The sequence below is a fragment of the Megascapheus bottae genome, chromosome 25, assembly GCF_031878675.1.
Source record: "Megascapheus bottae isolate mThoBot1 chromosome 25, mThoBot2.hap1, whole genome shotgun sequence".
Lineage (NCBI taxonomy): Eukaryota > Metazoa > Chordata > Mammalia > Rodentia > Geomyidae > Megascapheus > Megascapheus bottae.
In genome coordinates, this window is record NC_143533.1 from 12284064 (window position 1) to 12386564 (window position 102501).

The following is a 102501-nucleotide window of genomic DNA, read 5'->3' on the forward strand; positions in this document are numbered from 1 at the left end:
CAACTCCCATAACATTGCGTTGGCTCTTGTTCGTCCTGGAGAGCTCTGCGGGCTCTGCGCCAGTGAAGTGACACTCCACTTTCACTCTTCCTCCGTGCGCTGGACTGTACACTTTCTTTGCTCTCTGTGTTTTATTAAGTGTAATTTAACTTTATGGTTATCAAACCAACGATTAATCCTTACAGTAAGACCATGAAACGGATGACCTGCAAAGAGATATACCTTTAAAAGCACTATTTCTTTCTTCTGATCTCTATTCTCTCTCTCTCTCTCTCTCTCTCTCTCTCTCTCTCTCTCTCTCTCTCTCTCTCTCTCTCTCTCTCTCTCTCTCTCTCTCTCTCTCTCTCTCTCTCTCTCTCTCTCTCTCTCCCTCCCCCCCCTCTCTCTCTCCTCTTTCCCCTCTCTCTCCTCTCTCTCTCTCTCCTCTCTCTTAAAATTTAAACAGCTGAGCTCTAGGTACTTTGGGGTTCTCTATCCTTGCTTTATCTATATGTATCTGGTGGTACTTTATAAACCCCTGAAATCAACTGTTACCTAAATGAGAAATGCCTTTTCTGTCTGTACAGCTGTCATTTCTGCCTTTCTGCCAGTTTCTATTCATTTTTTTCTTTCTTGACTTTTTTCCCCTTTTACTTTTGTTCAGGTACTAAGGTTTGAACTCAGGCCCTTGGATTATTGCTTGGCTTTTTCACTCAGGCTAGCACTCAGCCACTTGACCCACACCTCCACTTTGGGCCTTCTGGTGGTTCATTGGAAATAAGAATTGCACAGACTTTCCTGCCCTGCATGTCTTCAAACCTGGATTCTCAGATCTCAGCCTCCTGAGTAGTCAGGATTCCAAGGCTGAACTACTAGCACCCAAATCCTATGTTCTACTTTAATTCACTAAGATTTTATTTGACCTGCAAAGCCTCAGTCTCTTGCTACCTCGTTCTGAAAGTCTTTATACTCAGGAACCCCTGACAAAGTAACCTCTCACTCCTAATCTACAGAGCCTTTTATTTCTGGAACGCTTGTAGTAGCATGTCACGTATTCTGTTTTACAGTGTGAGTTTTTTTTGTGTTTGACTGCAAGCACCTTGAAGGACAAGCTGGTATTTTGGTCATTTTCCTCTCCTCTTCCACTTTCTTTCCAAGTTGTGCACACAGAGATGGCTTAATCACGGCTGGCTGGTTAGCAGCGTACTACTGTCTTACAGGAAGGAAGATGTAAAAGCCTGCCAGGCCTCGGGCCTCTTAGACCAAGAGCTAACTAGCTCTTATTTATCTTCCTGTCCCTAATGCATACTTAATAGTTATTTACTGCCACGCACCAGTGTTTCACTCCTAGCTACTCAAGGAAAATGAGATCTGAGGATTGCAGTTCAAATCCAGCCCAACCACGAAAGTCTGTGGACTCTTAACTCTAACTCCAAAAAACCGCAAGTGAATGTGGAGCTGTGGCTCAAGCGGTAGAGCACTAGCCTTGAACAAAAAGTTCCAAACAATGCCTGGTCTCTTAGTTTAAACCCCTAGACTGGCACACACACAAAAAGAAATAGTTGTTTATTGTGTATGTGTGCATGCACACACACACACACACACACACAGAGTTTCCAAATTGTAGAAGGCATGGTCATATAGCAAGTTAATATTCATTTCAACCAATCTTTAGAAGGATCAGTATTTTATGCCAATCACTGTTGTGTGATTAGTGTCATAATGGCCTAGGAGGAGAGGCAGTTCCCATGATGAATGTGTCATTTCTTCAGTCTGCCTAGTGACCGTATGCGATTGTGTTGAAGCAAGGGCTTTGCTCAACATCATCTGGCTCCTGAGTGGGATGACGGTTGGTTTTGTGCCCAGCTTGATATAATGCCAGCGCTCCTTCAGCTACACCAATGGAGGTTCAATGGAGTGGCAAAGGCTAGGCAGAGGGAAAAAAGAGGAGACAGTGTTCCCCCAAAGTGGAGAGAGTGGATCCTGGAGACAACAATGTATTGTGTGCATTGCAGGAGCCTCTTCCATGTCTAGTCTCATCTGTTAAGTTCACAGAAACCTGAAGAAAGGCCTGGGCTCCTGACAGATGCAGTGCTCTCCCCAGGGTAACAGCTAAAGCCCAGGCTCTATGTTCTCACTTCACTTGTATTTACTGTATGTGTGTGTGTGCTGGTCCAGGGACTTGAACTTAGGGACTGGGCACTGTTCTTGAGCTTCTTTTGCTCAAGGCCTTGAGTCACAGTGCTACTTCTTTTTCTGTGACAAGAATCTCACAGACTTTCTTGCCCAGGCTAGCTTTGAACCATGGCCCTCAGTTCTCAGCCTCCTGAGTGTCAGCTAGAATTACAGGCATGAGCACCTGGCTCTCCTGTTTTCTTATAGGTGCCAAAAAGAACATTTTCCCAAACGGCCTGTCTACTGTCAGCTTTGGGAGAAGCAGTGAGGATGCTAAGAATATAGAGAAATGGAAGTAATTCTCTCTTGCTACCTTAGCAAAGGTGTGTGTGTGTGTGTGTGTGTGTGTGTGTGTGTGTATGTGTGTGTGTGATTCCGAAGCACCTGCCACCTACCTAATCTGTGGAGGCTGCCCTTGTGTCTGGCTGAACTTTACCCTTTTCCTCATTGGGATGATTACAAAAGAGAATGCCACTTCTCTGAATTTCCTAATAGGTATATGAAATCTTTGGTTCCAGAAATCCCAGAATCTCTGCAACCATCACCTCCATGTCCACCTGTGACATTCCATCACACTCAGCGTGACTTGCAGCCATGTTTTCGCTGTGTGTGGCGACATTTGGTACCAAGCATCTTCTCAGTGGGAAGACCAGACTCGCTCTTCCTCCGACTCCCTCAGGGAACCAGCAGCTATAGGGTTTCAAGGCAGAGGTCAGCTGATGAGGGAGCTTTCTGCCTAGTTCTTGGCTGGATTCCTTAGCACTGTGCAGGCGCGTAGATACTCAGTTTTGTGCAGCCGATTATGAGAAGTGAGTGTGGGGATGGGCCTGTGCGCGTGGCGTGGGATACTGAAGACATCTCTTGCCATGCAAATGTGCTTTGTGAGGTATTTCCTGGATGATGAGTGAAAAAGTAATGCATTCATGAAGGCTGGGAATGTGGCTCAGTGGGAGAGTGCTTGCCTAGCATGCAGGAAGCCCTGTGTTCGAGTCCTCAGTACCACATAAACAGAGCCAGAAGTGGTGCTGTAGCTCAAGTGGTAGGGTGTCATCCTTGAGTGGAAGAAGCTCAGGGACAGTGCCCAGACCCTGAGTTCAAGCACCAAGACTGGCCAAAAAGAATTATTTTAAAATTGTAAGACAGGTAGGTCACATTAGTAAGTCCAGTTCTTCCTCCCCTTAAACACTCAGAAATAAGATCAATGCGGACTTTTCTCTCCCAGCTCTGATTCATGGCCCTTGCCTGTGTGACTCTACTCATGAGTATTCCTTTTGTAAGTTACCAGCTCCTCTCTGGACTCAAAATTAAGCCAGGCTGTCATCCAGGAGGCTAAGTGTGCTCCTTCTTTATTGCTTCCCAAGTGATCTTGCTTAGAATTCTTTGGGTCTTGCCATACTTGGTCTGTGAGAAGCCTGGGCCCCTGGCTCTATGTCCGCCAGGACGCTCCAGCTCCTATAGATGGATCACTGTGTAGGACAGACAGAGGAGCAGCTGAATCCAGCAGCCTAGGACCACATGAACTTTCCATGACCCCTTTCTTGTTCAGTTAAAGAGAAAGTAATTGAATTAGGAATCTACACACACACACACACACACACACACACACACACACACACACGGGGGTGGGGGGTGAGAGAGACCAGAGAGAGAGAGAGTTGGGGGGGCTACATGAGGGGCTTCATTCTGCCCCATTCATCAGCAAGCTTTGAAATAATCATTGTCCTAAGATCCCCAGCTTGCAGACTGGGGCTAATTTTGTCAGTCCACTGGGTTCTCCTGCTCCTCCATAGCAGGTGATGGGGGATGGTGTACCATTTGATCAGTGTAGTAAGAAATCAAATAAACTCATAAAGGCAAACTTATCATTTTTTATTTAACCCCTGAAGGTAAACATAAAGGCACTAGCGCTCCATTCTGCCTGCTTGGAGGAGTGGACTAGCCTTGGCAGTATTACCTCACTGCCTCCTTGATGAGCCAGTAAGAAATCAGCACGGGGTATCGTGAAGAAGTCCATCTTCTCTGGGGAGATCCTATCACTGTGTTTCTTCTTACTCTTTTTCTATTGTTGTTATTTGGTGCCAGTACTAGGGTTGAAACGCAGGGCCTGGGCAGTGTCCCTTAGCATTTTTGTGAAGACTTGAGCCACAGCTCCACTTTCAGCTTATTGGTGGCAAAATGGAGATGAGTGTCTCACAGACTTTCCTCCTGGGCTGGCTTTGAACTAGAATTCTCAGATCTTAGAGCAGTTAGCATTATAGGTGTGAGCTACCAGCACCTGGCTCGTTGCTTCTTTTTCAAATTCACATAGAACATGCATTCATTCACAGTGAAGTATTCCTTCCCAGTTTGGTTATCTTCATGTACCAGGGGTGAGGAAACTTTTTAAAATTATTTTTTTCTTCCAAAGGCTATGTAGAAATGTGTAACTTTATTTGAGGGGCCATACAAACTTATAAATCTAGGCAGACAGCTGAGGGCAGGTGATGACCAACAGAGGAGAAGATGACACATCTGTCTCGTGAACAAATGATTTCACTGTGGCCCAAGTGAGTATTTGTACTTTTTTTTTTCTTTTCAGAACATTTGTTTTAAAAAAAAAAGTATAGGAAGAATATGGCACTTAAAAAATGTTTCCCCCTCCCCATATAAAACTCCATAAGCATTTAATTAATAAAATGTAAAGATAATCCCACATACATAACTACATTTTAATATTGTGTTTCTGCGTGATTGTCTTTTAATAAACAGTGGGTACAAGTTTTACTGAAAGATATAACTTAGGGCTCCCATTTGACATTATTGAAGGAAGATAAGGAACCTTTCATTCATAGCTGATTTGTTCATTGGAGACTTATGATTCCATAGAAAATGTGTACCTCAACTGATGTGGAATGAAATCACATTCATTCATTCATTCATTCATTCATTTTTGTGCCAGTCCCAGGGCTTAAACTCAAGGCCTAGGTACTGCCCCTTAGATTTTTCAGTCAAGTCTGGTGCTGCACCACTTGAACCAAAGCTTCATTTCTGGCTGGATAATTACAGATTAAGAGTTCCACAGAGTTTCTTGCCCCAATGGGGTTTGAACCTGGATCTTCAGATCTCTGCGTCCTTAGTAGTTAGGCTCCAGGTATGAGCCACTAATGCCTGCTCTACCTTTAGTTTTTTTACTTGCAGTTTCCTGTGTGCTTTGTGAGAACATTAAAGATCAACGGTGTAACTAGGGTTAAAAGCAGAAGCTATGTAAGAGAGGCATGCATTACACAGCACCCAGCATTTTACACAGGAAGGTTAGGACTTCATATCTGAAATCCTGTTGCTCATTGCTTGTAGGTTGCAAGTGAAATACATTTCTAAAGGGCAAGGTCAATATTACATTATCCCAGAAATGTCTTTGTGAAATAAGTGTGTAAATATTTCCCATAAATACATTGAGATGAGATTTCTGTGGAGGGACGTTTCTAGAGGAGGCTCTTACTATTTGTAATTACTACTTGTAATTGCAGGACACATGCCACATTGTTCTGTGTCATTTCCTATTACTGATTTTATTGGAAATGGTCTGGAAATATGTGCTGATGACTAGTGATGTAAGGCTATTTACCTTGGAGTTGGATGTCTGACTGGCGGGCTAGAGCTAATGGATTTGGTTATTTTCAAAGCATTATTTTTCTAATGCAGGATGCTGTTTTCCAGTGACATTGTGAATTCTCAAAGGTGAATCTAGATTCATTTGCATTGAGTAAAGAACAATGTAACCGTGAAGATGTAGTCACTCAATGTATCTGTGTGTGTGAGTCAGTGTGCATGTGTGCGCCAGTACAGAGGCTTGAACTCAGGGCCTGGGCACTATCGCTTAGTTTTTTTCACTCAGAGGTAGTACTCTGTCACTTGAGCCATAGCTCTACGTCTGGCTTTTTACTGGTTAATTGGAGGTAAGAGTGGCACAGGCTTTCCTGCCCAGTCTGGCTTTGAAGCAAGATCCTCAGATCCCAGCTTCCTGAGGACAGTAGCTAGCATTATGGGTGCAAGCCACTGGCCACCCCATTTGATTTTTGTTTTGTTGTTCAAGTCGTGGGACTTGAACTCTGGGCTTGGATGCTGTCCCTGAGCTCTTCAGCGCAAGGCTACTGCTCTAGCCCTTGAGCCACAGTGCCACTTGCCGTTTTCTGGGGATGAGTCTCACAGACTGTAATGCCCAGACTGGCTTTGAATCGAGATCCTCAGATCTCAATCTCCTGAGTAGGCAGGATTGAGCCACCGCGCCCAATTTTGGTTTTTACCAGCACAAGGGTAAGAAAGGAGGGCCCAGGAACCACCTCCAGGTAGCGTGGCCTTCCCCTTGCTTCTTCTAGTCAGCACTGGGGAAATCAAGGGCCAGATGTGAGGGATGGAGGCAGTGGCTGAGGGAGGGCGTTGCCTCACTGGCAAATGGGTTGCATCACAGGAACGTGGTGTGATTTAATTTCATAACTGTAAACATTACAGTGGGGTATGGTTAATTCCTTTGCAACCTTTGTCCACTTTGCTATGGCTGGACAGCTGAGTTAACATGGGTAGGTCTTGGCTTTACATTTTCATAATGCTTTTTTGTTGTGGTGGAGGTTTTTATTTGGTGATGGTTCTTACTGTGGCAGTATTTTATTCTAAAGAGAGGAAACCTGTACTATGATAGATCTATCTGAAGTCAAACATTTCTCTTTAACACACACACACACACACACACACACACACACACACACGCACATCTATCTTGACTGAAAGACAATGAACTTTTCTGACCTCAGTGAGAACACTGTGGAGATGTTGGGAAAACTTAAGTTTTGTCTGAAATGGGGTTTGGAGATTTGGGGAGCTCTGATATCTTTCTGTTTTCTCCAGGGCCGTCTGCATGTGTTTTAAATTACTGTTCAGTGTAGGCAAGGGAAACTCAGTTGTTTGGGAGAGGAGAGGAAGGAAAGAAAAGGCTAGATTTCTCATTTATTCATTATAAAGGCAACAGCTAATAGCCATTCAGTATTTTTTTTAAACTTGTAAATGCCAACATGGACCAACACCACCAACAACAAAAAAGCAGAATTGAAATTTCTCGCAAGAGCAGTAGCAGGCAGGCCAATGCGGCTTTTGAGAACTTTTCCTCTCCTCTTGTGTTCATGATTATAAATGTACTTGCCCACGTTTTAAATAATCCAGATCGTGGGTAAGTAGCTCTAAAATTCACTTTAAGGAGATTCATTTGTACAATAATAATGTCATGATTTACTCGTGGCCAGTAAAGACGATTAAGCTTCAAAGTGTGGAGGGAATTAAATCTTAGTTAGCAAGTTAAAATTCACAAAGTTGGCCTTTAGAGTCTTTTTAAAAACCTTACCCTCCCGCCCAGTCTAAAACACAGTGTCTTCTCTTCAGGTTATGAAACGGAGTCTTTTTCCCGCTCAGAGCTGGGTTCTCCGGGGAGAGAATCCTGGTCATGATCAACTTGGGAATTGCTGGGTGTAGACTGGCTAGCACCTGGAGCGCATTTGGGTGATTTCACGTTTTTCTAATCCTCCCAGGTGGCCGTGGGGCGGGGGGGGGGGGGGGCAGGACCTCGGCGGGAGTGAGGAGGATTTCTGGGGTGCCCAGAGAGGGTCTCGCTCTCAAAACTAAGGGGGCGCTGGATTCCTGTTCCGGGATCGCTCCTTTGTAGGCGCTCTGTACGTTGCAACCAGAACCGGGGTGTTCAGAAAACTCAGGGTGATGCATCCTCCAGATCAAATCCCTCCCCCGCCTTTTTTTTTTTTTTCCTGTCGACAAATCGAAAGCGTCTCTAACTGCCGGGAGCAGGGGGGTCGGGACCCGGGCTGTCCGGCGGCGGCTCAGGCCTCCCCGAGTTGGGGAGAGAGTGGCGTGACGCGGACGGCCCCCGGCGGTCTCTGGCGCGGAAAGGGTGTGAGGGTTGGGGGGGGCTGCCTGGGTGCGGGCCCGGGGCGCCGGAGGGCGGCACGGAGCCCGTGCGGACCCGCCCAGCTGCGGCGGAGGCTGCTCACCTGCCCGCGGGGGCGCGGCGGGGCGGGGCGCGAGGCCCGGGCGGGGCGGGGCCCGGGCGGGGCGGGGCGCGGGCCCGGGCGCTCCCGCCCCCCGCCTCCTGCCTCCCGCCCTGGGAGGAAGCGGAGGGGCGCGGTGTAAACAGAGCTGCGGCCGTGATGTCAGCCGGTCACATGGAGCCTCTTATGGCTCCGGATGGCTCTCGGCGGGCGGGCAGCTGCGGCAGCTGCTGCTGTGGCTCGGGCGGCGGCGGCGGCAGAGGGGGCTCCGGGGTCGGACCATCCGCTCTCCCTGCGCGCTCTCCGCACCGCGGCTTAAATGATGTATTTTGTGATCGCAGCAATGAAAGGTGAGCCGGGGCGCCCTGCCGGGGGGTTCGGGTGGGCTGGCGGCTCGGGAGGGGGGCGGAGAGGAGGGCGCGCAGGGGGAGGGGTGGGCGCGCCTGCCCGGGCGCACGTACGGCTCGGGGCTGGGCCCCGGGGCCCCCTCCGAGGCCTCCTGTGCCCGCGCCGCGGCTCCCACGGAGCCTGGCCCCGTCTCGACTTTGGGGCACGGGCACGCGGGCTGAACCCCGGCTTCTCCGACCTCTCCGGCGCCTGTCACCCGCCTGGGTCCGCTTGGCACCCGGCGGGGCTCCCCAAAAGAAAGTTTGCCGGGAGTCGCGGCGCTTGTGGAAGGAAGGGCAGGGTCTGAGCACCTGGTGGGGGGGACGCGCGCCGGGGCCGGGGGATCCGGTCCCGACCCCCCACCTGGGCCCGCACCCCGGATCCCTGTGGCCTACGTGGGGGGAGGGGGCCCCGCGGCCAGGCCAGGCTGTGCGAGCGGTGGCGATGTCACCCTCGGGGTCTGGTTTGGAGCCCCGGGCCTTCCTCACGCCCCCCAGCAACCCCCGCGGCCGGGAAGCTCGGGCCGCTCGCGCCCCACGCCGGCTGGGGACGTCCAGGCCGGTCCACGCCGCGGCCACTTCCGAAAGCGCGCGCGGGCCGGGGCGAGGCGGAGCGGCCGGGACTCCCCGGCGGCGGCGGCGGGCGCCCCAGCCGCAGCGCACCCCCGCTTAGGTAACTTAGGTTTGCGCGTGGATGTCTGCAGCCAACTCTCAGCCCACAGGGCTCGGGGGCAGAGGCCGAGGTTCCATCGTGGTGAGGACCGCCGGGTGCGGGTTCACCTCCGCACCGAGCCCTGATTGGGGGTGGGGGCTGCAGCCCGGCCCGTAATATGGCGTGGGGGGGGGCGCTGGAAGGGAGGAATGGTCGTAAAGGGCGGGCGGAGCTCTCCGGCGAGGAGCAGAGCTGCCCGCGGCGAGCCGGGGAACTTTGTGATCGGGAAGCCCAAGTTTGGGAGGTGTGCAAAAATACCGAGTCGCCTTCGCTTCGCCGGAGCAACCGAGTCGCGCGCTCCGAGCACCGGGAATCGCCGGGAGACTCCACCCGCGGCCACGGCGCCCCCTCCCCTCCGCTCCCCTCCGCTCCCCTCCCCTCCGCCGCGGCGGCTGTTGCCGGCGGCGGGTCAGGGCGCTGATCTGCGGCTCCGCAGGATTTAACCCCATCTGTAGTGCGTAGCTGTCCCGGGTGCGAGGGCCCGGCCCCGGCGACGTGTGCGCCGAGGTCGGGGGTTTTGTTGCAATCCAGGATGAAGGCCAGAGGTTTGGTGATCCGCGCCGGGGTCGACTTAAAGAAGCACGAGCTTTGCCACCTTTGCGTGGCGCGGTTTGTTAGTGGTTAAGCCCGCCCGCGCGCTCCGGAGCCTGAGCCCCCCCCTCCACCGGCCTAGAGAAGGGGGATCGAGTCCGGACAGGCAACTTTCCCGTGTGGCACGCTTGTCCGCATGGAAAGCTCTGGAAGGCTAAAGAAAATGTTTACCGAATTCTTAATGTGAAATAATTCTGTTCCCTATCCACCCCCCGAAAAGGAAGCCCTAAAAAGTTGGAGGTGATTCGCGGTCTGCGAATCTTGTAAGTGTAAAGCGACTCAGGTGGCATTTGTGAGGATACTGTATGCCATTGCTTTATTCCCCTGTATTTAAAACAAGGGATTTTGCTACTATATAGTATATATATATATATATATATATGGCACGTATAGGAGACGTGTGTGTATATGTACATATATATAGTTGATTGGGAGAAAGTAGAGAGACTGAGATGTTTCAAGTATCCTTTTCCCCTCTTTCTACTCAACCATAACTATCAGACAATTCGAAAAGGCTGTTTTAGTACTAAAATTGAACTTTTTTTGTTGTTAGCTGCTCAGGCTTTTGAAGTACTAGCAGACAGTGGAGTCTGGAGTGCAAATGCTCCCTTAGTAATAGAATTATTAGAATCTCCAGTGATCCTTGCCTGGAATAAGCTAATAGATTAATAGCATTGTGCTTTGAGAAAAGTCTCTCTGTGGTACCCGCAGCGCCATTTTTTTTCTATAAGCTAGTTGGGGAGGAGGGGAATATAAAATCTGGACAGTTGGAATATTTCAATCCCAATAGTGCAACATCCTGTGTTTTAATAGAATTATCTTGCCTTTGGTGCACATTTTAACCGAAGAAAACTAGATTGTGGGGAAAATGAGGAATGCAGTAAACAGTTTCCATATCAGACTTAAGTCAGGGGGAAAATAATAAAAACAAAAAACTTGGTCCCAAATCATATTAAATACTTCCTCCTGCTCTCAGTTAATAGTTAAATTGGTTCCATATGTGAACAAGTTTGAATAATTAGAAGTTTTCCAGCAAAATAGAAAAGGCACTCTTTACAAAGTAGCTTTTTGGTATATGGATGCATGAGGACAAAAGAGGAGCCAATAAGCAACTATACAACAGAAACATCTTCTTTATTGGCGGATTTGCTGAGGGGTAATTTTTTAAAATGTCAGTGTGAGTTGTCAAGTCTTTTGTTTTTCAGTAGTCAGCTTGGCAGGTGATATGTTCGTGGGAGCCCGCTCCGGCAAGCCCACTACCGTGAGGACTGCGGCTCAGGCCAGGGGACAGAGGTGGGGGGCAGGAGGCAGAGCAGGGCTCCCTGGTTTGGGGAGAGTCCGTGCACCTTTGTCAGCCTCTGCGCATCTGAATGAAGAGAGGCTGGACAAGGATTTGCAGCCCAGGATCAATTGTTTTCATCGGGGGCCTGTGCCAAGCACCTGGTCCATGCCAGGTGGAGCCGGCTCGTGAATACTTGCACGCCCCACTTCGTGGGAGAGCCGGGCTCTTCTAAACCGTGTGCATTTTGGATTTTGTCTCTACTCTGTTTCATCCCTCCCCACCCCTCCATGGTATCATGTAGCTGGGATTTTTTAAAAAGAATTCTTATATCCTATTTGGTAAGATAAGCAAGACTTGGGAGAAGGTCATACGAGCCAGATATTGAGAGGGGAAAACACAAACGGCTCAAAGTGTGGAGCAAGTTGGTTTGTTGCTGGTGGGTTTTTTTTTTTAATTTGCTTTCTGGGTTTTTTTAAAACTGTATTTTTATCTTAAAGTAGTTGTACAAAGGGGTTACCATTCAAGTCAGGCAGATGATATAAGTCCAGTGCCTCTGAAGCAGTGTGACCCCCATTTCAATATTCTCCACTCATTTCCCCCAACCCTCCTCTCAGTTCTAGTTTCACTGTGTATTGAATAGTATGGCTGCACACCCCAGCTGTTTTAAAGACAAATGTTTGTGAATTGATTGTTCATGGACGGAAGGGAGAATTTTTAAGGCCTTGGCCTCTTAGTTTTATGGGTATCAGTCCCATCAACCCCTGTCAGGAAATGCAGCAATATGCTTAAATCAATCATTTCCCACCAGTTTCAGTTGAGAACTGTTGAGATCATATCCTAATGTTACCCAGGTATGAATTAACATAACTCCTAAGAAGAAATGTATTTTTTACTGTATACATAAGATGTGATTTATGCATTGGCTTTGAATTTTTAGCAGATAAACTTGTAAATCCATTAATAGTCTTCTAGAGTCTTGATTGGCCCATTTCCCTCTCAGCCAAGAAAATCACAATGGAAATGACTAAGATCAGCAAATAGATAATTGCAAAGCACCTGCTCTAAGTAGCACCCACCCACTTGGTAATTTGCTGTTTGGCACCTAAGAAAATAATCTTTACAAGTGACTTTTACTGGAAGAAGTTTTTACTGGGATGTATGCGTGGATGAGCAAACAGATCGAAAATGTAAATGTAAAGTTTGGTTTTCTTAAAAATTTCTCAGTTATTTTAGCAATCAGTAAAACCCCTTGTATAGGACAGATCTTCAAATGATATTTTGTCACATGTACATATATATTGCGCCAGGAATTTGTCCTAGTGGTAAAAGTGCTTGCTTAGCATGCACGAAGACCCAGGTTCAATTCCTCCGTAACACACACACACACACACACACACACACACACACACACACACACACACACATATACATATACATATAAAGCTGGAAGTGGTGCTGTGGCTCAAGTGGTAGAGTTCTAGCCTTGAAAAAGCCCAAGGACAGTGCTCAGGCCCTGAGTTCAGTCCCCCACCCCCCCCCCAAAAAAAAGAAAAAAAGGAATACATACATATATATATGTATATATATGTATATATATATATATACTGTAGGCTGGAAATATAGCTAAGTGGCACAGTGTTCACCTAACAAAGCCTTGGGTTTGATCTCTAACATGAAAAAAGAAAGGGAGGAGATAGGGAAGGAAGAAGGAAGGAAAAATTAACTATACATTTTAAAAGTTACTAGTAAAATTTCAAGGCTTAATATTTCACATTTTCCTTTATAAAAAAATAGACACCAAGCCAAGTTCTATTCTGATTTTGTGTTTCTCTACTTTAAGAATTTTACAGACCTCCACCAGTAACAACGTAATTGACATGATATTTTCCCAAAAGTCCACACACTGACCCTGAGAGCAGGTACAGCGGGTAGCTTTTTCCCGCTGTTCCTTCTCCTCCTCTGGACTCAGATGCGGAGACTCAGAGTTGCAGCCCTTTGTGCCCATCTGTATTATGGCTGCCATGACAGAACTTGCATTTTCATAAACTGTCTCAAGGTTGAATCCAGAAATAAGATCTAAATAGGCAAGAAAGATGGCAGTCTTTTGTTTCTGCTTTTCTTTTTCTTGTTTTCTTTTGTTGTTTTGTTTTTAGAGGGAAATCTGCTGGTGTATATTGTGTTATGGGAAAAACTATGATGGCTCTTTTAAAACTAATAAGAAACATTAGAAAACTAATCTTTGCTCTCAGGGCTATAAAAAGTCATATCAGGTCTCTCCTTAATTTTCCTAGTGATTTCCATCTTCCTCCAAAGTGTAGGAGGCATTTCATGAATAAATAGCATGGTGGTGTTCATTGATGTTTCCTTTGTGCTTTTCTGGTTCTCATTCACTGTGATCTTGTGCGATCTTTCTTGGAAAGTCAGTGACAGCTTCTTCAACTCGAAAGCATTAAGGTAAGGCTCAGACACATTATAGAACTAGGACTGGAATCCTCATTTCCAGCCTCTTCTTTCCAACCCCAGAGGCAGCTGTGAAAATGTTCCAGATCTAACTTTCTCTGGTTAGTGGAAATTAGAAGTCTGGCATTTATATGGGGGAGGAAGAGTGAATTAGATTCCATTATGCAATGCTTTGCTGAGCCTAATGTCTTTAAATGACTATTTAATAAAATCAATTTAGTCCAAAATGGAGTTATTCTGACTTGTCTATGATTCGCTCTCTTCATCCATGCTTTTTAGTAAGTCTGCATGTAGATTATCTATATCTATATATACATATATATACATATATATATATATATATAAAAGATCTGGGTGAAATGTAAGCATTACTTTCCTAAACAATGCCAGTTACAAAGTGGTACAGCTAGAACTTGTGTAATGTCCCCGCAGTGAAACATCACGCATGACTTTCCTGTATGTTCCATTTATCTTTTGGGGACGGGAGCATTCTCCAGTCTTTGTGGAGCAGAGTAATTGTCATTACTCTCACCACTGTGGAGAAACTTGGTGTCTTTAGAAAAATCCACTGTGTTAAATGGTTTCATGGTAAAGACTTCACAAGTTCATCGCTCGCTGGCCAGGCAGGCCCCTTCCTTTTCCAGTGGCTTGATGGAGGTTTGTTGATCTGGATGCAAAGGAGAATTCACAGAGTCCCAGGAAAGGGGGAAACCTTAAGAAGTCCCCCAGATGAAATATTCCATTGACATTTGAGTCTTCACTGCATTCCAGTAAGATGTCAACTGGTAACCCTCCCTTCCAAATCAACAAAAAAAATCCAACATGAATCTTGTGCCACATTAATGCAGGTAAAGTATGGACCCACACAGAGCCCTGAAAGCTCTAAGCCTGAATAGCCTAAGGTAGTATTGAAGAGGCCCTTTGTACCGATATAAGCTGTATGGTTTTTGTAGTCTCAACCCAGAACCGCCAACATTTTACACAGTTACAGAGTGGGGGGCTAGGAGCCAGTGACTCACGCCTGTCACGTATCTGCTCAGGAGGCAGAGACCTGGAACTTTGTGATTCAAAATCAGCCTGGACAAACAAATCTGTGAGACGAGATCTCCAACAAAAAGCCAGAAATGGAAGTGTTGTTCAAGTGGCAGGTGACCGGCCTTGAGAAAAATAAAAACAACAACAAAACCTAAATGAGAGTATGAGGCCCGGAGTTGAAGTGTCCTACTGACCTAACAAGTAGGGTAGAAGGAAGGAGCGTTTGGATTTTCACTTGGAGGTAAATACTAGAATATGAAAATGTAAGGAATGAGATTTTTAGCTTCTTTTATATGCAAAAAGTATTAATATATCTCAAGATATTAAAGAAAGGTTCAAGATCTATGCCATCTTAGCAGCCATGATAATGTGAGAATAATCATGGGGTGGGTGAAGGAGAAAGATAGTGATAGGCAGGGTGGACTGCAAAGTCAAGTTTATACATAGTGTATATTCCCTCCTGTATTCACAGTGCACTGCACGTTTACAGAACTGGAGAAGTTAAAACCAGAGTAATGGGTGTTATTACTACTTGTTTGCAATAGTAGTAATTTAAGAGGTCCGCAAAACATTTCCATCTCGAAAGAGGTACTCATCAGTATCTATAGACATAGCATATAAAATTGGAGACTACTGATAAGCATAAATCTTTTTAATCCCATGCTTTTTTATCTTTTCTTTGGGGCTAGGCAAGAACATAGTCCATCTTTTGGATACTGTCAGTTGTTTGAAAAACAAGGTAGCAGACCACACACACACACACAGACACGGACACGGATACAGACACACAATTCCTAATCTTTTGGTCCTCTCTGCTCTTTTACCTATTAGAGACTTAGACATCCTACTATCTTGGTCAGTTTCTTCTTCAAACATATAGCAATGTGCTTGTCTAGAGCCCTTTGAAATTATGAGTCCCCAAAGTGGAACCAGAGCATCAGTTGTGGTGTAATTGACTTGGCATTTAATTCACCGTAAGTATAAGAAGAAATGACCTACAGATTTAAAAATATTTTAAGGTACATACCTTACACTATATGATACCTCTCATGAATAGTGTTTGTGATATCACGGGAATTTGTGAAAGTGAAATTTTAATCTGCTTAGGGGTACTTTTAATTCAACTCATGTTGATTATTAAGTGTCCAGGAAAAACTTCTTAGTATTGCAAATACGATTATAGGGACATTTATGATTTTTTTTTTTTGTCCTGGCATCCTCAGATCTGAGATAAGGCTGCCCTCTAGTGGCAATTTACTCCATGAACGCTAAAACCCAAGATCATCTACCAGTGAATTTCCCATCAGGCTGGTGGAGAAGGTCAAAGGTTGAAATTATTTTCTCAATTGCTATGGGGCATTCTTCCTCGGATTCAGAAGTATAATTTGGTGGGTTTTTTTTAATATTTTGTAGAAATGCCATTGTAGGGAGCTACTGAATTTAAGTGAGATCTAGCATTTTCCCTTTCCAAATCTGAAGCTTCTCTGTTTTCTCTAACTTTCCCTCCCTTCCTCCCTCCCCCGCCTCCCACCTTCCCTCTCTCCCTCCCTTTTTAAAAGTAAATAACTAGGAATTAAATATTGTATCTCCTTTTGACACTAAAGTAGTTAAAAACACAGAGGCAAAGATTAATAAACTCTTGGTTTCTGAAAGTTTAAGATAACTTTGGTCTCTTTCAGTATAAACAGTTTACCTAGAACATTGCAGAGAGTGCCTGTTGTGTAGGGTTTTCTGTAGCATGACGGAGGATATGCTTTAAAACATGCCAGAAACAGAGATAAGCATTCATTCCTGAGATTTGTAGGATCAAGGGATAATCCATGTGACTTGTGACTTTGTGACTGAGCTGGAAGTCAAGTGTGAGGGGGGCGGGGAAGGCAGCCCGTGGTGTCTGTGTAGGGATCACTTGTTTCTGCTGCTCAAGATGTCAAGGCTTCTGATTTGAGCTTCAAACACTAAGGCAATAATGAAGATGAAAGGTAATAGCAGGGGTTTGAAGGGTGACAATGCTTTGTCAATTGTTAACAGAAAGATGAACTTGTTTCTTTTCATGGAAACAACAAGCCAGAAGGACAAAAGCAAGGAAATGCTACTTGTTTTGACCTACCCGTCATAGAAAGAAGGTAGTGGTTCAGACATCAAGACTTGTGGTTGAGCTCATGTCAATCATGGAAGCAAATTGTTGTTGTTGTTTTCTAACAGCACCACCCAGGAGTGTCATGCTTGTACCTCCTAAGAAGAATTCTTTTTTATTTTTAATTTTCCCCACAGAATGTTTTCTATTTCTCACTTTCCTTTTAAAAAATGTATCTCACTTAAAATCTTCCACAGAGCCCTGGGTAAACACCAATAAATTCACTATCACATGTACTCCAGTAGCGACTGTTTACTAAGTCATTCTGGTGTCACCCTTTTATTATAATAGATACCAGACACCAGTCCCCTGATTGTCTGCAGCTATGAATTAGCATGTGCCTTAAGAATGCATTGTCGGGGTCAGGAGTTTGGCCTGGTGGTAGAGTGCTTGCCTAGCATACATGAAGACCTGAGTTCGATTCCCTGGTACCACATGCATAGAAAAAACCAGAAGTGGTGCTGTGGCTCAAGTAGTAGAGGGCTAGCCTTGAGAAAGCCCAAGGACAGTGCTCAGACCCTAAGTTCAAGCCCTAGGATTGCCAAAAAGAAAAAAAAAATGCACTGCGAGTGAGGCCTCTGTGGCTCACAGCTATATTCCCAGCTAGTCAGGAGGATGAGATCTGTCAGTCTAGGCAGGAAAGCCGTTGAGACTCCAAATGAACCACGCTCAGGGACAGCACTCATGGATCTTCACAGTCCTCAGGAAAGGATTTAACCCAGAGGAGATTGTACTCCCAAGGGTATGTGCTGAAGCCACGGTATGTATCCATGGACCCCCCCCCCCCCCCAGCAGAGCTACTGCCCTGCTCTCCTCATCCAGGAAGAAGGTGCTGCGGTTGAGAGAAACATGCTTCCTTGAGTCTACTGAAAGATTCTTTTAGAGAAGGAGCTGCCACCTTTAGCTGGTTACCCCAAATCTCTTAACTCAGGTGACCCCAACAGGAGAAGCTCCCAGCAGCTGTCTTGGCAGCAGAGATGCCCTGGCTACCTGCCGCCCTCGCTACTTTACCTGCCACATAGACACAGCACAATCTAGCTGGCAGCATAGGTCAGAGCTGGCATGAGGGCCTGTCCTGTGTTTCTAGCCTCTGAAGGTGGGGAGGTCAAGAGCAGTCAGAGGACGCCCTGCCCACCCTCACAGAGCGTGAGTTCCAGCCTGGAAAAGCTGGTATAAAAGTGGAATTGAATGGTTCTGGGAAACTTGGAGATGGGCACTCTGACGCCCTCTTCTGCTAGAAAGTGGTGGTACAGTATCCTGTGATGGGTAATTTGGATGTTTGTGGACTCTGGTGTCTGGGGTCAGTGGTCTCTGGTCTCTAAGAGTGTCCATTATGGTGAGAAAGACAGCTTTTGAGCAAACATCTAGATGACCTAGATTAGGGCCCACAGCGTAAAGAGTGAGGCCAGCATGAAAACAGTGTGTTGGCTTTGTGGATAGACTTAGAACCAAATCAAAGTTGCTTCCAGCTGATAATTAGATAAACAAATTTCCTGCAGTAGAAACCTAGGAGTGACTACCAGTCACGGAGCCTCTTAGTGCCGGTGTTGTCTGTGCATGAAAAGAAAAGTGTGAGCTAATGGCTCATGCCTAGATTCATAGTTATTCAAGAGGCTGAGATCTGAGGATGGAGAGGCAAAGTTAGTTTGAGCAGGAAATATGAGACACTTACCTCAAACTAACCACCAAAGAACCAGAAATGGAGCTGTGGGTCAAGTGGGAGAGCACCAGCTTTGAATGAAGAAAAGGGACAGTGCCCAGGCCCTGAGTTCAAAACTCAGTAGTAACACAAAATTAAAAAAAAATCTTAAACGCTCAAGAGGTTCAGGTCTTCGTGACATTCTGATTACATCCATCCTCTCTTGCTCGTGGAGCTGAAGGTCGCCTAATTTTCAGGGGAAACCTTGTTGGAGGTGACTGCATCACGTTCACTTAGTTGTGGTAAATGACAGTCATCCTTTATTTCTCAAATTCTAGCCCAAAGCCTTTTCCTTTTTTTGTTTTGTTTTGTTTTTGGTTGAAGGGCTTGAATTCAGGACTTAGGTTCTGTCCTCAAGGCTAGTGCTCTACCACTGGAGCCACAGTCCCGTTTCCTGTCTTTGAGTGGTTAATCGGAGCTGAGTGTCACAGGGACTCTTCTAGCATGGCTAGCTTCAAACCCTGGTTCTCAGATCTCAGCCTCCTGAATAGGTGGATTACAGGTATGAGCCACACTGGTGCTTGGTTTCTTTTCCGTTCTCGATGGCTAAATTCAAAACAAAAGAGTGGAGAATGGCTTACAAAATGGAAGCTATAGCGTATTTTTAACTACTAGACAGCAAGAGCATAGTAATGTTATTCCTTAATCTTTTTTTTTTTTTAAATTGATACTGGTCCTAGGGTCTGAATTCAGGGCCTGCATGCTGTCCCTGAGATTTTGTGCTCAACGCTAGCATTCTACTACTTGAGCCACAGCTCCACTTCTGGCTTTTTGGTGATTAATTGGAGATAGAGTCTCACAGACTCAAGTGCCCAGGATGGCTTTGAACCGTGATCCTCAGATGTCAGCCCCGAGTCACTAGGATTCCAGGCTGAACCATCAGCTCTTGGTTTCTTAACAAATCTTTTTTTTTTTTTTTTTTTGCCAGTCCTGGGCTTGAGCTCAGGGCCTGAGCACTGTCCTTGGACTTTCTCAAGGCTAGAGCTCTACCACTTGAGCCTCAGCACCACTTCCGGCTTTTTTCTATGTATGTGGTACCGAGGAATCGAACCCGGGTCTTCATGCATGCTAGGCAAGCACTTTAACCACTAGGCCAAACTCCCGGCCCCTCTTAACAAATCTTAAGGGCCAATAGCCCAAAGAAATTGTGCTGTCTCCGAATGTATTGTTAGAAGCTTATTGGCAAGCAGGAACAGTGTATCTATTGTGTTGCCAGTGTATCTATTGTGAGAAAATGTACACAACTAAGCCTTGGCATGAAAAAGATACATATATATATATAATACATATGAAATATATTTATACAGGTATATATGTATATACGAGTGTCTGTACGTTTGAGACCTAGTATCTTTTTAGACCTTGAGCTTCATGGAGACTTTATTCCAGAAGAGAGATTGGCCACAATCTATCTGCGTGTGATGTAAGCAGCTTCAATTCATTTCCTTTTGGAGTGGAATTTCCCAGTGGGATATGAGGGCTTTCTACTGTCCCAGCAATGAAAGAAGAGTTAAGAAAGAAAAATCTGATGGGGACTGGTGAATGAAATTAGATCTAGATCTTTTTTCCAGAGAAATCTTTTTTAAAGATGAATGTATCACTCCCTTTTCCTAAATGTATTAAAGGTATTGCTTACAGATCACATTCATGCTTACCTTAAATATAAGATTATAAAACATCTAACCAAAATTGCATGCATCATAACAACTTTAAGTCAGGCACTGGTGGCTTCAACCCTATAATCAATCCCAGGACAAGGGACTGAGGTCTGAGGATTATAGTTCAAAGCCAGCCCAGGGCAGGAAAGTCCTTAAGACTGTTCTCTAGTTACCCACCGAAAAAAAAATCCAGAAATGGGGCTGTGACTCAAATTGTAGAACACTAGCTTTGAGCAAAACAGCTCAAGGACAGGCCCTGAGTTCAAGCCCAGTACCAGTCCCAGGAGGTTGGGGGGAGGGGAAAGGAAGGAAGGAAAATGATCCCTTGTTACAAAATAGTTGGTTGCAAGTTGAAATCTACTGAGAAAACAGTGTTTCTGTCACCAGCAGAATCCTGTAACACAGGCGTTTTTGTTCCCCCTGGCCATCACAGAGAAACAAAGTTGTTTTAAGACGAGTTAAGATGTCTCAAAAGTTTTTGGCCTCCTTTCTAAGTCCCCTGCTGCCCTTGGCTTTCTGAGTCCCTTTTGAAGTGGCTTGGAAATTTTGGTGCCATTTCAATGGCTGCTTAGGAGAAATTTTGGCCCAAGTACTCATTATTTTATTTTATTTTTACTGTGAACATGGCTTGAGTGTTTTCAGGATGTTTTCATTTGCTAGACATGTTTTGTTGTTGTTGCTTTGGGTTTTTTTACACTTAGACCGCTCTGGTTGAAAAAGTTTGGTTACTAGCCATCTGACGATGATGCCTCGGGGTGTTTACAGAGAATGTGGGTGCTGTGGTTATATTTGAGTCCAACCCATCCCCTCACCAAAGATAGTGTGGTGTAATTAGTAGCAGTGAGGAGATGGTGTACTTAAGGATTGATGCTTATAAAAGAGGGGTTGTAAAGAAACACAGGTTTTCAGATGTCAGACTTGACTGACAGCTCTGCTGGTAGGCATGCTAGTAACAATGAAGTCTCCAAGTTCAACATCAAAGTCATAGCAGCTTACCCCACCAGTGAGTTGAACATCAAAGGGGAGCACAAGACGAGGGAAGGCCAGTTTCTGCCTCATAGACAGATACTTGGGCTGGGGTGGGGGCTTTTCTCAGGTACGCAGTGATTTTTTTTTTAATATTTTTCTGACATGACATTTGAAATATGATGTAAAAAATACTTTTCTGCAGATCAGTGTCTTCTTTTTATACATGACCAGGGATATTGAAAAAACAAATTAATTAAAAAGGCAGGCCAAATGAGTGCTATAATTGCTCCAGTCCCTTTAATTTTAGTGAGGCTTCCTCCTTCAGTAGGGAATTCTCTAGCACTGTGAGCTGATCTAACTGAATGTTGCTCAGAGTTGAGGGACATTTCTTCACAAAATATGGCAGCACAAAGTGGGAGCACACAGTGGGGCTCTTTCTCCTTGCTTGCTCAGGATCCACGTTTGATAAACTGCTTTCATTTGTAGGAGGAGCTCTCCCTCGCTCTCCCTCCCTTGCTCCCCCCTCCCCCCTCTCCTCCTCCCTATTTCTCTCCATCTGTCTCCTCTTTTCTCTTTCTCCCTCCCCCAGCTCTCTCTCTTTGTAGCTATAGCTCTGTCTCTGCCTGTTTCTCTCCCCCTCCCCTTTTCTGCCCGTCTTTGTCTCTCTCACTCGATTTCTTTTTTTTCAAAGTTTGTGGGTGGATTTTTGTTGAATCAGGTAGTATGTTACTTAACAGGTGAGTTTGATAATGAAACTAGACCTGTTAGACTCGCTCTTAATTAATCATCAGATCCAGGCTGCAACTCTCAACTCAAACCTTGTGTACAGCAAAATGCCCGGTGTGACGCAGAACCGTCTAGAATTCATTCTCCCCCTGGATAGTAAATAGAAAATAAAGCTAACCCTCCTCATCATACGGATGGCTTAAAAACTGTGCTTCTGCCACCGCTTTTTCTTTCTCTTTTGGCTTCCCTATGATAGTCGAGGTTATTTTAGAGTTCATCTTGAGCGATTTACTCATTTTTAAGTGCTATTGAGAAATTCCAGTGCTCTGCCTAGCCATTTAATAAATAGAAGCAGTGCTTTCAGTGTTCCAGGGAAATGCAGTAAACACAATTGTGTTACTAATTGATGTGATACTGAGCTAACAAAAAGTAGTGCATCCGTAAACAAGTTAGAAAGCAAGAAGTTAAAGGACTGTAGAGGTAGATGTAGACATCAAGGGCTGGGAATTCTAATAAGGCCTCTTTAGGGGACCATTAATTTGCATGTGGCTGAATTAGGACACCCAATTATTTCTATAGAGGACATAATTTAAGAACTCATGCAGAATGCCCCACCTACAAAGTGAAAAGACTTGGGAAGGTGGGGGTTTGGGGGTGTCTGTGAGAAGAGAGATTTCCACACTGGAATGATTACAGTACCTTTTTCATGAAGGACAAAAATACTGATGAAATCAAGAGAAGAGTTTCTTTGTTCCATAGACACCATTTTGTGTTGAATTGTCATCATGGAATTTAAAGAAGGCAAGGAGAGGGGGCAGGAATATGAGGAGGCAGAAATAAACCTTTAATTTCTTTGCATGAACCACACTAGGACATAAGCAGATTACAAAGTGATTAGTTACTTTCTGTGGGGGGAGGGGAGCCTGTCCTGGGGCTTGAACTCGGGGCCTGGGCTCTGACCTTGAGCTTCTTTTTGCTCAAGGCTGGCGCTCTACCGCTTGACTCCACTCCAGCTGTTATCTCCCCCTAGTTGACAATACTGTTCGTAAAGTCGGTCTTTCAGCCCCCCCCCCCCTCAAGGAGTAAAACAGAACTTTGGGAGATTGGGAGATTGCTGGCCTGCCTGCCCCATGAACCTGACTAGCTTCTCAATACTTAGAAACTGTTCCGATGCTGGGGGCGTGTGACTCATTTCCATGGCTTTGATAGAAGCACATCTGATAATGAAATGTCTGTATGTCTGGAAAAGCAACAAAGCTCAGTGAGTCAGTAGTTTCAGTGTGAACCATGCTTACTGTCACCAGAACACGCATGGGTGGATGGTCATTGGCAGAGTACAACACACCCACAGCTTTGAATTTAAGACTGTCTAGAAGTTCCTGGGACTGCACAGCAGTCAGATGGATCCTGTGATCTAAACAACCCAGGAGGCTGGAACTGAAAGGCTCTCAGTTCCAGGACAGAGCAGGCAGAAAACTCCTCCAGATTCCATCTTCAGTTGCAGAGGAGGAAGGAGGAAAGAAGGCAAAGCAGGGCTGGAGGCACAGCTCAGGTATTAGAGTGCCATGCAAGCAAGTGGCGGATTTGAGATTGTGTGTTCTAACCTTTAAGAAAGGGCCACTTGTGGGGGTGGGGGGAGGGAAATGGGGACCAAGACATGAGAAAGGGTATCAATGTATGTGAAGTAATGCACCCTCTATCTGGCGAATGTAATGTAACCCTTCTATGAATTACTATAAAAAATATATGAAAAAAAGAAAGGGCCACTTGTTTGAAAGAAACATCCGAAATTCTCAGAAAAAGTTCTTAAAACACCCCTCCCTTTCTCACCTACTTATCTCCTGGTGACCAAGTTTTCTCCTCATACCACAGCCGAAAGAATTTGACAGATTGAGTGCAGAAGCCAAAGTGCAAGTCCACTTCTCCTTTTTATTACTGTTGGTTGTAGGGCCTGGGAGCTGTCCCTGAGCTCTTTTTGCTCAAGGCTAGCACTTTGCCACTTGGAGCCACAGCTCCACTTTCATTTTCCGGTGTTCAGTGGAGATGGAGTCTCACGGACTTTGCTGCCTGGGCTGGCCTAGGACCGTGAACTTCAGATCTCAGCCCCCTGAGAAGCTGGGATTACAGATGTGAGCCACTCGCACCTGGCTCCTCTTTCTATGAAACCAAATGGGAAAATGCAAGATTTCCAAGGTTTTCCTTCCTGCCTTCTGCCCAAGGGAGGTTTCCGTGAGGAGTCTGTGGGCGGGCATTGGGTAACAGGAGCTCTCAGTCTCCAGCTAGCTTCAGCTACACTTGGCCGGATGGATTTCATTATTCTAATGAGGCACACAGAAGCCCAGCCCTTCTGGAATGTCCTGTGCAAAGCAGAATACAATTTGGAAGCCAGGCCCAAACTGTTCTTGGTTTTATAACCATGTTGTTGGCATCACACACATAGACATTTAGCCCGATCATTGCCTGTTTATCATCAGATAAAAGGAAACACAGTCCCGTCTTCTATTTGATTTCCCATCAAAAGGCTGTGAAACCAAGGAATAAGTGTGCCCTGGCACAGTCGTGTATTTCTGGGTTCTGATCCTGATAACCAAGAGAAGAGTTGGAGCTCCTGGAGCCAGGGTAGTCACTTGTGGTGAGGATACCTTGCTTCTGGCTGATTGGCAGCTGGGGCTGAATGCGTGTTCTGTAGGATAGAGATTGTGCCAAGACCATGGCTGGCCACAGGGAAAGCCTGCCTGCCTGCCTGCCTGCCTTCCTTCCTTCCTTCCCTTCCTTCCTTCCCTTCCTTCCTTCCCTCCTTCTTTCCTTCCCTCCCTCCCTTCCTTCCTCCCTTCCTTCCTTCCTTCCTTCCTTCTTGGCATCACAGAGAGTTGCAGGAGTCACACCTTGCGCATTTCACAGGAGTTATTCGTTTGGTTGATATTATGGTCTGTGCAGATAGTGGGACTTGAACTCGGGGCCTAGGTGCTATACTTGGGGTTTGCAACGAGTAGCATAGCTGCACTGGCTTTCTGGTGGTTCATTGGAGATAAGATTGTCATGGGCTTTGTTGCCTGGGCTGGCTTTGAACCCCAATCCTTAGATCTGACCCTCTTAAGATTACCAGCGCAGCCCCAGGTGCCCAGCTTACTCATTGTTGATGTTTTGCTGCAGTTGTTCGTTTGCATCTTGGGAACAGGGCCTTGCTGTCTAGTCCAGTCTGGCTGCCTCTCAGGAGCGGTGGACCTCAACCTCCCGAGAGCCGCCATGACAGACAGGGACGGCTGTGTTGGCTAAGCCAGCTGATCTCCATCCTGGCCGCCCCGGAGCCAGGCTGAAGGAGGCTGCCATTTCCCCAGGGCACATGCGATTGGAGAAATGTGATGCGCTCGGTATGGCACCCCCTTGATCACAGTAGGGCATAATAAAACAATAATAAATGAAGTCTTTGGGGGAGGAGGATGTAGCAAGAGAATGGTCTCTGGTGTGATTAGGCTTGGTGCCCATGCTTTGCCCAGAGGCACCGCCATGCACGCCTCTCGTGGAGCGGCGCCTTTGCTGCTTGTAATTTTGATTGGGGGATTCCATTAGGATGTCACGGAGATGAATGGGGGCAGTCGTGTTTAGGGGTGCTCAGCCGGAAGGAGGGAGAAGCAGGTTTCTGGGTGCCACCGTCGGATGGTGCAGCTTCTAGAAGGGGGGGCTGCAGGAGGGTGGGGGATCGGCCTTCTGCAGGAAACGCTTGAATGCACAGCGGCAGGTTTAAGCCCAGCTCTCTTTAAGTGTTGACTAGCGAGCAAAAAGCTCAGCCCACTCAGGTGCTTCACTAGGGCTTGTTAAAATCAAACTACACTCTCGGCTCCGCGCGTGTCCCAGCCACTGTAATTATGCCGTGGAAGATGCTGTTTGAATTGGAGCGCCATCTTTCAAGCCAGGCTTGTCATGGAATACACGTTAGTCAGGATTTGGGGCCACACCGTGAAAAAAGTCTTTCATCCCCAGCTGCCTCTCAGGTGGTTTCTCTTCCAGGTAATTCCAAGTAAATACTTGGAACTTGGCTAATTGATCTGGAGCAGAGATGGTTTTCTTGCTCGAGGACTTAACTCCCTCAGCTCTGCTCTGCTCCCCCGAATGCTAATGTGAGCTGGGTGCTGCCATGGCTGCCAGCCTGGCGATTCAGGGCGCTGAGATCCAAGGATCAGAGCTTGACGCCAGCCTGAGCAGGGAAGTCGTTGAACCAACCAAAAAGCTGGAAGTGGAGCTGTGGCTCAAGTGGTAGAACACTAGCCTGAACAAGGTAAGGGACAGCGTGCACACACGTGTGTGCACATGCACACCTACTCACACACACACTCCACTTACTGCGCTGCTGCTCTTTCTAGCTCTCAATACTCAGTTCTGCTGCGTAACTGTGTCTCCCCTCCGCTCCCCTCACCCCCCAGTTCAAACCATGGAGACTGGAATGGCTGAGACTGTCCTCAGCTTCCCACCCCGTCTTGTCTTGGGGTCCTGGGCTTCACTGCCGCGTAGTGTGCGTGTATCAGTGAGGATCCATGCAGCATCCTGCCGCCTCGCGCCCTCACGGCTCCCTCTGTGACGTCACAGAGCTTAGAAGGTCAATTTATATTTTGGTCGTTACACAGCTGGGAGCACGTTTTATGTTATCACGGAAGATCACATAGAAAAAACCCACTCTCCTAGTCAGTGGAGCATTTCCTAGACTTTGAGAAACGCTCCGTGTTTTATAATCAAGTGTTCTGGAGAGATTAGTCATGCCCGGCATGAGTTAATGACTGGATGAGGCCCAAGTCAGAGTCTCTTCTCTCCTCTGTCATGGTTTTTCCATAGCTCACTCATTTCTGAGTACTGCAAATTATACTCCTCTATCACAGGTGTCACACGTGATACATTAGCCTACTTTTTTAATAAATAGGCTATCCTTTTCCTTATCAAAAGATTTGATTCGGGGGCTGAGTGTTTAGCCTAATGGTAGAGTGCTTGCTTAGCATGCACGAAGACCTGGTTTGAGTCTTCGTACCACATAGGTAGTAATAGCCGGAAGTGGTGCTGTGGCTCAAGTGGTAGAGCGCTTACTGTGCGGAAAGCCCAAGGACAGCGCTCAGGCCCTGAGTTCGAGCCCTAGGACTGGCAAAAAGAAAAAAAATGGTTTGATTAGTCTGAACAAAATTATTTTATTTTCCTAGAAAAAGGAAGTGAACTGCAGCTGCAGGCTGGGCGTGGACGCCCGGGAGGCAGAGGCAGGTGGACCACTGAGAAGCCAACCCATCTGCTAAACGAGATAGAAGTGAAGGACGGAGGGCAGGGCTGAAGGGGTAGAGCATTCACCTAGCATGTGCACCCTCTGATTCTACCCCAGCATCAACGAACACCTAACTGAAGAAAAACATAATACCTGCCCAGAGGAATGGCAAAAGAAAGACTCACTGTACTGGAGCCCCAGTTTAGTCTTTAAAGACATAGGGGAAAAAATCCATTATGCCAGTATAATGAACTCAAAACTGTGTTAGGGAAGCCAGTGAAATAATAGTTTCCTTTACTAATGAGTGCTGGGAAAATGGATCCTCCTTATCTTCCTGTTGTCTTCTCCTGGGAGACACCCAAAACCCCCTCCCCACCTCCCTGCCTAAGCAAACTAAGCCAAGAACAGTCAACAAACAACCTGCAGATGATCCAGATGGGTAAACAGTTTCAGTACTGACTATAATAAGGCACTGTTGACTAACTACTAGCAGTCAACATGAGAGGCGAGGGGAGGAGGGAGGGAGGGGGGGGAGAAAACTTACCTTCCACCCTCCCAACCCCGGTCACCCTGGCCGCCTAGGCAGCCCAGAAATGGGGAAGCTCATGGGGAACGTGGTGTGTGCGTCCACACCTGCCTAGCTGGGCTCCCGGGAAGAAGGTCCCGATGGCCGTCTACTCCAAGCCACCACTGAAACTCCAGGGAAAACAAACTCAGAAAGGTGAAGTGGCTGGCCCAGCATTGACCACTTAGAAGCAGAGTCAATTTTGATCTCTTGATTCCATCCAATGCTCCAGGGACTGTGTCCTGACCCTGTAATTGAGTCTGTGACTGCACCTGTGTGTGTTGGGGGGTGGGGGGTCACAGAAGTCTCCCTAAACCGTTGTAGTCGCAATCATCTTTAAAGGTGTCTAATGGTATTAACCACCTGCAGAGGACAAAAACGTAGAAATCCAGTACTGTCTGAAAACTGTTTTCCTATCCATTTTCTTCCTGTACATGTGACTAATCAACAAGTACTTCCTGAAGGCTCATGCCGTACTTGGCGTGACCCACTGTGATCAGCTCTCTTCTCAAGTGTAAGCGGCAAGGGTGTGGTGGCAGCTTGCCTGCACATCAAGTCATAGTCTCCTCCTTCTCCTGTCCTGTCCTTTTCACCTGCCCTTTAAATACCACTCTCTGTTCTGTGTGTGTGTGTGTGTCTGTCTGTCTGTCTGTCTGTCTGTCTCTCTCTCTCTCTCTCTGTCTCTCTGTCTTTCTCTCTCTTTTAAATTTAGCCAGTATGGGTTTCTCTTGTTTATCTTCACTGACGTATTTGTATCACATTATCCATGGTTAATATCTGCTAAATCAAACCATACTGGCTTCAGTGGCTCCCATTGATGGAAGAATAAAGAGATACTTCAGCTGCCTGGGCCAGCTCTCTGTATGGTCTTTGTCACTAGGAAGTTGAACGCACTCAAAACCTTCCTTGTGTGCATCCCTCATTTTACCCCCGTTTTGTTTAGCCTCCCTCTGTTCTGGTCAGTTCATCCTTTGAGCTGCCCTTACACTAACCAAGAGCCTTGTTTGTGGGGAGAGAGACCAACTGCCATTTTGTTCTTGCTTTGCTTTTGTCTTGCCTTTGCTTTGAACTCCCATCCCCTCCCCACACACACACCACAAATGATTGTGAGGCTGAGGATTGGTGTTGTCATAAGCTCAGCCATACTGTATTTTCTGAGCCTTGTTTGGACCTTGTAAAAATCGAGGTCTTGGGTTTTTTCCATTGAGAAGAGGTACAAAATAGAACAAGCCCCTTTCATTGGTTAATTATTTATTTTTGGCCAGTCCTGGGGCTTGAACTCAGGGGCTAGGCACTGCCCTTGGACTTTCTCAAGGCTAGCACTCTACCATTTGAGCCACAACACCATGTGTATGTGGTACTGAGGAATTGAACCCAGGGCTTCATGCATGGTAGGCAAGCGCTCTACCACTAAACCACACTCCTCTCATTGGTTAATTTATTTCAGCTGCTTTCTGATATATCATGCTTATTGCCATAGAGAAGATGCTACAGATAGGGGAAAGAGAAAAAATGCAAAGGCACCACAAAAACATCTCTTAGACATTGTATTGTCAGCCTATCTAGTTGACACTCCAAGAAACACTGTAATCTTTAAGGGTTTGGGTTTTTTTTTATTTAGTGTAAAACCAACCAAAGCAAAATCCATGTGAAATGTATCAAAACTACTCAGTCAACTTTTTAACCTAATTCATGTTACCCTTGTTTCCTCTCAAAGCAACTCATCTCTGTGTGTGCACTCGTGTGTTCGTGTGTGTTAGGCTTAAATTTCCACGCTGTCACTGTCCCTGAGCTGCTTTTGCTCTAGGCTAGTGCTGTACTGTTCCAGGCACAGCTCCATCTCCGACTTTTTGGTAGCTAATTGGAGATGAGGCTCTGGTGGACTTTTCTACCAGGCTGGCTTCAAATCATGATCCTCAGATCTCTGCTTCCTGAGTAGCTAGCGTTACCAGCCTGAGCCGCCCGCTCACCAGGCTGCAGCTCATCTCTTGTTTATAATAGGGAAACCTCAAAACCACAGTTCAGCAGTTTGTACCTGTTACAGTGATGCTTAGGTCCTAGACACATTTTCATCCACAGAAAACTGGAAGGAACACTTGGTGGACTAAGCTCATGTCAGTGACTGCAGAGTGGAGGTGGGAGGCTCTGGGACCTGGTTTGAGAAGGTCACAGGTCCTTACCTGGTTCACCTCTTACTTCTAGATGCAAGTTTGGCTCTCCCTAGTAAAAACCCAATGGGTCTTGGCTGCTGCTGGGTTGTAGAAACAGACCTCTTCCTTTCTCAGAGGCCTTCTGACTTCATGCTGAGCCATTCTTTAGCAAGCATCTACAAGTAAGTGGCCTCTTACCCGCCCACCCGCCCCACCCCAGCTGCATCAGCAATAGAGCAGAGAGAGGGGCTTGGTTGCCAGGGTCCCTTGTAGAGGTGCTGAAGTTTCTTCAGGTAGAAGAGGCCTTTGGGGCCTGTTTTGAGATCACCTTCTGAGATGGCTGGGCTGTTCCCCCTCCTGAAAGGTGTACGAGGGCAAAAGTGACAGTGGGGTAATGTGTGTACTGTCTTACCACTTTCTAATAGGGAACTCATTTTCCTAAATACCACTCTCTCCCAGCATGGAATTCTCAAATAGGTGTTGATTTTTGACCAACAGGCACATTTTCAATGTGAGGAGACATTTTAGAGGATCACATTTGGGGAGTGCTGCAAGTATCCAGCAGGTTAGAAGCCAAGGACATTAGGCACCCCGAGGGCGTCTAACAGCTTCACAACAAAGATTCACGTACCTGGCCATCACCTAAATGCCAGAAATAGTAAAGCTGAGAAGTCCAGCTTTAAAACACACCCCTGGGACCAGGAGTTTGGCCTAGTGGTAGAGTGCACGAAGATGTGTGTTCGATTCCTTGGTACCATATACATAGAAAAAGCTGGACGTGGTTCTGTGTCTCAAGTAGTAGATCTCTAGCCTTGAGAAAAAGACAGTGCTCAGGCCCTGAGTTCAAACCCGGAGACTGGCAAAACACATATACACAGACACACCTTTGGCCTTGTTTACATCATAGGCACCTTATATTTGACATCTGTATTGTGTAGCATCATCCATTCTATTTTGAAATGTTGATCTGTTAAGGAGGCCTGGGCAAGCTTACTAGCATGAGACAATGAAGAAGCAACACAGTGCATCAGAAAATGACATAAGAGAGGTGCCACATTGCCACATTGCAATGGCAGAATTAATCTCGCCAGGCAGACAAAAGGACATCTAAGAGATGGCAGGGACCCAAAAGCTTCCGTCCCTAGGCAGGTGCAGGGAGTGTGGCAGATAGAGAAGACACCTGTACCACTGCACAGCACATATGCTGTGGAAATGGCATCACCACCCTTGGCTCTGACCAACTGTCAACATTTGGGATAACTGGTCTACCATAGCTAGGTTCTACAATGTGGTTTTGTTTTGTTGTTAAGCCGGGAAATCTCAACTTCCATGAGAAATTCTGTAGTTACTACTGTTTAGAAACTTTTAATTAATAGGTTAGTGGTGGAACCTGATTAGTGGTTGTGACTGATTCATCTTTCTTTGTTAGTATTTTTGTCACTGTTGAGATTGTATGGTTAAATATTGAGCAGACCAGATTCAAAAAACTGTGTTAGACCTGAAGACATGGATCTCCATAGGCTCTTTCTTTTCCCAAATTAAAATTTAAAAGATGTAGTAAGAGAAGTCCGAAGTGTTTAACAGAATGTTCAACACTGTAGGAGGAGGGGCTTTCCAGTTAAGCTACCTATTTTCTAGTTTTATCAAGAGCCATTTTCAGCTGGGAGCTGGTGGCTCATGCCTGTAACCATAGCTACTCAGGAGGCTGAGTTCTGAGGATTGTGATTCAAAGGCAGCCCAGGCAGGAAAGTCCATGACATTCTTACTTCCATTTAACAACTAGAAAACAGGCAGTGGTACTGTGGCTCAAAGTGCTAGAGAGCAGCACCCAAGCCCTGAGTTCAAGCCCCATGACAGCCCCCCCCCCCAAAAAAAAAGCCATTTGCTCCTTTTCCCCCTCCTTGGAGACTTACCAAGGATGTCTCTGCACACTCCAGGCATGTGGATGCCAGGACCTGTGTTTGGGTTTCCTTTACTGTCTCTTAGGGACCTGTAATATTGTGTGTCCCAGATCAAATGGCTGAAGGTCCTTTCAAATCCATCTAAGTGTGGTTCATTCTTTGGTGTTACTGTGATGTTGCATGTTACCATTCATCAGTGTAGTTATTCCTTTTCCTCCAGGAAGATGTAAGACAGGGAGTCCAGGAACTCAACTTGGTCACTGTTTTTCCAGTAGACTTAACCCTTTTCCCCTTCAGTAAGCACTGGTATGTACTTTCTTGTGTATGATACCAAAACTTCCCTCTTCCCTTCCTATGACTAACTTTTCAAACAAAAAAATAATAGTCATCTTATGAACGGCAATGGGGGGATTATGGTTTTTATGCCCTCTAAGATCTTTTATTAAGAGAGGGGGAAAAAATGAGAAGCTTAGCAATGAGTAATACTTACGAAACCCTTAAAATAAGTATTTTTCTGCGTCTATACTTAGATGCATAAATTACTGTTCTTTGAACCTGAAGTGCATTTTGAACTGTATTCTCCGTAATTATAATAATCATACATACATATATATGCACAAACATACATACATATATATGAGCTGTATAGACATTAGCCAATTAATTCTTGATCACATTGCCTAATAGGAAGACTTTCCTTGGTACCCTATTTTTAGAGTGTGCATGAGTATATGTTAATTAGAGACCTCAGTTATTAACTTTGCATCCTATTACCAAATAATAATTTACCAACATCAAGGCAGGTAGGTGGACCAAGAAACTTGTATTAGAATGAAGTCCTGTTTCTAAGCTAGAAGGCAAGTGACTTTTATGAATTCATCAAATACCTGGCCAGCGTCCAAAGACAATTCATTTTCCTTAAGTGTATAAGTAGTTATTTGAGGAGGTGTGTTGACTTTCTCAATGTAGCCTTCATAATTATTTTTTAAAAATACATATCTATATGTAGTTTCTCTGTATATTTGAGCCAAATTGAATTTCACTGTTACCCTGGTTCTATGTAGGTGCCATAGGTAATTAAGTTCTCCCTATTAGCTTATGCTTTCAGAAGTGGCTGTTGCCTGCCGTCATTCCCATTAAAAAGCCACCTTCATCACTAGGTTTAACATGAAACAGATCCATTTGGAGAAAATGCATTAGAAATGAGACAGAGTTAGCTGTTAAATAACATCGATGGAGACTCAAGGCTGAATATAAATGTACAATGAATGGAAAGCTGGTGTACAAATGTAATCATAGCTCATTACTCAGAAAAAAAGCTAATTCAATCACCCTTGCTAATGAGTGTATGAAATGGATGACACCTAGTGAGCACATTCCCCTCACACTGCTTGGATGACCTTTGCCACCCTTCTGAAAACAACACTGAACATCAGTTCTTGAAAGTCTAGTTTGTGGGAAAGTATGTGTGCCTGTACTCTTTAAAATGAATATTTTTTCCATGATGCTGAGTATTAGGCCAAGCACTGGTAGCTCACACTGGTAGTCGTAGCTCCTGAGGAGGCTGAGAGGCCCGGGGACTCACCTAGGTCAGGCAGTCAGGCATGTACTGTACACCAGGCTGCACTGCCAGCCCGCCCCCTGCCTCTGCCTCCCTGTCCTTTCAGACACACACAGTTTTTAATTTTAAAGAGAAACGTCCATTGTCTTCTCCACGGAATCGTAGAATAATTCTTGGGGATACACCAATTTTATCTACGTGAAATTGCAGTGTTCTCTGTTAAATCTCTTGTTGTCCCTGAGAAATTAGCTCATGTGAACAGAAGACAGTGTTCTTTTCTAAGCACTGATGGGCAAAGGCAGAGAGTGAGGTTTCTGGAACATTCTGTCTCTTTGCTGAGATACTGGTAGAACACCATAGATAGTAGAGCTGAGTCCATGAAACTGTCTCTGCCTGCCAACAGTTGGTGACATTAAAGCCCCAGAGAGCAAGGCAAATGTACTACTATTGCACTAGTTGCTGGGTTTTGTTCTGTTCTTTTGTTGTTGTTGTTGTTGTTGTTCTGCCAGTCCTGGGGCTGGAATTCAGGGCTTGAGCACTCACTGTCTCTGAGGTTTTTCAAGAATGGCACTCTACCACTTGAACCACAGCACCATTTCCGGCTTTTTCTGTGTATGTGGTACGGAGGAATCAAACCCAAGGCTTCTTGCTTGCTAGGGAAGCACTCTACCACTCAGCCACACTCCGGTATAGTCGCTGGATGTTAATACACATGTCATTTGGGCATGAAGTTAAACATCTTATAACTATTGCTTTTACATTGAGGAAAACTTTTTTTATAATCTACGATCCTCTCAGATCTCCCATCCCCCGAATATATCAAGACAATAAATCTGTAGAAAGTTCAATGAGCTCAGTGACCTGTCCCTCACCCAGGGCCCTGTCTTGGTTGGAGGACTGTCCTTCATGAGATGGAGAGATGAGATTGGATATTGCCATGCAGTCTTGACACATGGGAGAACAGTAGTTTGTGGCTTTTAATTATACTCCTGCCCCTTGGCAGCTCTCCTAAGTGAAGTATCTAGATGAGCGTGTGTGGGGGTGACGCGTTCCAATTCGCTATCACTACCAGTAAGAACAGCTGTCATTGCATTATATGAAGATGAAGTCAGTGACCGTGGCGGCAGGAGCTGACAGGTGTCACCCTTTCCTGTGTGCCAGACACCAGCCTCACCAGTCAACACACAGGCTCACCCTTCCCTTGTACTACAACTTTGGAAGTAGGTATGGTGCTTATTTCTGGTTTACATCTGAGGGAAACTGAGGATCAGAGAGGTTAAAAGTGCTCCACGAGCTCAGTCAGCAGTGGAGCTGAGGTTTCCCCGTAGGTGTGTAAACCCAGAGCCTCTCCTCAGGGTTCAGCTATACTGGCTGGAGGATGCATCACTGTCAAATGTGAGGGCGGGAGTCTGCACATGAATCTCTGTGGAGAGAGGGAAGCCCGAGTCAGGAGGCCTGCAGAAGGCGGTACGTGACAGGACACATGAAAGCTACATCCAAGTCTGTGAAATACAACGGACGGCCAGTCCTCACAGCCATATTGGCTGGAAAACATTGCTTGAAAAACAAATCTGCCAGGGAAACCGAGTTAATGAAATACTGAGAGTATTAACAGGGACAACAGTGCCCCAGTTATGCCACATGATTTTTAGTGTTTGAGAAAACATTCCTGAGAATAAAAATAAAAGCAAAAGAGAAAAGGACTACTCCTATAATCCCAGCTACTTAGAAGGCTGAGATCTGAGGATCTCTGTTCAAAACCAGCCTGGGCAGGAAAGTCCGTGAGACTAATCTCGAATGAACCAGCAGAAAGTTAGAAGTGAAGCTGTGGCTCCAAGTGGTGGAGCCCCAGCCTTCAGCAAAAGCAGTTCAGGACAGTGCTTGGGCCCTGAGTTCAAGCCCCAGGCACAGAGTTTAAGCACGCGCATGCGCGCGCACATACACACAGAAAGAGGCCTCAGCTACTTTTGTGTATTGGAACACATTGCCCAGTGAATACCAAGAATGAACCACAGTGACACAGCGTCCTGTGAAGGAGCCACGCAGGAACAGCCATGAGCACGGACCTCCAAGACACTCATTTCCCCACAGAGTCCTTGCGTTTTAACCGTACAAGTGACTGTGCACCCAGAGCCACCTGTTTACTTTTGGGGTTGTGATTTTGACTTTAGAAAGCCTGGTGCTGGCCACACACAGTGGCTCATGCCTGTAATCCTAAGTACTCAGGAGACTGAGATCTGAGGATCGCAGTTCAGCCCGGACACTAAAGACCATGAGACTCTTACCTCCAATTAACCACTAGACAACAGGAAGTGGTGCTGTGGCTCAAGAAGCAGGGCGGTAGCTGTGAACTGAAGAGCTCAGGGACAATGCCTAGGCCCAGAGTTCAAGCCCCGTGACCAGAGGGGAGGAAAAAAAAAAAAAAGCCTGGTGCTGGTGGTTCACACCTGTAATCCTACCTACTCAGGAGACTCAGATGTGAGGATCATGATTCCAAGCAAGCCTAGACAGAAAGGCCCTTGAGACTCCATTGCACAAGTAATAAGTAGAAAACCAGAACTTAGAGGGATCGCTCAATGGTAGAGTACCAGTCAGCCATGAGTAAGAAAGCTGAACAGTTTCAGGCCCCAGTTGAAAAAAATGAGAGCAAAAAAAAAGGTTGGGGGTTGTGTGGCCTAAGTGGTAGAGGGCCTTCCTAGCCAAGTGTCTAGCAGACAGAGAAGAAAAGGTTTCTGGGGGCTCCTGGCCAGTACAATAACTGAAAGCATGCATAAAAGCTCAACCCTCAGAACTCCCAGGATCAGCCTCATTTTGAGAGAAATGAGACACCTTTTAACTCAAAAGTTGGTTAGTAGTCTCTACTCACCAGATGGAATCTACACGTATACCAAGACAGTGGGAGTGGATCCCACCTGGCAGACTGAAGTGTACTAACCATGCAAAGAGTGAGAAACCATCCTCATGTCTCTCACAGAGACTCACGGGACAGTCAGTATATCTTGCACTTGGCGGAACCTCAGAAATTGGAGTTTCTTTCCATTCATGGATTTGAGTGTGTGTGTGGGGGGGTGTATTTAAAAAGTCATTTCAGTTTTGGCTTTGGTAGCAGGCTCTACCATCACTTGAGAATGCTAAGTTGTATGACTGGTCGGGGGCTGATGTTTGGTTTCCTTCTCAATTAGCAGCTTTTATAAAACATGTATTTGTATTTTTCAATTCAGAATCTGAGTATATTACAGAAAGCTTGGGAGCCATCTTGTGGTCAAAGCAACTTGCTTTGAGTTTGTGGATTTGCGACGCTCAATGGAACTGTTGTGTTAGTTTTGAAATTTGGAGAGAGTAATTTTTACCTTTGACATTGGGATTATTTTTATGACTTAATGATTTCCTACCAGCTAGCAGTTTTACCACTGATAATTATAAAAATGTGATTATGATTTAAGGAAGTATTGCAATGGATTATTAAAATTGTAGTGTGTGCTCAGGTGTGAACTGGTTGACATGGAGGGGTGTGTGTGTGTGTGTGTGTGTGTGTGTGTATGTATGTATGTATGTTAGGTCCTAGAGTTCAAACTCAGGGCCTTATGCTCTTACTCGCCTTTTCAGTCACAGAGTATTACCATGTGAGCCATGCTTCCCATCCAGATGAGCATATTTTTTAGAGCCTTGGTTATCTCTAAGAGCAAAAAGAATGTATTTTTCTATATGTGCTTTTCTGTGTTTTTTTTTTCTTGTATCCCAGAACTTGAACTCAGGGCCTGGGCATTGTCCCTGAGCTTCATTTGTTTAAGGCTAATGCTCCACTGCTTGAGTTAGAGCTCTACTTCTGAAAACCAAAATTGCTTTGGGGGGGTGGGAGAGAAGGTGTTTCCTGGAGATAAGAGTCTCATAGACTTTCTTGCCTGGTCTGGCTTTGAACCTCATTCCTCAGATCTCAGTCTCCTGAGTAGCTGGGGTTCCAGGTGTGAGTCACTGACAGCTGGCTTGTGGTGATTCCCCCCGCCCTTCTAAATTTGCTTCTATAAAACTTCTAAATAGGGAATTGCAGCCATGGCTGCAAAGGGAAGATGGAAAGGTGACTCTTGGGTATAGCCACATTAGAGGAAGAGTTTCTAGAATAGGTCTATTCCATATAAACAAATCTGGCAAGGAAACTGGGTCAATGAAATATTGAAGGGATTAACAAGAACAACAGTGCTCTAGTTATATCACAAGAATTTAAGTGTTTGAGAAACACTCCTGAGAACAAAAATAAAACTAAAAGAGAAAAGGAACAGATGAAAGAAACGCAATTTTGGACATGCATACTTGTTTACTCTTTTTTAAGTGACATACATCTTCATATACATTATGGGCTACATTTTGTGACTCGGTGGACTTCAATAAGGAAAGTTAAATCAATGAAGAGTCCCTCTGATGAACTTTTTGGGGGCCATACACGCACAGTGGTTTGGTGATTTAGTTTTCTTGCTGTAGTTGCTTCTTTAAGAAAAAGCAACCACAGCTGGGCGCTAGTGGCTATGCTCATAATCCTAGCTACTTGAGAGGCTAAGATCTGGAGGAGGATCAAGGTTCAAAATCAGCCTAGTTGGAAAAGTCCGTGAGACCCATCTCCAAAATAACTAGCAAAAAGGACTGGAAGCAAAACTAAAGTGGCTGAGTACCCAGCCTAAAAAGCTTGAGGTCCTGAATTCAAACCCTGGTACTGTGGCAGGAGTGGGGGAGGGGGAATACTAAACTTTACTCCATGGATGTTCAAAGGGGGAAACGGAAGTGAAGACTAAACAAAGCAGATTAAAATGTCAGTGGCCCAGCTTCTGCAATGGCCTTAGAGTATTTTAGTATTTTGGACCATGAATTTTGTCTTGATTAATTTAGCTTGAAATCCCTTTCTCATCTTAAAAGTCTATGTACTTTGAAGCCAAGGTACTGATGGTTCATGCTTGTCATCCTGGCTACTCAGGAGGCTGAGGTCTGAGGGTTACAGTTCAGAGCCAGCCTGGGCAGAAAAGTCCATGTGACTCTTATCTCCAGTTTGCTAGCAAAACGCTGGTAATATGGGTTGTAGCTTTAATGGTAGAGCCGTGTGACAATGCCAAGGGAAAGAAAAAAAAAAAGTATTTCACATGTATAGTAATCTTGCACCTTTTTGGTAATTCCTAACCTGGCAATGAACACTACTCCTGCCTACTGAGGCGACTGATCTGAGAATCTCAGTTCAAAGACAGAGAAATGAATGAGAGTCTTACCTCCAATTAACCAACAAAAAGCTGGAAGTAGAGCTGTGGCCTAAGCGGTAGAGCATCAGAGCCATGACTAAGATGCCAACCCAAGAATGTTGAAGGCCCTGAGCTCAAGTGCGAGGGCTGGTGCACACAAATACATGTTTCTAATATAAGTCTTCAGGTTGGTGGTGGTTGTTTTTCTTTTGCCAGTCCTGGCCTTGAACTCAGGGCCTGAGCACTGTCCTTGGACTTTCTCAAGGCTAGAGCTCTACCACTTGAGCCTCAGCACAGTACTGGCATCTTTCTATGTTTGTGGTACCAAGCAATCAAATCCAGGTCTTCATGCATGCCAGGCAAGCACTCTACCACTAGGCCAAACTCCCGGCCCAGTCCTCAGATTTTGAAATGCCCTTTCTTTTTCCCAATGTCAAGAAAAAAAAAAATCATGTTCAGAATAGTGTAAGGAAACAATAAAGATGCCATCATTTAAGGTACGTTCCACAAAGAATGTTAATAACTCCTTTTGTTTTTATGCCCTTGGCTAGATGAAACTCTAGCCATGGGAAATTTCTGGTGTTCCAGCTCTTACTCCAAAACTCTTAATGGGCTCCCTTTCCTGGTAATTCTTTTCAATGACCTGGTACTTACAAATGTTTCTGAAGTTAGGAAGACACATTTCATTGTATTCTTTGTAACTTGTGTTTGTTCCCAGTGGCCAAAATGTTTCTCTTGCAGCCCACAGACTAGATTCCTTACTGAAGGGAACTTCATCCACCAGAAGGCCAAGTGCAGAATTCCCCTTTAGTCTAGTCTTTCACCAGCGTCTGCAGGCATGGCATCTGGATACTTAAACTCAAGCGGTGTATCACACAGTAGGAAAAATATGTTAGCCTCAAGCTGGGGGGGGACAATCCACTCCCCTTGTCCTTTCTTCCTAGTTAGCACAGCTCTTGATTTTTTTTTCTACTTTCTGATTAAAGCCAAACCACTGTAATTTTTTTCTTTTTCATATCAGTTCTGGGCCTTGAACTGAAGACGGAGGCCCTATCCCTGAGCTTTTTTTCCTTAAGGCTAATAATGTTCTATCCCTTGAGCCACAGCTACATTTGGAGCTTTTTGGTCATTAATTGGATCTGAGTCTCTTGGACTTTGCTGTCCTGGCTGGCTTTGAACCAAGGATCCTCAGATTTCAGTCTCCTAAGTAGCTATGATTACAGTCGTGAGTCACCAGTGACAGGATCTACATGTACTGTTTTTTAATGTATTTCTTCAGATATCTTCCTGTAGGGTTCTTTAGCTGCATTGTCTTGTTCCCAGATGACCGTAGGAGTTGGTGTGCCTATTAGTGCTTGCTCAAACTAAGCAAAGTGGGTCACTTTTAGGTATGACTCACAGGAGAGAGTGCAGACTCCTCCAGGGCAAGTTGAAGTGCTCCTTTCCAAGAACCAGTGCTCACTGAAGGGAACGGAAAAGATATGGCAGAAAATGAGGACTACTGGCTAGTCACAGAATTAATAGAGGTTCCTTAAGACACAAAGGTGTAATAAAAAGACATACTCACTGAGCATGGCTTACACAGACAAGGGGAGTTGGCTTTCTGAATAGTATATTTTGTAGGTACTTACTATGGTTCAAACATTTGGGGATGTACTGTACAGAAATGAACATTCCCATAATGTCATCTTTCACAGGGTTGAGATGGACAGGTGAACCTTTGGGGATGGGGAAAATGGCAGGAAAAAAAAAGGAAGAGCAGGAAGTATGGTCCAGATAGGCGAGAGGAGGGGAACTGGCTCCTGCAGTGCACATGGCATCTTCACTTCCCAGGGCTTTGATGGAATCAAAGATGGACACACCTGAAATGGAAGAGAGGACAGAGAGATGAGCTTCCAGGGCTGGGGGCCGGGGCACCTCATTTGTGAGCATTGAATTCATGAGACAGGGCCAAGTTTGCATCTCAAGAGATGCTGATGTTGTGTGATGGTCTACAGACTTATGCACCCATTCTCAGAACATTCCAGTGTGTCCAGATGATGGCATTGGCTGTCATTTTGTACATAACGCCTGTCAAGGGAAGGAAGGGCCTCTGAAAGCGGGAGGGGGAGCTGTGCCCACTGTCAATAGTCACAGTAGCATTGCTGAGACCACATTTTTCTCCTCCCTGTTTCTAGTTGTGAAATGAGAAGTTTAAAGCCTATGTATTGGGCTGGGAGTTTGGCCTAATGGTAGAGTGCTTGCCTAGCATGCATGAAGACCCAGGTTTGATTCCTCTGAACCACATACATAGAAAAAGCTGGAAGTGGTGCTATGGCTCAAGTGGTAGAGCGCTAGCCTTGAGAAAGCCCAAGGATAGTGCTGAAGCTAGGACTGACTGGCATAAATGAACAACCCAGAGGGTGGGTTTATAAAAAGAGTGCATAACATAAACAGGAGAAACACACTTCAGCATAACTGCCCCTTTTCCCCTCTGGTCCTGAAATGCTACTCTTAGCAGCATTTGTGTTTGTGGAGAATGAGAAATCCCTTTGCCAGTTGTGTTTTGTTGGAATGTGGAGGGATTGCTTCTTATTCAAGTGGGTACTGTTTGGTTTTCTGGTGTTTGTGTGTTTTGTCTTTTATGTCTGTGTGTGTGCCAATACTAGGCCTCTCTCACTTGGCTTTTTCACTCAAGGCTGGTGTTCTGTTTGAGCCATTAGCTTTTTTGCTGGAAGATTAGAGGTATATAGACATAGATTTGGTCTTCTCAGGTTGGCTTCAGATGGGGATCCTCAACTCTCAGCCTCCTGAGTAGCTAGGATAACAGGTGTGAACCACCAGCACTCAGCTCAAGTTTTTCTTTTCAGGGCCTAGGCACATTAGGAAATTAAACTTAAAAAGGTTGTTTGAAGATATTTTGTTCAGCAGACAATAGATTGCTTATGAAAAAGAGTAAGAGGGCCGGGAGTTTGGCCTAGTGGTAGAGTGCTTGCCTAGCATGCACAAAGACCCGGGTTCAATTCCTTGGTACAACATACTAAGAAAAAGCCAGAAGTGGTGCTGAGGCTCAAGTGGTAGAGTTCTATCCTTGAGAGAGAAAAAAAAATCCAAGGACAGTGCTCAGGCCCTGAGCTCAAGCCCAGGACTGGCAAAAAAAGAAAAAGAGAAGAAAAATGCTGTAGGGGGCCAGAAGCATGGACTAGTGGTAGAGTGCTTGCCCAGCATGCATGAAGCCCTGGGTTCAATTCCTTGGTACCACATACATAGAAAAAGCTGGAAGTGGTGCTGTAGCTAAGTGATAGAGTACTCACCTTAAGAAACCCCAAGGACAGTGTCCAGGCCATGAGTTCAAGCTCCAAGACTGACCAATAAAAAAATGTTGTAGGACACTAGTTGTTCTTCCTCAGTTTTACTCCAAGCTACCCAAGAGGCAGAGATAGGAGAATCCCAGTTTGAAGCCAGCTAGGTGAGGAAAGTCTGTCCACAAGACTTCTTTATTCTCCAGTTAACAAGCAGAAGGCCAGGAGTGGAACTGTTACTCAAGCAGTAGAGTGCCAGCCTTGAGCCAGATAGTTAAGTGGGCACATGAGGTTCGGAGCTCAAGCTCCAGTACCAACACAATAAAACACAAATGTCAAGCAACATGATCATTCTTGTAATGTTCCCTATTTTTTTTTCTACTGTGAATACAAGTCTCATCTTCTGCCTTGGTGACCAATGCAGTATCATGCAATCACTCCCAGTTTTCAAACAGTACTGGTGCACCAGCAGAGCTTTTACCATGGCCAACTGCTTCCTTTGAACAAGGCCATGTGTGAGCGGTTATGAAACAGGGTAGACACTGGCAAGCACTCTCAGGATAATTATAGGGTTCCTTGACTCGTATAGTAGAAATAATTGCTGGTTTAAAGGCGTTATTGTGAACAGCAATTTATCCTAAAATTTCTGTTTGCTCCATGAAACCAATCTATACGTCAAGATTGTCTCCCTCCCACCTGCCACCACCTCGAGGTCTCCATGGCTTCTCCACTCTTCCTGATTCCAGTTACATTTTTAAGGTAGCCAGGAACCCTCCGCAAGGCACGTCTGGGCAGTAGTCAACAATGGTAAAGAGAAATGCCTTTAATAAATGGGCATGAATGAAGTCATGAAATTGTTCCCGCCTGGGCCGCCTGGTGTGCTCCCGGATACTGCACAAAGGCCATTTTGGTAGAGAGAGGAACGAGAACTGCAGCGGTTTCACTTTTTGCCCAAGGCAAGTAGGACACAGAAGATATCATCTCTCTGGCTTAAGACAGTGAGGATGCAAAGCACAGAGGACCCAAGACACAGGAAATTCTATGAGATAATGCAACTACAAAATAGCCACAGAGACCTGGTAGAATATGTATTTTCCACCCTGGGGAAATTTTAATTGTATACTGTGGCATGTTAAAAATGGATAGGTACATGCCAGGCACTGTTGGCTCCCTCCTGTAATTCTAGATACTTAGGTGGCTGAGATCTGAGTATCGTGGTTTGAAAGCCAAGCTGCACGGGAACGTCCATGAGGCTCTGTCTCCAGTGAGCCAGCAGAAAAACCGGAAGTACAGCTGTGACTCCGAGTGGTAGTGTGGTAGCCTTGAGTCAGAAAGCTAAAGGAGTTGAAGCCCCAGTACCAGTGTATACACACACACACACACACACACACAGAGGCAAGAGGAAGAAAGGGGGACTTAAATGGTCAGAGAACATTGGTGAAGAGCCACTGTGTTTGGATGAATGTTGAACAGAGAGGCCCTTTTCTAAGCAGGTGACTCAATGTGTCCTCTTGTTTATCCCAGTGGCGTCTCTTATCCACTGTGAGCACTCCCCTGAGAATCTTCACGTCCTGCCTGTCTCACCCAGGTAGCTCGTGTTCTGAGAGAATAGTGCCACTGCTGTTACTTGGTTTCTGCGTTCTAAAGCCGTATTTTCCATGATTGTTCAGTGCTGGCTTTTTCAATGGGTCATTAGCCCTGTAATTAATTCCAGCTATTAATTCCAGCTATTTTTAAATGGTGCCTTGGTTATTAAGAATTGCTACATTCACAACATCCTTGTCTTTCTTGGAGAATCAGTAAGCACTGAATGATGATCCTAGTGCCAGAAATACTGTAACTTTTATTGTCATTGGAGGCCTAGTGGTCACGGATAGGAAGAGCTGCTTTTTGAATTAGAACAGAACATATGTCACTGCTACACTTACATAGATCCTTGAGCATTTCCTTTTTCTTTCCAATAATCTCCAGAGTTATCCATCCTGTATCTTGGGTTCTATTTTCTTTCTTTCTTTTACTTAAAATTCTAAAAAGAAAATCTATTGTGGCAAATCACAGCCTTCAGGGAAGAGGTGATGGTAAGGAGCAGAAGTGTCTAAAGCAAAGTCACTCAGCCAGTGTTAGGGCAAAACAAACTCTTCTCTACTTTCTTAATCTCCGTGTTTTAGCACCACAAAATAAACAGAAAGCGATGGACTACTCGTAGGCGAAGCTGAATTGGATGTGTCTATGGGTGTAGGTGGCTCATACGTGTATGAAATGAGTAAAACACCTGAAAAGGTGGTCAGACCTTAAACCACAGACACACCATTTTAACACTGAGTGATAAAGTTGTGAAGGAGTGAGTTGGTAGTGGTTGGGATTCCTCAGGGCAGTAAACAGTGAGAAGCCAAATACAGCAGAAATACCTAGTGCAAAATAAGAGCAGTTTCAGTAAAGTTTGGTTTTACAGATTCAAGTCAGTACCCGTCTTCGTAATAAATTATCTCATCTTCCTGGAAGGTGGTCAGGGAGGAAAAGCACCTTCTCAAAGAGAAAGTGATGTCCTGTGCTGAGAGGGAAAGAGATTTTCCCATATCTATTGCTTTTTAAGTTACCTTCAGCTCAAAGTTATCTTGTACCAAAGAGTCCTATTTGGGGTGTGCTATATCAGTCTTCACCGGTTCAAAGAAGAGCTAGACTGAGACTCGAAATGAACTTTAATCCATTCTTTCTGTTTTTCTTGATTTTGTGTGTGCACGCGCGCATACGCATAAGACTATTCATCTATAAGACTACCAGAGGCTTGTCAATTCTACTATTACAGCCCAACAAGTCTGGTCCCTCCACCACCTCCTCCCACTCGCACCAGCTAGACAGTGCATTTCCAGCCAGCATTCCCTGGAAATAGATCCCTCTGGAATGTGACCCGAGAGCCACTTTTTTGACCTTACCGTAATCCTAGGAAAGAGCAGTTAGTGCCTAGATCACAAAAGCAGATAGAGATTAACTTTGATCATTCGAGTCTTGTCAAGACCAGAGAAAAATATCAGTACTCACGTAAGTAGTTGTATGATGGTGTGGCAGACATGAGCTAGTCACATGCCCATACATACGGCAGAATAAATAGTCCAGTTGAAAAGGTTAAAATAAGTTTCCCACCTCTGTAGAACTAATAACTGTCAGGTTTAAAACCCAGACCACAGTTGATCTATCTGTAAAGGCACCCCTTTATAACAGCACACACAGGGATACCCCAACGTTGACTATATGCAGCCCAGACCCTAATTGTCAAGCAAATGGTTAAATTTCTGACCTTGAGAAACCCAGATTCCTCCCATACGCTCTTTTTGGGTTATACTCTCCAATAAATGTAATTCAGAAGAGAATGTCTGCCCCAGTTGGAGTCAGCCCTTTTCTCCCACTGGTTTCATTTTTATAAATTTTTAGGAACGCGTCATAGATTCTTATATGTGTACAAGTGAGCAAAGCTGTTGTTCCAGCTTTGACGTTTGATGGTGTGCAGGAAGAGGTTGCAGACTTCCCGCACTACTCTATGCGTTGTATGCCTTGGGAGCCTCTGCTGGACGTCAGGCCCAGGGCCGGGACCTGGGGACATGGGTGAAGAAGATAGATAGATAGATCCTGGCCCTGAGTATCTTGGATCCGAAACATGTCGAGGTCTGCAGATGCCTCTGGGGGAGAGCTGGGGGTCCTCTGCATCTCCCGTTTTTTGTTTCCTGTGGACCCCAGAACAAATACTAAGGAGACATGAAAAAGGCAAGTATGAGCTTCTGAATCTCCAGCTATGCCTGCAGTGCACTCACAGGCAGGCTGAGGCCAGGGGGGAAACATGAGGTAGTTATCTTCTCTGCTATCCAGCCAGTCTTCTGGGGATCTTTTCTCCTTAATAATTCCTTCCATCACCCTCCAGCTGCTGAGCAGTCTGTCCAAAGCACCAAAGTTTGCTGTCTTCCCCAAAATCCATTTCTGTGACCTTTAAATGCCTATGTGTCTTGTCTTCAAGGTCAAAGGCTCCTGTGGCTACCAAGGTTCATCTTGCCGTCCTGAATAGCCAGCCTCTGCTCACACGTGCTAAGTGAAGTTACGTAGGTGGACACAGGCCTTGGTTTTCCACCCTGTGGGATGGGAGGAGACAGATGAGAGCAGGAGCAGGACGGGAGGGGTGTGCCTTGTTCTCAGCCCAGCTTGCTCACCTGAAGTCTGTCCCTTTCCGTTTCTTGGCCAAAAATGTAGGAAGTTTGATGGGGTTATCCCAGAGGTCCTAAGATTTCTAGAATTACGTGATGTGGAAAGCTCCCTTCTGCTCTTCTTGAGAGCACAGGACAGAAAATAAAAGCTAGGCTTCAGTAGAGGCAAATTCCTCTGCCCTGGCTGGCTATCGCAGCAGGGTTTCGGGAGGGATGGCAGCTGGGAGGGATCACTGGATGGAGGATGTGAGCCAGTGTTTTCGTATCTCTTCCTGTAGACAGTCAGAGTTGGAGGTCAAACCATAGGTCTTGAGCATGCTAGGCAAGAGCTCTGCCACAGTGCCTTAGTTTCTTAAACCTTGGAAATAGCAGGTTTTAGTGTGTCAGCTGCATCTGCTGACCAGGACGTAGGACTGAGTGGGGGACCAGAAGGAGCCAAAGCAACAGAATCATTCACTGGTGTCAATAACTGGTGTCTTAGCTGTCACTTTTTTTCTCCCTGTTGAGGTCAGAATGGTGAAGCTGTTAAGCAATGTCCATTTCCTTTCCCTTAAACAGCATGAGATTACCAAGATAACAAAGAAGAAAGCTGGAACGCTTGCCAGTTACTTCCAAATGCCAAAAAATAAGTAAAACCTACATGGACACATTAATGTATGTGAAATTCCTTACATAGCTGTTCCTGTGAGTTCACTGATTTCACTTGAGGAATCCTGGGAAATCCGCATACTGAGCCCAGAAAGAGGAAAAGAGAGCAACTTAATTCCAAGCTGTGTTGCATTCTTCTAAAGGTATTGGTTCAGTGCCATGAAAAGCCATTGGTCCACGGAGTGAATCTCAATTAGCAAGAGCAGCACAATCCCGAGAGTTTCTTCAAGGGGCTGCTTTTGTTTTCTGTCAAAGTGGGAATGACTTCCTGTGGTTGAACACTTATTTTTGTCTACCTGTGTTTGACATGAAGTGTGAATTCAGCTGTCCATTGCTTGAACTTTTCTTATTTCTGAATTAAGTGTTATTACTTGTGTTTCTTCCGCATCTCCTTGGGCAAGTTATTACATACATGATCAAATACCTCTCTTTGCTTCTTTTCTCTGAATGTCTTTAAAAAAAAAATTGCTACCAAAGCCGGATGCAGTGGCTCATGCCTGTAATCCTCGTTACTCAGGAGGCTGAGATCTGAGGATCAAGTTTCAAAGCCAGCCCGGGCACAAAAGGACCTGAGACTCATCTCCAGTTAACCTCTAGAAAACAGGGAAGTGGGACTTGGCTCAAGGGTGGTAGGGCAGTAGCGTTGAGCTGAAGAGCTCAGAACAGCTCAGTCTAGGCCAAGTTCAAGCCCCATGACCCACAAAAAAAAAAATGCTATCAAAAATATATTGCATCTTTCTGAATGAAAGCTGGTCTGTCATCTTGTGCACTGACAATAAGTAATTCTTTTTTTTTAAATGTCGAAGTGAGGAGGATTGAAAACCATAAAACGGATCTGTTAATATTTCTCAAGCATGATGTAGTAGTAGATAATTTTAAATATTTTTGGTGAGATCTAACAGGGATGGTAGATACATACATTATGGATTTGAAAGCTTTGAACATTGTCTCCTGAGATGAATTTGGGGGCAGTTATGAACAGCTTAAAATGTTAAAGTCTTAGCTCTCTTATGTACTCAGGACCTGCAGGCATGCATGCACAGTGGTATACTCATTTCCTTACTACGATAACACAAGTACGTTGTATCTGGAGAAATGGTGAAGTGTTTTCTCACCCATTTTGTGATTTGCTCTTACAGTGTGTCTGGAACCAAATCATACATGCATACTGCTTTGTGTTTGGCCCTCCACCTTATACTCAAGATTCTTAATCCAGGGTCTCTAAATGGGAAGGAGAAAATGTATTTTTCTTAGTAAGGAACAGCATTTGGATGTAGTCTTCAGAGTATTCAGTAGTATGCATTAGGAAATGGTATTCAGCATGAATACCAGGCAGTGAAGAGTAAATTTACTCCAGATACCACTTCCAACTCCACTTCCTTCCTAAGAAAACAGTGTTCTTTTCTACTCTTTGAGCTCAGATTGATTGCACTGGACAAGCAAGTGGCTCACAGCTCTGTTTCTTAATGTGAGGCTGCTAATTCAGCCCAACACCAAGTGCTGTCTTCCTTACTGCTCATGACCTGAGGGATAAAGCATAGTCCTTTGTTGCGTGTTTCTGCTGTAGTCAAGCCATCCATCCACCAAATACAAAAGGTTTTGGGACACTCAAATATACCACAATGCCCCAGATGCCCATTACCATGCTGCATGAGACTGTGTCCAGCGTCGCACACTAACAAGTTCAGTAGGACAAAGGCAGAGAATGTAAGGTTGACCTGATTTTTGAAACCAGAGGTCAGTTTAATAACATTATTGACAGAATAAGAGATAGCATCTGGCATCCCAGAATTTCTATGCATGCAAAGTAGTAATATTTAAGCTAGGCACCAGTGGCTCATACCTGTAATCATGGATTCTCAAGGGCTGAGATCTGAGGATTGCAGTTCCAAGCCAGCCAGTGAGACTTCAATGATCTACCAGAAAGCTGGAAGTGGTGCTGTGGCTTCAATGGTAGAGCTGTGGCCTGAGTATAAGAAGCTCATGGATAGTTCTCAGGCCATATGGTTCAAGCCCCAGGACCACCTCTCTCCCCCTGCCCACCTGCCCTGAAAAAAAAAAAAAGTAATATTTCACGATGCATTTATACTGGAATTTGGAACTCAGGGCCTCTCTCTTGCTAGGAAGATGTGCTACCTCACTTGAACCATACCTCCATTTAGTTATTTTTTAGATGGGGTCTCTGTTTTGCAAGCCTAGCTCCACAGTCTTCTTACCTCAAACCTGTCATGTCGCTGGGATTGCAGCTTACAGCTTGATGGGGGAGGGTGTCTCACTTCTGACTTGGGCTGGCCTCAAGCTGTGATCCTCTAGTCCTGATCAGCTACTCTGATTTCCAGGATGACTAGATTATAGTTGTGAACCACCATGCTTGGTCAGGAAGAAACAAAATGTTGAAAGGCATACAATCATGTAAACAATGTTGCAGGAACTACAGTATAACTCAATATATGCAAAGTAAAGGCTATGTTTATATATGCATCCCTCTTATACAAACCTTTTAAAGGAAAGGGATATGGGTGCTGTGGCTCATGGCTTTAATTCTAACTACTCAGGAGTCTGTGATCTCACTGTATTTTGATCCACATCATTATTCTGAAGATACGCTATGAGCATTTGAAAGTAGCTCTTAAACTCTTTGTCCTTTCCGCCCCCACCCAAGCTTGGGGATTTCTATATCTTTGACAGTGTTTCGTAGAAAGGAAAGCATTGTCCCATGGAAACTGCTGGTTGACTGGTGTGCACATACATGTGAAAGCGTGGTGTGGGCATTGATCACTCAGTGGTGGAGCACTGGGTCTCTGCGTGACTGGTACTCCGAGTTCGTGTATGGTTGTCTAGAATGGATTGCCAAGGGGTGCCTTTTCCAGAAGTACCGCACGGCGTCCACATGCCGAAGAGTGAGTGGAAAGTCATGGTTTCGTGGGACGATGACTGTAACACTCATGGAGACAGTGTTTGCGCATGGCTGCCATTAATGACACCCCAACGCTCTGCCCTCAAGGAGGGCTTTCATTTGAGAAGAACACCAAAACCACTGAGTCCTTTCAAGTCGTCTTCTTTTACTGGGAAACCAGAAACCATGCCGGCGACTGCCTTCAGTAATAACGCGGGGCCCAGCTGCAGGCTGTATCAACTCCTCCTTGTATAATTTTCTAATTTAGATGTACGTAGTTGTCACAAACAACCTAAGTTTATTTCTCAGCATGACATCAGAAGTCGTATTTTAATCAGCAGTGCTGGAGAATGAAATCAGAATTTCCACCCGATCCCCTATATACAATCCCTAATTGAATATGGACATTTTTTTTTCTCAAAGACAGAGATCCATCTCAAGGCCATTTCCATTACTTTGTTTTAATGCGTGTCTGAGGAGAGATACTTTCCTATGAACACTGGCCCCCTTTAAAGTGGCCAGTTGTGTTGGTCAAAGAATATCTCTGTCAAAAGCCCCTGCCTCCTTTAGGCAGCATTTGGTGTTCTTCGTAAGTGGATGTGGTTCTCCTAGAAAAGAGAACATGGCATTTGAAAACATCCAATAGTTAATGTGCTGAAGATAGTACAATATAAGCTACTTTCCTGTGTGTGTGTGTGCACACACACGCACTCACTGCTCCTGAGGTTTGAACTTGTGGCCTCCTGGGTTTTTTGTTTGTTTGTTTGTTTTTTCAGTGAATGTTGGTGCTCTACCACTTGACCCGCAGCTCCACTTCTGGCTTTTAGGAGATTAATTGGAGAGATAAGAGTCTCATATCATTTTCTTCCCGGGCCGGCTTCAAACTGATCCTCAGAGCTCAGCTTCCTCAGTAGGTAGGATTACAAGTATAAAAGCCACTGGCACCTGACTCAGTCCTTTGGTTTTATTTGCTAGCATCTTTACTGCCTACTGCAAAGTAGAATTCTTACTTCCAGAATAATAGTAGTACTAAATGTCTTCCAGAACAAGTAACTAGATGGCAGAGTCATCTTTAAAGGCTGTCCAGTTATAAATCCTTGCAGAAATAACTGTTAATACCCAGCATTAGGCCATTTTCTTTCTTCAAGTGGAATGCAGGGCTATTAAGTCATTGGTTAAAAGAAGTGTGTATGAAGGTACTTGAGTGGAAGTGATGTCAGTACTTTGAAGAGGAGCTGCCATGTTGGCTGTGATCTTGCTGGCTACTGCTTGATCATGGATCAGGTCAGCGGTGAGGGCATTTCATAGGAGTGTCTGCACACGCATAGAGTTCTTGTCCACTATTTCTACTTCCCAACTTACAATTATCCAGCAGGCAGTGCATGTGAGAAGCTGATGTGGCAGCAAGATGGGGGAAGAAAAGGGAAACTCCTGCCCATGCGGGCCCAGAATGTTCACTTTGGTTTTCACAACCTGAAAGTCATCACAAGAGAAGTCTGACTTCAGCCGCCAGTTTAGAAATTACTAAGATGCCACAGAGCCTGGTGATGGGCAGCTCGGTGCTGTGACCAAACCTAACCCAGAACTCTGTTTCAGGCCTAGGAAGAACACTTGGAGAACATGGCTGTGTGTGGGGGAGGAGGGGGAGTCAGGAAGAAGTCTCTGGGTGTTTGGTGTGAATTTTAGTCAGAACATTGACGTTTTTTAGAACTGTTCTGCTAGTAGATAAGTTTGTTTGAGGCTAGAGAAATGGCTTCCTTAAAGTTTTTTAAAATGTTTGAAGATTTAGAAATGTGACTTGTTTTCTATTTCTGTGTCCTTCTCTCATTGCCGGGAGGGGGGGTGGCTTGCAGCTGAGGGAGGGAAGAGCCACATTCGCCCAAGAGCAGTGGCACCATGCCTGGAAAAGTCTTGAGTGTGCCACTTGTAATCTCAAAGCCAAGGCCCGAAGACCGCTTCAAAGACATTGCTAAAGCACTCACTCCGAACTTCCCTTGCTATAGTGATTGTTATCAGAAGACAGACCACAGCAATTGGTGCTGACTTCGATTCTAAGAAGTAGGAAGGTGTGCTATGAGTGTAGGAAATGTGTTAGGTGACCCTCAGAGTTTTCTGTGTTCTATTAACCCTTTCTTGCTGTCCACTTCATGGATGGAGTGGAATCACAAAGCAGGCCGTGTTAGCGATGTCAGCGGTGCCACACATGTCAGGGGCAGCACGCATGGTGTGCATGTAAGAAAAAAAAAGTCACATTTTCAAAGCTGCTCCCTGGAGGATCCTGAGGCAGGCTTAAACACGCACTTTGAACTTTTTGATACATGTTCTCAAAGAATATTTGTAAAGTTGAACTCAAGGAAAATACTTTTCGGAAATTAGCAGTATCCAGATGTCAAGAACCAGGAAAGGGAACAGATTTGCTAGCAAGTGAAACTTCTCATTGGGTGGTGAAAAGTGCACCATTTACCTCAATGGAGCAGAAGTGGGGAAAGGCTTGACCTTTCTCTACAGGCTATAGTAGATATTCAGTCTCAAGAAACATCGAAGTAGATGGCTATTTCTCTAGTTGACTTCATTGCTTTACTCTCTTGACTGGTAAGCTCCAGAATTGTTGATCACGGCTGGCTCACTCCTCAGAGAGCTGATTCCAAGAACATTGTGTTTCTTTTGGAGCTGTTGATGGCTAAGCACCAGTTAAACATATCCTTGAGAAAGGGGACTTTGAATTTTAATTCATGTGATTTGTTCTGATTACTGGTATGTTAGCCATGTGGCAGAACTTTGAAACAAACATAGCAAAGGTTGTGTGCCTAGAAAGGTTATGTGCATTCAGAATGTGAGTTGAGACGCGTATGCCCTTATTCAGATGATTTTCCCCCCTAGGGCTTCACTTTCTTTGAACTCTTATTTCTCAGAACTGCTTTCAGTGACTGTATGAGACCTCAGAATAACACTGGAGGCAAAATCAGGGCATGTCAGGGTGAGGAGCTGAGTTGAGTTTCCTGGAAGATGAGGCTCGGTTCCCCAACATCTTACAGAGAAAGTTCTTGTCTGAAAAATAGACTGCTCTTGAGATCATGGCAGCGAGCCTCGAAGTTACTTTTATGTACAGACCAGCCTTGCCTTGGTCCTGATTCATGGTATAAATACTTGAGGCGTGGTAGGTGGAAGCAGTGTGGCTTCAGTTTCTCCAAAGCTCTGCTGTTGGTAATGTGTCATGTTAGGTGGCAGTGGCAGACAGGTTTGTATTCCTAATCTCTCCTGCTATGGGCTTTGCCTCCACTAGTTTGAACCAACCTCAGGGGTCTCCAGAGAGAGAAATCATGCTACCAGTGCCCCTCTCATCATTTCCCAACAAAATTCCTTATCTTGATGGTATGAAAAAAGAAACTTGTACATTCGGATTGGCTGTACAGAAGGGATGCATTTCAACATGTCATTTTGTGAGTGCAGTGCATCTTGATCGATGCCACCTCTTCCATTCCTCTCTCCATCTCTTTCCACCCATCCCCTCAAGTTCTCTGGTTCAGTTCTTAGGTAGGTACCTGAATATTATGACCACGTTGGCCTACCCTTGCTGTGTCTATGTGTCTACTCTTTCCTCTTGATCTCACCTTCCCTGCTTAACAACCCACATTCCAGCTTCCTGGTATTTGTTTTGTCCTATGGTAAGTTAGCTGCTTTAAGGAATTACATAATTGGAATTTTCCCTCGGGGTATACCATACTTTCATTTATTTGACATGTTTGTGTATATATGCATATCACCCTGTGTATGTTTGCATATATATTTATAATTTAGATCTAACTTCCACATGAAATAAAACGTATCTCCTTTGTCTTTGAGACTAACAGACTCAATGTAATTCCATCTGTTTTCCTCCAAAGGACACATCATTCTTCCTAATGGATATGTTCCATTGAATGTGGGTATGTGTGAATGAGTCAAGTTCCTTTGCATGTGTATATGTGTGTGTGTGGCATATCTTCTTGATGTATTTGTTCAGTGTAGAACTTGGCCATGGTGAATACAGCAGCAGTGAACATGGGTGTGGAAGTATCTTTACTGTGTCTTGACTTGAATCTTTTGGATAAATGGCCCCAAGTGGTATTGCTGGATCATAATGTACTTATTTCAATGTGTAGTTATTTGAAGAACCTCCAAAGTGACTGTGAAGAAAATCTTCCCCATTGACACTGTGGTAACGTAGGTGACCCTGTGTCTTCTCTCATGGCAAGCTGTAGTAGTAAGTGGGATGCTTGCTGATTGCTAGTGACACGCTTTTAAAAGGAATCATCATGTGGAAAGTGTTCTTGTTCCAGTTTGCACTCTTGCCAGAACTTTCAATTTTAAAGAAACCCCGGCATGGGCCAGGAGTTTGGCCTCATGGTAGAGTGCTTGCCTAGCATGCACAAAGACCCGGGTTCAATTCCTTGGTACCACATATATAGAAAAAAGCCCCAAGTGGTGCTGAGGCTCAAGTGGTAGTGTTCTAGCCTTGAGAAAGTCCAAAGACAGGGCTCAGGCCCAGTAAAAACAAAACAAAACAAAAACCCAGCATGCTTCCTTCTCTAGAGCAACATGCAGTGGCATATGGTCACATTGTTTTACTCCCCCTTACTGTCTAGCTCCTTTCTCCCAATTATGGTACCTGCTGGATTTGCCATTAAAAAATACACATGTAGCTGGGTAGAGTGGCTCACCCCTGTAATCGTAGGTACTCAGGAGGCTTAGCTCTGAGGATCACGGTTCAAACCCAGCCCAGGCACGAAAGTCTGTGAGACTCTCCAGTCAACCACTAGAAAACTGGAAGTGGTGCTGTGGCTTGAGGGTAGGGCAGTAGTCTCAAGCTGAACAAGTCAGGGACAGCGCCCAGGTCCAGAGTTCAAGCCCCACAACCAAAAAAAGAATGTTTTTATATATAAAATCTGTACTCTTGATCACTGCATCCCAAGTTGTAATATGTGTAGCCCATCCCTGGAGAGGCTTACAGAGCTGCCCAGGCATCTGGTCACCACTGCTCAGGATGGGTGCGTGCTAAGCCCGCCCAGCTGTCCTTTTGTCTTTCCTCACCTCAGTGTGTGAAGCCTCTCTCCGCTTCCATCTTTCCAAGATACCTACTCATTCAGTCGGGCTTTTTAAATAAGGATGCTTTAAATTTTTCTGCGAATTCCCAGGCACATAACCTCATATCTTTAAAAGATCCGTGGTGGTCATGAATATGCTTTAAAAAACTCATTAATAAATTATTCTTTATTAAGTAGTCATGTAAGAGCTTTCGGTTCAGCTTGTGAGTTTGTGAGTACAGTGCATCTCGATCCATGTCCCCCTTCCACAGTTGTCCCTTCTCTGTCTTTCACACCCCCATCCATTACCTCAACATCGCTAATAAGTAACACGTATTGAGCTCTTACTGTATGCTACAGGCTTACGGTCGGTAGCTAATACAGGGCAGGGATTCCACCCTAGCATTTGGAATTTGAATCTCTATAGTCAAGCTGCTACACCACTCTTATCCACTCCTTTTCCGTTTTCACTTTCATCTCTAGCCTTCATACAAAGGTAGAATGAAAGGAACATGTGGGTTCTGGGTACCCTCTTCCCGTTCCGGGTGCCAGGTCATGCTGCGTCTCAGCTTGGGGTAGAGGGACCTGCAGCTTAGACCTGCGCGTGTGCGGTGCGTGTGTATGTGAGCACATGGTGTGAGTTGGGAGCAGTTAGCATCCAGGAGATGCTGCTCCTCTGAGCTCAGGACGTGAGATGGCAGACCGGAGAATTCACTGCTTCGTAGGGGTCGTGCCATGTTCATTCATTCTTCTCAGCTCAGGTGACCAAGACACACGTGGCCCAATCCTGGCTAGGGCAGCCATAGAATGTCACCTGAGATGTGTGTCTTGGGAAGCAGAAATGACGTCGTGGACTATACGTATAGACACTGAAAGTGGAACAGGAAGCACCATGTCCTGTACCTTGGTTTGTTAGCTCTATGTGCTTCTTGCGTTCTGGTCTCACGTATGTGCAGAATGTATAGAAAAATGTACATACCTTTGCCAGGCTTTTATCTGTAATCCTATTGCTCAAGAGGCTGAGATCTGAGGATCCTGGTTCAAAGCCTGGGCAGGAAAGTATGTGAGACTCTTACCACCAAAAATCTGCACATGGAGCAAAAAGCTAAGGGCCAACAGTTCAAGCCCCACTACCACCATGCACACACATGATACTAACGCTATATAGTTCCTTTCATTGGGGAAAATCACATTTATTTACATGTTATGCAGTGTGAACAGACTTAAAATAAGTTTGTCTCTTAGCTTGGTCCAGAACACTTCTTCTCCCCTCTGTCTCACAACTACTCAGTCTCTTCCAGATCTTGCTGCCCTAGTCTCTATTTCTCTATCCTACTAAGAAATAGACATCAATGGATATAAAATACCGCTATCCATTCTCTGGCTGAGTTTGTTCGTGGCAATTAAGAATGGGCAATTTGTTTATTCAGCAAATTTAAAGAGCCAGAAGAACTTGTCATCAATACCATCATTTCGGTGCCTGGAACTGGTTGTCTTGAGATAAATCTAGAAGATATTTTTCCCTAAAGAAACAAAAACACCATTGAACTGCAGAAATATATCTATGAAGGCTCAGAATTTTCCAGCTATAATTTTTGAATGTTACTGACCATGTCCTAGATTTTGGAGAGAGGACATTATTGACCGATTCTTAAATGACAAATTCTAAGTCCTTCCCACCCTCAAATGACCACATCTGCACTTCTGGCCAATACTAGTGACTTTTAACAATAACCAGACCCTTCTCGAAACTCGCCTAGCTGGATTCCACGTACTAATTTGAGGGAGACTTCTTTGAAATGGCCAGGAGCACCCAGTGGTGTGGGGAGAACACACATGGATCATGCTCTTAATCATGTTCACCCACTAAAATAATCCGAGGCCTAAGCAACTTTTGGTGTCATGAGAATGTGTTCACCTGGTCAAGGATGTGTTGTCTTCATAGTAGTCTATGGCTCTACGGAAAAGGAGGCAAATGCCTCTTTATGTCTTCAAGTTACAAGTTTTTTCCAACCTTACCTCATGAATCCAATGTTTATTTGGTTGGGGAATGGCTCTGGAATGACATAATCAAGTATTCAGGCGGCAGTAACCGAGCTTCCAAAACCACTGAAGGTAATGGAAAGAAACAATGGGTTCCGTTGCCTGGTAAACTTGTCTGACTTAACCTGTATTCTGGCGACTTTGACCCACTTCTGTTCCTCTGACTTCACCCATCTGGTTTTGTGTATGTGTGTGAGAGTACAGCTAGTAGGTCATGGAAATTGTGCAATTGGAATTAGCAATCAGTGGTTGACTTTTTAGCCGGCAGACTTTGGCCTTTTAAAGGAGGCAAACAGAAATGTTTTCAGTTATTGATTTCAGTGAACTATAATGCTGTGTGCCAAACATGTACTGGACTAAACTCACATCAAACCATAAGACAAATAGATTCAAGCCAACACCCTATTTGCTATAAGCCTCATTTGTAGGTTGATAAATCATTCTGTGTTTGTCTGTGGAATTGAAACTCCAGGTAGGTTCCATTTGTCTAGTGTGTGTGTATATGAATAAAAAGTTTATTGAAATATCAAACTTGTAAGCTGGAGCCTGCTGTGGTATGTATGATTCGGTGTGAACAGCTCCCTTATCTTCTAGGCTTGGGCATGAGAGTTCTGAGGGAATTGTGTAAAGAGGAAGGTTGTATCATGGCATGCAGTTAAAGTAATGGTGGTGGTTGGGCTTGAGCAGACAGTATGTAGACCTGTGGATTCTGGTCTGGGGTTCACAATTTCTTTTCTGTCTTGATGGACCCCATTGTCCTCATTATGAGAACAAGAAGACTTAATGTAAATGTGGCACAACTCTTCTTGCTCTAAGTGGGAAGGGAAAAGAATTAGTATCTAAAGTGAGGTCGATCTCTAGAAAAGATTAGATGCAGTTCTGTAAGTCAGATGACATTGTGCATCTAGCGATACCCAGTTATATAAGGGACACCTATTGTTGGAAGACAAGTTATTAGGAATTTCCCTGGAGCATAGACTAACCAATTAGTCAAATAAAATGGATTCTTTTTCCTGCTGATATGAAATGACATTTAACCCAAACGGAGGGATTTAAGAAAAAGATTTTCATGAGACGGTTCCCAAACTCAAGGTCCTAAAAGCCCTTCAAAATCTATATTAGGCAAAGTATAGCTAAGAATAAAATCTCACAGGGACTGTATTCCAACTCACACTAATTGGCTGCGTGTCTCATTGCCACTGTATTTGCCCCTGCTTACATATAATCCCCCAAATTACTAGCAACAGCTAATGTTGCATTCTTGAGAGAGGTTCGATGTAGAGCCAAAAAGAAAAAATAATTTGGTTGCTGGTCTTGCTGGCATCAACTTTTATTGGCTGAGAATGTATTCAAGGTTTGATTCACTGAATGAATAGAATGAAGCCTTAACATCCTTTCTGGCTGATTAATTTAGGCACCATTATGTAGGAGAATTCTAGAGAGAACTGTAAACTAAAAAACACATGAAAACTCTGCTTCCTGTCCGGGTTTGACAGAATTTCCTTGTGTAGGGACAAACGTGCTCACTGAAATCTATGCTTGCTTTCTCAGGAAAGCGTAATGTGGTAGAGATGGAAATATTACAAAGGATTAATCCACAGTCCCTATTATCAGAATTCCCTGAATTTTCACAGAAAGCTACAAGTGCCTGGCTTCTTCTGCATACACAGCTCAGCTTTCTGTGAAGTTATCTGGGACATTCTAGCATAGTACTTTAACTCTTAGATAATTTATAGGTGTGTAAATATATATACACACACAGAGCAAGAGATTGAAGAAAATGATCACCTAAGTTTCAAGCCTTCATTGTTGTCTAATTTTGAAAATGAGCTTTGAACCTGGCTTTTGGACATATGCTTTGTATTTGGCAGGTATTTACGATTATTTGGGGGAAATGATTTCTTTTTTAAAAAAGATGTGTTCTGTGGAATTTACATTCCACTTAAAAAGTCACTTTCCAATGGTGTGGTATAAGACCTCAGGAGGAGGCCATAGTAAGGCACAGGATTTTTTGTTTTTTAATTGTCAGGTTAATGTACACAGGGATTACAGTTACGTTCCTCGGTTTACTTCTCGCACAGTGATATCCCTTCTCATGCTTTTTTCTCCCTTTCCCTCCCAATCATCTTGTTTTCCCCCCTATTTCCAATAAATGTATATAGAATATGCCAGGTAACAAGGTCAGATACAATAACAGAGATTAACCATAAGAAATAACATAGTACATTGAGAACAACCATCACAAAGATAAAACTCTTTGTTTCTATATCCTGGAGTTCATTTTGTTTAGTCTCATATGACCATATGTACATAGCGTTTGAGTTATTGAAGGCACAGGATTTTTTTTTTCTGGTCCTGGGACTTGAACTCTGGACCTGGGTGGTGTCCCTGAGCTCTTTACCTCAAGGTTGACGCCCTACCCCGGGGCCTGGGCATTGTCTCTGAGCTCTGCAGCTCAAGGATGCCTTCAGCAACAGCCCCACTTCTTATTTTTTACTGGTTAATTGGACATAAGAGTCTCATGGTCTTGAGTGCCAGGGCTGGCTTTGAACCATGATCCTCAGATCTCAGCCTCCTGAGTAGCTAAGATTACAGGAGTGAGCCACCGAGCCCAGCTTGAAGGCACAGGATTTTTAAGACTTTAACTAGGAATTACACATGTCACTCTGTGACACTGCTTCTATTGTGTTCAGTAGAAGTTATGTGATTCCATGGTATTCAGCAAAACTATACCAATCCAATTTAAATCATTTGATTCACCTAGTTGCCACTGCCCATGACTGAAATCCTAGCTACTCCAGAGGCTGAGACCTGAAGAGCATCATGGTTTGAAACCAACCCAGACACAAAGTGCAAGAGACTGCATTTCTAATTAGCGAGCAAAGGTTTAAGTTCAAACACCTGAGTTTTAAGCTCCAGTACAGACACACAAAAAGATTTAGTTGAGGGATTTTGCATATGATAATTTTTTAAAGGCAGGGACTTCTTCCTCTCTGTATTGCCTTTTCTCGCAGATTCACATAATAATGGGGCACCATCAGTCCTTGGGATGCCATTTTTGAAAATGTGTAACTTACAAAAAAAAAAAAAAGGAAGGGGGGTGGGGGGGAGGGTAATGGGTACCAAGACATGTGAAAGGGTATCAATGTATGTGAATTAAAGCACCTTCTATCTGGCAAATATCATGTAACCCTTTTATGAATTACAATAAAAAATTTAAAAAAAAAAAGGAAATACATCTATTTGGTTGATGAAAATGAACAGTCACAATGTACTTTTAATTCTTTGTGGCTGAGCCTGTTGTGGACAGTGAGGGCACAGCGTCCTGATTCTTGCCAAGGGTGATATACCAAGCTTCCGAAAGCTATCTATTTATATAGGGTTTTTCATCTTCAAAGAGCTTTGAAAGCATTCATTTACTACCACCTACCTGGGAGGTAAGAATGATGCCCATTTTATAGGTGGAGGAAGTGGAGGTGTAATGTAAGTGCTTGCTTGGGTGTCCGGGGGAGTCAGGTGTCTGAGGAAGGTTTGGCCAAGCACATGATGTCACCTCTTAGCTAACAGGGTCCCCCACTCATTCTTTCTGGTGTCTTCTCTTGTTAAGAGCTGCAAGGCACTGGAAATATGAACACTGGGAGATAACAGAACTATAGTTCGTGTGGCTGTTTCTAGAAGACATCCATCTCCAGAGGCTCTCCCCACCCCTGGACATGGACAGAGCGATACCTTGTTTGCCTGCTTCAGGGATGTGAACACCAAAAGCTAAAGTAGAGCTAGTGAGGTCACAAACTGTATTGAACTTTTTTCTTTGGCGCCCATCCTAGGGCTTGAACTCAAGACCTGGGTGCTCTCTCTGATCTATATTGTGCTCAGAGATAGTGTTCTTCCACTTGAACTATAGCTCTATTTCTGGCTTTTTTCAGTCCTAGAGCTTGAACTCAGTACCTCAACACTGTCCTTGGCCTTTCTTCAAGGCTACTGCTGCAGCACCACTTCGGGCTTTTTTTCTATGTATGTGGTACCAAGGAATCGACCCCAGGGCCTCGTGCATGCTAGGCGAGCACTCTACCATTGGGCCTAACTCCCTACCTGCTGATAAGAGTCTTACACACTTTCCTGCCCAGGCTTGCTTGAAACAATGATCCTCAGATCTCAGCCTTGTGGGGCGGCGCGATTACAGGCTTGAGCCACCAGCACATGGTAAACTTTGGGAATGCCAGGCCTTGTTGCTCATGGACCGGATACGTTCATCCAATCAGGGATCTAATTTATTCCTGGTGGCAGGAAGCTGAGTCAACCTTGTCTTGCAAGAATTCAAAATCAAGGGAAGAATGGACTACGCTAAGAGGCAGCCAGTCTTAGTTATCGTATAGATGTGGTAGTCACAGTGACTGAAAAAGCTGATGATTAATTTGCATTGGCTACACCTGTGAATATCATCAGGGTGGAGAAACAGCCACACAGTATTTATTCAGAGCTATGGCAATTAGCTGAGGCTTTTTTACCCCCCAGCATGGAAGTGAAAGAGCCCTCTGCAAGCCCACAAGGCTGCTCAGGGCACAGGAAAAGCCGAGGGAAAGCACGGCAGCCAGGTGAGAATTTCAGCCTCCTATCTTTGCCATCTTGGCAGGGCCCAAAGGTGTTCAGTTGTCTTTGGAGGGCTCTGGAACCATGAAAGTGTACATAGAACCTAGAGTTCCCAAAAACCACTCCTGGGAATAAGATGAAGAAGGCTCCACAGCTCTCGGCCAGCCAGCCAGCCTTGACACGTAGGCCAGGCAGGCAGCTGCAAAAGCCCTTTTTAATACCACAGCAGTTTTAAACTGGGGATAAAATAAAGTGACTAATCCATACAGGATTCAAACCATTTCACTGAAAATAAAATCAAATGACTTGGGGTTTTTCTTTTTAATCTTTAAGGGTTTTGCGGCTTGCACAAGCAATATATGCCAGTTGTTTTTTTTTTAAGGAGGAAATTTAAACATTAGAGCAATTTGTAAATGGAGCAAGTGATAAGTTTTCTGTATATAAAATACCACCCACAGATTTATGTCAAAGGTCAAGTTTATTTTTGCAAGGTGTACAATATTCGTTGAGAGACATGTGTGTGACGGACGTAATCTCCTGGGTGTATGGAAAGGTTTGCCTGCAAAGACACCCCACTTGGTCCAGTTCAGGAAAGTCTATGGTTTAGTGAGATAGACAGGGTTTACTTTTTAAAGAAGAAATGTAAAAAATGCATTTTCTTTTAGTGCTGGTGATGACTTCCTCGTGACATTATCAGGACTAATTGCAGCACTGCCGTCGCGCTGGAGCAAGTAGCAGTGTTAAGTTATGTGACAGTGTCAGGGACGAGTGCCACGTGCGTGGCTCGGACCGCCTGCCCAGCCTTGGGAAGGATAAGCAGCTTTTCTCTGTGCTCACTTTGGAAGGAGCTTAAACTTTGAAGAAAAGAATTTCATTTCTCTATAAGGCTGGCTTCCTTATCAACAACAGCAATAATAACTAGTATTTATTGAATGCCACTTGTGTCTAAGAACTGGGGAAGGAGGGCCAAAGAGAGAAACTGCACGTATCATATCCATCTAGAAACACCCTAGAGATGCTGACGTCCGTGAGCTGTGCGTATCGTGGACTCTGTAATATGAAGTGGGCTTGGAGAGGTTAAGTGAAGAAATGTTACAGGTTGTGCTCATATTGAGGGTTCCTATTCTATCTGGAATTTTGTAAAACTGGGAAAGGCAACTCGATGCGTTAGTGGTTATTTTTATTTCTACACTCGTAGATAACTCTCCCAGAAAGGGACCTTGACATCAGTTCCTGAGCAGTGTGTAAGTTTCTCCAGATTATTTAGACAGTGTCTTTTGATCCCTGGTTAATGATTGCCTATGGAGAGCAGTGTTTGCTGCTGGGACAATTTAGCTTGGCAATGCAGAATGATGTGAAATATTTTTTAATCCATCTAAATTGGCCCAGAGAACTAGGAAAGCATAAAGCTAGATTACTAAGACTTTTTTGAGCTTCAGTTTTTATGTCTAAAAACTGCACATGATAATGATATGAACAATGTTACTGTCACTGGTGATTATAAACTCATTAGATGACCATTTTGGGTTTTTTTGAGTGGGACCTTAAACTTAGGGCCTAGACACTGGCCCCCTTAGCTTTTTGCTCAATTCTAGCCCTTTACCACCTGAGTGACAGCCCCAATTCTGGCTTTTTAAGGTAGTTTAGTAGAAATGCATCGTACTGACTGTCCTATCTGGGCTGGCCTCAAACTGCAATCCTCAGATCTCATCATCCTGAAGTAGCTAGGATTACAGGATTACTTAAAAATCTGGGGCCAGGAGTTTGCCCTAGTGGTAAAGTGTTTGCCTAGCACGCATGAAGACTCGGGTTCGATTCCTCTGTACTAAATACATAGAAAAAGCTGGAAGTGGTGCTGTGCATCAAGTGGTAGAGCACTAGCTTTTAGAAAGCTCACAGACGGTGCTCAGGTCCTGAGTTCAAGGCCCAGGACTGGCCAAAAAAAAAAAAAAACCTGTACATTATCCCCTGGACCTAAACTAGGTTCTAAGGAATAACTGTGCCCACATTCTTGCCTTTTAGCGTGGCATTGATATACGAAACATTTGCTTTAATGATTAAATGACTGTCCAGCCAAAAGACCACATACATGGGTCAAAGTCAGTCCCCAGCTTCCTGCCGTCATTTTGAATGGAAGGTTCCCTCTGCAGGTGCAGGGTGCCTGCCTGAATTACTCAGGTTATGTGAGAGCAAATTATCGAGGCAACAGAGCTGAAAATGTGGGCAAATTAGCGTTTGTTTCCTAGCATGATGGTTTGCTATGAAGGCAATTCACGATGATTTAAATGTGTCTGGCTTCCCATCCCTCTTCACAATAAACCTCCTTGCTGGCAAGCATAGTACATGTTTAATCAGGATCCTTGTGCATGCTGACAGGTCGGGCTGGCACAACTGATCCTTTGAAATGTTGGTGAGTTCACGGACTCAGACTCATAATTTGTGCCAAAAATAGGCATTTGAGAAGACACAACGTCTTGTTTTTCTTTTAAAATTTATGGGATCTGAAGAGTTTGCAAGGCAATGATAACATTTCTCTTTCCTCTCAATGAGCTCTGTGGGATGAAATAGAAGCCTCAGTTTGTAAGTACCCTGGCTCGAAGTTGCAAATGTGTGCCTTGGAATGAATATATAAAGTTTTCTTTTTCGTCACTTATCTAAAGAGCACTTAAGACAAACAGTCTTCCGAGGGTCAGCTAGAAGAGCGGTACAGTCTGAGCAAACACCATCCCATATATTTGAGAAACCTTTCCATCCCCTGACCATAAGACTCCTAGCAAAGCTTCCTTTAACTCAGGCTAATTCTTTGGCCGGTACTGGAGGTTAAATGCACTCTCGTGTGTACTCGGATGTACATCTTTGTTCCCTGAGTCTACAATGAATCCACTCATTGCACATCCGGTGTAGTCTCTTAGCTTAGGGAGCCTGGGGAGCCACGATGGCGTTTGAGGAGCACCCTGCCATGCTAAATACATACATCACATATGTTCAACATTGATTACACAACATTATTTCTTGCGGGTTGAACTAAGGCCTTGTGCTAGCTAGGCAAGTGCGCCCCCAAAGTTTTTTTTTTTTATTGCCTGTTGGAGGATTACAGCCCAGACCAAAAACAAAAACAAAACGGTGAGAGCCTATGTTAAACTCCCTGCCAGAACTAGGCTGGCAAGTGTGTCGTTACAGCATGCCATCACATCATCACATGCAACTGCCTCTGCTGAGATACAGTCTCACAAAATGGTTTTGTTGTTGTTATTGTTTGTTTGTTTGTTGCCAGTCCTGGGCTTGACTCAGGGCCTGAGCACTGTCCTTGGACTGTCTCAAGGCTAGAGCTCTACCACTTGAGCCTCAGCACCACTTCTGGCTTTTTTCTATGTATGTGGTACCGAGGAATCGAACCCGGGTCTTCGTGCATGCTAGGCAAGCACTTTAACCACTAGGCCAAACTCCCAGCCCCTCACAAAACGTTATGCCCAGAGCTGGCCTGGAACTCCTGTCCTCCTCCGTGGCTAGGATGAGCCAGTGTACAGGGCTCATTTCACTCCTGACTGGCCATCCACAATGAGCCTTGCCTAACTGAGCAAGGCCATTTATTTGTTTCCCACTTGATTCACATAGCTTTATTCCACAGTCCCCAGTGGCCTGCCCTTAGCTTGAGCCTACTTGTATCACCCTTTCTATTTTTTTTTTTTTTGCCAGTCCTGGGCTTGAGCTCAGGGTCTGAGCACTGTCCTTGGACTTTCTCAAGGCTAGAGCTCTACCACTTGCGCCTCAGCACCACTTCCGGCTTTTTTCTATGTATGTGGTACCGAGGAATCGAACCTGGGTCTTCATGTGTGCTAGGCAAGGACTCTACCACTAGGCAAAACTCCCAGCCCTCGAGCTAATTTTTGAAAGGCCCACGTTTGTTAAGTTTTCAGTCATTATTCCAACCGTGCTCAGGTGTCTGGGCCCATCTTTGCTCATCACCAATTTCTGTGATTACTGCTTGAGCTGGAACAGGCCGATCACCTCTACCTTTGCACAGGTGCCCAAATGTTTTGTGCTCCTGAATTGTTCTGTTCCTTACTGGTGATAAGGGAAGAACTGATCTGTGTGAGACGAGCCAGGCAGTAACTCTGGGCTGGTAGCCCCTTTCACGTACTTTTCTTCCTTTCCACTTGGGTTTTTGAGGCTGAAAAGTGTCAGGCACGCTGGCTGCCTCCGCGGTGTCGCCGGGGGCCGTGTGGGGGAGCACCACCCTTGCGGGGGGCCCATCCCTACAATGCCTCACTGACTCCATGGTTGCAAATCCCATTCTTTTGTACAATATAACTTTTAAGCATATGAGATTGCACTGTTTATAGTACACTGGATAGAAGAACAACAAGAGCAACAAGAAAAAGTTTCTAGGTCTGGATAAAGAAACATAGGAGGCCAGCACTAAAATTGATGGATAGGAGGAGAGACCTCTTTGTAGAAGAACTTATTCTACAGAGGGAGTCAGCAGACCCCAGCTGTGATGGCAGTTAACCCAGAAGCTTCTTTGTAAACACTGAATCCAAACCGTAGAAGAGTGGGTTATGTGAATGTCTGTGTTACATCATTTAACATACCCCCCACCTAATCATTGCTTGCTATGAGGTATGTAGAAGCTATATAACAAGTATGTAGCCAGGCACGGTGGCTCACTCCTGTAATCCTAGCTACTCAGGAGGCTGAGATCTGAGGATCACAGTTCAAAAGCCAACCCGGGCACAAAGGGACCTGAGACTCTTATCTCCAATTAACTTCTAGAAAATGAGAATTGGGGCTTGCTCTAGGGTAGCATGCTAGCCCTGTACTGAAGAGCTCAGGGACAATGTCCAGGCTCAGTTCAAGCCCCATTACCCTTCCCCCAAATGTATGCAGGCCATGCATCAGTGGCTCATGCCTGTAATCCTAGCTATGCAGGATCTGTATCCTGTGTACCTGGTTCAATACCAGGTGGGGCAGGAACGTCTGGGAGACTCCTACCTCTACTAAATATCCAAAAAGCCAGAGATGGTGCTGTGGCTCAATATAGCTAAGCATCAGCCTTAGCATGGAAGCTTAAGAACAGCATCCCAGCCCAGGGCAGCAGTGGAGGTGGGAGACAACAAACAGTCCTGGGCACTTGGAATTGTGGGACCATTCATTAGGGAAATAGTGATATTCACTAGGAAAAAAAATCACAACATACAGAGATCACAACATATAGAGTTACAATAATGGAATAGTCTAGATAAACTTTTCATCGCTGTTCCATGAACAGCTCAACCCCCACCTTTTATTTCATGCATGAATTCTACTTCTGATCTTGATAATGCTGGCCCTAAGACTACACAGGTATAAATGTGCGCTTAGAACTGTAGTTCAGAATTTGTTACATAGTTGTCTGGGTTTCCAGCATGAGATGTCTTTTTTACGTAATCAGTTGGAGAGAAACATGCACACAGTACACTAGGAAATATAATTTCCAACATAAACAACTCAGAAGCCAAGAATCCGATTTGTCAAGGCTTATTAACTTCAGCCAGTATATTAACGTTCTGGTTGAAAGGCTTTAATTGTACACAAATGAAGTAATTTTTTAAAAGATGAGTAAGGAATTCTTCTCACATGTAACTTATTAATATTCTGACTTGGATCATTTTTCCTAAGTGGACCTGGTTTTTTGTTTTAATGTGTGTTTCTCAAGTCAAGCTACACTGGCTCATGCATGCTCAGGAAGCTGTGATCTAAGTCATGGTTCAAAACCATCCCAAGCAGAAAAAGTCCTTGAGACTCTCATCACCAAAAGCCCAAAGTGGACCTGTGGCTCAAGTGGTACAGCACTAGCAGCTCAAGGACACAGTGCTCAAGCCCCAGGATTGGCATGAAAGATGGAAAAGGAGATGGAGGACACAATTTCATATCTGCTTTGCTCTGAGGTCTAAAGTGCAAACTCTCTAGTTCTGGAAGGCTTTGAAATGCTGATTCTAGTCTTCTGGTGGGTTCTTAAACACCTTCTCAAATGACCCATTTTAATAACCCAAAAGCTATTATATAACGAGCAGTCATAATTTAGTCCAGGGCTCTGGGGGGAACCCTCACAGTTCAGCAATGAATAGTTAATGCAGTATAATGTTTAGCAGGTTATTAGTTTCCACTATACAAATGCTGATCAGGGAACACTTTTATAAGGTGTTTAAAAGCAAATGTAATTAACTGGTTGCGTGCTTCTGTTACAGCTCAAATTGAAATTATTCCATGCAAGATCTGTGGAGACAAATCATCAGGAATCCATTATGGTGTCATCACATGTGAAGGCTGCAAGGTAAGCCTTTTTCATTGTTGTTGTTGTTTCTATTCATGTTTCCTTGTGGTGTCTATATTTTACTTCTACTATGTCTAAAAATTCAATTCCCTGGAATGTAGAGCAATAAATGACAGGCTGAACTAACTGTGCTGCTATGAGATTACAATGAACTCAAAGTACCTGGTACCGAGACTTCTCTTACCCTCTTCTTCAAAGTCACAGGAGACCAGGGAAAGGTATTTGAGCATTGCTTATTTTTTCTTGGAGTTTGAGCTCAGCTCCAAGTGTTTGCCCCAAAACATAAGATCCTATCCCTATTGATGTTCACTGCTGCTAAAATGGCAGCTTCTTCCTGGAGAAGGAGTCTTGCCCAGGCTGGCCTGCAATAGCAAATGCTCCCAATCTCTCGGTCTCTTGAGTAGCTGTAGTTCTACAAGCATGAATGAATGCTTGATCATCCTTTTTTAAAGTCACCTCTGAACTGAGCATCACACTGTTTTGGCATGTTTTATATCTTCCAGCCCAGTCTTCTGGAGTAGAATGAGAAAATGCTAAGTAAAAGTGCCATTGAAATACTATTTTGATTGCCTACTTGCATCTCATGGGCAGCGGTCCATTCATAATGTACAGATGGAAAGGAAAATAAAATGTTTATCCTGACTTAAACCCTTTTGCTTGTAGGGGAGGGACCTCCTCCAGTCAAGGAGAGGAGCTAATCAAACATACTTCAAGTCTTAGGGAGTTCATCACTGCCCCCAGGCTGAAATTACCCCTTTCGGGCTTTCTGAAATAGAGGCCAAAAAAATCCACAAATCAGCCTTTACTCCCTTCAGGGACGTTTGCGTCATTATTTAATTCAATTCATCCTCCGGGACTCCCCCAGAAATGACAGGGCCTTCCTTTTCCAGTGAAGAGCATGTACCCAGCAGTATCTACAAATGTGGTTGTCTTTCTTACGTGGACTGTCACCCAGGATTTTCTTAATGGGCAGGGCCCCAGCTTTACTTACTTATCTGTATCTTCATTTTCCCTAAGAAACTCATCAGATCCTCTGAGCCTGACAGTTCCATGGCAGATAGGAAGAGTGCATGTGTGAGTAGCTGGCGTTGTGCTAGGCAGTGACTTTGAATGGAGCTTCCACATCTATTCACAGAGGCCCCCAGAACGTGTACACTCTTACTCCATTGGGAAAAATTAAAACTAAAGAAAGCAGATGGCAGTTATATGTATACAGTTTCCATTTTTGGCATTTGATCCGGAAAGGACTCTAGAAAGTGATTTTTTCTCTTGCTCAGTTAACATTCAACAATGAAGGCTATTACCCAATTAATGTGATTTTATTCACAGACTGTGCCTAGCCTAGAACTTGCACATTGTTACTATGTTACTTTTGCTGCATATGGTATTTGTTCTGCATTAATAATTCCTCTGCTTCAGCTAACACTTTGATTCATAGAGTGAACAGACTTCTACCACTGATGCTATTTATAGCATGACCAACTGTCAATCAGGTATATTTGATAGAATTATACTATCTAGTTAAATGGTATACTAACTAGTATGAGAGAAAAAGATGACTGCCATTTTTCTGAACTAATCACTTTGGGAGTGCATTTTTACTAACCTAAAACCACAGATACTAGAGAGCCTGTTCCCTTTTACCTGAGCCAGTATGTGGGCTCTTTGTCTTGCTCCTGGTTCCTCCCCCAACTCACCCTCGGATCTTCTCCCTTGCTGTGTGTGGAGAAACAGTCCAGTGCTATGCCAGTTCCAACTCCACAGCCAGACCACCTAGGGGTCAGTTCCAGTTCTGTGATTTGCCGATCTGAGCACCTTACCCAGCCATGTCAGTATTATTTCTGAGATACGTATGCGTGAGTTCTATAGCCACCCACAGACACACTGGGCATGGTGACAAACCTTTAACACCAGCCTGTACTACAGTTCGACCCTAACCCACGTTGACTAACAGGAGCCAAGAGTCATTTTTCCAGAAAAGAATCTACCATTCCTCATTTTTGAGGAGAAAGCATATACATTGATTTTAATTTCTCATGGTCAAAGGAGCTGCTATGAAAAAGAAATGAAGGGGCCAGGAGTTTGGCCTAGTGGTAGAGTGCTTGCCTAGCATGCATGAAGACCTGGGTTCAATTCCTCAGCACCACATACGTAGAAAAAAGCTGGAATGGTGCTGAGGCTCAAATGGTAGAGCTCTAACTTTGTGAAAGTCCAAGGACAGAGCTCAGGCCCTGAACTCAAGACCAGGACTGGTAAAAATAAATGAAGCCCTAAAATAAAAAGAAAGTTACTAAACCTTTATACTGAATTGGACAGAATACCTTGTAAGGGTGCAACTACAAGAGAAGAGTTGTTTGGAACCTGCACTGTACCGAATTTTGACTCCACATCCATTCCTCAATGTTCTTGGGGTACTTCCCTACTCACCTTATTCAATTCAAAATGAATTTTACTTTTTCTTCCATAAGAACAAGGCAACAATATATACCGCCACTCATCCACTACACTGCATATTAAAATGCAGGCCTGCAAGACGTTTCTGAGCTGGTGGTGTAATAGGGCAGATAAAGGAGAAAGAGAAGTTATTAGCCTCATGCCTATAATCCTGTCTAGCCTGGGCAGCAAAGTCTGGGAGATTCTATCTCCAATAAACCAGCAAAAACTGAGGTTGGGGGACATGGCTAAGTAAATATTAAAAATGCTACTCAATGATTAAGACCCAGCATGAAAAGCCAAAGCAACTCAAAATCTGCCTTCTTCTTGGAGATATTCAGAAGACTGATAAATGCTTTGCACTGAGGAAAAAGACAAAGAATGGGAGGGCACCCCTGGCCAAGGGAAATAAGAAGCTGACCCTGCCTGTTTAGGCCTAGATCACCTCTCACACCTCCCTCCCCTCCCCCACAACCATTATGACCATATGTATATTCTCCAAGTTTAAGAAAACAAAAAAACTACCTAGAAGTATCGTCATTCTTGAGCCTTTAACTCCTATTTTCTATGTGGAGAGCAGAAAATGGGATTTCATCTTCCTTTTTCTATTTCTCCTGGTTATATTAAATAAATGCTTGCTAAAGCTTTCACCTGTGAGAGCTCGTGGAACACTGCCTGTGTGTGGATCTCGTTTCTTTGGTGATTAGGAAGCTCTTCTCCACCAACCAGTACACAAAATGTATCCCTGACCTTGCTGAGCGGTACTGGAGTGCAGACAAGGCCATGGGAAACGGTGAGAGCGAGTAAAGATCAGTACACACTGGGGCTCATACCTGTCATCCTAGCTCCTCGGGAGGCTGAACTCTGAAGATCAGGGTTCAAAAGCCAGGCTAGACAGAAAAAACAGACTTTTTTGGGGGGGGGGGGGAGTAGTTGTAGGTAAAAGCTGGAAGACGAACGGTGGTTCAAGTAGTAGTAGAGTGCCAGCCTTAAGCAAAAAATGCTAAGGGACAGAGCCCAGGCTCTAAGTTCAAGCTCCGGGACTGTTACAAAAAGATGAGCACACCAATATGTATGAACATATGTATATCTCCTCTTCATACACTATGTATTATAATCATTGAAGACTGGGTAGAGACAGTACTAATGCATGATTAATGAATTGACTTCTGATTCCTTTTAACACCCTTCACTCTTGGGAAGTCAATAGAGAATTGCATGTTTATCAGAGTTCCTCGTCCCTGACCTTCCTCTAGAAAATATGTCTTAAGCAAAACGGCCACTTCTGCTTAGTAAAGGGAAACTAGTTCCCCTGCATTAACATTCTCTGCAAAGAACAGAAAGCCTGTTCCAAGAGCTCTAGAATATATAGAAGTTTTTACCAATTTCTTTCAGATCCAATTGTCTTTTAGTGAATTCTAAAAAAATTTTCATTTATCTGAGTGCTAGTAGCTCACACATGTAATCCTAGCTACTCAGAATGCTGAGATCTGAAGATCACAGTTCAAAGCATACATGCGCAGACAAACCTAAGCTCCAATAAACCAGTGAAGAGCTAGAGGGGATGTATGGTTGGTTCAAGCGACAGAGCTCAAGGCTTTCAGTTCAAGCTCTAGTAGTGGCAACAATAGCAAAGAACCAAAAACAAAATAATAAAAAGCCAGATTTTTAATACACTTAGGCAAAGTCACTACTCACCCTGTGTTGTATGTGTACTTGCAGCCTTGCTACACACACTCCAGATTTTTATTGTTTTATAATACTTTACCCTAGTATTAGAGCTTGATTTGGGCAAAGTCAAGCTGTGACTTCAGTCTTAGGACACAGGCAGCTGGTAAGCTGAGGGTGGGGCTTAGTGATGAAGCACTTGCTGAGCATGCTCAAACCTTGGCCTTGAAGCCCACGCTGTACAATCTACATTGGTCTTACTCATAAGGCTAATCTCCTGAGTCACTGCCAGTAACCAGTGTCCTTCCTCAACTGGACTCTTGGCCCTGTCATAGCGGAGCCCTGATGTGGCTCAGAGCAGGCCCTTGTGGTTGCTTGGGAATGAATGTCTCGGGCTGCATGGGCCCATTTGAATTAAATTTGAGTCCAGCTCAGGCCAAGGCTGATGTCCACATTCTCCAGATGTTACACACAGGTCATCCTTAATCAGATCATCTGCACTAACAGTTCTACAAAGAGGCCAGTCATCACTGATGGAGAAATTTGTTCAAGAAAATCCCAATTCCCATGATTTATTACTATCAGATTGTACGAGTGTAGTGTAGGGCTGTAACATTTTTTTTTAAGACACATGTGGCTGCCTATACTTTTGGAAAGAACAAATTTCCTTCCTCATTCGCTTCTTTGGAGATGTTATTCACGTTTTTTACTCCCAGCACATTCTAATTTTATCATTTCCCTTTTTCTTCTCCCAGACTTTAATCTATGCATGACCTCTCTTTACCCAGCAGTGAAATGCAGTCGACTATTACCCTGGTTCCCCATCTCTCTGGTATCCAGGCACAACGTTGTCCCTTGACATCCACTAATACTTTGTGCATATGCCAATACTAGGCATGAACTCGGGGGCCTGGGCATTATCCAAGGCAGGCATTGTACCTCTTGAACCATGGCTCCATTTCCAGCTTTTTGCTGGTTAGTTGGAAATAAGAAGTCTCATGACATTTCCTACCCTCTCTGTCATTAAACCACGACACTCAGATCTCAGACTCCTGAGTAGCTAGGATGACAAGAATGAGCCACCAGTGTAGGAATGCTTATTCCTTAACTACATAATCTTGAGTCTTCTCAAAACAAAGTTCCCAAGGAGAGTAAAATTAGAACGCAGTGTATGCATTCATGAATTGGATTCTCAACCACCCTGTACAGTCTCAAGTAAAACGAAAGGCACACACAGATCCACTCCACACTCCCCTCCCCAAATTTCCACTTTTCAGTTGTATTAGAAAATATCGTTTGGCAGGCACTTGAGCACTCACAATAAATCATAGTTATGAATAAATCTTACTTGTCAAGAAGCAAATGTGTAACTGTTCCAAAGCGTCTGCCATTAGAATTCAGCAAGGCAGCTGTCAGCTGTTTTCTTGTAATTAAACAGCCAATGAGCAGCTAATTAAGACATATGTGTATACAGAAGTAGAAGTGGGTATGTTAATGAACTGTAGGAATCAATTCATTAAGTGAAAATTGTCAAAAGACCAAACATCAGATCAGCACTTTAGCCTGTGCTTCCATGGAGAAGGAGCCCCAAGTTGGATGAGGCCCCGCTCAGAGCACGACCTCCTGAACACCCAAAAGCATGCATAGCTCAGCAGCCAGCCAGGGCACACGTCTGCACCCAGCTATTAATAACCCCAAGAGGTAATACCATGTGTATTTCCAGACTTTCTATGAAATAGATCTACTAATCATTGCTCCCTAAAGGGAAACTTGGTAATATTCTATGAATGCCATCCCCTTTGACAAGATCTGCCCAGGAGAACTGGAAGGTCAGAGAGCAGTTCAGTTTGTCTCCATGTTGTTGGGGTCTGTGTGCAGCAGGCTCTGGTGGCTCACACCTGTAATCATAGCTACTTACTAGGTTGAGATCCAGAGGATTGCAGTTTGAGGCCAGCCTGGAAAAATACTTTGTCATACACTACCTTACCCAATAAAAAGCTAGGCATAGTGGTATATGCCTGTTATCCTAGCTACATGGAAAATCACAAAGAGGAGGATCACAGTCTAAGCTACACCAGACAAACCTAAGAACCTATTCAAGAAATAACCCAACTGGGAGAAAAAGAAAAGGCTAGGGCATGGCTGAAGTAATATATCTGCCTAGGAAGAGAGTTCAAACCCTAGTACTACCAAAAGCAAAGCCAAACAAATACACAATAACCAAGAAAATGCTGAAGAGACAAGGCTGGAAATGCAGGGCGAGGGGGAAATGGATTAAAGTAATTTCTATTGTGGAAAGAACATTTGCACACATTTTTGGAACTTGTGGGTAGAGGGGTAAACCACTGTTTAAAGTAAGTGCTTACCAGAAATAGGGAGCATTCCTTCACACGTTAAGGTAATGGTGTACGTGCTCCACGCTGGTACGTAACTGTGGCATATATACCATTGCCAAATAAAATGCACACTGTCCTTTACTGTTAATCACTACATTCTTCCATCCATACCTGTGGTTAGAGCTGACTGAAGTCTTGAGTTCTAATATGAATTTTTGGCTGATAATTTCATTTACATTAATGTAGAAGAAAGTGAAACCACCCCCACACACTTTTGAAACCTCATTTTGTCATCAGTGATGTGAACTACTTTGCAGAATCAGGTAATAGTTCCAAACTTCTGCAAGGATGTTTCCTCCCTGCAGATTATGATGTCCTTCTAAGTTTAGTCTGCAGTTGTTGCCATTCTCTACATCCATTTTCAATTTCTGACCACACGCCAAGACATGGAGCTTTGGTGTGTAGCACTTGCAATTAAATACTTCCATCTCATCACCATCCCGAGCTAAACCAGCACCTATTGACGACAGAGTCATTTCCACTATTCACATATCATTAGCATACATACCCCCCCAAAAAACACTGACACGAAGTCTTCAAGACCCCATTGAGGCAGCCGGTAAAAGTAATGGAACCCCTCTGTGCTGGAAGTTTTGTGACTCTAACCTTTAAGAAATACTCAGCCATGCGTGGGATGGCTCACTCTTGGAATTTCCGGCTATGTGAGAGATTGAGACAGAAGGATCAGAGTTAGGAGCTAACCCTGGAAAGATTAATAAGGGCATTGGGTTTAGAATCTCATCTCCGCGGTGTGAGCCTCAGGAGTGACACCTTCCCAGCCATCAGTCAACATTCTGAGCTCTACCTTTTATTAATTTGCAAAATAAAAGAATTTTAAAGTAGAATAGATAGGATTCTTTACAAGGAGGAGACAAAAATCTTTAGGGAGCTTAATATCTTTACCATACAAAATGGATTTTTTTTCCTTTTAGAGCTATAAAATGGCAATTTCATATTGTCCAAACTATATCCGCAAAGATAGGAGAGAGGTGTCTTTTTTAATGCTCCATGCGAGGAGGCAGGGTGGGGGAAGGGGGAGTGGTTTCACACCACTGGACTTGACATCTCTCATCTAATTTTGAGTTCAGTGACTGTGTTACTATGGAGCCACGAGGTGGCGGTACTGTGTCAGTCACACCAACTTGTCTACTACCTTAACTTTATCATGGCCATAGAGATTCCCTTCTTGAATACTTGTTTGTTAAACATGTCATTTGAAATATGATATAAAAAACAATGTTAATAAATTCTTTTTAAAAAAGCCATTACAGAAAAAAATTCATCATGGCCAGCTCTTTGCTGGAGCCTAGCATGTTTATAACTAAACAGCCCCATGCCTTTTAACATTCAAGTGAAAACAAACTTTCTTTTTTTAATGAAGAATCCATTTGCTCATCTTGCAGAAATTATAAAATGGCAAAATGAAGTATTTCATCTTCCCCACTCAACACAAAGCTTCAGCTCTGTCTTGGGCTGAATACATACACAGTACTTCCCAAACTCCACACACTGGCTTGTCCTGTCCCACCCTCCATGTGACCTCAGACTGCTCAATCCCGGAACTCATGTTTCCTGTCAGTCATCTCCAGGAGATTCTCCAAGGATCTCTCCTGAGTGCCACCAGCTCCCAATTCTACATTAGACAGGAAGGCTCCCGCTATAATTTTCCCTTTTCTTTCTCTTCTAATCCTAGTCTCTCTTCTGTGAGATTTAGCTTTTAATGCTTAATTTATTTCAACTTTTCAAATTCTTCCATCTCTGGGAAACCCCCAAGCAATGTTGAAAAGAGGAAATATTAAAACCCAAAAAGAAGACTTCTCATTTTCTTGATAAATGCACATTCCAAAGGTTGATTTGAGTCAGGGTGGTACACTCAGTCTCTCCTTTTACCACTCCCACCCTGTAACCCCACTTGACTCCTCCTTGTGCTCCTGGGTCTGTGATTCCCCTTAGCAAGCGCTGGCTCAGTGGACCCAATGGACAAATAAATGATGGTATGAAGTATCTGTCACGAAGTCTTCCCAGCGGAGACATCAAGGAGGAGCCTTATCCACAGCACACAGATTGCAGGACAGGCATCATTCACTACTCTTTCAAAGCAGATGTGGAATGCCTACAGCCAGGTCCTCCAATTTTATGGCCTAGTAACTCAGGCTTTTTTGTTTTCCTTGCTGTTGTTGTTTGGCACATATTCTGGTAGTAGGGCTTGAGTTCAGGGTGCCAAGCTCCAGGTTGACTTTTTCACTCAAGGATGGCCCTCCACCAGGTGAGCCAAAGCCTATACTTTTGGCTGTTCTGGTGATGAATTAGAGATAAAAGTCTCAGGGACGTTTTTACTTCTGCTGGCTTCAAACTGTGATCTTCAGATCTCAGCCTCCTGAGTAACTAGGATTACAGATGTGCGCTACCAGAGCCTGCCTATCCAGGCATTATTTTTAATAATCTAAAAAATTATCTTTTAAGTAGTTGTATAGAGGGGTTTCAATCCAACACACAATGACTACGAAGCGCCTCAGGCATCTTTTACTGACAGTTTTTGTTTGTAATTGCGTGTACATAGGTAAGGGGATGCCAAAGGGGCACACTACTTCCGGTCAGAGATGCAGGAAGTGAGTCGTAGACACGTGTCTCCTGTGACTGTCACCCTCTTTACCACTTGTGCCTCACCCTTCCACTACAGCTCTAGAGAAAAATCTCATAAAAATGGGAAAGCAGAAACCTGGGCCAGCTTAAGAGGAATATAATTTTTAGAGAGGAACTGGTCTTACTACTTTATTATGCACAGTTTTCTTTTAATGCTGATGTATAGCTGCCTGTATAGTTAGAAGAATTCTTCTATTCAAGGAAGGAGGGAAACAAATAGCAGTAGGCATTCTTAAAAGACACTCCAAAATTTCCTACCCCAGCAGTACCTCATGCTGCTCTTGGGATTCTGAATGAATGGCTGCCCCCTCACAAAACTCACTTTCCCTCACTCTTACCCTGCTTGCTAATGAGGGAAACAGTTGACATGCCACAATCCACATAGCTCATGGAGTAAGCGCTCTTTCATTAGTTCCTAAGCTGTGTTCTAATCAAGTTCCAGAAGACACATTCTTGTGGAATGGGCTTATGAATGGAGACACTGGTTATGTTCCAAGATTTTTTTTCTTTCTTTTCCGGGGGGGGGGGGGGGAGGGTGGTAGGACTTGAACTCTGGGCCTGGGCGCTGTCCCTGAGCTCTTCAGCTCAAGGCTACTGCCCTACTACTTGAGCCACAGTGCCATTTCCTTGTTCCCAGATTTCTACAAACAGAATCCATGGCAAGCTGGGGGATGAGAGGACGGCCAGAATGGAGGACCACCAGTAGAAGCAAGAAGAGTCAGAGGGGGAGCTAGTGCATAGATGTCTGTGACCTGGGGTAGTGAGGGAAAGGGTAACTGATGGCTGACATCTAAGAGCCTAATTAAGGAATCTGTTGGGTATGAGTGGTTTGTATACGAAAAGTACACTACAGGGCCTGGTGAGGCCTGAGAAGAGCAGATGTAATTAATATCAGTCCTCATTAAGATTGGTCTAGCTATGCATCATCATGAGATCCTCCCAGAGTTCCCTTGTTCTACAAAAGGCTGGTTATATATGGCCTCTGTACAAATGTTCTAGAACTTTGAAATGGTGTGATGTGAAATAATGAGGAAACCGAGAGACAGCGTCCCTTTCCTTAAGGATCCAGGCATTACTCAAGCTCTGTGTCTCAAGCTCTGCATTTCTGACTTTTTGGAGAAGTGAAATGAAATGTTTCAGGTGGGAAAAAAGCTAGAAAGAAGCAAAGGTGCGGGGAGTTTGGCCTAGTGGTAGAGTGCTTGCCTAGCGTGCATAAAGACCCGGTTCGATTCCTCCATACCACATACATAGAAAAAAAGCTGGAACTGTTGCTGAGGTTCAAGTGGTAGAGCTGTAGCCTTGAGAAAGTCCAAGGACAGTGCTCAGGCCCTGAGCTCAAGCCCGCCCCCCCCCCCCAAAAAAAAAAGAAGAAGAAGAAGCAAAGGTGATAAATGTTGTGACTTTTGACAGCACCTCAAATCCCAGTGCCATTTAGAGGAAAACAAGAGCACAGCTAGACACTATGTATCATTGATCATGAAACAAATTTTATCAGTCTGTTCAACCACAACTAATGGAAAATTAAATCAATTTCTTGTCGTGTGTGTCAGGACTGTGGCTTGAACTCTAGGCCTTTCTCACTCACATTTAGCTTTTTTTTTTTTTTTTTTGCTCAAAGCTCTATTTCCTGCTTTTTGCTGGTTAATTGGAGATAAAAGTCTCACAGATTTTTCTGTTCTGGCTGCTTTGAACCGGAATCCTTGGATCTGTTTCCTAAGTAGCTAAGATTTCAGGTCTGAGTCACTAGTAAGTTTCTGAGTTAAGCCCTAAAAAAGCATGAGCAAAGTAGGGTTTGAGAGGTGGCTGAGCCTCGAGAAAAACCTCTCAGCTCTAACAGATATTTTCTGTGTCACACTGAAATAAACGCCCTCTCAGGTGTTCTCCCAAGATCTCTTTCAAAGAATAATCTCTCTGCTTTAATATTTTCTTTGAGTCTCTCCACTAAACCACAAAGAAAGCTTTGCCTCTGCTCTTCGTTTCCACAGGAAGCGCGCGTGTCCACACATGCACGCACACACGAACAGCCTTAGATATTTCCAAAAGAGATCACTTTGCAGAAGAGGCCAGACTTGATGTAGGCACGTTTAAAGTGCAATAAAGACAGGCTTGAGAGGCCAGGAGCTTGGCACTACTTGTATTTAGGTTAGCAAGAGTACAAGGAAAGGTGAAGGCAGAATGTAGCCGTACACACACCATGTTGGGGTGATTTTCCAACACACTCATAAATGAGGCCCAATATGTCAGGCGTAGTGATTTACTCCACAGAGATTCTTGGTCACCACAGAGAAAGCTGCTGTGCTAACACTGGTTTTTCAAGTAGCTAATATTCCTTTCTACCTGTACCTTGAAGTAGGGGGGGAAATCAGAAAGCACCGATGTCAAAATAGCTTCCGGAAAAATCTTTTGGTACGCAAAGTACTATGGTCAAGCTCACCAGGATTTTGCTCTCTCCTGTCCACAAGTGTTCCCTCCAGCTTTTACACTGAAGCTTAGAAAATGCTAATTCTCTCCAGTACTCTTCTTGTCTATACATAACAAATGTGACTGACTCTAGCTACTCACACACCTCACTTATAAAACCCCTTAAAATAAGTCAGTAATAAAAATATAGCCCAGCTGGGTGCCAGTGGCTTACAACTATAATCCTACTTACTGAGGAGGCTGCAATCTGAGGATTGATTGCTATTCAAAACCAGCCTGGGCAAGACACCATTTCCTTAGCTCTGAACATCCCAGAGAGAAGCTTTATATTTACATCTTAAAATTACTTTGGATGTAAAAGTTAAAGAGGAATCAAGCGCGTTGCTTTCCATTGTCTGAAGTCAAGAACAGGAGCTTGGTCTGGCACCTTTGACATGGGAGACTACTGAAGTTCACATTTTGCATGTGTAAGGGATGCAGGATTAGACTCTGGGGATCAATTTTCCTCCAGGAAAATTTCATTAATGGGCTCCTGGATGATTCTCCATTAAATATGGATGCTGCCCGGTGCTTGGGATGCTGTCGCGAGCACCACTGCGATCACACTAACCTGTTTTCTGTTTTGTAACTGAATCACAGGGCTTTTTCAGGAGAAGTCAGCAAAGTAACGCCACCTACTCCTGTCCCCGGCAGAAGAACTGTTTGATTGATCGAACCAGCAGGAACCGCTGTCAACACTGCCGGTTGCAGAAATGTCTGGCTGTGGGGATGTCTCGTGATGGTGAGTGCTCTCTCTCTCTCTCTCTCTTTCTCTCTCTCTCTCTCTCTCTCTCTCTCTCTCTCTCTCTCTCGCTCTCTCTCTCTCGCTCTCTCTCTCGCTCTTTCTCTCATACACACACAATGATAGACAGAGTTGGGAGTGGTACCCAATCAGGAGGGTGTGCAAAGATGCCTTCAGAAGTAAGGACCACATCTGCTAGAATCAGCTCCTCTCAGACACTTGGCAGGTTTCTCCCTATCATCAGTGGGAATCAGTTGACTGATGGAAAGAGAAGGAGGGAAGGGGGTATAGAAGCAACATGTCTCATAGAACACTGTCTGATTCTTGACACTGCAGGGGTATGAATTGGTTAATCCTCTGTATTGTCTAAGCGCCTTCATGAATATACCTCCAGAATGCATTTTCTCAAAGGAAGGCTAATCTTGTCAGATACTCTTAACTGAAAAGTTCATGAACAGTTACAATGAAAGAAATCTTGTCGTTGTTAACTGGATCTTTTGAATCACATGGTAAAGTCATAAAGTAGGAAAGTGGTACAGATTGTGGCTTCATGACATATGTGCCTTTTATTAAAAAGCTTTTTATTCTTTTTTTTTGCCAGTCCTGGGCCTTGAGCTCAGGGCCTGAGCACTATCCTTGGACTTTCTCAAGGCTAGCACTCTACCACTTGTGCCACAGCACCACTTCTGGCTTTTTTCTATGTATGTGGTACCGAAGAATCAAACCCGGATCTTTTGTGCATGCTAGGCAAGCACTCTACCACTAGACCACACTCCTGACCATTAAAAAGCTTTTTAAAGAGTAAAAATAAAAAATAAGGACCAGACATTATCTGGTCAATTCAATTCTAGAACATTTCAAGACCTTCCTGGAAAACTATTCTAAGTGCAATAAATAATCCATACCAGACTTGAAGGTGGTTATCCTTATATGTGGGAACTGGACAAAGAGGACAGCAAGTCCATTTTAAGGATTTCTCTGAATATACCATCTGGCTGCCTTAAGAAAAGGCACACCAGGGGCTGAGAATGTGGCTTAGTGGGAGAGTGCTTGTCTAGCATACATGAATCCCTGAGGTTCAATTCCTCAATGCTACAAACACAGAAAAAGCTGTAAGTGGTGCTGTGGCTCAAGTGGTAGAGTGCTTGCCTTGAGCACAGAGAGGCTTAGGGAGCCCACAACTGGCAAAAAGAAAGAGAGGGAGGAAGGAGAGAGGGAGGAAGGGAGGGCACCCCACTGGAAGTTTATACCTCACCCCACTGGAGTTTATTTTGAGGAATGTCTGCCTTCCCTATAATAGGATGTCTTTAGAGTCTATGGAAACTGCGCTGTGCACAACGACAAAAGTTTTAGCAGGAGGCTGGTGGCTCACACTTGTGAATCCTGGTCACTAAGGAGACTGAGATCCAGAGGATCTCAATTCCAAGCCAGCTCAGGTAGATAAACCCAAGAGTCTCTATCTCCAAAACCACCAGTTAAAAACAGAGGTAGGAGGCATGGCTCAAGTGACAGAGCACCAACTTAGCATTGAAGCCAAGCCAAGTAAATGTGAATCCCTGAATTCAACCTTAGGATCACTGGGAGATGTAAGTCACACAGAACTTCACATTCGCACAAGTTCTTAAAACATGCAGCTCTGAAGAGCACACCTTCCTACAACTGACAGACATCGACACAACTAGCTCTTAGAAACCCTGCAGTTAAAATCGTAACTTGCATTTGTTCCCTTGGTCCTTCCACTTCCTGGATGGCAGGATTATCATTAACATTAGACCAAAAGTGAAAGCACACTTCAAGAGTTGCAGAAAGTGCAACTCCACAATATTCTCCTGCAAAAAATCTGCCTTTAGCATGCCTTCTGAAAATCAGACACATAAGAAATAACATGCGCAAGCCAGGCCCTGCTGCCTCACACCTGAACTCCTAGCCAACTCAGGGCTGAGATCTGAGGATCAATGTTTGTGATCAGCCCAGGTAGACAACCTGAGAAATTACCAGTGATTACCAAGCCAAAGCTACGAGTGGAGGTGTGGCTCAAGCAGACAGGATAACAGCTTTGAGGGGAAAATGCTAAGCCACCTTGAGTTCAGACCAATACCAAAAAGTAGAAAGAGGACTTAGAGGTAGGAAGGGAGAACAGAAGGGAAGAGACAAAGCAGCATTGTAGAGGTGGAATGCATATAGAGCTGAAATGCAGAGCCCTCCTCAGCCTCACTGACAGTTTCTGAGTGAGGGAAACTGACGTGTTTCAAACACAAGAGGACAGCATATTCTTCTGGTAGAAAAAGAAGCCACGAGCTGGTCACATGCCACTTCCTTCATGTCCTACCTCATGCCTCTGTGATGCTGGTCAACACAATCAACTTAACCATAATCAATGGGGAAAACTAAGTCCCTCCGGCAGAAGCTTATCTACATCTCAAGTCTAGCTGCAAAGTAAATTAATGGGAGAATTCAGACTAGAAAAATCTGGTATTTTTTTCTTTATCAATTGTCTGGGGGCTTCTGGAGGGCACACGACTCTGCATAACTAGAAAGTCAGAAGTATTGCAGACATAGATCCACCTCCAGTGTATCTGCCTTCTCAAATTCCTGTTCTCTTACCTGAAACTAAATGAGTGCAGAAGCAGATGTCACCTTCAGTAGGTCAATGGTGTGTGCCTGTAGTCTCAGCTGCTTGATCAGGAATCCGAGGCTGGCCTCAGGAACCCTATCTCCCCAAAAAACAAAACCACCACCTCCAAAACAATCCAAAGATTGAGTAGTAGGAAAGAGCTACTTCATAAATCTCACTCAGATGCAATTCAGGACATTACAAGGCATGTCCAACCTGTTCACCTCTCCATGCAGCTGCAGATCTGGCTGTTAGGTTGGAAAGCTGCTTAGGTGCATGCCCAGAAGAGAAAACACAGTGAAAACTCAAGTGGGAACCCCTTCTGCTTCAGTGCACCTAATGAGCCGGGCATCCTTGCTTTTTGCAGTGACGGCCAGGAGGAGGAGGAAGAGCTAGGAGCACTGGGTCAGCCACATGGATGGAGATCCACAAGCACATTGCCTTCTTACCTTGGCCCCTAGTGAACCCGAGAGTCCAAAGCAGCAGGGAAATAGAGGCTTCCCTTTCCTGGGTCTGTTTCTGAAACAGGTGTCCTCAGCTGAGCCCGCCATCATGATAACTCGGGTTGGGATTGGACAGTGTCTTAGACCTGGACTCACTCAGGAGTGGGTCATGAAGTCAAGCAGGGTGTTTATGGTGTCATTGGTTTATTTTTTTTTAATTCCTTTCTTACAGCTGTCAAGTTCGGCCGAATGTCCAAAAAGCAAAGGGACAGCTTGTATGCAGAAGTGCAGAAGCACCGAATGCAGCAGCAGCAGCGAGACCACCAGCAGCAGCCTGGAGAGGCGGAGCCACTGACACCCACCTACAACATCTCAGCCAATGGGCTGACAGAGCTGCACGATGACCTCAGCACCTACATGGACGGCCATACCCCTGAGGGCAGCAAGGCTGACTCTGCGGTCAGCAGCTTCTACCTGGACATCCAGCCCTCCCCAGACCAGTCAGGGCTCGATATCAATGGGATCAAACCAGAACCTATTTGTGACTACACACCAGCATCCGGTTTCTTCCCCTACTGCTCCTTCACCAATGGCGAGACTTCTCCAACTGTGTCCATGGCAGAACTAGGTAAAGATGGGTTTGCTTCCCACTGGCTTGCTCTGCACGTGCCCTTTGATATGAAAGGGGTATGTTCCATTTTAACATCTGTTAAAATAATTACTGGGCCAGCTATAGTAGCTCATGCCTGTAATTCTGGCTACACAGGCAGTTAGAGAGAAAAGGATCATAAAGCAAAGCTAGCTTAGGCAAAAAGTTAGCAAGACCCGGGTCTTGCTATCCATATTCCCAGGAGTAGAAAGACCTATACTAAAGCAAAAAGTAGGAGCATCTATGTGAAAATAACTGAAAGAGTCTGACTTATGCCTCAATGGCTCAAGTGGTAAAGCAGTGGCCTACCATGGGGCTCAAGTTCAAATCCCAGTACTTCCCCACGCACACCCCCTAAAGAACAAAAGATCAAAGCAGTAGCAGTGCAACTTCAAATTTCAACCACTATGCCTTGCTTTTGTCTGGCAACTACAGTAAATGCACTCATCTCAGTTCAGAAATGAGCCAGAATGATGCCTGTGCACAGTCCTTCATTTCTGCAGAAAGAATAAGTTGTGGGGAAGTTCACTTCAATATCTACTTTAGGTCTATCCCAGGCATGCATATATATATATATATAATATACATATATATGTGTGTAGATATGTATACATACATATTATACACACACACACACACATACCTAAGGCCACCATAACAATAGGTGTCCACACCCTGGCTTTGGCTGTAGACCTGTTTTTTTATTTTGTTTTGTTTTGTTACTCCTGGGCTTGAGCTCTGGGCCTGAGCACTGTCCTTGGACTTTCTCAAGGCTAGATCTCTACCACTTGAGCCTCAGCACCACTTGCGGCTTTTTTCTATGCATGTGCTACCAAGGAATCCAACCCGGGTCTTGCATGCTAGGCAAGCACTCTACTATTAGGCCAAACTCCCAGCCCCCTGTAGACATTTTTTTTTAATTTTTTTTTATTGTAATTAGTAAAAGGGTTACATGATATTTGCCAGATAGAAGGTGCATTAATTCACATACATTGATACCCTTTCACATGTCTTGGTACCCATTTCCCTCCCCCCCACCCCCCCCGTAGACATTTTTTAAACCTACATTTTAAAAAAAATGGACTCTAAAATCTAAATCTTATTTTTAATTGACACATAAGTCACTATGGAAAGGAGCGTGGTATTTTTATTCATATACTGGTGTAATGATCAAATAAAGTACATAGATAATTTCTCACTTCATCCATTTATCATCTGTTCATAGTGAAAACACTCAAAATGTCCTCTGAACTGTTTGAAAGGTAAATATATTACTGTTAGCTACAGCCACCCTATATACACAAAATATTAGAGAACTTTTTTCCTCCTATGGAGCTGTAATTCTGTACTTGTTGTCCAGTCTCTTGGCTTTCCCACCCTCCCTCACTAGACCTGAGCACTTTTAATATGAGTTCTCATTCTCAAGATCGACTCTTCCTGGTCCCACATTTAGGAATGTCAAAGCCAACTGTCCCTAGTCTAGAATAACAAATCCTCTGTCCCCATCCCCTTTCACCAGTTCCCATCACTAAGGCTCCCTTTCCTGTGACTACTACAGGTATCTAAGGGAAATAATTAGCTTCTTTTCATGACAAAATGCTGTGAGATTTGAGCTGGGTGACAAAATTGATATATTTGATTTGCGGCTCACAGGCCAAAGGGAAGGGGGGCAGGGAACATATGCTGTTCTTTTATGTCCTCTTGCTGGTTCTAGAGAGATGCATGACCTAGCAATGTGGTCAACATGAACAATGGAAAACTTCCCGTGGTAGGGAAGGCATGTTCACATCCTCTGCTGCGTTTAATTGATTTGTAAATGTAGCACTATTGTCAGAGAGGGGAATGGCACCTTCACAGGTGAAGAATTTGACAGCCTCTTTACAGTGATCCTTCAACAGAGATCACAGCCTTTGGCTTATTTCAATGAGCTGCTAGTGAGACTAGTTCAAAATAGAAGGAAAAGGCAACAGACAGAAAGAAACCAGCAGGCTGACTTAAATACAGAGATTCACAGGTCACAGGTTCCAACCTCTACACTCTGTAAAGTATCTTTTAAGTAAAAATTTGTATTTCCAGAGAAATCTTGCCCCATGAGAACAAATTGAATATGCTTTATGGGTCTTTTTTTCAGTCCAAGTATCTCTTTATGGGTCTAAATTTAAATTCTCAAGAACCATTTTAAGCCTAGACTTTAACCAGTGAACTTGTGTATTACTTTTGATTAGCACAAAAACCTCTGGACTAGAAGCCAAGCTGAGCACAGGTAGGGTTGTTTTTTTTTTTTTTTCTGTCTTGAACCAGAACAAAAAAAAAGAAAAATTACCCTTTTGTCATAGAATCTTAGTTAAGCAGAATTGTAGTAAAAGTAAAATTTTCAGAAATGAATGAGAATTTGGTTGAAAATGGACTTGGGCGATAAAGAATGACCTTACCATAAATACTAGTGGGTCTGTCCTTTGTGCTTGCCTAATGTGCAAGTCTAAAATAAATCAATAGGGCTAGCCAGGTGCTGGTGGCTCATACCTATAATCCTAGCTACTCAGGAGGCTGAGATCTGAGATGCAGGGTTCAAAGCCAGCCCGAGGTAGCTAAATCCAAGAGTCTCTCATCTCCATTTACCCAGCAAAAAGCCAGAAGTATAGGTATTTTGATAGAACCCAAGCCATGTCCGAAAAAGCCAAATGAGGGGGAGGCCCCGAGTTCAAGCCCCGCTACTGGCATACATGCCCACATACATGCATGTACAGACACACACACACAGTCCCTAGGAAAATAAAGCATAAACTATCACGAGTCCAGTTCTATCTTCCAATAATAGCACCCAACACCCTTTCAAATAGTAATAAAGTTGACAGCCACTATGTTGTAAGGGCTGCGGGTGTGTCTTCATGCTAGGTAGGAAATCTTGCCCTTTGCTTGTAACTAGTAGCTGATTTACATATTCTACATCAACAATCTCACTTTTTGGGTTTTTTGTTTTTTTGTTTGTTTTGGAAAAGAGAAGGAGGAGGCTGTGATTGCTACTGTAATTGTAGTGAATGTCCACGCAGGACAGATGAATGGTACCTCAGACATGAGACAAGGTACTTGACTGTACCTAATTACACACAATGCCCAGCCTAGTTTAAGTTGTATCACCTGCAGGCCAGTTTCCCCTTCCTATAGATTAGAAGGGTTGCGCACAGACTCTAAAGCCACATTGGATTTGACTCACAGCTAGGACACCTTGAGGACACCTCACCATGACTCAGTTTCCTTGTCTGCCCCATGGGAGGAGGGACTGGCACCTTTCTCCAGTAGTGATGAGGATGAAGTGAGGATACATATATTCAGAATGGATGCTAATTGTATGGCTGTTAGCTCAGAGCAAAGGATGCATCAAGTGTTCAGTACTATCACCAGTAATTACTAATGAGGTCCCAGGTCCCTCCCCACTCTGAAATTGTGCAACTCAGAAACCAGGGGTTTGCCTCCCAAGTCTGGACACAAGCTGTGTGGACCGAGCAGTCCTGCTTGAGAGAGGAGCTCTCGGGAGCTCTATCCCCAAACCATATCTTAGGTTACTTAACTGTTCCACAAGGTTTCACGTCCAGACTCTACTAGCTTCTTAACTTTTATTCATTCTGACCATGGTTATATTTTAAAGCTACTGAGTCTCTAAAATCTTAAGACTTATCAAATCGGTGGTGAGCAGGCAATTAGTGAAGTTCTGCAGGTGTAACTGCTGCCCTCTACTGGTAAAATACACGCATAACGTTACTGGCCTCGATGATCGTTCTTTAAAAGTCAGACTCCACTGGCTGTCAACTTCGTTTTTCCTGCTTTGCAAAGCTGGAGACAAAATCCAGGGCCTTGGCCATGCCAGACAAGCACTCACCACTGAGCTACTCCCTCAGCTCTGAAAACATTTTTCAAGATACAACGAAGCAAGACGCTGACATTAACTTTAAAAAGCAGCATGATTAGAAACCAGAAGTGAATGATAGGCACTCCTCACATCTTTCATCCCACATAATCCCAGGTCTTCTCTGTGAACACACTTTTTCATAAATGTAAAACTTACTTCATATTCTGGAAGCTATCTTAGATGATTTTCATAGGAGACAGTTGACTAGTTTGTGCAGTAATCGTCTGATCTCTGACTCTGGTCATTTTTTGGTCTTTTCTGTTCAGAACTGTCATCTGTTCTGATACACACAATCCCCTGGCTTCTCCTTCTGTTACTCTGTCCTACCAATTTTTTTATGTTTTTATCTTTACAGTATTTATCCATGTTTTAATGTTTGAGTATCTCTTAAGAGAGCTACTAAGATTTATTGTTTCCATGTATCCAAGGAGATTTTTGTCCCACACTCTTTTTACATGAACCTGCTCTGTTTTCACACCAAGCTCCTTCTCCTGGAGGAAAACAGTAACCAATTTGCAGGCACTCGGACGAGTATTGCCAAGTATACATTTTTGAAAGTAGTTTGCATATTATATATTCAAGACCCTAGCAGGGGGATCTATGGGCATGATTTCATGTTCATGAAATCTTGTGGGTTCTTGTTTTCCTCCTCCCTTCCAAAACAGTTAGTACCAGCCATTTCCACGCTCCATCTCTCACATCTACATTCCAGCAGACTTCAAATGGGTTCCTCTGTCCCGGCCTCTCTGCTTCAATCCAAGCTCAAAATTGTTTGTCCTTGTTTCCAGGCACAGAAGTTCAACATGGCATCTCTCACTAGAGAATCCTGCCAATTCCTCCTTATCGCATCATTAAATATTCTAAAACAGGCTAAGTCTTGACTGCCTCTGGGGTTTGTGTGCACCCACATATTTGAACTTCACCTTGGGGCTTGGGCTGTGTCCCTTTGCGTTTGCAGTCAAGGCTAGTGTTCCACCCCTTGAGCCACAACTCCACCTCTGGCATTTTGGGGCCTAACGGGAGACACGAGACTCACGGACTTTGTCAGGGCTGGCTTCAAACTTTGAAGCCAGCCCTGACAAAGTCCGTGAGTCTCGTGTCTCCGTTAGGCCCCAAAATGCAGTGACTTTTTTTTTCTGTGTCAACACTATTATTTTAATCATATTTGACTGTCCTCTAAAAATTCTTGTTCTTACACTGGACATTCTACACAAAACAATTATCCACACCAGTGAGCAATGCCTCCAGTCTCACCTGTGAAGGGTTCTCTTCCACCAAAACACAGAAGGCCTCCTGAGTCAACCCTCATCTCTCCCGTTTGTTATGTCTTCTCTGTCTTCTATGTGTGCATACAGACTAGCAGTACTACAGCCTTAACTCAGGGCCTTGACTGTATGAATGCATGTGTGCTAGTACTAGGGCTTGAACTCAGGGCCCACGTACTGTCCCTGTGCTGTTATGATCAAAGTTAACACTTGACCATGCGATCCACAACTCTGCTTTCCAGATTTTTTGACTCTCATGGACTGTCCTACCCAGGCTGACTTTGAAACACGATCCTCAGCTCTCAGCCTCCTGAGTTCTTAGGATTTCAGGCATGAGTCACCAGAGCCCAGCTGTAATTCACTTTCATATTTTATTGTCTAATGATTTAAATTACCTTTTTCAGTGTTGTCCATGGAGTGTAACTTACTAAGGCAAAGTTGTCTGGTATTTATGTTGGTGTACTCAAACCTCTTAGACTCAAGTATAGCAACACAGTGCATGCTACGTCACCCTCTCCATTTCTGACTGCACTCTCACATGAATTCTCACAATTAACACTCCATAAAATAGAGAGCTCTATTAAATGCCCTCCTTTTACAAATAAGGAAGCACAGAAAGGATAAGTGACATACCCCAGATCATACAACAAGCAACAGAGCTGAGGTACAGAGCCAGCTACTCTAGATCCACAGTCTATCGCTTTACTCCCCCGCCGTACTAGCTCAGCATTATTCGTCTTGCCACTTGTAGGAAAAGCAAATGCATAGGTGTCATCACTGACAAATATCATTTCCTACTTGTCCAGGTGTAATTGTTCCCTTGAGTGTCATTAAAGTGCCAAGAAGTTCCCATCCATCATTTTTCCATTTTTGAGTAGGTCAGTAGTTGTTCATTCCCAGACAGTGAGGTAAAAGCACACATGCACACACACCCGTGCACCCCCTCTCCCCCCGCCACACACACACACACACTTAGCTCACGGTCACTGGAGTCTTTCCAGTCATCCAGCCTTGTCTTGCCATGAGCAATGGCTTTGTCAAGCCCCTGTCCTCCATCCTCACGTTCCCTGACTCAGATGATCAAGCTACAACGCGGACACCCATTATTTCTTTTCTGCCAGTACTGTGGAATGAACCCTAAGACTACACACTGGCCCTTGGACTTTTCTGATGGTGCTCTACCACTTGAGCCACACCTCCACTTTTGGAATTTTTTTGCTAGCTAACTTGTATCTCTCAGATTTTTCTGCCTGGGCTGGCTTCAAACCACTATCCTCAGATCTCAGCCTCCAGGGTAGCTAGGACGACAGGGATGAGTCGCTAGCATCTGACTCACTTTATAAAGCAAATAGTAAGTAGAGGAATCACTGCTTTAAAAAAAAAAAAAAAAGGGATGGCTGTCCATATTTGTGACCTCTCCTTCTCTCCCTAGAACACCTTGCACAGAATATATCTAAATCACACCTGGAAACCTGCCAATACTTGAGAGAAGAGCTGCAGCAGATCACGTGGCAGACCTTTCTGCAGGAAGAAATTGAGAACTATCAAAACAAGGTAGAAGTCGAAGGATGTTCCTTAATACTGTGAAGCCACATTGACATCACTGAGCGATGGCACAGGAAATTGTAGTGCTAACCCATTTCCTTTTGGTTCATGAGTACACACATGTGTCAACAGGGAATTTAATCGAGTACTCCCCTAAAGTCTGTATGAATTACAATTTGTTCTGCTTTTCCAATGGAAGATGTTAAGGTGTAGAAGTTGATGTCAGGGTCAGGAATGTGGCCTAATGGTAGAGTGCTTGCCTAGCATGCACAAAGCCCCAGGTTTAATTCCTCTATACCACATACACAGAAAAAGTCAGAAGCGGTACTGTAGAGCAAGTGGTAGAGTGCTAATCTTGAGAAAACCCAAGGACAGTGCCTAGGACATGAGTTCAAGCCCCAGGACTGTTTGTTTTTGTTTTCAAGTGGGGGGGGGAACCAAGCACCAGTGACTCACACCTATAATCCTAGCTACTTAGGAGGCTGAGATCTGAAGATTGCAGTTCAAAGCCACCCCAGGCAATTTGGAAGAAGGAACCTCAGGAATAACACCCAGGCCCAGCATTCAAGCCCCAACACCAACCAAAAAAAGCAAAACAAAAACAAAAAAACCAGGGTTTGGTAGCTAAGATCCTAACTCTGACATGAACTATGGGATGAAGGTACAGGTGGGGCTTTGTCATATCTTCTCTGTACAGTACTGATTGAGAACTTCTGTGTGTCCATTCTGCCTTGGCAAAACAAAAGGTGTGGTAGGTTTTCACAGTAATCAGAGATTGGAGCATAGAAAGAAGCTGTGGGGATTATCTAAGTTAATTCTTCCCTTCATGTTACAGAGAAGGCATCCTGTGGAATCTGGCTAGAGAATGGGAATACAAGGACCCAGCTGGGACTCCTGGCTCCCGATTTAGTGTTTCTCAGGCCATATAAAGTAGGATTTCACAATCAGTTATGTGCATGGATTTGAATCCAGCTCCTTCAGCTCTTAGCTGTGAAATGTTTGTGCCACTCCATTGGTAAATGTAGACAATTAGGAAGACGTTCTTATAAAGATTCTATGAGTCAGGGATGTTATACAGCATCTAGCTCAGTAGATGAGTACTTAATAAATTTAATCAATTCTCCTATTCTTCCCTCCCTGTCAGTAGAGTTGTTCAGTCTCCCAAACAAACTGATTTGTTTGAAAGATGATCCACTTTTGCCATTCTATGGCAAAACTTGTACGGGCATGTGTTGTTTTCTTCAATTCTGCTCATATTTTTGTCCTCTATGTTTATAGTATCTTCCTCCTGTCCCATCTCCCCCAACCCCAAACTCCCCCAGAAAAAAAAAAAGGAATAATCAGAGAAAGGAAAAAGAAATGTAGTCATTATAAGCAGACTAACAAGGTAACTCTGCATGGGTCTGTGTATGTGTGACTCTGCTCAGCATTTTGAATCCACTTTCACAAGGAGGATTTTAGAACCCAGAAGTCATCAAAGCATGGTGCCAAGTGTGTTGGGCAACTGGTATATTCATGTGTTTCTCCTCACAGCAGCGGGAGGTGATGTGGCAATTATGTGCCATCAAAATCACAGAAGCAATACAATATGTGGTGGAGTTTGCCAAACGCATCGATGGATTTATGGAGTTGTGTCAAAATGACCAAATTGTGCTTCTGAAAGCAGGTATGTGTTTTGCAAGAGAAGTCTGAGGTCTATTCCTAATGTGATTCCCCCTCCCTGCTTCTTAGAGAAATTGCTTGTTAAGGAAGGTGGTGAGTGTTTTGGTTTGGGAGTGTCCTTTGTTTTGTTTTGTTTTCCCTGCTAGTGGGACTTAGAAGAAAGCATAGTCCTAATTTTTTTTTTTCAAGATTTTTAAAGTCAGGTTCAGGAAACATCCCTTTCATTTTGCTTCCCCTGTGAGTGAAAAAGATTCAGTTGAAAGACATCATTCCTGAGTTTAATCCTCTCCGGTTTCTTATCCCTTCCGTGTGCTAACATGCTATCCTGTTAGGGAGAGGCTCATGGAGCTTACTAATCCCTTCATTTGGGGCTAATCAATAATACTAAAAATAGTAAGTAAATGAGCAAATGTTGTTTGTAACACCTTTGAAGCTATCATTCCAAAGCAAAATAGGATCAAGAAAGCTGGGGGCTGGTGGCTCACAGTTGTCATCCTAGCTACTCAGAAGGCTGCGATTTGAGGATTGCTTTTCACAGCCGGCCCAGACAGGAAAGTCTGTGAGACTCTTATCTCCACAAAAACCTAGAATTGGTACTGTGGCTCAGGTGATAGAGCTCTAGCTTTGAGCAAAAGGGAGCTCAGGAACAGTACTCAGGCCCAGAGTTCTAGCTGTAGGAATGGCGAAGGAAAAAAAAAAATCCTCTGTAAATCAATCCTACTTCCATTTAACTGAGTTTTCCCAACATGGCCTTTGCCTTTGGTTATAGTCTCCAGCTGGGCCCTGTGGGATGGACAGCGGTGAATTCCCACTGATCACATGACCCAAACCACTGTGCCTCTGCTTAGGTTCCCTAGAGGTGGTGTTTATCAGAATGTGCCGTGCCTTCGACTCTCAGAATAACACCGTGTACTTTGATGGGAAGTATGCCAGCCCGGATGTCTTCAAATCCTTAGGTAAGGAAATCTGGGGATACCTTGTCTATAAAGCAAAGTGAGAAGAGGTGAGTTGGATGCAAGCGCTGAATGGACAAAGTGGAAGCTGGCTCTGTGGACATCCACATGAAAGGATCTCTGCTTCTGTTACTCCAGTTAGTCACTGTAGGAAATGCTTTTGGCTTCCACTGTAGGTAAACCTCTCCAGTTTCACTTTATCAAGTTGGGGATTGAAGCATATATATATATATATATATATATATATATATATATATATATATATATATATATATATCCTTCCAGTTCCCCTTCCCTGATAGGTTTGAATTAGCACACACAAGTTACAACGTGAGAGAGAGAGCCCGCTCAGATACTTCCACACGTGTTTACAATGTATTCCAATCAATTCCACCTCTTTTATCCCTTCCTCTGCTCCTCTTCCCCACCTCCTAAAACAATTTCAACTTGTTCCTTTGGGTCTCACACATGCCAACAGTCTACCTCAACCTCAGCCCAACAGGCGCCTGCTAGCCCATCCATCTCCCACAGAGTTTCTTTCCCTTTTTCAGATTTTAAGAAATCACATTTGGGGCCACAAGTGTGGCCTAGTGGAAGAGTGCTTGCCTAGCATGCATGAAGCCCTGGATTTGATTCCTTGGTACCACACACACAGGAAAAGCTGGAAGGGGTACTATGTCTAAAAGTTGTAAAGTGTGCTAGCCTTGAGAAAGCTTAAGGAGAGTGCCCAGGCCTCAGCACAAGCCCTAGAACTGCAAAAAAAAAAAAATGCATATATATACACACACACACACATATATATGAAAAAAATATCTGCAGGGGATAAATGTTGACCTTATAGTATGATTTGGTACATAAAAAATTAAGCAAAGAGCAAAATGTCTGCCCTGACTCCCTCAAACAAAAACCATTAATGAGAAGGAAACACAAACAGCCAAAAGAAACATGGCATAGACCACATAAATAAATTGTTCTGGATTTCTGTAACTTAAAGTGAGATCTAGCCATTAAGAAGAATGACATTAAGTGATTTGATTTTAAGTGGCATGGGAGACTGATAGAACAGATTCCACACTTAACCAGACTATTGAGGATTTGATTGTTTTATGGACTATTACATTCTGTGTTCCCGGTTTGATAAAGAATTATGGTGGTTTTGCTGTCATATCAGTCTGTGTCATCTGTCATCATTTTCTTTTTTTTTTTTCTTTTATTTATTTTTTTAAAAAAATTTTATTGTAATTAATAAAAGGGTTACATGATACTTGCCAGATAGAAGGTGCATTAATTCACATACATTGATATCTGCCATCATTTTCAAGGGTGATTTATTGTCATGCCACTACTAGGGTTTGAATTCAGGGTCTTACACTCTGAAGTAAGAGCGTAGAATGCCAAGGCTAGCACTCTACCACTTGAGCCAGACCTCGCCGCTGGCTTTCTAGTGGTTAGGGGTAAGAATAGCAAGGACTTTCCTTCCTAGGCTGGCTTTCAACCTTGATTCTTGGGTCTCAGTCTTCTGAGCAGCTAGGATTACAGGTGTGAGCCGTAAGTGTCTGAGTGTGTGTTTTATATAACAGAGTTGAAAACAAATTTGAGTGCGTTTATCCTCTTAGTTAAAGCTATTGAACTATAAATACTACTGTGCTTGCTGATCTGCAATGACTGGAGGTTTTTTGGGGTTTTTTTGTTTTTTTTTTTTTTTGCCATTCCTGGGCTTAAGTTCAAGGCCTGAGGACTGTCCTAAGTATGTGGTACCAAGGAATCGAACCCAGGTCTTCGTGCATGCTAGGCAAGCACTCTACCTCTAGGCCAAACTGGAGCCCTGACTGGAGCTTTTTTTTACATTGCTCCATGTTTTTCCCAGTGCCTAATAACCAAATAACCTTAGGTTTCCTTTATTTTTATTTTGCCAGGTTGTGAAGATTTTATTAGCTTTGTGTTTGAATTTGGGAAGAGTTTATGTTCTATGCACCTGACTGAAGATGAAATCGCACTATTTTCTGCATTTGTCCTGATGTCAGCAGGTAAGACAATCAGATGGAAAATGGTGTGGGGTGGGAGGTGAGGAAGGGGAGAGCACTGATCAAAAAGAAATGCGCTCATTACCTTACTTCTGTAACTCTAACCCCTCTGTACATCACCTTTACAATCAAATTTAAACAGTACAAAGAAGCTGGGGTCTGTAATCCTAGCTACTCAGGAGACTGAGATCTAAGGAATGTAGTTCAAAGCCAGCCAGGGCACCGAAGTCCGTGAGACTCTAATCTCAAATTAGCCACCAGAAAACAAAAGTGGTGCTGTTGCTCAAGGACAGCACCCAGGCCTAGAGTTCAAGCCCCACAACCAACCAAGCAAAGGGGAGAGAAGAAAGAAGGGGAGAGAGGGAGCGAGAGAGAAGGGGAGAGAGGTTGTTAAATGGTCCAGGTAAAGAGTTTTTCAAGGTGCATCGTCTGACTGGCTTCCAAGAGCTTCTGTAAGCCGTAATAAATTATTTTTTCACATTTCCATAGAGCACCTCTATGGAAACACACAACTTCTTTAAACAGAATCTTTTCTTTAGACAGACTCTTAGGAACTGATAACCCAGTCCAGAATTAACTATGTTCCAACACAAACATCGTGGATGAGTTGCTGCCCTTAACACCAGTCTTCAAGGCAACATGTGCTTTTAAGATTACCTACCTAGCTGGGTGCTGATAATTCATACTTGTAATCCTAGCTACTCAAGATCTGGACACTTGCTGATGGCTTACACCTGTTAATCCTAGCTACTCAAGAAGCTGAGATCTGAGGATCACAGTTTTAAACCAGCCCAGAAAGCCAAAAAAAGAACATAAGGCTCTTATCTCCAATTAATCACAGGAAAAGCCAGAAGTGGAGCTGTAGCCTTGAGGAAAAGGAGCTTAAGAACAGTACCCAGGCCCAGAGCACAAGGGCCAGGACTGGGGAAAAGAAAAAGGAGAGGGCTGGGAGTTTGGCCTAGTGGTAAAGTGCTTGCCTAGCATGCACGAAGACCCGGGTTCAATTCCTCAGTACCACATACACAGAAAAAAGCCGGAAGTGGTGCTGAGGCTCAAGTGGTAGAGCTCTAGCTTGGAGAAAAGTCCAAGGACAGTGCTCAGGCCCTGAGCTCAAGCCCAGGACTGGCAAAAAAAAAAAAAAGAAAAAGGAGAAAAAAGAGATCTGAGAATGGTAGTTTAAGCCAGCCTGGCAAACAAACCCTCGAGACTTTTATCTCCAATTACCTACCAAAAAGCCAGAAGTCATGGTGTGGCACAAGTGGTAAAACACCAGCCTTGAGCCAAAAAGCTAAGCATGAGGCCCAACACACATGGACTCCTACTCAGGAAGCTGAGATCCAAGGGTCACCGCTGGAAGCTGGGCCCGCCAGGATAGCCAAGAGTGGCTCATCTCTAGCCACCAAAAAAAAAAAAAAAAGCCGGAAGTGAGCTGCAACTCAAGTGGTATAAGGCTAGCCTTGGAGTTCTGTTGACCACTTCAGCTGATCTGAATTATAAAGCAGTTTTAATTTTCCAAAAAGGCTAGCAGAATTGAGAAAATGTCATTGAGAAGTAGACATGAAAGACTGCACAGACCATGGGAGATTCCTTTCCTGTCAGTGGTGGTGCCTACCTTCCTTTAAGCACCGGGAAACAGGAAGGTCCACACTCTGTGGATCACGGGGTCACTTTCCTCCTCCTCTAGCAGCATTTTGGAAGGAGAATAAATCTGCCCTATGTACCTCTTAGTATGTATTGTAGCATAGTAAAATCCTCATCCCAGGGGTACAGGCAGTATGGGGGGGAGGCATTGTAAGGGGGTAACGCCCTGTCAGAGGAACGATACTAAAATGAACTATATCTGGTGTAGATCGCTCGTGGCTGCAGGAAAAAGTGAAAATTGAAAAACTGCAACAGAAAATTCAGCTAGCTCTTCAACATGTCTTACAGAAGAACCACCGAGAAGACGGAATACTAACAAAGGTAAGAGCATAGGGTTCTAGTTGGTGTGGCTGAATTATGCCTTGGCATGGATCATGCTTGCAGCCATGCTTGTCACATGACCAGGCCCCTCAGTCAATGCTGGGACTTCTGTCCAGGCCTTCAGACTCTTATCTTTAGAATTGCATCTGGCCTTATTATAAATAAGCCAACTTCTTTAGCCAGCAGAAACATTACATCCTTGGAATTCACTGGTACTGAAGTTCTGGATAAAATGTGGAGGGGTGGCCAAACTACCTCAGACTGTCTGCTTGCCCACATCTGCATCACCCCCCTCTTCCAGAGAAGAGACTGAAATGGTGGAGCAGAAGCGCCTGGACTAGGGAGGAGCTGAGAGTCAGGGGCTCTCAGTTGGTGCAGCAGTGCTGAGCAGGACCAACTTTGGCTAGTGAATATTTTATCAGCTAAATTATTCATCTTCAAAGTAGCACTCAGTGATCCCTACCATTCAATGATGTGACAAGATCTTTTTTTCTTCCCCAATCCTCTTATTAAAAGTATAAGAATTTCCACTGTGTCACCCTATTGGCAGCGAAGTTAAAAATAAAGAGCATCCAGATTCTTCATTCTTTCATATCCTCGTCTGTCCTCCCCTGACATCCTGTCCTTTTCTTCCCCCTCCTTACAGTTAATATGCAAGGTGTCTACGTTAAGAGCCTTATGTGGACGGCATACAGAAAAGCTAATGGCATTTAAAGCAATATACCCAGACATTGTACGACTTCATTTTCCTCCATTATACAAAGAGTTGTTCACTTCAGAATTTGAGCCAGCAATGCAAATTGACGGGTAAAAGTTATCACCCAAGCACTTCGAGAATCTCCGAAGTATAGACAAGAAAAAGAAAAAAAACAACAACAACAACACAAAAAATAAATAACCAAGACACTTTTTATGGCCCTGCACAGACAGCCCTGGAGCGCCAACACACTGCACTTTTTTTTTTTTTTTTTTTGGTGATTAGGGGTCAGGCAAAGGAGGAAAGGAGGGGAGACAACAGAAACAAATAAAAGTTGAACTTAGTTTTTCTCTTGCATATGATTTCCATTCTGCCTACAGACATGGACCCTTTTTTTTTTTTTCCTGTCTCGAGCTTTGACCTCTGTTTACAGAAGGACGATTACTACAATCGGAAGATTTTTTTTCTCCTCTTCCTTGTAGGTCACTGCCCAGACTTTCTACGGCTTGACCACTCTGTATGTTCCAATGGAGAGGCCAACAAGGAAAAGTTGGTGGCTGGTGTGTTGTGTGTGTGTATGGTGGAGGTAGCAGCATTTATTTCACACACCTTTGCTCTTTGTTTCATGAAGGAAGTGTTCTCGTTTTCTCACCGAGTATTTCCAGTCGGCAGATGGCCTGGGAAAGGGGTGCAGAGTTCTACCAACAATAGCATTATCATGTATTACAGGGTAAATGGGCATGAAGACTATATATAGCTAAAAAACAAAAAAAGAGAGATTGTTTATATATTGTTTTTAATATAAAATGTAGTTACTGGTGTAGCTTTTCTTGTTGAATTAAGGCACTTTCATTTTGCACCTTTTTTTTTTCTTTAAATTAAATGCTAGCTGTGTTCACTGTCGTGTTCCATGTACACCAGAAACACAAGTTGAACTGAGAAGGCTTGGAAGGTACGTCGGGAGGTATTTATGCTGCTGTTTACAAAATTACTTTTTAAAAAGACTTGGCTGGTCATATCTAGAAATTGAAGAGCAATTATTTTTCCCATATGTGAAATTTGGAATTCAAAATGAAATTCTCCCTCAATTATACATTGCTTTTTTTCTGGTTAAGTTTAATAATTGATGTGTTTATGCTTCATACAAAGTTGAACCATTAGTGCTGTGGACTTTTTAAAACCACCTTTGGGAGGTTAGGGAAATGAGGCTCCTTGTCCAAAATATACTCGTGGCTTTAGTCTCAACTTGGAATGCTCTGACAACTGAGTAACCAGAATAGTTATAACATTCTGCCTGGAGCAAGGGCACATGCCTTGTTTGAGGAAATAAAGATTGATGTGAATGTTTGCTGGTTGTGGTAGAATCTAGGAACCCTAAGAGTTCGTGTCAAGAGGACACTGATTCTACACTCGCTAGCCCCAGGCAACACTGCCCTCTAGATCTGGTACACCATGGTTCGAAGACTAAGGGAGGTGTTCAAGGTTGAACCCGGTTTCTCTTATTTAAGTATTGTAAGCCTTTAAAGTGAAGTTGATGCTAGCTGCCAACACTTACTCTTGTGTTTACCCTCATTAGAAAACTGTGGATTTCTAATTTATTTTATTAAATATTTAGAAGATTGGTTGGCTTGTGTGTTCAGGTGAGAAATATTGAGGGTTTTGTTGTTTTGTGAGTGTGTGTGTGTTTTTTTTAAATAAATTCCCAGTGGGAGAGAGAAATGAACCGTTTGCTATACACAAGTGTGCATATTTTAATCCCCAGGGACCTCTGGGGACTGTAAGTGTTAGAACGTTTTTCTTTTTCGTCATACTAGGTAGGGGGCTAGAGTTCCTGGTCTGACATCAAAGAACATGGCTCTTCACACATGGAAAGTCTCCCAGAAACCCTTTCCATTCAAGAGCCTGCAGTAACTCTTGAATCTTCTGAGGGGGTTTTCACTCCTGCTGATGTCTACTGGTTGGCCAGGGCTGGCTTCCTAGAGACCTCACTCTGTGCACCTCCACCCACTTTCTCACTTGTTTCCTGAGGGATTGAGAACAGGGGAAGGAATTATTCACACAGAAGTGTGTATGAAGCCTAAATAACATCCAAATTTTTTTTTCAAAAATATAGTAATGGTTGAACCATAAATAGGAGAGTAATATTTACTTATCTTACAGGCATATTAAATTTTATGTGTTTATATACAGAGGTTAACTGTCAGCGTATAGTATTTATATTTGGGCAAGAAGGGTTAAATCAAATTTTTATTTAAGTACATAGTTCCTTTAAAGAGTCATAGTATTTATACTCTGAAGAGTACCAAGTTCAGTTATTTATTTGTCCAGTATTTTTCTGTTATTTCTCCTTTGGTGAGGTGGGCAGGGGGCGTGGTACTTGTTTGTTTTCCTTTTCCCTTTTGGTGATTCAGATTCACTAAATTTGGGGATGGTTTTTATTAAAGTATATTAACTTGTTTTTAACCAAAGCTTTCTGAATATGACCAGCCTCAGGTGCTAGCGTATTAAAGAGCAACTAAACCTAATTCCAGTGTCCATTTGTGAAGAAAAGCCAATTGAACTTCTCTAAGGGTGGGAGAAACTGTAATGTTGAACTTAAATTGCTTTTCTCAGAAAGGATTTTACATGTATCTGATTTGGGGGGAAATGCTCTAATCTCAGTAATATTTATGCTATGGTGACATTGCTTATATAATCAACTATAAGTAATATAATGCTGCTTCTAGGTGTTTCTGAATGAAAAGCAGGGGGTAAACTTTCAAAGCAAAGTCCACCGACAAGTGTGAGAACAGAATAGGAGACAGAGATGGGCTCAGAGAAATGGAGAGAACTCTTTATTTAGATCTGAGATGGGATCTGAAGCTCAACAAGTAAATGCAATTGAGAGAAATAAGGAGTCCAGAGAAGAATGTAAAACCTCTGCATTTTTATTTTCTCCTTTATTAGTAAAAACACTCATGGGGTGACATAAAAATCCTGGATGGTACCAAAAGAGATCATCTTAATAGTTCATTTAATTAAGAGTGTCCTAAATTTAAATGTCCACTAGTCTTTTAAGGACTACAACCACTTCATAATCAGCTTGGCTGCTGTAGTTTCCTTTATATATTGTTTTCTATGTAAGGCTAATAAGCCTTTTTTAAATACATAGATATGCAAGTGGTGTCCAAACAATCAAAATAATATGAAGTACTGGTGTTAGTCACAATGAAATCAAAAGTGTAGATGAAAGTGTTTTGGGACAGACAGAAAATTGTGTGAAAGGTATTTTTAAAAATCATTGTTCAACATCCTTTTCATTTTTTTTTTGAGTTAAATCTTGGGGTTTTTGGGTTTGTGTAAGTCTTTATTTAGCATCTTAATTCACCCTTCCTAACTTAAAAACATAACCTAAGACACTGCATCTAAGTTTGGTTGTTCTTTATAGTGTGGATAACAGATATTTGTAAGTGTATGGGGGTGGACTGAGGGGGCAGGGAAAGAAGGTGTGTGATTGGGTGTGTGTGTGGGTGTACACACGTGGCGCGTACACTTGCGCGCATGTAATGTTCGTGTGTGGGATCGCTTCTAGGCTACTAAGTGTCAATGGAAAAGAAAACATATTCAAAAGACTTAAATCAAAACTCAGAAGATGGAGAAAAAAAAGATTTATTCTATACAAAGCCTTGTCTGGACCACTTTAGAGAGACTTCTATTTTTTTAACCCTTCTATAAATATTTGATGGCACTTGAACTATTCCTGCAATAAAATGTGATTTGTGTAAAGAAAAAAACAGATTTTGTAATGTGAAACAAAGAAAGAAAGTAATGTAATTTTCTAAAAAAAATACAAACAAAACTTTGTATTATTTTCTTGATGGGATTTGTCTATTTGTCTTTGGGAAAACTTTTTATTTCATTGAATGTGCCATAGTAGAAATGTATGTATGGTTTTTTGTTTTCTTTTTTTTGGTTGTTTTTTAGTGTTTTTTCTCTTTTTTTTCTTTTGTTCAGTTTTAGACAAAGGACTAGCTAGGTGTTTGTGTTCCGACATTCCAAGACACAAAACAACATAGTACAATCCTTCATGGAAAGGTTTAAGTAGTGTGTGAGCTTTTCTCATCATTGCTTTTTTGCACATCTTACTCATTCCTCTCTTAGTTAGTGCAATATGTACATAGAGCTCTTGCGGGTGTACCTTGATCCCTCAGGGAAAAAAAATACATATTTGTACAGTTTTTTTTTTTGTTTCGTTTTGGGTGGTTTTTTTCCTTTTGTTTTTGGCTAAGGAATGTCGATCGAATCACTTGTTGTTGAGAAGCAGCCAGATAATAATCCTAAAGCCACTGTTTTCAAACATTGTTTTAACCATGTGTCCTTCCACTGCTACTTTAAGATAATGATGATAATAATAATAATAATAAAGTGTTATTTTCTGACAGTTCTTTGTGCTGATTGGTTGGGGGGAGGGTAGCTAAGCACCTTACGATGAGTTACTGTGAGTGACAATCCATCTTGGTATCAAGGATAGACGCCCTATCATTTTGGAGTTGGGGTAAGAGTCAGAAACAATGTGCTCAGGGATTTCTAAAACTCTTAAAACAGGGTGGCCAGTATACTGGGACAAATTGTGTTTTATTATTAATGATAACAATGATGATACTTCCCCCCCCCAGGCACAAGTGAATTGTGTAGAATTGTGTGTTCGTGTATAATGTCTTCAGTATTGTCTCATTTTACAGAGTTCAAAACTTATGTGCACTTCGGTTTTGTGAATAACTCCACAGAAGTGTACAGTTATGCTAACGTATTCAAAAACTAGTGACAGACCAGCAGAGAGTAACTCAAAGTACAGTCCTTAGGTATTCTAGTAACCATTTCCCTAATGACTAAAATATTCATGATAAACAGGCGGATAAAATTATACACATTTTATGCTATTTTAAATTCTAAAAATTATGAGTTAAA

The 102501-nt window shown here is 43.9% G+C and overlaps 1 protein-coding gene across 1 annotated transcript; it reads left to right on the forward strand.

The window, feature by feature from the left end:
* The first annotated feature begins 8399 nt into the window (after nt 1-8399).
* On the forward strand, nt 8400-97887 carry LOC150046396 (nuclear receptor ROR-alpha). The gene is made up of 10 exons (XM_090358268.1): nt 8400-8530; nt 67406-67491; nt 79692-79833; nt 83123-83518; nt 90144-90265; nt 91790-91922; nt 92767-92874; nt 94788-94898; nt 96745-96857; nt 97504-97887. Exons 1-10 carry the CDS (start codon nt 8500-8502, stop codon nt 97666-97668), a joined length of 1407 nt encoding a protein of 468 aa, XP_090214394.1. The 5' UTR covers nt 8400-8499; the 3' UTR covers nt 97669-97887.
* Nucleotides 97888-102501: the final 4614 nt, after the last annotated feature.

Coding starts and splice junctions, on each gene's coding strand:
- LOC150046396 (XM_090358268.1), top strand. CDS start 8,500: ATGATGTATTTTGTGATCGCAGCAATGAAAG. Junction 8,531..67,405: donor TGTGATCGCAGCAATGAAAG/GTGAGCCGGGGC, acceptor CTTCTGTTACAG/CTCAAATTGAAATTATTCCA. Junction 79,834..83,122: donor TGTGGGGATGTCTCGTGATG/GTGAGTGCTCTC, acceptor CCTTTCTTACAG/CTGTCAAGTTCGGCCGAATG.